The sequence below is a fragment of the Muscardinus avellanarius genome (assembly GCF_963383645.1).
Source record: "Muscardinus avellanarius genome assembly, chromosome: 13".
NCBI lineage: Eukaryota > Metazoa > Chordata > Mammalia > Rodentia > Gliridae > Muscardinus > Muscardinus avellanarius.
Window position 1 is genome coordinate 14,816,618 of NC_137799.1, and position 132,940 is coordinate 14,949,557.

Consider the following 132,940-nt stretch of genomic DNA (forward strand, 5'->3'; position numbering starts at 1 on the left):
TTAGGAATGTAGGAATTTAGTCCTTCTTCAAATCCAGAGACTTCTGGATTCTTCTTTGTCAACTTGCCACATTTTGAAGTATATCAACTGCCATTTCTTCTTTTTGGTTACTCGTTTGTTTTTACATACGTGAATTATGTATCGCTGGGAGTTAATCAACCACATTTTAAAATAGGCTTGTTCTTTAGCTCGGTAGCATACGCATATGGTAATAAAATTCAGAGTACAAACTGTGTTAGTTCTGCTCTATCTTCAACTTCTGAGGAATCGGAACACAAGCCTCCGACCCAAGATTTTAAAATGCATGTGAAAAATTAACCAACGAAGTTGGTTAATCAATAATAAGGAACAAAATCTATATCAAGGTACAAAATCAATCATAGCAATAAGTTACAAAATCAATAATAAGGAAACGAATTGTAAAAATCTAGTTTAGGGCCAGGCGTGGTGGCGCAGGCTTATAATCCCAGTGTTTGAGAGGCTGACACAGGAGGATCACAGGTTCGCGGTCAGCCTCGGCTACTTAGTGAGGCCCTTTGCAACTCAGTGAGACCCTGTTTCAAAATAAAGAATAAAGCCGGGCGTGGTGGCGCACGCTTGTAATCCCCGCACTTGGGAGGCTGAGAAAGGAGGATCGCGCAGGTTCGAAGCCAGCCTCAGCTACTTAGTGAGGCTCTCAGCAACTTAGTGAGACCCTGTTTCCAAATAAAATATAAAAAAAGGTCTAGGAATATAGCCCGGAGGTAGAAAGCCTCTGGGTTTGACCCCTAGTACCACCAAAAAAAAAAAAAAAAAAAGAATAAAAAAATAGGGCTGGGGGGTGTAGCTCAGAGGTAGAATGCCCCTGGGTTCCATCCCCAGTACCGCAAAAAAAAAAAAAAAAAAAGGCTTAAATAGCTGGGTGAGGTGACACATACCTATCATCCCAGTACGTGGGAGGCTGAGACAAAAGGATCACAGGTTCTAGGCCAGCCTCAGCAACTCGGCAAGAACCAGTTTCAAAATAAAAAGAAGGACAAGGGGGTGTAGTTTGGAGGTAGAATGTCCCCTGCGTTCAATTTTCACTATAAAAAAAAAGTTTTATTTAAATGGAAATAGATTCGAAAATGGTTAATTGTTGAGGCTCTGGAAAGAGATGCAGGGTAAAGTAACTTCTATTTTTACAAAAGAAATTCTGAAAATATAAGCAAAGTGATACAAGGCAGGTGGAGACTGCTAAGGAGGAGGACCTGGAGCACCGTATGCACCTGCTCCAGGGTGGGGACCCCTCCTGCATCTGCTGTGTTTTCCAGCGCACTGCCAGCTGTGGCTTCCAGCCACGGCCTCTGGTATCACCTGTGCTGCGCTCCAGCCTGGGGCCCCTCTCCATCTGCAGCCCCCACATCGCCAGCCCCTCCGCTTAGTTCAGGCAGGCAAGGCAGAGCAGATGGGAAGTCGGCTGCCCCCAGATAACGGGATCTGCCCACTCCGTTTTCTCTAAGAGATTCTCTTGGCGGCCCTGACCCTGGGCTCTAAGAGGAGCGGACACAAGCCTCCTCGGGAGAGGAACAGTGGGTCTCCCTCCTCAAGCCTGCATCTCCTTGCAGCCTAACTTCTAGCCCCCATTTTTTGGCCACTGAATAGTATTGATGGTGTGTCTGTGGGGAGGGGGGGTAGGAACTGGAACTAGGCCAGGAGGCGGTGTTGTAGAGGGAAGGATTGGGGACGCGTTGGTTTCTTGGACCGTGCTCGTGTCTCCAACTGCTCTGCCAAGAAAGTAGTTGGTTCCAGCCACCCGGGGCTCTTTAGATGTTTTGGACTTCCTGTATTCAGATTTGACCTCAGCAGCAGTTCTAGGACGGTAGGAAGAACCCCTCCCCATGTCCAGTTACACAAGCGTCTACAAGTTCCATCCTCCTTTCAGTTTCGAGTGTTAGCGCACTACGATTCTGCGCCTTGCTTTTTTTTTTTTTTTTTTACCTAAAGCATTTCTTAGAGAATGCTATACACACACACACACACACACACACACACACATAACTCATTCTTTTTAAAGGCTGCATAGTATTTCACAATAAAGATGTATTATAATTTACTATAACAAGTTCTAGTAATATATATTTTGCCTCTATTCTTACTATTACAAACAGGGCTGCAATTATTATTCTATATATGCCTCTTTTTATACAGAAGTACCTTTTTTGTTAAGTTACCTGGAAATGCTGACTGATGTTTGGCTCAATGGACAATCCTCCTCCTGTGTGTGTGTGTGTATGTGTTTCTAAGAATTGAACCCAGGTGTATTCTACTTCTGAGCCATACACGCAGTCCTATTTTATTTTTTATTTTGAAACAGAGCCTCACTAAGTTTCTGAGGCTGGCTTTGGACCTGCAATCCTCCTGTCTCAGCCTCCTAAGTACAGGGATTACAGGCATGCGTCACCACACCTGGCTGACGATCCTTCTTAATAATCCTGCAATGGGTAGAACACAGTCTCTCCTAACTTTAAAATTCTGGGGCTTGTTATGAGAATTGAATGTTTCCACCGATTGTATGACAGGCACCCTGCATTCACTGCATTTTCTGTTCAAACCCACATTTAAGTGATGTCAAAAGAACCATCCAGGGCTCTGCGTTTAATCTGACACCAGTGCGACTAAAGGAGGAAGTCCAGACGGGTGCTTAGGGAAGAGTAGCTCTCAAGTCATACGTGGGCTGGATGGGGTGGTACACCCTGGTGGTCCCTGTACGTGGGAGGCTGAGACAGGAGGATCGCAGGTTCACAGCCAGCCTCAGCTACTTAAGTGATCCCTCTACAACTTAGACCCTGCTTCAAAATAAAAGATAAAAAATAGGGCTGGGGGTGAAGTTCAGAGGCAGAATGCCCCGGGTTCAGTCCTCAGTATCGGAAATGAATAAATAAATAAATAAATGAGTAAATAAAGACATACGTGGCCAGGCTCAAGACCTAGCACTGCCAGTTTTTACGATGTGACTTCAGAACAGTATGAAACTCAGTTTTATAGCTCACAAAATGGGATGAATATGGTACTGATTTCAGAAGGATGTTGTAGGGATCAAATAAGAAAGTATGAACCCAGGCGTGGTGGCGCACGCTTGTAATCCCAGCATTTGGGAGGCCGAGACAGGAGAATCACAGTTTGTGAACAGTCTCAGCTACTTAATGAGGTCTTTTGCAACTCAGTGAGACCTTGTTTCTAAAAAAAGATGACAAAACAGGGCTGGGGGTGTAGCTCAGAGGTAGAGTGCCCCTGGGTTCCATCTCCAGTACCCCCCCCCCCCACACACACACACAAAAGAAAGTATAATTTTTGGACAGCTCCGGACACTTAGTAATTGTTCAGTAAACACCAGCTATACAGACAGACATCAAGTGTCAAATGGATGTATAGACACTTTCTAGCCAGGATCCCTGCAGTCCATAGGTGAATAAGCTGACAAGTAGCTCACAGCCTTCTCTCTTTACTTTTTATTTTTTTTTGATACTAGGGATTGAACACTGGGCATTCTACCGCCAATTTACCCCTCCAGGAGGATCGGACAGCCTCAGCTACTTAGTGAGGCCCTTTGTAACTCAGTGAGACCCTGTTTCAAAATAAAGAATAAAAAAATAGGGCTGGGGGTGTAGTTCGGAGGTAGAGTGCCCCTGGGTTCCACCCCCAGTACCGCAAAGAAAAAAAAAAAAAAAGAGACAGAGAAGCCAGGCGTGGTGTCACACCCTTGTAATCCCAGCATTCAGGAGGCTGAGACTTGAGGATGTGGTGCGTGGACAGCCTCAGCTACTTAGTGAGGTCCTCTGCAACTCAGTGAGACCCGGTTTCAAAATAAAGAATAAAAAATAGGGCAGGGGGTGTAGCTTGGAGGTCAAATGCCCCTGGGTTCCATCCCCAGACCTGCAAAAAGAGAGAGAGAGAGAGAGAGAGAGAGAGAGAGAGAGAGATGAAACACAAGGCAGAAAGGGCTGCATAATCCTAGACAATTGATATAAATTGATCAATGTGAGACTCAGTTTTATCACCAATAAAATGGGGAGATGTCTCTGGGGTTGTTGGCTAGGGACCTAGACAGCCTTGTTCACCGCTGTGTACGAGGCGACCAAATACATTCATCATCCTACTGAATTAGGGCAGTAACCACACGCTTAGCGCAGCGGCCAGTAAACCGCAAGGGTACAGTAGGTGGTAGTTGCTGGCATCATATTTCAAATCAGTGAAAAAAGGGGCCGGCATGGTGGCACACGCCTGTAATCCCAGTCCTCGGGAGGCTGAGACCAGAGGATCGTGTAGGTTCGAAGCCAGTCTCAGCAATTTAGCAAGGCTCTGGGCCACTTAGCGATACCCAATTTCCAAATTAAAAGACAGAGCCGGGGCTGTAGTTCGGAGTTAGGACGCCCTTGAGCCCAATTCCCAGTACTCTCCCTCCCCCATAAAAAGTGATCCCCAAGAGCTGTGGCTTCAAGACCCAGACGCACCATCCAGACCCAGACGCACCCCAACAGTTCCAAGCAAACCTGCGCAGAAACTTCCCCGGGGGCGAGGACGGCGACTGCGCTTGCGCACAAGCGCTCTGCCCCGCCCCTCCAGGCGCGGGGCGCGTGGGGCGGGCCCCGGCGGCGGCACGGCGAGCCCAAAGGGACGTCCCGAGGAAGGGGCGTGGCCAGTGGGCGGGTCTCGGCGGCGGCGCGGCGAGTCCGGAGGGGCGTCCCGAGGAAGGGGCGTGGCTAGTGGGCGGGTCTCGGCGGCGGCGCGGCGAGTCCGGGGAAGGGGCGTGTCCAGTGGGCGGGCCCTCGCGACCCTCTTCCGGGCTCCGCCGGCTGCGCGCGCATCCTCCCCCTTCTTTTGTGGTCCGGCCCATTGCGAGGGTGACAGGAAACCCTGTGCAGGGAGCGCCGCCATCTTGGACCAGCCCGAGGAAGATCCTGAGGGAGCCGCAGGAGCAGTCGCCGCCGCCACCGCTGCCGCCGCCGGCGCGTCTGCACCTCTCGGCCCGCCCGCCTGCCTGCCGGGGCCTCGGCCGACCGCCCCGGCGCCCTCTCCCGCCGCGCCCGCACGCCGCTTCCTCGTCCTGACGCCCCCTCCCGCCCGGAAAGCTGCCCAGCCACCAGCAACCCCCCAGGTACCGGGCCTTCCTCCCGCAGTGTCCGGCCGCCCGGCCTCGGCGCCCGGGCCTGGCAGCGGCGGCGGCGCGGCGCCCGGGCCAGGCCCCGCAGCCGGCGGGCGGCGCGGGCCTGCGGGCGCGGTGCGGGGGCGCAGGGGCCCGGCCGCGCCTCGCCTCCCGCCGCCCGGGCCGCCCGGGCTCACCCCGCGCGAGCCGAGCCGCGCCCGCGAGCACGACGGGCAGCGCCGCAGCCGCCGGCGCCCTGCGGACGCGGGACGCGGGGCCGGCCCGGGGCGGCTCCGTGCGGGCCGTGGCTGGGTCTGCTGAGCCCCCGGGGCTCGGGGGCCGCCCCGCAAGGCCCAGGAGCGACCGCACGCCCGGAAGTCACGAAGAAGGAAAAGTTTGGCTTTCCTCGCATTTATGGAAAGAAGACGGAGCGGGAGTGTGGGGAGCGTTCGCGTGCGGCCGCGAGCCAGGCGCGGTTAGGTGTCTTCACACATACTTATTTTTGCCCCGCGCAGCCCTTGGGGTAGTTGCGTTAAAGCCCTTGTAATAAGCGTGGAGACTGAGGCCTGAAGTTGTGAGGTCGCTGGCTAATGATGGTGCAGGCTGGCATCTTCTTCACACTCTGGCTGGCGACTTTTTGGTGCTACACTCGTAAGTTAGGTGAGGGTTACAGACCGTTTAAAGTGGAGTGGCAACTTCATTCCTTTTTTTTTTCTCCTCCCTCTGTTTGCTTTGGATGACAACCGCTTCGCAGCCAAATCCTCATTCTCACAACCTCAGAGGACAGATGACAGGATTTCCATTCCATATATGAAGAAGAAACTGCTTTTGAGAAGGCAGGTGCTTTCCTGGTAGTCCCACGCCAGTGGTCAGAGCCCTGGTTTGAACTCTTCCAAAGTTTACTACTGCATTACTGTTCCACCTACCTTTTATTGAGCTGTGGTTATTGAAGGCAGATTTGATCTTGCCAGAACTCAGAACCCACCCCCAAGGCTTCCCAAAGTTTTTCTTTAGAGGTCTGCTCAGGCTGTTTTACTTGGTCATGTTTGAGGCATGTAGTGGTTGAGGCTTTGGAGTCCTAGTGCCTGCTTCCACTTAAGTACTGTCTATTTCCAGCTAAGTTACCTTGAGCAAATTACCTACTCTCTCAGACTCTGTCTCCTTATCTCTAAAAGGAACAATAGTACCTACATTTTAGAAGATTAAGTGGGATTTAGGGAAAACCCTTAGCACATTGCTTGACATTGGTAAGTGTCCCAGTTTCTGTAAGTTTGCCATGCGCATCATGGGTGTGTGTATCTGTTAAGTGAATGGAGGAACATGGCTTTGGGGAGCCCAAGAGTTAGACCTGGGCGCTACTCCTCTGTTTAGTAGCTATAACCACGGATGTATCACCTCTCTGACCTGGTTTTCTTACTTGCAAATTGAGTTTTCAGGATTAGAGATTGTTTATAAAGTACTTGGGTATATTAGGCACTCAGAAAATGGCAGTTGTTTAAAAAGTGTAAAACCTTAGATTCTTATAGCTATTTAAAAATTCCTTGAAATTAAAGCTGTGTTTTAAAAAGTTGTTTTTTATATTTTATGTTAAGCCTTGTAATGTTGCATACTTCAACTTTGCAACAGAATTTAGATGGTTATTACAATTGATTTTTTTTAAGTACCATGTGTCTGCATAATCTTAGTAAGGTAAAGTACTGAAACTGGGGCTTATTGAGAGTTGTTTCTCTCTTTAAAAAACTGGGAACATTTTTGTGGTTAAAAATGTCAGCAATGGTAGGAGAAATTGTAAATAGAGTTATTAGAGATAATTATATTTTACTTTTTAAAACCATTTAATTCTAGAGCATTTTTAAATGTGTACCATAGAGAATATTATATTGTGCATTTATATACCCATCAAGCCAGGGGCAACACTGACCAGTCTTGCTTCGGCTGTGCATACTTGTCTCCACCATGCTGAACTAGTTTAAAGCAAATCTCAGTTATCATACAATCAGTAAAATTTTCACTATTACTAGTTGTTAATTATAGTAGAAAGTGCAAGTTTCTGTTAACAGATTTTTGGTGGTTTAATACTTCTGTGAACAAAGGTGCTGTATTAGAGTACTTTATTTCCTGTTCATAGTGTGCCATCATAATTAGCTGGAAGGCTTTGGCTTTTCTTTTTTTGACACATTGAGCATTCCAGTTACTTTTTCTTAGCATTCACATAAAAGTATGATATTAAATGTTAAGATGAGGTGAAAAATGAGGTTTTTGTTGTATTTTTAAACTGGCCTCTGAATTGGGTGGGTTTTCAGAGGGAATACAATGGTAGAAAAGGAAATTGACCACTAATTAATTAGATTAGGTTATTAGATTAACTGCAGAAGTTTTGTGTCCACCTGACAGTCAAATAGCATTCCATTTTAGTGGATCTGTAAGCAAATCAGAATGCTTCTGTTCTTAAATTCCATGAAGGCAGAGACAACATTGTCTTTTTTGATCATTACATTGTCAAAGACTAGCATACAGTGCTTTCTGCTTAGTAGATAGTGAACACATATTTTTATGTTAACCAAAAATGCAATTGATTTGGCTCTGGCATTTTTAATAAAATGTTTTGCATGTTTAGAAAAACAAAATAACAATGGGGATAAGAAAGATTGCATATCACTAGGAATATTTAGTGGGTTGCTTTTTTCTTGCTCTCTGGAATCAGTTATGTAAAAATTATACAGTAACATCTTATATTCTAAGGTGTAGAATAAAGTACCTATGTAATGTGAAAGAGACAGTGTATAAACAAACAAAGTTAAGTGAGTAAAATATCCTTTTCTACTGGGTGTCAGGTTATTTATTGAGGCCAATTGTATAATTGCCTTCATATGATCTCCATATTATCAGTAAATACAGAAATATTTTTGGAAATGTTGAGTAGATTTTTTTTTGTTTTTATGTGGTTACTCTTTAACCTGTTTATTAGTATTATACATAAAATATGTAAAATGGTTTTAATATTTGTCAGGCCTTTATTTTTTGTACTTTGTATTTTTGAACATAACTACCAAATGAATGTACATCATCATAAGTTATTGCAGGAATATATAAAGTTAATAATTTTTCTCTCTTCCTTTTCTAATCTTAGCCCCTGTATAATTTTTCACATTTCTGTGTGTATTCTTGTATATTTTGGCATATAGGATTGGAGTGTGCATGTTTGTGTTAATAAGATATACTATAATATAAAACTCTGCAACATGTTTTTTTCACTTAACAAAATCATAGATATATCTTCAGATTAAGGCATATAGATCTAAATGTTTCCTAAACTAGGTGTATTTTTTTACAGTATAAATGTTCTTTGTCCAGCTATTTCTTTGCTGATGGGAATGTAGGTGTTTTCCAAATTTTTTTTTTTTTTTTTTTAACTGAAAAAAAGTGCATTAAATGCACTTAATCCTGTTACCTTATGGACTCAACTTTTGTTTTACTCTCAAATGTTAGATACGTTTAAAGAATTTCTGGGTTAAAGGATGATTTGGATTATTTGTAAGATATTTATTTATTTACTTATTTTGGTATTGGGGATTGAATCTAGAGGCATACTACTTCTGAACTATACCCCAACCCTATTTTTTAATTGGAAACAGGGTCTCACTAAGTTGCGGAGGGCCTCATTAAGTTGCTGAGGTTGGCCACAAACCTATGATCCTCTGTTTCAACCTCCCAAGTATTGGAATTACAAGCATGTGCCATCAGATGTTTAAATATACTGTTAACTTCCCCCAAATCTGGCATTCCAGAAAATCCACACACAGTATGTATGAAAGTGTCTACCTTCCCATTCCAGCATATACCTATTTTCTGTATCTTCACATTGAAAAAGCAGTCATTTATATGTCCATATATATATAATCTTATTTAAGGAGGTATTTGATTCCACTTTGTGAGTCTATAAGCAAAGGGATTCAGTAAATGGAGACCATGAGTTCATCTTTTGGCACAACAGTGATTAGTACTAATATGTGTTTATATGATCATGATTTTAAGTGAAAAGAAATGTTTTGCATATTGATGGCATATTGCATCTTTTTCTTTTCATACCTGGTATGAAAATTGAATCCAGGGGCCTTATACCTCTAAGCTACACCTACAGCCCTTTTTCTTTTTTCTTGTTTTCTTTTTTCTTTTATTTTGCTCTTGCAGTATTGGAGCTGGAACTCAGGGGCATTCTACCTCTGAGCTACACTCCAGCCCTATTTTTCTTATTCTCACTGAGTTGCAAAGGGCCACCTCACTATAAGTAGCTGAGGCTCTCTGTCTGTAGTCCTTCTGTCTTAGCCTCCCGAATGCTGGGATTAAAAGTGTGTGTCCATGCCCAGCTTTTATTTTTTATTTTGAAACAGGGTCTAACTAAGTTGCTGAGGCTGGCCTTGAGCCTGTGAACCTCCTGTCTGAGCCTTCCCAGCACTGGGATTGCAGAGGTGTGCCACCATGCCCAGCTTCTCATCTTTAACTACTCACCTTAACAGTGGTATATTTCATGTTCAAGAGATAAAGTTGAAAAATCTTTTGTTAAAGCAGTCTTAAGCATAGTGTTTAAAAGGGGTCATTTGACTACATGGTACACTAATTAGTATTTAGTATACATTTAGTAAACATTTCTCTAGACAGCCAGGAACTTTTATCTGTTTACCTATATAAATGCCTTCAAGAAACTACCTTCCAAAAAACTGGCCAAATTAACAAACATCTCCAAATCTCAGTTTCTTCAATTTTTACATAAAAATAATGATAATGACTACAGGGTTGTAAGAACTAAGAATTATATAAGAAAATATAAGGAAAAGTAATGCAGATCATTACAAGGTTCACTTTGAAATGTTACTTCTCATAGGAAACTTCTTTAAGAGTAAATTATTACTGTTGGTACCTTGAAACTTATCACAGTATACCTTCTGAATGTAACTTTTTGTATTATTATTATTATTTTATTGTGGTACCACAAGATTGGACATAGGGCAGTCTACACATCCACACCTGTTTTGTTTGTTTGTTTTTGCAGTACTGGGGATTGAACCCAAGCACATTCTATCTCCGAGATATACCTTCAGCCTAATATTTTATTCTTTTAATTTGAAACGGGGCCTAAGTTGGGGAGGGTCTCACTAAATAGCTGAGGCTAGCTGGGAACCCGGAATCCTGCTGTCTCAGCCTCCCAAGTCCTGGGAATACAACATGTGCTGCCACACCCAACTTTAGCTATATTTTTATTTTGAAACAAGGTCTCATTAAGTTGTGGAGAGCCTCACTTACGCTACTAAAGTTGGCTGTGAACTTGAAATCCTGTTTCCTCCAAGTTCTGGCATTATAGTTGTGTTCTACCAACCCTGGCTAAATGTAATTAATACTTATTTACAATGTTAAGTGTACTGAGAAAGATGTGTGTCTCAAAGCAGTACTACAGAGTTTCATGGTACATTACATAACCATGTGGAAGAAGCAGAAAATGTGTAATAGTTAAGAGGGGATCGATCTCTTCAGTCCAAAGTGTCAGATTCAGTGCAGGCCTGTCCACTTACACTGTGTGTGACCTGGACATTTCATTTACCTGTCGAGTCTTACAAGGTTAGTGGTAAAGTTAAATCCCATATAAAGTGTTGAGCACATTGCTGGTACATATTAAATGTCTAGTAAATGGTAACTGTATAACAGTTGTATTTGTCTTGAGTTTACAAATTGTTCATCTTGTGTTTAGTGGTACTTATCTGAAATGTAGCAACTTTTTTTTTTCCTTAGCCAAATCAAAGCCAGCCTGGGCAACTTATTAAGACACTGTCTCAAAAAAGAGGTTGAGGTGTCGCTCAGTGGTAGAACCCTTGCCTAGTGTGTGCAAGGCCCTGTTTTCAATCCGTAGCTACACACACACACACACACACACAAATATAAATAAGAGATCAAAGGCACTAAAGGAACTCTGGTCTACATGTCAACCTTATCCAAATACTAAAAAGTAAAATGGAAAAAAAGTGCATTTTATTTTTTTATTTTTATTTTTTGGTGGTACTGGGGTTCCTGGAAGCCCTTCTGCCTCCGGGCTACACTCCCAGACCTATTTTTATATTTTTATTTGGAAATGGTCTAAGCCAGCGTGCGCAGCTGGCTTCGAACCTGCGCGATCCTCCTGTCTCTGCCTCCCAAGCGCGGGGATTACAAGCGTGCGCCACCACGCCCGGCAAAAAGTGCATTTTAATTATACCAAAAGTTGTACGTAAATTATAGAATATTGCCAAAGGTGTGTGTGTATGTGAGTGATATAATGTACTGGGATTGAATCCCTGGGTTCTAACGTCTGAGTTACACTCCCAGCCCTATTTTTTATATTTATTTATTTATTTATTTATTTATTTATTTATTTATTTATTTATTTATTTATTTTGGTGATACTGGGGTTCCTGGAAGCCCTTCTACCTCCAGGCTACACTCCCAGACCTAGTTTATTTTTGGAAACAGGGTCTCTTAACGCCAGCGCGGCTGGCTTTGAACCTGCGCGATCCTCCTGTCTCTGCCTCCCAAACGTGGGGATTATAAACATGCACCACCACGCCCAGCTTTTTTTTTTTTTTTTTTTTTTTTTTTTTTTTTTTTAAGTCTCACTAAGTTGCAGAGAGCCTAAGTTGCTGAGGCTGGCTGAGAACCTGCAGTCCTCCTGTTTAAGCTTTCCATATACTAGGATAACAGGTGTGCACCACCATGCCCAGCTGTTTTTTTGTTTTTAAGTGGAGATTATAGTGTTGAGTGTACTTGTGTTTTCAGAGTGTTTGAATTAGACTAACATTTCTTGCTCTGGTTTTAGACCTTTGAGTTCTCAGAGAAAGTGAAGCAAAACCACCTTGGAAAATGGAAATATTTTGTTTACGCTCCCAAAGCTAGCGAGAAATATATTTTTCATTAATCTATATGTTTCAGGTTCATTTCTAAGAAATTCTTTGTTAAAGCACTATTAAGCACAGTTAAAAGGGCCCCTTGAATATAGTTCTACCTCAAATACATGATTTTATTTTTATTTATTTTTTGTGGTACTGGGGATTGAACTCAGGGGCATTCTACCTCTGAGCTATACCCCCTAGCCCTAATTTTTATTTTTATTTTTAAATAGTGTCTCATTAGGTTGCTAAGAGTCTCACGACTTGCTGAAACTGTCTTTGACCTGTGATCCTTTTGTCTCAGCCTCCCAAGTACTGGGGATTACAGGCATGCACCACCACACCCTGCAGATACATGATTTTGACTGAATATAAGCTCTAAGAGCGTATTTAGTTACAGTTTCTTTCTTTTTTCTTTTTCTTTTTTTTTTGGTGGTACTGGGATGGAACCCAGAGGCTTTCTACCTCTGGGCTATACTCCCAGACCTTTTTTATATTTTATTTGGAAACAGGGTCTCACTAAATTGCTGAAAGCCTCACTAAGTAGCTGAGGCTGGCTTTGAACCTGTGTGATCCTCCTGTCTCAGCCTCCCAAGCGCGGGGATTACAAGCGTGCACCACCACGTCCGGCTAGTTACAGTTTCTTAACCTTAGAATAAGACAGGGTAGAACCAGTCTGGTGGTAGCTATGTTGTTAGATGCTTTTTGCTCTCTTTGTCTATAGAAATTAGTAAGTCTTGAGTAGTTTTCCTCTTAATTCTGCTTTTAGGGGTTTTTAAAAATAATTTTCATCTTTTTTGTGGTGTTGGGAATTGAACCCAGGAACATCCTTCCTCTGAGCTACATCCCCAGTCCTATTTTATTCTTTATTTTGAAACAGGGACTCACTATCTGCAGACCTGCGGTCCTCCCATCTCAGCTGAGATTACAAGCATGTGCCACCAGGCCCGGCTATTTATAATTTTTTAAAGAAACTTGAGTCCCCAAATTATATGGTGAGGTGGAGACAAAAGTGCTGGTGTTCACTCTGAAATAGTGACTATTTTATTTGGAGATGGGGATTCAGCCCAGGGTATTATACATGCTAAGACTATACTCTGTCACTGATGTATAACCCTAGTCCCTATAATTTTAATAGAAGGAAACAAAGTATTGCAGTTATTTGCAGCTATAATTTTTTTTGCTTGTTTTTTTGGTGGTACTGGGGGTGGAACCCAGAGGCTTTCTACCTCCAAGCTATACTCCCAGACCTATTTTTATATTTTATTTGGAAACAGGGTCTCGCTGAGAGTCTCAATAAGTAGCTGTGGCTGGCTTCGAACCTGTGCGATCCTCCTGTCTCAGCCTCCCAAGCACAGGGATTATAAGCGTGCGCCACAACGCCAGGCTGCAGCTGTACTTTTTAAAGAGGAAGTAAAATGGCAAAATCAAGGGGAAGAGCACAAGAGAAACAGTAATTCAAAAGTAACTGATTATTTTTACCCAAGTTTGAATAGGAAAGAAAGGTTGAATTAAAAAATCATTAGAAGAAAAGTGGCATTGGCATCCTTTTCATGCAAAAAAGTTATTGCAGGTTAAGAAGCTAATAACCTTTTTTTTTCTTTTCTTTTTGAAATACTGGGGATTGAGTCCAGGGACATTTTGCCTCTGTGCTATACCTCCAGCCCTATTATATTTTTTATTTTGAAGCAGGTTCTCACTAAGTTGTGGAGGGCCTTGCAAAGTTGCGGAAGCTCTCCTCAAACCTGTGCTCCTATCTCAACCTCTCAAGTACTAGGACGTGCCTGGCTAAGAGGTTAATAATCTTTAAAAATAATTTTTATTGTAAGAGATTTTGTTTAGCATCAGGTTCAGAGATCCAGACCAAGCTTAGCCTCAAGACTAAGCTCAATTTTAAAAAGTTAAGTCAGACAGAAGTTCAGAATCAGTGTTAATCTAACTTGAAAAACTACCTCTCCCAAAAGAACTGGTTAAGGGAGTTTTCTGTGATGTAAAAGACTGATTATGATTATAAAATGTGTTACAACACGCCAGGCTTCAGTTGGGAGCAAGGTATTTACTTGTGCTGAGTGTAATACAACTAAGTGAGACTATATTGTGTAGAGTGATTTTTAAATTAATATTCATTGAGTAATAATTAAGAACTTAATTCACTTACTGTAAATAGTCTTTCTACAAGTTAAATCTTATTATTTATATAGAAGTTTTACCTGAAATATGGCATAAAGTAAGGTGTTTAATTTCTCCAAACGCATTAAATGTCTGGCTTGTGTAATGTGATGCTGACCAGTTAGTACAAACCAAACTAAAAAATACTCAAGTCAAATTTTGAAAAATGGGTTCAAATATATAATTTTTGTTTTTCTTATGCTGAAAACTGATGGGAATGAACTTTGTTAGAAGTTATTATCAGCCAGAGGTAGTGGCACACTTCTGTAATCACAGTACTTGGGAGGCTGAAACAGGAGTATCACAAGTTTGAGGTCAGCCTCAGCCATTTGACAAGACCCTCAGCAACTTAGTGACACCTGCTTCAAAATAAAAAGGACTAGGGTCAGCCAGGCATGCTGGCACATGCCTGTAAATCCCAGTACTTGGGAGGCAGAGACAGGAGGATCATCCACAGGTTCAAAACCAGCCTCAGCAATTTAGCTAGGCCCTCAGGAACTCAGTGAGACCTTGTTTCAAAAAAAACAACAACAAAAAACAGGGCTGGGCTATAGTTCAAAGGTAGAACACTAGTAACACACACACACACACACACACACACACACACACACACGTGTGTGTGAGGGGCTAGGGATGTAGCTTGGAGAGTGTCTCTGGGTTCAGTTCCCAGGGACTCCCCCCAACCCCAAAGGAAAAAAGAAAAGAAATTATTAGAACAGGAATGGTGGTGTATACTTATAATCCTTATAATCCCAGCTACTTGGGAGGTATAGTCAGGGGGATGGCAAATTTGAAGCTAACCTAGGCAACTTAGAAATATCCTGTCTCAAAATAAAAAGAGCTGGGGATGTAGCTCAGTGGTAGAGCATATCTGGGTTTAATCTCTAGTACTTAGCCCTCCAAAAGCTATTACTGATATTAGAATTGATTCTTTGTTTCTTTAGCACCTAACACAGTGTCTGACACATTCAAGGCACTCATGAATTATTTGAAGAGGTTTTGTTGTGTTTGAGATAGGGTCTAAAGTTATTGAAAGTAGAGAAATTAGAATTTTTTAGGCTAAGTCTAAAGTATTCTTTTGAACTATCTTTCAAATTTTACAAGCGCAAGAACAGTTTTGTATCATTATTTCTCAGCTCCTAGAATAGTGTATAGCAGGCACTTAATATTTATTTGCAAGGTCTATATTGCCAATAATAATTTCCTTCCTTTTAAAGAAATCTATAGGAACAACAATTTCATGTGTTTGAGTCTAATTCTGAACATCAATTTGATTTGGAAATTATGATTTTTGGGGGTGCTTTGCTGTTTGTTAAAGAGTAGTAAATTTATTTTGTGTTTATAAGGTTGCAATTACTTTTTTTTTTGGCAGTACTGAGGATTGAACTCAGGGGCATTCTACCTCTGAGCTATACCTCCAGCCCTTTTTTTTGTCCTTTATTTTGAAATAAGGTATCACTAAGTTGTGGAGTGCCTCACTAAGTAGCTGAGGTTGGCTGCGAACCTGCTATAGTCCTGTGTCAGCTTCCCAAGTACTGGGATTACATGAGTGTCTCACCATACTCGGCTTACCATTATTTTTAAAATTACAATTCTGAACTAGTAAACCACGAGTAATTTACTTGATCAGGGAAGTAGACTGTGATGTGTTTAAATTCGATTTAAATTTATAAAAACTTTCTTGTTTGAAATTTTTTTGAGTAGCATTCCTTTTTTTATGTTTCCTAAAGTGAAATATTGGAGTTTCTTTTTCTTTTTCTTTTTTTTTTTTTTTTTTTTTTTGGTATATAAGGCTTCTTATATTTCTATGGGTAATGCATGAGAATGTTAAAGCAACAGTCATTAAAGAGAATTTGTATATTGATTGGTTTGGGAAATGCAGTATTACTGATGTGTAACCAACATTTTGTTTGTATTCAATATGCTTTATTATATGTATCTTTACAGTATATACATCTTTTACCTTTCATTCTGAAGTAACATAGTTTTCTTTATTTTTAGTGCCACCATGGCAACTGCACCATACAACTACTCTTACATCTTTAAATATATTATTATTGGTAAGTTAATTTAGACTCTTGTTCCTCAAAGAAAGATTGAGAAAATATTTATGTACTAATATTAAGTATAACACTCCAGAACAAATAAGCTCTTTTTCATTTTGGAATTAAAGCTCTTTTAATAAAGGTAAGTGGACCTTTTGCATTGTGGTTCTGGATGCTTCTCTGTGGTACTGAGTATAGTGGAGTGTTGTTCCTGAGGGCTGTCAGAAAGCTCTCTAATATTGGGGGAGATTAATATTGGTGACATTAATTTCCCAGTAGTTGTGAAATACTCCAGAAATAACACGAAAGTCCTGATATCCCCTGGATTCCAGAAATTGCAAGAGGACATTATTGATTCAGAACAAGTTATCTAATTATACATAAACTATAATACGTGTTTTCCCCTTAATTTTCAATATTTTGCTCAAATTAAGTCGTAATGCTGTTATCCATGCATAGGTTGTAAGATTATGATTGAAAGAGAACATGCTTTTTATGAATTCTTTGCATTAGAGCAGTTCTAATGCTGAGTTTGTTATTTTGTAATATTTCCTTTACCAGGATTAAATTGATATAGTATAGAGATGACATTTATTGTTTTCATTTTCATGTACTGTAAATTCTCTGGATTTCTATAAGAAATATAGGCCTTCACAAGGGACCTAGTGAGTCAAGCTTACAAAATTCAGCTTGTTGTTTCTACTTTTTATAGGCTATCTCATCTGTTACGCTTTTGCTTCTATGCATGGGTTAGGTGAAAAAACTTTCAGACAGCTCAAAGTAAAAAGTACCATTACAGTAATTTTTCTGTTAAAAAATACTTTCCCTTTTGTGGCAACTTATTAAAGTAATTTACAACAGAATTCTATCATTGTTAAAGTTGGGAATGATCAGTGAAAAGGGACCTATATATCTTTTGAATCCATTGTGAAGGAGGGAAATAACATGTTTTCTAATTATCTGAGAAATTTATGATGTGAAATGATAAGGAGTATAGAAGTCATTAAATATAATTATAAGTTTATAAAATTGAGAAATGTGATTGCCACCTGAAACTTTTTTCTTTAAACAGGGGACATGGGAGTAGGAAAGTCTTGCTTGCTTCATCAGTTTACAGAAAAAAAATGTAAGTTTCAAAAACACTAGTAGATGGCTTTATTGTCATTTTCAGTATTTCAATGCATTTAAATATAACCTAGTTTAGTATTTGCACCTATGTTCTTAGATGCAGTGGTTTAAGAAAATGGTATAGATAAAAATGAAGTACTTAATAGTATGTTCAAGTACTGTTTTATTATTTTTTTTATGATGCTGAGAAGCAAATCTAGGACCATGTTCTAGACAAATGCTCTCTGTTGTTGAGCTACACTCCCAGCCCAGAGTTTTGGTTTTTATACAAAATACATATTCTGACTCATTTGTTTAGATTTCTTGATGGTAAAAATGTGAAATTCAGAGCTGGACGTGGTGGTGCACGCTTGTAATTCCGGTACATGGGAGGCTGAGACAAGAGGATCGTGATTCGCTGACAGCCTCAACCACTTACCCGAGGCCCTTTGCAACTCAGTGATTTGCTGTTCCAAAATAATTTTTAAAAGTAGGGCTGGGAGTGTCTTTTGGAGGTAGAATGCCCCTGGGTTCCACCTCCTGTACTGCAAAAAAAAAAAAAAAAAAAAAAGTAAATTTAATTCTTAAAAATGCATAGAATAAGCCGGGCGTGGTGGTGCATGCTTGGAACCCCAGCATTCCGGAGGCTGAGACAGGAGGATCGCAGTTCGCGGACAGCCCCAGCTACTTAGTGAAGCCCTCTGTAACTCAATGAGACCCTGTTTCAAAATAAAGAATAAAAAATAGGGCAGGGTTTTAGCTCAGAGCTTGAATGCCTCTGGGTTCCATCCCCAGACCCTAGGGGGGACAATATGCATAGAATAATGTTAAGTTTAAATGGTTTCCATTTTACTAGTCTAGAAATTGCTTATCTTATTGTGGGACATTTGCTGCATGTATCATTTGTTAACTAATTAGTAGATCCTGAAACACTTGAGGTGGAATTCTTCCTATAATCATGACCACTTGAGTAAAATTCAGAGTACAGCTCTTACCTTGGGCGATAGGAGAGGGGCCAGTTTTTTGTAACCGATAGTTGAAATTGTTTAATATGGTCGAAATTATTTCTATGGCATTTTTGTGCTGCTTACCACAGAGGTTTTTTTCTTTTCTTTCTTTCTTTCTTTCTTTCTTTCTTTCTTTCTTTCTTTCTTTCTTTCTTTCTTTTTTTGTGGTTACTGGAGATTGAACCCAACAATATTCTACCTATTTTAATTTTGAAATGGTCTTGCAAGGTTGATGAGAGTCTCACTACTTGCCGAGGCTGTCCTCGAACCTATGATTTTCCTCTCTCAGCCTCCTAAGTACTGGATTACAAGTGTGCACTACCATGTTGGGTTTACCAGAGACGTTTGATAAAACATTTTATAAGTGTCCATTGGGCTATGTAATTGTAACAGAGTGGAGTGGGTTTAGGTTTAAGTGGCCTAACAAGGAAAGGACTAATTTACATGTCTTGTTGGCTTTATATATACATATATATACGCATACATATATATACACATATGTACATATATAGTCACTGTGTATTAAATGTGATGATTTTCTTTGAGACAGTGGTAATATTTTTTAGGGTAAAATTTTAACATCTATAGTCTTAATTGGCTTGTCAGAGTAATAATTATCAGAAGGCTAAGTAGTATTGTGAAGAAATTATTAAAATTCTTATTTTTTTTAGCAGATTCTTTTAGTACAGGGGATCAGTAAACTGGCCAGTAGGTTAAATCTAGTCACTGGCTATTTTTTAAAAATATTTTTATTGAACCACAGTTGTGCCTCTTTTACATACTGTCTATGGCTGATTTCATGCTTTAGAGGCAGATTTTAGTACTTGTGAGAGAGACCTTTTGTCTTACAAATTTTTAAACATTTGTTGTTACTTTCTCGAAGTTTGCTGACCCTTATTCTACTATAGTCACATTTCTTTGACTTTAGGAAATTTCTGTTTTTTTCCTCCCCAGTGGTAGAGTTAGTCTAGAGCCTGTAAGTATTAGTCATTTGATTATTCAGTGGATTTCTGCCTACTAGTCTAAATTTGGAATTTTCTAAAAGTTGGGACATTTTATTTTCTTCCCCTTCCCTAACAGTTATGGCTGATTGTCCTCACACAATTGGTGTTGAATTTGGTACAAGAATAATTGAAGTTAGTGGCCAAAAAATCAAACTGCAGATTTGGGATACAGCGGGACAGGAGCGGTTTAGAGCGGTTACGCGAAGCTACTACAGAGGAGCTGCGGGTGCCCTTATGGTGTACGATATCACTAGGTAAGAGGGCAATGGCTTCAGCCTTCCTTCCTGGGGAAGACATATGCTTTGGGTAATGTGGCTTTTTTGTTATTGATTTAGGTATTTTTTAGTTTGTAGTTGGATGACTGTAAATGTATTTGTGTTTTATGGTTTCTTCCCCAAGTTTTTGTGTACAACTTGATATAACATGCCAATTTTTCTTTCCTGAAAGTTGGTATGATTGAAGAAAAACTTTAGGAGATGGTGGGTGGAGCTATTAGAAGGATAGTTCTGAAAGTATCATCAGCTAAATTATTGAGGAAAAATGATTATATATGAAGCTTTTTCTTTTCACTTTAGTAGAAAGCAAGTCTTAAGGAGTTAGTCTCTTCAGTCTAGTATTAAAATTACTGCTGAAAATAAGGCCAAGCAAATAATTAAATATATGGTTTTGCTAATCTAGCATAATAGACTATAAAAATGTCTTATGCTTACATCTGAGGGGGAAAGGTGCGATTTTGATATATATGACTATTTTTTGACATTTAGGTGATTACTTATATATAATATCTGCACAACTAATTGTTGATTTACTTAAATTCTTTTTTGTCCTAACATGGATTGAAGTGACTTAATATACTTCATCAGCAGGATTAAGTTTGTGTCAACATGACTATTTCTGGAAATGGAATGTATTTGACATAAAGTAACCAAACTGGACTGTAAAGGTTTACTTTGGAGAACTTGGAAAACTGTGCCACTTCATTAGATCCTGTGCTGTTTGTCTACTGTAAGCTAGAAAATGAACTGGATCATCTTTCATGTTGATGCAAAGCGTCAGTCAAAAGCAGCGTAACTCTTTTTAGGGGGTAGAGATAGGTGAGTGGGACCAAGTGATAATTACTTTGAAGCATCATTCTTTCTGGGAAGCGCTTTATGCTCTTTCTGCTCATGGAGTCACAGTGCACGTTAGCATATCAGGATGGTGGGAAATTGTGCAGAAAGAATTTTTAATGTTTGACTGTTTAATTTGATATTTTCTTGGCTTATTCTACTGAGGTGCACTTTGGGAAATGCTGCCTTAGAGTAAAGATGGTGATAGATTATAATTATAGTCATAAAGCCTTGGTAAATTCTAAAACTGGGTGGTCTCATGGCAAAACAGTGAAATGAGCCTTAATACTCTTGACTGTCACCAGACAGTTGGCAGCGTGATCAGTGAATGGTCTTGTGGAAAGACTACTTAAAAACTATGTCTATAGAACTGTCTCATGAGCACTACATTCCTGAGACTTCACATAACTAAAAATGCCATGCCTTATAATATTTAAATATGGCAATGTGCTTAAAATGATCTATTTTTGCATATCTATGTATGTGTATATGTATTTTTGTGGTATTAGGGATTGAACCCAGAGGCATTCCACCTCAGAGCTACACCTCCCCAGCCCAATTTTTTTTTAAAGGCTCACCAAGTTGTTGAGTCCCTTGCTAAGTTGCTGAGGCTGTCTGCAAACCTGTAATCCTCCTATTTTGGCCTCCCAAGTACTGGAATTATAAGTGTGTGCCACAACACCTGGCTTGTTTTTGCTTTTAACTACAAACTTTTTTTTTGGGGTGGGGGGTACTGGGAATGTAACCCAGAGGCTTTCTACCTCTGAGCTATACTCCCAGACCTATTTTTTTAATATTTTATTTGGAAACAGGGTCTCACTAAGTTGCCAAGAGCCTCACTAAGTAGCTGAGGCTGGCTTCGAAACTGTGCCATCCTCCTGTCTCAGCCTCCCAAGCGCGGGGATTGCGAGTGTGCGTCACCACACCTCGCTAACTACAAACTTTTAAGCATAGTAAATACAGTAAAATCTTTGTCTATTCAAGTCATCAAAAATATTTCAGGTGGAAACAACAAAAATGTTGTTCAGCAGCTTAAGAATGGATAAATGCAATGTGCTATAGCCGTACAATAGAATGCTTTTCACCTATACAAAAGGATGAAATGAACCTGGTGTGGTGGTGCACATGTAATCCTAGTACTTGGGAGGCTGAGATAAGAGGATCATAGGTTCGAGGACAGCTTCAGAACTTGAGCCCTCAACAACTCAGCGAGACCTTGTTTCTAAATAAAAAATAAAACAGGGTTTGAGGTGTAGCTTGAAGATGAAACAACTCTGGGTTCAATCCCCAATCCCTCTTTCCTCCACATACAAGAATGTGTGTGTACATAGGAATGAAATGTTGATACATGCTACATGTTGATGAACCTTAAAATCATGCTAAGTGATAGGCTGCATACCGTATAGTTCCATTATCCTGTTCCTCTTCTGCAAATATACAGAATCGGCAGCTCCATAGAGACAGAAGATAGCCAAGGCTGGGGGGTGGGGGTAGTGGCTACATTTTGGGGGGGTCTCGTGTGCTCTAGAATTAGATAGTGAGAATCAGTATCCAGCCTCGTGAATATACCAAAGTCATTTAGTTATGTCCTTTAAAAGGGTAAGCTTTTTGCCAGGCGTGGTGGCGCACATTTGTAATCCCTGTGCTTGGGAGGCTGAGACAGGAGGATCACACAGGTTTGAAGCCAGCCTCAACTACTTAGTGAGGCTCTCAGCAACTTAGTGAGAACCTGTTTCCAAATAAAATACAAAGTAAGTCTGAGGGTATAGCCTGGAGGTAGAAAGTCTCTGGGTTCCACCCCGAGTTCAACCAGAAAAAGGGTAAGTTTTTTGATAACTTCAATATATCTTAATATGATTATTGTTGAAAATAGTACTTCAGGCTTTAGACAGGTACCTTCTTGACTCCACTTTATAGTGACATTGATGGAGTCATGACATCAGTTTTTTCTCTTGTTAATCCTTGATATTTTGTGAACTTAGAAGTCCCTGTTTTTTTGTTCTTGGCATTAACTTACTGTTAACTCATTTTTTGTGGTGGTGGGGGTTGAACCCAGGGGTGGACTACCTTTGAGCCCCATCCCCAACCCATTTTAGTCTTTATTTTGAAATAGGATCTCACTAAGTTGCCAAGGGCCTCTAAGTTGCAGAGGGGCCTCACAAGTTGCTGAGGCTGGCTGCAAACCTGTGATCCTCCTGTCTTAGCCTTCTAAGTACTGAGAATACAAACATGCACCACCAAGCTCATAGGCTTTTATTTAAAAAAATGTTTTTATTATATTTTTTTAGTGGTACTGGGGTTCCTGGAAACCTTTCTACCTCTGGGCTACACTCCCAGACCTATTTTTATATTTTTTATGGAAACAGGGTCTCTTAAGCCAGTGTGGCTGGCTTCGAACCTGCGCGATCCTCCTGTCTCCGCCTCCCAAGCGCGGGGATTACAAGCATGCGCCACCAAGCCCGGCACAGGCTTTTATTTTTGATAGAGTGGTGGCAGTTTATGATTCTCTCTGCCATCTTTGATTTTGTGTGTGTGTGTGTGTGTGTGTGTGTGTGTGTGTGTGTGTGTGTGTGGTAGTGGGGATTGAACCCAGGGACATTCTACCTCTGAGCTGTATCCTCAGCCATATTTTATTTGTTTTGAAACAGGGTCTTGCTAGATTGCTGAAAGCGTCTCCACATTGCTGAGGCTGTGCTTGAACCTGTGATTCTCCTGTCTTAACCTCCCAAGAACTGAGATTACAGGTGTGTTCCACCACACCCACCAGCTTTGACATTTTAAAATTCATCAAAATTGGTTTAAGTATGTTTGGACTTATTTGTGTATGAAGTAAAACATCCCTATTATACAAAGTCAGGATGTACCGGGACTAAAATACTGAAAAGTGATAAGACTTTTGCTTTTTAAAAATTATAATTTGATCATAGTTTATTTAGAATATTTTAAACCATTGGGGAAAAGGTTCTATTTTGACAGGTATGTCATCATTTTTTGACATTTAGTTGGTGATTTGTATATATAATGTGGTATTATAAAAAAAAAAAAGTCAGCTGGGCATTGTGGCACATGTTTGTAATTCCAGTGCTTGGGAGGCTGAGACAGGAGGATCGCACAGGTTCAAAGCCAGCCTCAGCTACTTAGAGAGGCTCTCAGCATCTTAGTGAGACCGTTTCCAAATAAAGTATAAAATAGGTCTGGGAGTATAGCCTGGAGGTAGAAAAGCCCCTGGGTTCCACCCCTAGTACCACCACTCCCCTAAAAAAAAGTCAGAGTAAGGGGTTCTCTTTAGTGCCCATTTGAGAAAGATTAAGTATTTGGAATAGTGAATATTACCTGAGCACTGGCAGCCAGAGGTCATGGGATATATTTGCAAGTCTAACTCAGAAATGTTCAGGATACATGGTATTGTGTAAAAGAGTTGTAGGACTTGCTCTGATATTAAAATCTTTATGGCTTTCTGTCACCTCACATGTTAAATGAATAAGGTGGACTAACATTCTGTAGACATTAGAAAACTTTGTGTTTTGCAGTACTGGCAGTAGAATTCAGGGGCATTCTACCTCTGAGCTATACCCCCAGCCCTATATTTTATTCTTTTATTTTGAAACAGAGTCTCTAAGTTGCAGAGGGCCTCACTAAGTAGCTGAGGCTGGCCACAAACTTGTGATCCTCCTGTCTCAGCCTCCCAAGTACTGAGATTATAAGTGTGCATTACCATACCCAGCTAGGAAACATTTTTATAAACATTTTTAACTTAAAGTTTTTTCTTTACCCCCTTGGTAGATTTTACTCTGCATAATATTACACTTTACAGATGTTCCTTAGTGATGGAGTTACATTATGTTAAACACCTTACACTTACCATTAGTCAGATGCACTTAATACCTGAATAAAGCTCTAGTAAAATAAGAAAAACTTTAAGTTGAAGCATAAACTGGACAGCATCATATGGATTTGTTTGCTACTGTAGGGCCAGTTTGGCTAGTGAACATTAGCCTGTGCATTTTTAAACACTTGCTTGGAGAACATGGAGAAGTAGGGCAGTCCACATCCCCAAATGACTTAGTTGCCAGGTAAAGAAGGGTACAAAGTTAGGATAAACTTCCATTCTGATACGTGGGGATTCGGCTTTCTAGCCAAATGTATTAGATGCTTTTTTTTTAATTGGTGCATTGTAGTTTTACTTCTTACTGGGGTTCAAGATGGCAGAGGCATATGTGCACACTGGATGCCTTTTTAAAGCTGGTTTTTATACTGTGTAGTAAGCTTATTCTATAAATTATTTAAGGAAAGATGAATTATATACCAGCTTTATAATGTGATAGTTTTGTTTTCTTATTAAAGATTAAAATTTGAAAGTGGTACAAAAATGTTTTTTCCATTGAATGTGTGTGCCATTGGCTAGGCATACAGATATTACTTTGTCTCCATTTTGTGATTGAAAAGCTGGATGACTTAAAATAATTTTAGTTTTGACTTCACATTGGAAATCCTGATTCAGAATTTTCTGTGTTCTTCGTTTGCTTATTGGACTTTTTATGGATGTCCTTTTAAACTAAATAATTCTGACACATCACTAGCATATCTTTTAGATTTTGAGTTATTTATTTTAAAAAGTGAGTTTAGCTAGATTTTTGAAAATTATGTGGTTATATTTTAGAACTGTTCTTCAGAATATTCAAAATAAATATTCAAAATAAAACTACTTAGAGCTTATTAACTAAACTATGTCTTAAATATTTGCTGAAGTTTCTTTTTTTCTGTTTAAACTGCAATTGTATGTGGAAGTCAACGAATTTAAACTTTAATCTTTGCAGAAGAAGTACATATAACCACTTGAGCAGCTGGTTGACAGACGCAAGGAATCTCACTAATCCAAATACTGTAAGTTAAATGACATCTTACTTTATAGGAAATTTGAGCTAACCCAAACAAAGTCTTTTTTACTGATGAGAATTTTGTATTTGGACAATTTGAATGAGTAAATCCGTATTATTTTGCTATTTTGTTTTCCTTTTGTGGTGTTAGGGATTTAACTGAGGGTCTCACACATGTTAGGCAAACATTCTTCCACTAAGCTGTGTATACCCCCTAGCTTCAAAAATCTTTTATTCTAAAGTCAACTGAAGAAAATCTAACATTTTTGTTTTAATTGCTCCTAGTTTACCACTTTAATATAGTTGGTTTCTCTTCATGTTTGTGGTTTAAAGATATCAAAGTTCTGAATGGGGTGGTGATTGTATGTCAGGTGGGGACTATGAAATCTGAAATGATCAATATGTATATATATATATATATATATTTATTTATTTATTTTTTGTGGTACTGGGGGTGGAACCCAGGTGCTTTTCTACCTCCGGGCTATACTCCCAGACCTATTTTATATTTTATTTGGAAACAGGGTCTCACTAAGTCGTTGAGAGCCTCACTAAGTAGCTGAGGCTGGCTTTGAACCTGTGCGATCCTCCTGTCTCAGCCTCCCAAGCGCTGGGATTACAAGCGTGCGCCACCACACCCAGCTGAAAATGATAATTTTAAAAGGAACTCTCTGAACATTAGTTTTGTAAAATGTTGCCATTGGAGGAAACTGGGCGTAATATACAAGGGATTATTGATTGACAACTGCACATGAATCTATAATCTCAATAAAATTTCAGTTAGAAATGTAAAGTATTCTGCATGCTTTAAAAAAATTTGGCATTTTAGCCAGGCATGGTGGCGCACGCTTATAATCCCTGAGCTTGGGAGGCAGAGACAGGAGGATCGCACAGGTTGGAAGCCAGCCTTGCTGTCTTGGGAGACCCTGTTTCCAAATAAAAAATATATATAAAAAATAGGTTTGGGAGTGTAGCCTGGAGGTAGAAGGGTTTCCAGGAACCTTAGTACCACTAAAAAAAAAAAATATATATATATATATATGGCATTTTACCCAGATTGAAACAGTATGTAAAGAGATTTTATTTATTTATTTATTGATTGATTGATTGATTGTTACTGGGGATGAAACCCATGGGCATCCTACCTCTGACCTACACCCCCAGCCCTATTTTTTATTCTTTATTTTGAAACAAGGTCTCACTGAGTTGCACAAAAAACCTCACTAAGTAGCTGAGGCTGTCTGTGAACCGCGATCCTCCAAGTCTCAGCCTCCTGAATGCTGGGATTACAAGTGTGCGCCACCACATCCAGCATAAGGAGATTGTAAAGATCAGTCGCCGTGCTAGATGGTGTACAGTAAAATGGATGTGTGTCCTTGTTCCCCAAGAGGACCAAGTCTAACAGCAACAGCAGATGTTGAGGTAACGATGCTGCAAAACAAATAGAAAAATGAATTGGAAATAGTGCCTGGCTTCGTCCTGAGGAGTCCAGGAAGAGCAATGCCGTGTGGAGCAGGCAGCTCTGCAGTGGAGCGGCGTGTGAGCTGGCCTTGGTGAGCGAGGTTTCGCTAGACGCCGTGGAGGTTATTCTAGGAACAGCCACTGAGCCATGACTTGCTGAGTTCACTAGAACAAGGCCTGGGCTCACTTAGCTGTACACACCCAGCACCTAGCAGAGGCCTGGTCCAGTAACCATGTGGTCAGTGGTAAGAGTAGCTTTGATAGGGAATGGCGGCTTAACCGTAATTGGAAGTCAGTTAACACTGTATGTGTGTTGTGCGAGGGCTGTGCCTTTTATTTCCACTATCACATCCAGCCCACCTATGTGTACATACATCCACACGTGGAATGTCCGTATCAGTTTTATTTGTAGTAGCTCTCCCCTGGAAGCAATCTAGCCAGCTGTGGACAGTGAGTACTTAAACCATCTGGTACACCATACTGCTCCAATCACTTAGAAATAAAGTATTGAAAAATGCAATGACTTAGATGGCTCTCAAGGGCATCGAACAGTAAAACTCAGTCTCAAAAGATTACACGTTTATATCTATTTTTAACATAGTCTCATATTCAAATTGTAGAGATGGGGAACAGATTAGTGGTTGCCAGGAGCTGGTGATGAAGATGGCTGGTGGAGTGGTGTGACTGTAAAGAGGACAGCACACAGTGATTCCTTTTAGTGATTGAACAGTTCTGTGTCCTGATTGTACACCTGTGACACAGATTGACACCTGTGATAGAGCTGCATAGAACGGCACACACGCTTGCAACCACCCACGTGCGACAGCATCTCTAACAAATGTGTTTGCTGGTTTTGAGAGTGTACTGTGGTTAGTACGTTGCTACCATTGGGGAAGCTTAGTGAGGGGTTCTCAGGACCCCTCTTTTACCTTTGTGTGTATGCTGTACTGGGGATTGACCCAGGGCATTATACCTCCGAGCCACACCCCCAGTCCTACTTTATTCTTTCATTTTGAACAGTCTTGCTAGGTTGATGAGTCTCAGTACTTGCTGAGGTTGCCCTTGAACCTGCTATCAGCCTGGCTCAGACTTGATTTTTTTAAACACTGATCCATCCATCCACCCCCACTCCCCCTCTCGTACTGGGAGTGGAACCCAGGGGCTTTTCTACCCCCAGGCTATACTCCCAGACCTATTTTATACTTTATTTGGAAACAGTGTGGTCTCATGAAGTTGCTGAGAGCTTCAATCAGTAACTGAGGCTGGCTTCGAACCTGTGTGATCCTCTTGTCTCAGCCTACCAAGCGCTGGGATTACAAGTGTGCGCCACAATACTGATTTTTTTTAAGTATCATTATAATTTTATTCTTTTTTTTTTTTTTTTTTTTTTGCGGGTCTGTGGATGGAACCCAGAGGCATTTGACCTCCGAGCTACACCCCCTGCCCATTTTTAAAAATTCTTTATTTTGAAACAGGGTCTCACTGAGTTGCGGAGGGCCTAAGTAGCTGAGGCTGTCTGCGAACCATGATCCTCCGATCTCAGTCTCCTGAATGCTGGGATTACAAGCATGCGCCATCATGCCCAGCTTTATAGTTTTATTCTTTTAGATTAGTAGACTATGATCTTACCTTTTTTCTCAGTGTGCACTTGTTCATAACAACTGTAGAATGCTTACTTTGTTGTATAACTTAATTAATGCCCTTGCAGAATATTTACATTCAGATCAAAGTAGTTATTTACTTCACTGGACATACATTTTTGAAGTGTCCAGGGGAAGAACCAGATGCTATAGTGTCACATGAAAAAAATTAATTTGGTGGAAGTACCTTTTAGTTGAAACAGTCTATTACTAACATACCTGGATTTTTCTGTTTAGGTGAGAGAAGGGGGGATTTTGGTGTCCAAAGTAGGGGTGTGTGTGTATGCATATGTGTGTGCTACATGCACACATACATATACACACACACAGAAACTTAATCCTCCCCAAGTAAAGGTGTGTGATATTGTGCCCTGGATTTGAACCCATTGTATGATGTTCTTCCTGCCCCATACTTTCAGCTGTTCCTCCTGGATACACACACAGAAATGTTATTAGTTGCTATAAACCTAGTCCTGCCTAGGGATAGTATAGGTAGGACAGTATTTGTCTTAGGTCACAGTGTGGGGTTTTCTACTTGGATTTTAATGTCTTCCTACCGCTGACTCACCAAGTAGCTTTTGGCAAGTCCCTTTGCCTTATTGGAGCCTTAATTTCCTTACCTAAAGGAATTGAACTAGTAGTTTTTAAAAGTTTCCTCAAGGTCTTAGAACCTTTTAAAAATCTGAAAAAAGTCATGAATCTTTTTCCTCAGGGAATGTGGGAATGTCCTTGTTTACAGTATTTTGTAGGGTATTCACAGAACCATTTATTAATCATATTAAGCTTATTATTTGGCTTAGACCAGGTGTAAAGCAAACTGTGGCCTGTGGGTAACATCTAATCCACAGCCTAGTTTTTGTTTTTGTATTGTTAAGGGGTTAAGCAACAACAAGCAAAACAGAATGTGCACTGAGCAGAAGGGGCGCCCGAGCCTGGAAAATATACTACTTGTTTTTACAGAAAGCTTGTCACCTCTGGCCTGTGTTTGCTAGAATCCCTAGTACTTAGGCCCTTTTGCTACTATAGGCTTGCCTGGAGCATAATTGCAAATACTTGGCTTCTTTTTTGAGACCTAGTTGTCTTTTCCTTTTCTCTTTCTTTCTTTCTTTCTTTCTTTCTTTCTTTCTTTCTTTCTTTTTTTCTTTCTTTTCTTTCTCTCTTGGCGTTACTGGGGATGGAACCCTGGGACATTCTACCTCTGAGCTATACCCCCAGCCCTACTTTATATTCTTTAGTTTGAAACAGGGTCTCACTAGGTTGTAGAAGGCCTCACTAAGTATCTGAGGCTCTCCTTGAATCACGAACCTCAGCCTTCCAAGTACAAGGATTACAAACGTGCGCCACCAGGCCTGGCTTCTACTTGTGTTTTCTGTCAAAATATTTGGGTTTCCCCCGGGCGTGGTGGCGCGCTTGGGAGGCTGAGACAGGAGGATCGCACAGGTTCAAAGCCAGCCTCAGCTACTTAGTGAGGCTCTCAGCAACTTAGACCCTGTTTCCAAATAAAATATAAAAATAGGTCTGGGAGTATAGCCTGGAGGTAGAAAGCCTCTGGGTTCCACCCCACAGTACCACAAAAAAACAAAAACAATTGGATTTCAGAATTTACATGGCTGGCTTAAATGTTTCCTTTTGTTTTAAGATGTCTTTCTTTTGATCATAAATTAGGTAATAATTCTCATAGGAAATAAAGCAGATTTGGAGGCACAGAGAGATGTTACATATGAAGAAGCCAAACAGTTCGCTGAAGAAAACGGTAGGTTTCTTTTAAGGCTTAATTTTCACACTTGGGAGAAATTCTGAGGAAAGGTGGGGTTTTGATACTGCTGATTATTTGGCAGTGTTTTTTTTTTTAATGCAAACTGTTTCAAATTTTAGAATGAGTTGTAGAAGTTAGAGTTTAGAATAAGGAAATTGTTTCTTTGAGATTGATGTTTGGAGTACAGATATTTAATGGCAAATATAAAGATGCCCTTGACCTCACAATCGTATATTCGTTCATAAGATACCATTGTGGGAGCACAGACCACTGACGGGAACTTGTATTCAGATGTTACTGAAGATGGTGCTCTTATTGAGTTAGTTTGAAATGTCCTAATATAGTCTGAATTTTATTTTTAGGCTTATTGTTCCTTGAAGCGAGTGCAAAAACGTAAGTATGGCTGATTGTAGATCATGTTTCAGTTACATTTAGTTTCTCAAAGTAGAACCACGCATACATATTAAAAGTGCTATATATATATGTACTTGTACTGCATAATAAACCTAGCAGGAAGGACACTAAGCATCCCTTTCTATTTCACATTTCAAAATAACGTGAATTTTTGTTACTTAAAAGTTTGTGCTTTAGCTGGTCATAGTGGCACGCATCTGTAATCCCAGTGCTTGGGAGGCCAAGACGGGAGGATTGCAGGTTTGAGGTCAGACTCGGCAGCTTAGCAAGATCATTGTTAACTGAGCAAGACCCTGTTTCCAAATATAAAGTAAGATGGGCTGGGTGTAGCTCAGAGGTAGAATGCTGGCTCAATCCCCAGTGCCCAAAAAAGTTTGTACTTTGATTTTCTCCCTTGGTAACCCAGGTTAATAAATGAAACTGTGTTGACATTTCAAGTGTTCGGCTTTCCCAGCTGAGGTTGTGTTTGGGATCTTGGACTCACGCTTGGCCACCTGTTCATATAATACTCCAGTCACGTCTAGACAACGACTTAAGGAAGTCGTGTTCAATGAGAAGCAGAAAGAACACATTCTAATTGTTCTTCCGTGCCCATCATGGGACTCTTGTACTTCAGCACACTTCATTTATTAGGCCAACACGTCTCGATAGTGACGCGGTGAGGCTCGCTAGTGTTTAGTTTTGTCTGTGCTGTTGGTCTCCAGCGAGCTGGACCGAAGCGTGACCGTAGTTCGACCTGACTAAGGCATCGCCATGATAAAAAGAGCAGAATTCATACTGAGCTGATAGAGTAATACAATCCAGGAATCTGGTTCAGCACATTTGGGGAGATCTCATCTGTTTGTGGAGTGCCTTCCTGTTGTCATGGCGCCCGTTAGCATGTAGCCTGGTGGAGACGACACAGATCCTTCTAGCTGCAGCTTGTACAGGCAGCCTGGCCCCGTGTCTGGATGCTTTTTACCAACGCACTGTCCGTGGCGTTCTCTCAGCTCAGTCTTCTGCTAATCTCTTATTAGATGGCAGTGGCTAAGTGGAAGACATCACGGCAGTTGACTAAAGGTTAGCAAAAGGTTAGTCATAATGTTTTATAAAAATTGGTGTTTCTTGAATAAAGTTGTCAATTGCCTCTTAGGGGCGAGAATGTAGAAGATGCTTTCCTTGAGGCTGCCAAGAAAATCTATCAGAACATTCAGGACGGAAGCCTGGATCTGAATGCTGCCGAGTCTGGTGTACAACACAAACCCTCAGCCCCGCAGGGAGGCCGGCTAACCAGCGAGCCCCAGCCCCAGAGGGAAGGCTGCGGCTGCTAGTGACCTCGCCGCGGCCCCTGACCTCTCGCCTCTGTCTGTTGGGAGCAGTGCTTTTTACTGCCTCATTGTCTTCTGTACATCATACTGGGTTTAATTAAAAAAACTCTGTTGTAAAAACAGTTTAACACATACTAAACTGCTAAACAACTAGATGTAATCAGGTTATCAAAGGCAAGTAGAGTAATAAATCTCTCCTGCATGGTAAATCTAGACTTTTTTTCCCCTTTGATTGTCCTTGTGATAGGTATGTCACCAATATATGATTTAAACTGAGCACTGATGCTGGACTCGATGATTTTTGCCCTCCTTTCCTCCTTGGCAAGGCTCTGTCTCACTGTACGGTTTAATTTGATGATATCTTCAGCCTGTCTCCCCATTTTAACTGTTTAAGTATGTCTGTTATAACCAGTAAGTTCTTTGCTGTGAAAAACTTCTGATGATAGAGAAGGGTTTCTGTAACTGCTTTGTTCATTTTTGTTGGATCAATTCCCTGTTGTAGGGGTGTGGCTTTTTTTTTTTTTTTTAATGAGATTTGCTTCTCTCTTAACCTTGCACAGGGAAAAATACCCATTTATCTTTTCTCTTGTGCTTAATTAATAGCTTTATCTTTTTTTTACACCATTTTATCCTTTTCTCTTTAACAGAAAGTAAATATGTATAAAATTTGAAGGAACCGAACTAACAATACATTCTGTGTATATTATTTTAATGAAGAAAATAAATTGATTACTGGCATTGGAACAGTATAAAATACCAGTTTGTACAGTATGACCTCTATGTGACCATGTTACTCCCTCCCATTTCACACACGGATATAGACACACTGCAGTTCACAGGTAATACTGGCTTCGCCCTCGGTGCTGGCAGTGCTTGGGGACATTGTGCTGGAAGGAGCTCCTCGCGTCAGCAGATTCTGTCCATTTTGCACTGTGGCTTACCTGCTGATATATCTTAACTGTTCTTGTGCAATCGACAATGTGCTAACCTGCTTTTCTCTTTTTGTAAACGTTTTGCATTACAGGCTGCGTTCTTGCCTTACTGTATAGAAAAAGAAGAGGCTGGTTTATCATTGCACATTTTAAGCTTTTCTACTTGGAATGGTCACGTTCTGAACCAGATAGCCAGAACCGCGGGTCTGCTGCTAAGGGATTTTAAATTGTGCATTTTTACTACAGTGAAATAATTTAAGATTATCCCTTATGTTCATAGTATGAGGGGCTAGTTTATGTCATATTGGCATAAATTGTTTTGTAAAAGGGAAAGTGTTTCCAATGGTGTTTCAGCTTTTGCGCTGATACAAAGTAAGTTACTACTTTGCACTAGGTGGTTTGGCCACTGAAAGAATACTATTGCAAGAGAAACAATCTTTAGACAACAAACTTGCTTTACTAGGTTCTTTGTAATGGAGTTCATGGTTCAGTGGCTGGGGATTTGTAGTTATTCGAAGTGTTGGATAGGTAAAACTCAGCTCAACTGCTGTGTTTAAAAATACACATTTAAAATCCCTCTTTACAGACACTAATGAAAAATTACATCTTTCTGGGCTATTGACATGTAGTAGTTCCGGAGTATTGTACAGTCAATGTTAAATAAAAGCCAAAACTGGAATGTGCAGAAAGTAGGATTTGGTTATTTGTGGACTCTCTTTTGTCTTTGTTTAGCTGTTTAAAGAAGATTCCTGGAGTAGATTGGTATGTTCTGTTAAAGGCTGACAGTGACCCCTTTGCTTACACTGTTGCATCTCAAGGGATTCGCCCGGGGACCACGGCCTGCTGGTGTGTGCATAGACGTCCAAAAACAACAGCCAGAGTGGGGTGTGAGGCAGCAGTCAAGCTGGAGACTGCTTGTTTAGGTGCAATACCCTGATTCCCAAAGTTAGTTACAGTGGGTCTTATTGTTTTTGTGACAGAAGGATTTATTCAGACTGCTGTACTCTTCATTTGATGTAACAAAATGCTATTAATCTAAATATTTGTAAATAAAGTACCTGTATCTAGATTAAATTAAATTGCTTGCATTATTTTCTGAACTATCCTAGGATTTGTTTTCTTCAGATCTAAGTCGTTGGTTTTTCTTGTAGCACTCTGCATATCCATCGTATAGAGCGGTCCGTTTGTGTAGCACACGGAGCCACATCCAGCCAGCGGCGTCCTGACCCCTGCACTAAGTGTTTTCAGTCAGCTTTCTTAAGTTTGAGGTCAGCACATTCAGTGGTTAAATTTTCCATAGACTACTTGAGGCCCAGTTTTATAATTTGCACGTGTAATTTAATAAATTTGGGTGCTCAAAAATAGAGGAACAAATTGTCATAACATCCGTGTGCCAGTCACTGGACAGTGTACTTGGGAAGAAAGAATTAAATTCTTTTAATTTTTAACTCGGGAGCTTGCTGCTTGTGTGGTCACCTGTTTGGATAACTCATTGCACCCTTGAGGAGGCCCTAAGGTTAGTAATTGGTGCTCAGTACTACTCACGCATTAGACATTCCAGTACAATGTTCAAGTATTTTTCATGGATAATAAAGTGTTTGATGCAGTAACCTTGCTTTTTTAAATTTTTTTGTTTTGGTTGGTTGGTTAGTGGTATATGCATAATACTAGTTAAGAGGTAGTTAAAAAATGTCTTTGCTGGGCGTGGTGGCGCACACTTATAATCCCCGTGCTTGGGAGCCGGAGATAGGAGGTTTGAAGCCAGCCACGCTGGCTTAAGAGACCCTCTTTCCAAAGAAAAATATAAAATAGGGCTGGGAGTGTAGCCTGGAGGTAGAAGGGTTCCATCCCCAATAACACCAAAAAAAGAAAAAAAAATGGAAAGAATTCTTTTGAAGCCAGGCATTTAGCTTCATGATTCATTATCTCGCTTCTCTAATCCATAAGGCCATAGTTTTTGAAAACATCTTTGCCTATACATTTGTTCTACACATAACTTTTCAGAAATAAATGGTTCCTTTCACTCACCTCAAACAGAAGACCAAAATGGTTAATTTGGCAGGTAAGGGAGAAGATAATTTTGCTCATATTAATAAGTACAGGCCCAGAAAATTGTGTCCTTGAGAAATGTCAAAAGTTGAGACTAGGCTAGGCCTTTAAACATTTTGCTAAGTTTTGAAAAAGTAAAAATATAAATACAAAAAGTGACACTTCTTGTTTTAGAAGTAGATGTGTTATGTCCATTAATAAATTTTACGTCAGCTGGGCATGGTGGTGCTCGCTGTAGTCCCAGGATTTGGGGGGCTGAGACAGGAGGATCGTGGTTCGCAGTCAGCCTCTGCTACTACTTAAAGGTGAGGCCCTTTGCAGCCCAGTGAATAAAGAATAAACTAGGGCTGGGGTGTTGCTCAGAGGTATACGCCCCTGGGTTCCGTCCCTAGTGCCCTGTGCACACAAAAATTGTCATGTTTGTTGTCTTATATTTGTCCTGTTTTTTGTTTTGCTTTTTGGTGTGTGTGTGGGGCACTGGGGACAGAACCCAGGAGCATTTTACTTGGTGTGTGTGTGTGGCACGGGCTAGAACCCGGGGGCATTTTATTTGAGTGACACCCCCAGCCCTTTTTGATTTTGAAAGAGGGTCTTCACTAGGCTGCTGTAGAGTCTTGCTGCATTGCTGAAGCTGGCCTCAAACCTGTGATCCTCCTGTCTCAGCCTCCCACAGACTGGGACTGGTGGGGCAGAATCACCATGCCCGGCTATTCTATCTTACGGTCCAGTTCTCACCAAACAACTTCTTAGGAATATACGCTCCAGTGGTGAGGGATTACCGCATTGTGCTTTTCTGTCCTGTAACATGGTAAAATGCTTGTTATGGCTCAAAAATTAGCCTTTGGAAAGTGGTTCTTGGGAATATTTTAAAACCTCATCTATTGTATATTTACCCCTTGGGAGTAATTCTGTTGACATATGACTGTGGTATTTGTTGCTGTTTGTTTGGGGTATTTACTTGGTTGTGGTACTGGCAATTGAACCCAGAGGAGTGATCGATCACTGAGCTACGTCCCAGCCCTTGTTACTTTGAAACAGGGTCTCGGTCTCGCTGTTGCTCAGGCTGACCTTAAAGGTCTTCCTGCTTCAGTCTTGCAAACTGCTGGGATTCCAGGCTTGTGCCACTGCACCTAGCTGCTATTCCTGTTTATAAAAAATGTGGCCCGTTTATTTTAAAAAAGGTGGCCATAGTGGCGCATGCTTGTAATCCCTAGTACTTGGGAGGCTGAGACAGGAGGATTGCACAGGTTCGAATCTACTCTCAGCTACTTACTTAGGCTCTCAGCAACTTAGATTGTATTTCCAAACAAAATATAAAATAGGTCTGGAGTGTGGCCAGGAGGTAGAAAGCCCCTGGGTTCCATCCCTAGTACCACAAAAAAAATTTTTTAAATGTAGAGATCACGGAGTTGTTAATTATAACGATTCACAAGTTTAAAAACCTACACTATGAGTTTATCACTGGGTTAGTCTCCAAACTAACAGTTTTCTAATTTCCCCCGAAAGGCAGCATTTTTGGCTAGAGAAAAGCATGTGAAGCATAAAGGTTCTATAATAATTTCTGAATCATGACACATTATTGGCAAGTACCACCTACTTCCAACTACAAGTCAAAGGTGAAGAACACCTGGAGCCAAGCATGGTGACTCAGGACAGGAGGGTCACAGGTTCGCGGCCAGCCTCAGCAACTTAGTGACAAGCTCAGCAACTGAGGGGGGCCCTGTTTCCAAGTAAAAAACAAAACGGCTGGGGCGTAGCTTAGAGGTAAAAGGCCGCTGGGCTCAACCCCGTACCCCCGCCCCCAAACACACAAGGCCACCTGAAGATGTCTTTCTTAGACTTGTAAAAATTTGGTGGCTTTAAATATTAAACATAAGACGATCTGTTGAAATGTAAAGTCAGATCAGAGGCCCAAGTTGATTATATCTTTTATTTTTTTATGAAAAATAAATTTTAAGCAAAATCCAAAAATAACTTGACATTATATAAAATAAAGAGGGGCTTTAAGTACATTCTTTGTAACTAGATTTACCAGTGTATGGATTCAAATGAATGCAATTAAGGTCAGCACTGGCTTTATAAATACAGTCCAAGATTAAGAACTAAACAAAAGCCTCAGTGACTGAGGACCCTGGTCTAAATTGCATACATCAATTCCTGTGTACACAAGTGGCTCACAAAAACCTTTGCTTCTTCACGGGCACAACAGGCACGGTAGACTCCGGTGGACTCCAGCCTCTTGTCATTGGACCTGACAGAAGCCGAGCGGTACTGCGGTAGGAAGGAGCTAGTGAGGTAGTGAAGGCGTCTCCTCAGACTTGTCTTCCCTGGGCTGCTCTTTTCCTGTAGTAAGGCAAAGGGTAGAAGGCTGAGATCTTAAGACGGCATTTCTGTGCGGTGCTGAGGGTTGAGCCCAGGGGCCTTCCACCTCTGAGCTACACCCTGAGTCCTGTTTTATTTGTTGCTCTGAAACAGGTCTCATTAAGTTGCAGAAGGCCTAAGTTGCTGAGGCTGGCTATGAAGCCGGGATCCTCCTGACTCAGCCTCCCAAGTACTAGAGTATACAAGCGCGCCACCACGCCGAGCTGTGAGGACGGTAGTCACACAACCAAGTGACGGCCCAATGACGTATTTGCAGATTTGCGTACCTCTGGACTTTTTTTGTACAGTGCTAGGGATTGAACATAGAGCCACACGCTTGCTGGGCAAGTGCTCTAAACGTGAGCTACATCACCAGCCTGAAAATGTTTTAAGGTGAACCATTACAACATCTTTCCTTTAAAAGTGCTGTCTTGCCGGGCGTGGTGGCGCACGCTTGTAATCCCTGTGCTTGGGAGGCGGAGTCAGGAGGATCGCGCAGGTTCAAAGCCAGCCACGCGCGCTGGCTTAGGAGACCCTGTTTCCAAGTAAAATAATATAAAATAGGTCTGGGAGTGTAGCCCAGAGGTAGAAGGGCTTCAGGAACCCCAGTACCACCAATCAATCAATCAATAAATCAATAAAGTGCTGGCTAAAAGACCTCTGTGGAGCTTACTGGGAGAGTTTGCCTCCCACATGCAAAGCCCTGGGTACAGGGAGAAAAGGGCTTGGAATATGTACCGTGAGCATGAGCAGGAAAGCGTGTGTGTCAGTGCTGGCAACTGTCTGGGGGTTCAAAAGGACTTTGTAGAAGTTGGAAAGAGCTCTGAAAAGAAAGAAAATAAATGTTAGGCTCAGAACCCGGCCTGCAGCTCCAACCTAGCACAGGCCTTCATCCCATGTAGGCCTGGATCACAACTCCAAACTGAAGCAGTTCTGCCCTTGCTCCCGCCACTGTGCCTCCAACACCTCCTGCTGTCCTGCCTGTGGAGCTGGAGGGAGCTGGCTCTTCACCTGCAGCTCTGGGCTGCCTCGCCTCCCAAGCCCGCCTGGTGCTCTCACTGTTCCTAAGCCCTGCCAGAGGCTCACGCGGCCTTTCCCCACAGGTGTCAGCCTGAACACGTAGGCTCTGCTGCCAACTAGTTACCTGACTCGGGTCAGTCATCTGCCCCCCTCCTGGGCCTTTTAAAAAGGCAACTGTCCCACCGGGCCTGGAACCACCTTGTAATCCAGGACTTGGGAGGCGGAGACAGGAGGAGTGCAAGTTCTCTGCCAGTCTCACTTAATCCCTCCATAACTGAGAGAGACCCTCTTTCAAAATAAAAAATAAAAAATAGGGCCAGGGGTGTGCTGGGAGGTAGAATGATGCCCTGTGATCATCCCCAGTACTGCCCCCCCAAAAAAAAAAAACAAGCAATTTTCCTTGAATGTTCCTTGTGGCTAAACCATTACGATAGACTGCTCTGTGGGAAGGACTGATCTGCCCCAAGTCCTGGTACCGTTCTTTGATATAAAGGTTAAATAGGACATTATATGTAAAGGGTTTAGTGTAGTATGTATACATAGTAGACACCCAAAAATGAAGTTATGTTTTTACTCTAAATACTCTACGTTACTGTTCAGCATTTCCTTGACAATATTTCATGTTCTTCCTAAATGATTTTTAACCATATTGAAGTCTCACACAGAAATCTGTGAAATTCAGTTTTTTGCAGGCCTTGGTTTAAGAGGTGTGCATCAAGACTTTTTGCTGCGAAATAATAGAAGGTATTACCAGTCATCCTTCTCCAAGACACAGGGAGACAGACTAAACTAGGCCTCGAGCTGGCCTCAGGTCCATGCAGAAGGTAAGGGGATCCGAGTGGAGGACATGCAGGGCAGAGCCTGCTCCCTCCCTGCCGGGTCACCGTATCCCCAGCGCCCATCTGCTTTCTCAGCCATTAGCTTGGCCTCTTTCTCCATCTACAAGCCAGGTGATCCCAGTTTTTCCAGGAACCACAAAAAAGTCTTTCCTGAGATGAGCTTTCCAGAGTTGAAGGTGGCAGGCATTTAGATCCCGAGTCTTCCCTAGATCATGGACCCCAGAACTTTTGAGTATGTTCCATAAAGCTTATTAAGCTGTCTAAAAGCGTCCTTACCCGACACTGTCCAAGCTGAGAGTCCTCTGCCAGGGAAGACTCCAGCTGAGACTGACTGGAGGACGAGTCCACAGAGGTGCTGGTCACCAGTTCCCCCAAAGCATCCACCTGCCGCCTCAGGCTGTGCAAGGTGCCCTCCGTCTGCCGCTTCCCCTTGATTAACACTTCTGCCTGCTTGGACATACAGTGTCGAAGCTGGGCCTGAAAAGTGTAACCATAAAATTCAGGATTGCGCACAGAAAACATGTACCAGAATCATCACACAGCTCCCTCCCACTTAGCTTGATAGATCTGACTATGAGAAAGCAGAAATGGCCGCTGAAAGTGCTCAGTCTTAGAGAACACGGACAGGGCCAGGGGAGGAGACGCCCTTTTTAGGCTTGATTCCCACCACCTGTGTTGCCATGAACCGCACTGTCTATCATTCCTTCGGCTGCAGCAGCGCGCAGCCCTGCCCCCTCAGTAAGCTACCGCCCAGCTCTTTCTTTGTCGCTGGGCATTATCCCTCCATCCACAGTCTTCTGGCTTCCCCTCTGCTCTCATCTTGAAAGTCTTCTCAGTCTGAGGCAGTACCGCCCGCAGCCCTCTGTAACGTGATGGGATCTACCCAGAGGGGCCACTGGACACGTGTGGCTACTGAGTGCTTCAAATGTGGCAACCGGAGAACTGAAGCTTTAACTTAATTATACAACTGATTAGAACCACCACATCTGACTGGAGACTTACTGGACGGCACAGGGGCCCTCAGCACTGCGGTGCTGGCCCTCAGCCCAGGCCGTCCGCGTAAGCAGCCATCCCGAGACGAGCCTGTCCTCTCGTCCTGCCTTCCGGTCATTCTCCAGCTCCCCCACATCTTTAGATCAACAGTGGTCACTAGGTCCCTGACTCCCACTTTACTTGTACCATGGGCCTCTGAATTCAACATGCTCCTAGCCTAGCATCCTCGTCTGACGTGAAGCCTACTTTCCCAGTATTCCCGATTCTCCCCCAACAGCTGGCTTTTGCTGTCTTCAGCTGTTATTGTGTCTCTATTTCCTGTACCAAGTACTTCGGTTCTATAAGTTTTAGTTGAAGTAAAGTAACATTACATAAGTTAAAGCACACTGGACTTAAACATTTGTGGGATTTTTCTTTCTTTTCTTTTTTTTTCTTTTTTTCTTTTTTGCAATGCTGGGGATCAAATCCAGGGTCTTGTTCTTGCTAGGCAAGTGCCTGACCACTAATCTCTATCCCCAGCCCCAAATTTCATGGATTGGTCTCTCCTTCTTTTTTTACGGGGAATGGAACCCAGGTGCATTCTACTTCCAAGCTACACCCCCAGCCCTATTTTTTTTAAAAATTATTTTGAAATAGGATCTCACTGGGCTGCAGAGGGCCTAAGTAGCTGAGGCTGGCCGCGAATCGCGATCCTCTGGCCTCGCCTGAGTTCGTGGTTTTGAACACTGACTGCCATTTACTAGTTGTGTGATGCCATCTCAGAGTTTCAACCATGTGATCTGTGAACTACTGAGTTTTGCAGAAGGGAATGTCTCTCGAGGAGCACTCTCCCCGGGCGCCAAGTGGCCTGCACTGTGGGTTGTTTTGTTGTGCTGGGATCAAGCCCAGGTTCTTGCATGTGCTAGGAAAATGCTCTGCCACTCAGCCACACCCAGCCTTTTTTCCTTAAGGGTAACCTTGAGTCGATCTTCACGGTGACGCAGTTTCTCCCGGAGCGCTTCTCCACGCCAGTGCTCATCCTTTTTCAAAGCGCAAAGGGAGACATCAGTGAGTCACCAAGTGCCATGAGAACAGTCAGCTCTTCCCTCCACCTCCCCTTGTACCCCAAGCCCAACTTCAGCTTAACTGGGGGAGGTGGGGACCACACTGCCCTCTCTGAAGCGGTGTCATCCTTACCATTATGTGAACGCGGGAAAAGTGCAGCTTTTCCTCTAAAGGTCTCTCGTTCACTGTGAATGGAAAGTTCTCTTTCAAGCTTTCCAACTCTCCTTCTAGGTTTTCATTTCTCTCTAAAACAGCTGCTAAGTCTGCTGGGGGTTCTGGAAGAAACTGGTTGAGGTTCTTCAGGCTGGTTCTGATTTCATCTTTAACCTCACACTTAAGCGTCCTCATGGCGTCGCTGATTTCCATCTGTCTTCTCTCCAAATCTTTCTGGTTTGCCATCTAAACAGTGATGTAGACAAAGTCAAATACCACTGGGTAAGATCTGGCACCTACTAAGAATTGATCTTTTTTTTTTAATGTTTTTGCAATACTGGGGATGGAACTCAGGGCATTCTACTTCCAAGCTACACTCCCAGCCCCATTTTTAAAAAAATTCTTTATTCTTGAAACAGGGTCTAAGTTGCGGAGGGCCTCACTAAGTAGCTGAGGCTGTCCGCGAACCTCTATCCTCCGGTCTCAGCCTCCCGAATGCTGGGATTACAAGCGTGCGCCACCATGCTCGGCTGAACTGAGCTATTTAATATTTCTTGCATTTAGAAACGGGCATGGTGGCGCACGCTTGTAATCCCAGCATTCGGGAGGCTGAGACCAGAGGATCGCGGTTCGCAGAAAGCCTCAGCTACTTAGTGAGGCCCTCTGCAACTTAGTGAAACCCAGTTTCAAATTAAAGAATAAAAAATCTAGGGCAGAGCCGGGCGTGGTGGCATACGCTTGTAAACCCCGCGCTTGGGAGGCAGAGACAGGAGGATCACGCAGGTTCGAAGCCAGCTGCGCGCGTTGGCTTAGGAGACCCTGTTTCCAAGTAAAAATGTAAAAATAGGTCTGGGAGTGTAGCCCGGAGGTAGAAGGGCTTCCAGGAACCCCAGTACCACAAAAAAAAAAAAAAAAGTCTTGTATTTAAAGGTCAAATATCAACTACAGACAACCCCTGATTTATGAGGTTCAACTTAGCAATTTTTAAGTTTTGAGACAGTGTCTTGATGAGTTGCCCAAGCTGGCCTGGAAGTTGTGATTCTGCTGCCTCAGCCTCCCCAGTAGCTGGGATTAAGTGTGTGCCACCACACCTGGATGAACTTATCATCTTTGACCTTATTATGGTGCAAAAGAAATTCACAGTAGAAAGTGTGTTTTGATGTCTGACCTTTTCCTGGACTAGCAATATGTAAACTCTTGATGCTGGGCAGTCGCCCTATTCAGGCAGGAGGGTAAACAACCAATACACTGCAGTGTACTATGGTGTTCCCGTATGATGACTGGTAGGTTAGGTGTATTAAATGCATTTCAACCTCCAATATTTTCAACTTACGATGGGTTTACTGCCACCATAAGTCAAGTTTCTGTCCGTGACTCTTAGAACAGCAAAAACATAATTTTTCAAATATCCAAGTATCTCCCAGCTACCAAGTAAGTTATTTTTATTGGCATTCTGATCGGAGGAACTTCCGCTAGAAAATCATGTTCCTAATGTTTCTTGAAGGGTGAATTCCTCTATTGAAGTCAATTTCTTTACTTAGAGTGGATTCCAGTCTCACTTCAAGTATACATGACCAGTGTGACCTCAGGGCACGTTGGCTAACATCTGATCTCCTGCCACCTCAGAAACGTGAGAACAAAGCCGGAATTTATATGAAGTACCTTGGGCTGTAGACCTGGCAGCTAAAATACTGAAACCCAAGTGAGAAAAGGATCGCTTACTGAAACCAGCCGTAAGTGAATGCGGAGGGGGTTTCGGAATGACCTGGTCAAATGCCTTTGCTCCACAGGGGAAGAATCGGGCTCTGAGGAGTCTGGAGGAAAAGGGCTGGATTGTGTTTGTAACTAAGATCTATATGGTTCTCCTCATAAGGAGCTTGGTGAAGGTATTAAATTCATCCCTACTACACTGCTAACTGCCCAACCAAGTTTGAAGAGGCATCGAGAATGAGTAAGGGCTCTGCCTTTTAAATATCTTTTTAAAAAGGTACTGCTCCTTGAACCAAAGGGCGCTGGTGTGGTGGGGAGAATGGGGGCACTGGTGGCACAGATGGACCTGGAACGGCCACACAGGGCTGTCAAAGAACGAGGTGCAGCCAGGCCGACCTGTCCCCGGCGGCTCCACAGAGCCCAGGGCGGCTGAGAGGCCGGGTGCTGAGGACGAAGGACAACCACAGCACGAGCAGCTGTGTCTCCCCTGGTTATGTTACTTGTTATTAAAGGTTTCCCTGGACCATTTTTCTTGCCTTGGAGGTTTGGTTCCTCTAGACTTATATCTGGTATAAAGTCTAACATTTCAACACAGTTCTCTGGAATATGATTAAGTCTTATGCTAAAGAACTATCATTTGGGGAAGGTGATATAGGATTGCAGGTACTCAGCAACTTAGTGAGATCCTGTTTCAAAATAAAAAAATAAAATAAGGCTGAGGATGTAGCAAAGAGGTAGAATGCTCCTGGGCTCAACTGCCAGGACCATGAAGAAAACAAAACTGTAATTTTTTTCCTTTCAAAAACTAATAAAAATCTTGCTGAACTTAAGAGAATTTTAAAAGCATATTTGTGTGTGTGTGTGTGTGTGTGTGTGTGTGTGTGTGTGTGTGTTATATTGGGAATTGAACTCAGGGGTGTTATATCTCTGAGCTACACCCCCAGCCTATTTTTTTATTCTTTGATTTTTTTTTTTTTTTTTTTTTTGGTGGTCCTAGGGATGGAACCCAGGGGCTTTTCTACCTCCGGGCTATACTCTCAGACCTATTTTATACTTTATTTGGAAACAGGGTCTAAGTTGCTGAGAGCCTAACTAAGTAACTGAGGCTGGCTTTGAACCTGTGTGATCCTCCTGTCTCAGCCTCCCAAGTACTGGGATTACAAGCGTGCGCCACCACGCCCGGCTCTAAAAACATATTTAAAAAAATTTTTTTTTCTTGGGGGGGGGTGCATTTCTAAATTTTAAGTCAAATATCAAAAACTGGAAAAAGTATCTCAAAAAATTCTTATTACCACCTTTTCACAATTTCCATTTAAAAATTCCTCTTAAAAGATACTAAAAAGTGCCGGGCGTGGTGGCGCACGCTTGTAATCCCCGTGCTTGGGAGGCAGAGACAGGAGGATCGCGCAGGTTCGAAGCCAGCCGCGCACGCTGGCTTAGGAGACCCTGTTTCCAAATTTTAAAAAAATGTAAAAATAGGTCTGGGAGTGTAGCCCAGAGGTAGAAGGGCTTCCAGGAACCCCAGTACCACCAAAAAAAAAAAAAAAAAAAAAAAAGATACTAAAAAGCTGGGTACATGTGGTAGCACATGCTCGTAATCTTAGTATTTAGGAGGCTGAGACCAGAGGATCCCAGTTTGCAGACACCCTCAACTACTTTGTGAGGCCCTCAGCAACTTAGTGAGACCTGTTTCAAAATAAAGAATGAAAATAAATTGAGGTGGGGGTGTAGCTTGGAGGTAGGATGCCCCTGGGGTTCAATCTCCAGCACTACAAAAAAAAAAAAAGGTACTAAAAATAGCTAGGCGTGGTGGCATACCTGTACTTGTAATCCCAGTACAGACTGAGACAGGAAGATTGTAGACTTGAGGTCAGCCTCAGCACTTGAGTGAGGCCCTCAGCAACTCAGTAAGACTCTGTTTCAAAATAAAGACTAAATAGGGCTCAGAAGTAGAATGGCTGGGGTTCCAGCTCCAGTCCCCCACCACACACACAGGACACTAGAGAGGGCCCGCCCAGGCGAGCCCCGCCTGGCTGGCCGCACACCTGTTTCCTGAGCTCCAGGTACTCGTGCCGCATCTGAGTGAGCTCCTGCATCAGGCGCCGGGCCCGCTCGTGGTTGTCCTGGGCCGCCAGCTCGATGGTTGCCATTTCCTTCTGCATGCAGCACTTCTCCTGCTTCTGCTCCTAGCACGGAAGGAAGGAAGGAAGGGTCTGTGATTCAACGTGGGGATGCGGCTGCCGGCTTACGTAAGCACCTCGCCGCCCCCTGGCTTCTGGCCTCAGCCTCAGCCTGCTTTGTGGCACAGGGACTCTATGGCCGAGGATGTACACGCCACTGTCAGCGCAGTCAGAGCTCGAGGTCTGCGGCTTTGCCTTTGATGACAGGTAACTCTGAGCTGTGGCTGGCCGCCTGTAAAGTGGGGACGGCAGCGCTTTCATCATATGGCTACTGGGAGAGCTACCAGACCCAGTGGTCTGTCAAAAAGCCAGCTCGTCATCACTGTTGTAGGCACGTTTCCCTCCGGGAAACACATATGATTTAACAGTTCCTTTTATACAGCAGAGCTCCATCAATCTGTCCAGAAGACTTTTTTCTTTTCTTTCTGGTACTGGGGACTGAACCCAGGGTGCTCTACCACTGAGCTAGAGCTACAGCCCCAGCCTTTTCCTTCCACAGATGCCAGAGAAAGATCCAGCCTGTGACGGCCCTTAGTGCTCACCTGCCTCCCTCCACCCACCGTAAACGGTTCTGAGCTGATTATCACCTCCCACATTTTTTTCAGGGATAACAGCATGGTAGGTGGAGCTTCTTAGTTTTAAGATAATGATTAAAAATAATGCTCACTGGAAGGGGCAGGATGACAAAATGCAAAGGCAATGATTAGCAGCTATGTAAATGTCTACCAGGCCCTTTCCAACACCCCCCACCCCTCTGTGGGGCACGGCTCACTAGCAGAAAGCTCCCTACTGTGCGCTGACTCTGTTCTTGGGACAGCCTCCGGCCAGCAGCCAGAAGCCCGTCCTAGACAACACAAAAGCTGCCTAAGCACACCGTAACAGCTGGGTTAGAGCTGGCAGGGCCATTTCCCCACACCGTGGCGCTGTTGCATCTCCAGGGTAAACTAGCGCTTCCTTGCAGGTGGCGGGAAGACAGGTACTCACGAGGAGGTTTTTCTCCAGCTGGCTCCGCTGGGTCTTGAGGGCTTCCTTCAGGCTGGCCACCTGATTCTCGGCTTTCTTTCTCTCTGCCAACAACTGGCTCCGCAGGAGGCTGAAGTCTGCCCTCATGGCGTCTGTCTCTTTCTGGAGGGCCAGCAGCTTACTCGACTTTTCCGTCAGTTGCTGCTCCCGCTCTGAAAGCTGCAGTCCTGAAATGAGTGTTTGAGTTGGTCTGGCCTCAGGCAGAGCTTTCCTCCTGCAGGAGGATCGCAGGACGGTGCCACTGCACACCCAGGGCTTCCCTGTTCCCGAGCCTACATGCCTGCCCTCGCCACTCCAGAGGACAGGCCCGTGACGGCGCTTCTTGGAGGGCCTGATGCCTAAGTGACAAGAACAACTGTCTTTCCACGGAATCTGAGAGACCAGTGAGAGCCAATAGCCCCAGTCCTGGGGCAGAGGGACGTGGACGGATGCTGGGTGCTTTAACTGAGGGAGGCGCCCCAGGGCTCCTTCCCTCATCAGGGCCGGTGCAGCAGGAAGAGCACAGAGCTGTCCTCCACTGGCACGAGCCCCATTTACAGATGAAGGGCATACATCTGGAATCAGGCACGCAAACACCTGGGACATAGTACTCAATAAAAATGCTCCAAGTTAAAGTGATATTTATAAAGATTTTTCCTGTCATCCTACTTAGAGTAACACTGCCCAGGTTCTATGTTTTAACACCCCTGGCATAGTCAGAGTTCACTGTATTTGTTTAGCTTCATTTCTTTTTTTTTTTTCTTTTTTGCAGTACTGGGGATGGAACCCAGGGGCATGCTACCTCTGAGCTACATCCCCAGCCCAATATTTTATTCTTTATTTTGAAACAGGGTCTCACTGAGGTGCAAAGGGCCTCACTAAGTAGCTGAGGCTGGCTGCGAACCCGGATCCTCCTGTCTCAGCCTCCTTAACCATGCCAACTTAGCTCCATTTTCATTATGAAGTGATGGAGTTAGTTGTGTCGTGAGCTCCCACAGGAGGATTAGCAACCCTTCAGGTGCCTGAATCACATTACCTGACCATTACTAAGCCCTGCAAGCCTAAGAACGAGGGAAGCAGTGTCCTGGCGATCACACGCCTTGGGTTTTCACTTCAGCCTCGTCTGTGTGCCGAGGGGACCACCGACTGAAAGGCAGCAGCAGCTCGGGTCTGTCCCCGGCCAACTGTGAGCAGAAACGAATGACTGCTCCCGGTGTCTGACTGGCTGAGACAAAACGGCTCCCCAGCTCCTAACTCACACTCTGGGGCATCTTCTGGCTCTTCTTTGCTGTACTACTTCACATTCTCGAGATGACGTTCTTGAAGAAGGTGACGGGGTCAGTGCAAGGGCTTTCAGTGAGCCTCGTGGAGACACAGACTCCCTCTCCTCTCACAGTGCTGCCTCCTGCGCTGCCTCTCCCGCCCCTTCCCACGCTGGCAGGCAACTGCACTAGCCGCCACAGCGAGCTGGATACGTACTGGCCTGGGACAGCGACTTCTCCAGGGCCTCGCCCCACCGCTCCTCTTCCCGCAGAGTCCGCGCGCGGCTCTCGGCCGCGGCTACCTCGCTGAGCAGCTGGTCCAGCCTGCCCCGGCGCTCGGTCAGCTCCCTCTCCAGCTCGTGCTGCTGCTCCTTCAGGGCCACTGTGCTGGCTTCTAGTTTTTTTTCTTCACTTTCTCTCTCTTTCTGAAGTCTCTGAAACATCTTAATGAGAGAATAACCTTAGTTAATCGTACAGTAAGACTCCGTGTTCCAGACCACCACGAGAATTCCAGTTCAAGAGAGAGGAGGAAACAGTTCACAGGGCAGAGAAAGCGAGCGCCCTTTGAAGGCGACGAGGTGGGGGCACCTGGGCAGCCTGACGAGAGCGCCCGTGAGCACAGGCCCTCGGCTACATGATCCCAGGAGCGCCACACATGGTGTAAAAGCCACACCTGCTCACACAGCCCCTGCAGCTACTTCCCAGCAGCGTCCTGCCACAGGGAACATTCTGCACACACAGATACTACAAAGGCTCCTCTCGCTCGCTCACAGATCGCCGTACCGCGTCTTGCTGCTCCAGCTTCAGCGTGTTCTCCTCAATCTCACTCTGAAGCGCTTGAAGCTGCTGCTGCTTCGCTTCCGCCTCTTTCTGACAGTTCTCGAACCGCTCTATCCACCCACTGATGTCCTTCTGCAGCTGGGCCTGCTCGCTCAGCAGCGCGTCCTGCCGCTGGGTGGTGTGCAGCAGGTCCTTGAGGGGAAAGAGCAAGCCCAGCTGCTCACAAAGCATCTTTACCGGGGTGGCCAGTGCCAACGCACCACCCGCCACGTCTGCCAAACCAGAATACAATTTCCATTTCCCTATCACTGCAACAACTGAGAATGGTGCTCAGGACTCCACATGCTCCCTGGCTTTCCCTTCTACACGCCTAAAGACAAGCTGTCAAAATCTCAGCAAGAGATTTAGTACCTCTCAGCTTTAGAGTCTTGTCACTGAGTGGGAACAACACTCGCTTTACAGAAAAGAAAAAAATATACGGCTTAATTCTTTTTTTTTTTTTTTTTTTTGGTGGTACTGGAGATGGAACCCAGGGACCTTCTACCTCCGGGCTACACTCCTAGACCTATTTTGTATTTTTATTTGGAAAAAGGGTCTCTTAAGCCAACTGAGGCTGGCTTCGAATCTGCGCGATCCTCCTGTCTCAGCCTCCCAAGCGTGAGGATTACAAGCCTGCGCCACCATGCCCGGCAATGGCTTAATTCTTGTTGAAATGAACCCTATGTCATAGTTTTAATACTACTCAAGGCATTTATGCAGATTCAAAAACTCACAAAACAATAGATGTCTCTTTCTTTAAGGAACCCAAATTAAGCATTTTTGAAAAGGTTAGTCATATTTCTAACACAGAATATATTCATAAGAACCTTTGTAGGAGCTCTAAACGATAGACTACTTTGATTTTTAATTGTACACATCTTAGAAACACACAACCTTAAAGGTTCTAAGAAGAAAATTTAGATGTTAAGTGTAACTTCTAATTTATACAGTAGAAGCTGAGACCCAGAATTTGTTTGATGTTCTTTGAAATTCAAATTGTACCACTATTCTCACAGGATGCCATTGAATTACCTTTACGAAGATCACCAGGGTAAGGAATCTACTCTATTTGACATCTGACTCTGCAGCCCGATGACTGCAGATTTCTCCGAGCCAGGGGTAAGAGGAAGTCCCTCTGGTCCTTAAGGTCCCGTCACTGGTCTCTAATGTAACCACCGACCTGCTTACTAGCTTTGAGAAGAACTCCGAGGCAAGGTTTCTAGGGTTAAGTTAGAGAACCAGGACTGCACCGAAATTTTATTCGAAGGTGATATGATATGGCTTTATGGGCCTGAGAGTGTGATATGGAACCAGCCTGCTGGATTTTTTTGTCATTTCACTCTATTACCTGCAAGCCTTTAGGATACTAACAGAGATTAAACTTGTTGACCTTACCTCTTTTGCTAGGCTCAGATGGTCTTGGACATTAGCTAGTTCCACTTGTAGTGAGTTTACTGCTTCTCGTTTTTCTATAGAAACATATTACAAAATGAGAAATATGCATGTACGTATACATTCCAGATTTTCACCAGCCAATTCTCCCAAAAAGTACAGCAGAAGTGAATTTAAACGTATTTGTTAATACCTTAATATTCAAAACCTTACAATAAAAAAATTTATAGATAATACTTAATGTTGGTGAGGTGCATGGCTTAAAAACAAGTACCTTCTACATTGCTGGTGGAAATATAAATTTAGTGTAACTTTCTAGGGAAACAATTTAGGAATAGATTTTATATCTGCACTGGCTCGGTCAGCTAATAGCTATCTGATATTAAGCAAGTCCTAAAAAAACTAAACTTCAGTTTCTTCATCTGTCAGTGGGTAAAATAATAGATTCTGTCTCATAAAAATGTTACAAGAATTGAATGCGAAAGTACTTCAGGCCTATGTTACAATAAACGATCAACAAGTTGATTCTTGCTGGAGTATACAGCAGTTTCTTCTAAATATACCATGACTATCTAACAAGATCTGGCAAAAAAGACGACTTACTACTTGTAAACTAGTACACACACAACCCCCCACACACACATACACGCACGCATACAAATGTCCTCCGAGAAAAAATCTTGGAAGAGTATTCACTAAATTTTTAATAGGAATTATCCGAGGGATAGGGTCAAAACTAATTTTTATTTAATCATTTTTGCTGTTTTTAAACTGTTTTCTAAAAAACATGAATTGGTTTTTTTTTTTTTTTTTTTGTGTGTGTGTGTGTGTGTGTGTGTGTGGTACTGGGGGCTGAACCCAGGGGCATTCTACCTCTGAGCTATACCCACAGCCCTATTTTATTGATTTTTAGACATTTTTAAAAACAGGGTCTCACTAAATTGCTGAGGGCTTTGCTAAGTTGTTGTGACTGGCTGTGAATCCGTGATCTTTCTGTCTCAGTACTGGAATTATAGGCCTGCACCACCACACCCAGCTTGAAAAAACTAGGTTTACTGAGATAAAGTTCACTTATAATGTATGTACTATTGAAAGCATATGATTCACAGGTGTTTCGTATATTCAGAATTGTATAGCCGTTACTACAAGCTAATTTTATGAAGAAACCTCACCCACTTGCATGATTTACTTCTGTATAAAAATCAGATAAACCAAGGACTCTGGAAGAGCACCTCTCTCCCGCTCGCTGCCTCGTACCTTGTAGCTGCTGCTGCACTGCCGCGATGTCGTCATGCAGCGCAAGCTTGTCTCTGTTTAGGTGGTCCAGCTCCTGGTGCAGTCGTCTGACATTCAATTCCAACTTTTCTAAGTTCGACTGTCCCATTTTGCTACTTTCTTCTGTAACTGCTAAAACTCTGCCACACAAAATAAACCATTTTCAAATATAAAATATTTAAGCACACATAAGACAAGACTAAAGAACAGTGCAGCCCTTTCAAAATATAGTTAAAGAGGTTTGAATGACAATAAATCCTAAAAGTTTAATATTTTCAAGTTTTGTTTTGGGGTGTGTGTGTGTGTGTGTGTGTGTGTGTGTGTGTCACTCAGGACTGAACAACCCAGGGATGTCCTACTCAAGACATCCTCCACCCCCAGGCCTTTTTTATTTTTATTTTTTTTTTCCGCGGGTCTGAGGATGGAACCCAGAGGCATTCGACCTCCGAGCTACACCCCTGACCAATTTTTTATTCTTTATTTTGAAACAGGGTCTCACTGAGTTGCAAAGGGCCTCACTAAGTAGCTGAGGCTGTCTGCGAACCGTGATCCTCCGGTCTCAGCCTCCCAAATGCTGGGATTACAAGCGTAATCTTTTTTATTTTGAAACAGGTTCTCACTAAGTTACTGTAATGGCCTCAAACCTGCCATCCTCCGTGTGTGTGTGTATGTGTGTGTGTGTGTGTGTGTTACTAGGGATGGAACCCAGGGGCATTCACCTCTGAGCTATACCCCTAGCCCAATTTTTTATTCTTTATTTTGAAACAGAGTCTCACTGAGCTGCAAAGGGCCTCACAAAGTAGCTGAGGCTGTCTGTGAACCTAGATCCTCCTGTCTCAGCCTCCTGAATGCTGGGATTGCAAGCGTGTGCCACCACGCCCGGCTGCAATCCTCCTCTTCCAGTCTTTCATGTACTGAGATTACAGGCATGCTGCTATGCCTGGCTTAAAAACTTAAAAGTTCTTTAACTCATTTTCTAAAGAAATCTTATCACCTTTCTAAAGAGGAGATTGTTTTTTTCAAAAAGTGACTCATTTAATGATGTTATAAAAAAAAATCATAGATAACATTCAGGATTCCAAAAATCCAAGTCATAAAAATGGACTGCTAATCTATAGTCAGTGAAAAGTATACATAAAACAATTATATATACAATAGGATGTGTCCATGAGATACGCATGAACATGCATTCTGGTACATAGCAAGGGAGGTAAACAGTGTGGACTGTTTTTGTTTGGTCTTTTTCATTTAGCACAACTACCTTGAGATTTATCCTTGTTGTTGCCTGTATCAATACACCATTCCCTTTTCATTGGTGAGTAGCATTCCACAGTGATATGGCACAATTTGTCTATCCAATTATCAGCTCATAGATATTTAGGTAACTACAAATAAAGGTGCTATAAACAACTGTGCACACACTGTATAGAAATATGCTTTCATTCTCTTGAATAAATACTCAAGAATGGAATGACTAAACCATCAGTAGATGTGTGTCTGCTTTTTTTTTTTTTTTTTTTTTACAGTACTGGAAATTGAACCAGCGGACATTCTACCTCCAAACTACACCTTCAGCCCTATTTTTTATTCTTTATTTGAAGCAGGGTCTCACTAAGTTGCAGAGGGTCTCAATAAGTAGCTGAAGCTGGCTGCAAACTTGCGATCCTCCTATTGCAGCCTCCCAAGTATTGGGATTACATATGTGCACCACCGCACCTGGATAAACTTTTGTTCTTCCTTTCAAAGTTGTTTTGGTGTTATGTCTAAAACTGTATACATTCTATTCTAGATCATTTAAATTTCAAATTTCTATTTGAACTCTAGAACCAATTTGCCAATTTCTACAAAAAACAAAAACCTATTAAGATTTTGACTGTAATTATTTTTAAATCTATAGATCAATCTGAAAAGAGCCAAATCTTAATACTGTCTTCTTACCCATGAATAAAGTATATTACCCCATTTATTTCCAGTATATTATTTCACTTAGAAAACTCTAACAGATTATTTTAAAAAATGTTTTTGGGAGGACAGAAAAGCTAGAAGAAAATTCACCAAGAAATGCTACCATTTTTGTAGCAAGTTTGTAAAGTGTTTCTTTTTTCTTTTCTTTATGTTCTAACTTTTTTTTTTTTTTTTTTTTTTGGTGGTGCTGGGGTTCCTGGAAACCCTTCTACCTATGGGCTACACTCCCAGACCTATTATATATATATAAATATATATTTTTTTTAATTTGGAAACAGGGTCTCTTAAGCCGGAACCTGCGCGATCCTCCTGTCTCTGCCTCCCAAGCGCGGGGATTACAAGCGAGCGCCACCACGCCCGGCTATGTTCCAACTTTGAAAAGTGACCCTGTGAGCTTCTTTGTTCTTGCTCTCACCTTTTGGTTTGTGACAACTTCTTTTCCCAGCTGTCACATTTCTCCTGGAGAGCCTCCTTTTCTTTGCTCAGACACTCAACACATGACTGCAGTGCCTGGATCTCGGCAGTCGTGCGCTCCGTTTCCCGCCTGCCTCGCTCCAGGAGCTGCTTCTGCCGCTCTATCTCCCCTTTCTGCTGCTGGGCCGTCTGCTGCAGATGTTCTAACTCCAGCTTCTCCTGAATGCAGACAGAAGAGAACTCAAGCATCCTACAGGAGGAAGACTGCAGTGTGCTCAGGGGACATGCAACAGTGTGCTCATTACCTCCAGCACTTCAACCTGAGTCTTCTCTAACTCGGACACCTTTTGGTCATGTTGTAGCTTCAAACCTTGTAGCTCATTATTTTCAAGTTGCAATATATCCAGAATATTCTTTAGTTCTAATAGAGAGAAACAAAGCAAAGTCCATGTTATCAAGCTACTTAGTGAAGCCCTCCACAACTCAGTGAGATCTTGTTTCAAAATAAAAAATGAAAAATAGGGCTGGGGGTGTAACTCAGAGATAGAAGGTCTCTGGGTTTGATCAACAATTCCTCCAAAAAAATTCAACAAAAACATTTAATAAAAATCTAGTTCTAAAAGCATTTACCTTCACACAAAAGAATAGACTAAGCACACTTTATGAGTAAAATAGGAAAAAATTTAAAGGATGAGGTTGATACAATATTTTGCCCTTTGGAACACAAATATTTAAATACTAACTTTTTTCTGATTATAAAATTTTTTTTCACTGTGGAGAATTTGGAAGATACAAAAATGGTAAGAAAAAAACTGAAAATGCAGGCCAGGCATGGTGGCGCACGCTTGTAATCCCAGCATTCGGGAGGCTGAGACCGGAGGATCATGGTTCATGAACAGCTTGAGTTATTTAGTGAGGCTCTCTGCAACTCAGTGAGACCCAGTTTCAAAATAAATAAAAAATAGGGCAGGGGATGTAGCTCAGAGGTCGAATGCCCCTCGATTCCATACCCAGACCTGTAAAACAAAACAAAAAAAACTGAAAATGCTTCATTATCCCAACACCCAAAGATAATGACTAGTACAAGAATATTCCAAGGTATTTTCATTGCAGAAGCACAGACAGACACACAGACACACACACACACTAAAATAAATGAGGCTCTACTCCATATTCTGTTCTCATCTATTTTTTCACTTTTCTCAAGAGCATATTTGCACATCATCAAATATTAAAAACACAGCTTTTAAATTGGTCATTCGTTTCCAAATTTTGTCCTAGTTACTGCTGCAATGCACATAGAGACCAAGAGAAATGGGTTCATTGGTTCAAAAGATGTGAATCTGAAGAATCTTTTTTTTTTTTTGCGGGTTTGGGGATGGAACCCAGGGGCATTTGACCTCCGAGCTACACCCTCTGCCCTATTTTTTATTCTTTATATTTGAAACAGGGTCTCACTAAGTAGTGGAGGGCCTCACTAAGTTGCTGAGGGTGCCTGCGAACTGTGATCCTCGGGTCTCAGCTTCCCAAATGCTGGGATTACAAGCGTGCGCCACAACGCCCGTCTAATCTGAAGAATCTTGACTACCTGGGGCAGTTGGGTTACACCTCAATGGACAGCATATACATGCCCTTCCGTCTACATACTCTGGTCAGTCGTAAAATGATTATTCTGCTTTTAAATAAACCATATCAAGTTGATGGTAGAAAATAATATAATATTGTTTTTATAACCTTTGCTTCCTAGTAGTAAGGTTAAACTTTAAAAGAATATTATTTGGTCATTTGTATTTTTCTATAATTTATAATACAGACACTTCCAATCTGAAACTTTATGTTTGTTTTTCTTTCAACTTACCAGTTTTGTGTTTAGACATCTGCCTTAAAACTGCCTGAAGATTTTCTTCCTCTTTTTCAATTTCTTGCTTTATAAGTGCAAGTTGAGTCTTTTTCTCATTAACATGGACATTCAGTTCTCCTTTCTGAAAACTCAATTCTTCCAGAAGTGATTTTACTTCCTGTGTTTTTAAAAAAGTAGTCATCCACCATGTGAAATTATTAATAAAAATTAAAATCAGTTCTGTTGTTTTTCATTCCACAGAAATCAAAATTTAGAAGCAAGTTCATTTACGCCTTTTATGTCAGGAACAACACTATTTTATATTAATATATTTCTATTTAATAGAAGTAAGAAAGAAACATTATCTTTGTTTAAATATATACACATTTACCACGCACAAGGCAATGGTTTGTAGAGGAAAAAAAATGCGAGTTCAGGCTTGGCTCCTGCCTCGAGGGGCTGAGCGCCTCTGCGGATTCCAGGCAGGGACGGAAGCATGGTCGTGCAAGTCTGCAATGCTCTGGGAACACACGGACAGACAGCTGCCTACTCAGGAGACAAAACTCCTTCCAGAGCAAATGAAAGAGAGGAGGCATGTCCCTGGGCTATGAGAAACAGGGGGGACCTGGCTAGTGACAAGGGAGAAAGGGATTCCTGGAGAAGAAATGGAATGAGAGAGGCAAAAGCAAGGAGAATCTTGGGTATTACCCAGAAAACAATACGAGGAGCGCTCCCGAGGACAGCATGGCATGAAAACAACGGATCAAAACAGCACTGGGGAGAGGGCAGGATATCAGAAATTTATATTCTCACTGGCAAGAAACAACAAAAATAAATCTGAATACATCTACGGCACTGTCCTAGGACTCGCAAGAAAGCGCACTGAGGACCCTACCCTGATGTGGCCGCACTTCTCGGCGACTTCGGTCTCCCCCAGCCTCAGCGCCTCCTGCAGGTCAGCCTTTGCCTGCACCATGCTTTCGTGGAGTAGCTGCAGTTCCTCCTTTTTATGCCCTAGCTGCTCGTCCAGGACCACCAGCTCCTGCTGCTGACTTGCAACCTGAAAGGACAGGATGAAAAGGACAGGATGAATTCTGGGCCAGCCTTTAGTGCTAGCCCAGAGATAGCATAGTTAATTCAGCTCAAGAATTTGGGAGGGTTCAGAAGCTAATATTGCAGCTCCAAGAATCAGGAAGGCCAACCTTGGCATATGACCATGAAATGCCTGAGAAAGACCCTGAACTCACATCCTTAAAATCACTCAAATCACAGCAAAAACATATGATAGTAGTGATCATCGCTCAGGTTATGGTTTTCAAAGAAGTTTCACATACACCCTTATTCCATTCTGACAACTTGGCAATGAAAGTTAGGCAGAAATTTTTCAAGGGCAATATATATTTGTTTATATAACAAGCAAGCGCGCACACACACATATGTACACACACATACTCACACATACACACAGATATACATAAATGAAGAAGATAAAATATACTCATGATTCCCCCTTATCAGATGACCCATGTTAATACTTTAAATACAAGTGTTCCCAAGTACATTTAACAGAAATGATCATGTAGAGCATACCACCTTTTAAGATTCACGTTATACTCCATGACTGTTACAGTCTGGATCTTAAATGACTTCCAGAAGTCCAGGTGCTAAAGGACTAGTCCCAGAATGGTGCTCTTGGAAGTAGAGCCAAGTGGGAAACTGTCAGGCCACACACGGGAGGCATGCACTTGAATGAGAGGATGGGGTCCTGGCCCTTCCTCTTCCTTTCTTTTGCCTCCCGGTCATGAGGTGTGCCATTTTACTCTGCCACACACGCCTGCAATGATGTGCATCCACACTGATGTGCAATGAGGTCGACTGATCATGGACTGAAACCTCAAAAGCTGTGAGCCCAAATAAACCTTTTCTCTTCGTAAACTGATACTCTCAGGTATTTGTCACAGTGACAGCTGACTAACACAAGCATATCCTGAACTATTGGGATTCAAATTATGGTTGGACTCTACACTTTTCTATGATATATAGCCTCATTTATTCTTTATATACTATTTCCATTTTTAATCTTTTCTATATTCAAATATGTATTACCTTCATGATCACAAGACATAAGTAGGTTTAAAGCAGTCTGAACTGTCTTTTCTAGGCATCTGTTGCCATACCTGGCTTTTCAGCGTTTCCAGCTCAGCTCTCTTGGCCTGAAGGAGGGTCTCGGATTCTTTAAGGACCTGCAGGTGGTGATCTTCCTTGCGTTCAGCTGTCTCAACATCTCTTTGCAGGTTCTGAAGCCTAGAAAGCACCAGCAGTACTTAAGCAGAGCCCACAGGATTCTGAAGTCCAGAGCTGTCTGCCAGCACAAGCCCCTGCAGCCCTACGGAAGCCCTACTTACTCTTCTGTCAGTTTTTCCTTTTTCTTGTTTAAACACTGAAAGTCTGCATCCTTTGCTGCCACAACTCTGTTTATTTCTTTCAAGATTTCTTCTTGCTTGATTTTGTGCTGCTCCAAATCCTTTGCATCAGCCTGGAGCAATCTAAAACATCAGATTATTCCCCTGAGCCCACAGACTTAACACGCATTTTTCTTATTATAAACCAGTTATTTCCCTCTTAGAACCAAACTTTCCATTCATGGCACTGCATACTTCAGGGACTTAGGGATTCCACCCACCTTAGTTCCTGATCGGCTTTTACAAGGTTAACAGCAGTTTCCTGCGCTCTCCTTTCTAGTTCCTCAGCATCTGATTCAGCTTGCAACAAATTTCTCTTGGCATTAGTAAACTTTTCAACAGCATTTTTTGTCTGGGAAAAAAAATTATCATTAAAACCAATTCAGGCCAGGAGTGGTGGCATATGCCTTTAATTTCAGTACCTGGGAGACTGAGACTGCAGGATGGCAGGTTTACGGCCAGCATAAGCAAATTACTTACCCTCAGCAACTTAGTGAGATTCTGTTTCAAAATTAATAATAATAATAATAATAATAATAATAATAATAAAAATAGGGTTAAGGGTGTAGCTCAGAGGAAGAATGCCTCTGGGTTCAATCCCACTAGAAAAAAAAAAAAAAAAGCAAGCTGGGCGAGGTGGCACATGCTTATAATCCCAAATCCCAGCATTTGGGAGGCTGAAACAGGAGGATCATGGTTCACAGGCAGCCTCAGCTACTTAGGCCCTTTATAAGTCAGTGAGACCCTGTTTCAAAATAAAGAATAAAAGTAGGGCTGGGGGTGTAGCTTGGAGGTAGAATGCCCTTGGGTTCCATCCCCAGTCTAATAAAAAAAAAAAAAAAGCAGTTCAGCAATAATGTTCATTTACAATTATTGGCAACATGAACGACTGGCCAAGCCAATAGCTACACAACTCTTCTGGAAAAAAAGTCAATACAGAAAGACATAAAGATACCCATTGCTTTTCATTCTTTTAATTCTCAGAAAATTGAGAAGCAAAGAAATATTACATAAAATGTAGCAGAAATAATGTAAAACTTGACAGATAAAAGATTAAGGGATAGTGCAGTAAACACAACACTGTATAGCTTTTAAGACTGCAAGTAGATGCAAGAACGTTTCTAAGATGGCCAACAAAAATAAATTTAAAGAGGTATATGCAGAGTTGGGCGTGGTGGTGCACGCTTGTAATCCCCGCGCTTGGGAGGCTGAGACAGGAGGATTGCACAGGTTCGAAGCCAGCCTCAGCTACCTACTGAGGCTCTCAGCAACTTAGTGAGACCCTGTTTCCAAATAAAGTATAAAATAGGTCTGGGAGTATAGCCCGGAGGTAGAAACACTCCTAGGTTCCACCCCCAGCACCACAAAAAAAAAAAAAAAAAAGAAAAGAAAAGAAAAGGTATATGCACAATAAGAGCAACTATATAAAAACTACATCCAGGTCAAAAGACGGAAAACCTATACAAAAATAGTAACTTCAAATAAGATGATCCTTATTTGAAAATAATCTATAATAGTATTCTGTCATTTGCTTATACCTAATTAAGTGGTAATGAAGTAATTTCCCCAAGAGTCTGCATACAGATTATTGATGTAACCTAGACATTACCAAGTTAAGTGAAAACTCATTATGTGATGACAATTTAGTTATTGTCAAGAAATAAAAATATTAAATTCCTTTGAGATATTTAAAAATTTTCCTGTAAACCCAGGCATCGTGGCGCACGCTTGCAATCCCAGCATTTGGGAGACTGAGACAGGAGGATCGTGATTTGCGGACAGCCTCAGCTACTTAGTGAGGCCCTCTGCAACTCAATGAGACCCTGTTTCAAAGTAAATAATAAAAAAACAGGGCTGGGAGGCTGGGCATGGTGGCGCACGCTTGTAATCCCCGCGCTTGGGAGGCAGAGACAGGAAGATCACGCAGGTTCGAAGTCAGCCGTGCTGGCTTAAGAGACCCTGTTTCCAAATAAAAGATTTAAAATAGGTCTGGGAGTGTAGCCTGGAGGTAGAAGGGCTTCCAGAAATCCCAGTACCACCAAAAAACAAACAAACAAACAAACAAACAAACAAACAAAAAAAACAGGGCTGGGGGTGTAGCTCCTCAATACAAAAAAAAAAAAAAAAAAAATCATCTTGGTTTCTTTTTCTGCCTGAGAGTTTGGTTTTGTGTTTGGCTGAGCACTGAATCAGCTTCAGCCCAAACCCTGAGGATCTGCAGTTGAACGAAAGCCAGAGGAGTCAGTATGTTAAATCTGTCTATTAAATATCCTATGTGAAGGTGAAAGGGCTGGCATGTTCCCAAAGGATTACATATTTTACATACTCCTTTCTATTTCAGATAGCTGGTTTCTGTCAGTTTATCAGTCAAGTATGGACAAAATTCACAACACATTCCAGGAGGCCATGGTTCTAAGCCGCTCTCAGTCTCCTTCTGTGCCAGGTTTTAACATGTCTAGCACACTCCCTACAAATTGCAGCTTGTTCCTCTCTTCTCCTCTACGTCCTCCCCAAGCCGCCTTCCTGAGTCATTGGAAGGCAGAAGGGAGAAAAGCTTTTCGGCCTTGGTTTACTTACTACCTGCACCATCAAATTTCTTTTAAGCGGTGAGTAATTTTTCTTTTTTTTTTTCCCCCCGGTACTGGGGTTGGAACCCAGGGGCATTCTACCACTGAGCTATACACCCAGCACTATTTTTTATTCTTTATTTGAAACAGGGTCTCACTGAGTTGCAAGGGCCTCACTAAGTAGCTGAGGCTGTCCGCGAATCGCGATCCTCCTATCATGGCTTCCCAAATGCTGGGATTACAAATGTCCACCACCTCGCCTGGCTCAGTGGTAATTATTTTTTCAAGTTCTACTAACACCTGTTTTCTCTCACAGTAATCTAACGTGACAACAGAAGGCACTGCTCATCCAAAGAGATGCAAACTAGCTATTCTTATTAAAAGAACTCACAGAATTTCTTTAATAACTGAAATCATTCATTTAAGTTCATGGGTAATAGAACTCTATTCATTTAAATAGATCCAAGTTGAAACAATAATATAAAGATAGAAGTTCTCAAGGTTTTGCACATGTGCATAGATAAAGGACTTTTTTCACCTGGGAATTCTCACTGAACTATAAAAGCTCTCAGAAGCAAAACATCAGCTGTGTCTCATATGAGCCTCATACCCAGAGGTATGAGCCTGTCTGGGCTATAGCTATGAGGGGAAAAAACACAATCTTATAGGGTTGCTGGAAGGTTAAATGAAATGCTATTTACAAAGGGCCCCTGTGTGGCCATAGAAACGGTTAAGTAAAAAAATGAAGTGCCTTAAAAAAAAAAAGGAAGTACCATTCCCTACCCTAGCTTTCTTATGTATTGTAGAATTAAGAATATGATCTCAAAGTAAAAATATTTTATATCATTATTTCCATAATCAACATGAACAAAGACTAAGATTTCCGAGGTCCACTGTAGCTTTATAATGATCTGAATGGCCTATTTAAGAAACACAGCAGAGACCAAATAATAAAAAAAGATACATATAGGATAAGGAAGGTGGGTGTGCTGGGAATTAAATAACCTCAGTAGTTTTAATTTAATTCACACTGAACAGCTTACATATTCTTAGCTTTAGTTAATAGATAAAGAAAGCAAAGTCTGGGGTGTCAGGACTTGCCCAAATTCTCACAGCTTTTTAACCAGAAGAATCCAGCCTGGAACCCATGTAGCTGACTTGGACGACAGATCCTATCTCTTGTTCTCACTGTAACCCAGGCAGACAACAATAAGCTGCCCTACCCATAATGCACTCCTGCCCCAAACCACAACAGACATACCTTCTCTTTTGTGCCTGAAAGTTCACTCTCAGCCTCTGCCAGGAGTCGGTCAGCTTCCCTGAGCTCTGCACGACGTTTCAGAAGGGTCTGCTCTATGCACTCAATTTCACCAACAATATCTTCATGGCGTTTGAGTGATTTTTCTATTTCTAGTTCAGTCATAAGACTCTCAACATTTCCATCAATGAAGTCTCTAAAAAAATTATATATATATACAACACATATATATATGTACACACACAGAAACATTAAAAGAATTTAAGTGTTCACAATATGGACTCTCTAACCTAACCACTAAAAACATGAACAATGCTTTTCTATTTTTACATACATGGGGAGGGAAAAGTTGGGCTGCTAATTTTGATTATGTTCAAGTAACAATGCCTACTTTTTAAATATAGAAAACTAACAGCTTTAATAAATATATAATATGTAAAATGTATGATAATTGTTTCTCCTTTTAAATATAACATTAAGCCAGGAGTGGTGGCACACACTTATAATCCCAGCGTTTGGGAGGCTAAGACAGGATCACACAAGTTTGAAGCCAGCCTCAGATACTTAGTGAGGCTCTCGGCAACTTAGTGAGACCCTGTTTCCAAATAAAGTATAAAATAGTCTGGGAGTATAGCCCGGAGGCAGCAAAACCCCTGGGTTCCAGCCCCAGTACCACAAAAATAAATAAATGAATGAATAAATAAATAAAACAATAAATATTATGTTGTCAGCATCTTGCTAAATTGATGTTGATACATCTATTTTTCTAATAACTTAATAAAATAACTTACTACCACAATAATCATCCATCCCCTCAAAAACATCCTCAAGGCCCAGTTCAAGTCTATCCCAAAGACTGACTAACTTTGTGATTTATTCCATTCGGCTAGCATAAAAGTAAGATGAGAATGTTTAGTAAGTCAAAAAGTATGATACCGCTGTAATGCATGCCTGTAATCCCAGTACTTGGAAGGTTTAGACAGGAGAATTGCAAGTTCAAAGCCAGCCATAGCAACTTAGCAAAGTACTCAGCAACTAAGTATCCAAATAAAAAATAAAATAGGCTGGAGGTATAGCTCAGAGGTAGAATGCCCCTGAGTTCAATCCCCAGCACCCCCCTCCCAAAATAATGTGACACAGATTCAAAAACACAAGGCTAGCATTACAAAATTATTTGAAAATAGGACTATCAATGACTATGACTAGCAATTAAAATATAAGTAATAATTACTTTCGCTGCTGATGCTTCTGGATGGTTCTATGTAATTCTTCTACTTCACATTCTAACTCTGTCTTCTCTTGCAAAAGACCATCAATACTATGATGCAGCGCTTCCATTTCTTTCTCAAACTGCCGCTTTGATGCTCTCGCCCACTGCTCATCCTGTTGCTTTGATCTCAGATGCTGCATTATATCTTCTAATCTAGAGACTTCATTCTCCTAAACAAAGAAAAAAATTACAGGACTGAAACATCAGAAAGTGTTGTCTTTCCTGCCAAAAGCTGAGATTAACTGTCCTGAAAGTGATGCCTATGACCTGAAAAATGGCGGTGGATTCTAAGACTTCAGTATGAAAAGAAAACTTAAGTCAAGCCAATTTTTTCACATGCTATAGATGAAACTGACAGACAACAGAACTTTTTTTTTTTTTTTGGTGGTACTGGGTGTGGAACCCAGAGGCTTTTCTACCTCCAGGCTATACTCCCAGACCTATTTTATGCTTTATTTGGAAACAGGGTCTCACTAAGTTGCTGAGAGCCTCACTCAGTAGCTGAAGCTGGCTGTGAACCTGTGCGATCCTCCTGTCTCAGCCTCCCAAGCGTGAGGATTACAAGCGTGTGCCACCACGCCCAGCCTAACAGAACTTTTAACTTTTCCATCAGTGTGACTATTGTTGACAAACATTCACCAAATGTCTTGTGAATAACCTTTGTTTCCAACAAGTTTGGCGTCTGGTAGAAGACCTAGGTCTCTTCCTCCTTTGGGCATGTGGGAGGGGAGCTGTATGAGAAGACTACCTAGATAAAAAGGTGTTTTGTCTGGGTTTTGAAGAATGAATGAAAATAAAAACACCTTAGTTGAAGAAATAATATGTGCAAATTTAGGGAAGAATGAAAGGAATGCTAAGGAGACTATATAAGCAAGCAGGTACTACTGGAGAGTAAAAGAACCCATTTAAGAGATTATAAATAAATACTGAGCAGACAGAATTGCTGCAAATTCCAATGTGCACTGATAAACCACAAGGAATGTGAGTGGCTATCACTGTTAACATGTCAACGCACACCGGCCCTCTGAAGTCAGTCTGACCTATTAAAATGGGACTGTGAAGCGGCACCAGGTGTCCTAGTCGTTTATCTTCCTCTCAAGCTGCTTAAAAGGGAGGAAGTCAAAGCTTTCAGGTGCTGAGTTTCAAAGAGGAGCCTGGAATGCAGTTAGTTCTATTGCTTTAGAACCAAAAAGTTAGAAAGTAATGTTTTAGGAAGTAATCAGTTCTTGGAATCTAGCCTAAGAAAAGAATATGAAATACAGTAAGAATTTACACACAGTCAATTATAGTACCTACAAATAAATGTTGGTATTTAAATATTGTTTAAAAATGTTTATAAAACCAAGGGGAAATTCTTGTAACATTAAGTAGGAAAACAGAATTCAAAATTGTATACAAAAATAACAAAATAAATTAAGAATCAAATCCCACCCCCAGACATAATTCCCACACAGACCTGTTATATGCTGTTTATACAAGTGTGCATATATGTGTATGGGAACACACACAGCCATACTACATATATCTACATGCACAATTACAGACAACAGTATGTGATGGTATCTACATATGCACATTATTATAGCACTTGCCATGGGCATGTGGCACACACTTGTAATCCCAGTATTTGGGAGGTTGAGACAGGAGGATCACAGGTTTGCAGCCAGCCTCAGCTACTTAGTGAGGCCCTCTACAACTTAGTGAGACCTTGTTCCAAAATAAAGAATAAAAAATAGGGCTGGGGGTATAGTTCGGAGGTAGAATGCCCCTGGTTCAATCCCCAGTACCACACAAAAAAAAATGAATAAATAAATAAGTAGTTAATTTCTGGAATAAAATAATATCTGTTATAATATGACTAAACAAAATGTTAGGCCTTAGAACTCAAATCCTGTTCAAAATAGCATTTTTTAGTGGGGCCTGGTGGTACTTGCTTGAAATCCCAGCATTTGGGAGGCTGAGACAGGAGAATCGCGGTTCATGGACAGCCTCAGCTACTACTTATTGAGGCCCTTTGCAATTTATTGAGACCGTTTCAAAATAAAAATAAGGCTGGGGGTGTAGCTCGAAGATAGAATGCCTCTGGGTTCCATCCCCAGTACTTAAAAAAAAAAAAAAAAGGCATTTTTTGTTGTTGTTAATAATGGGGATGGAACCCAGGGACATTCTACTACCAAGTTACACATTTTATTTTATTTTATTTTATTTGTGGTACTGGGGGTGGAACCCAGGGGCTTTCTACCTCTGGGCTACACTCCCAGACCTATATTATATTTTATTTGGAAACAGGGTCTCAATAAGTTGCTGAGAGCCTCACTAAGTAACTGAGGCTGGCTTCGAACCTGTGCCATCTTCCTGTCTCAGCCTCCCAAGCGCAGGGATTACAAGCGTGCACCACCACCCCTGGCTGTTGTTGTTGTTTTAAAACAGGGTCTTGCTAGGTTGTTAAGAGTCCTGCTAAGTTGCTGAGGCCATCTTTAGGCTATCTTTGCAGTATCTTTGAAACTGTGATTCTCCTGTCTGTCTCAAGTACTGGGATTATATATATGCTATCACGCCCAGCTTGAAATAGCATTTTAATAAGAATGCTTGCTTAGTTCTACACATTAGACTTACAATCATACTTTCGGGATATAACCCACTGATAAAAGGCCGACTCATTAAATGTGAGCATATCCTCATCAAGCACCCATGGAAGCAGTGTGGATAGAGTGGGGTGTCTTTCCACTTACTAGGTCGTGGTGCTCTGGCACGTTGCAATGCAGCACACCCACAGGGATAAGGGGGACAGAGAAGTTAGGGGGTGGAGGTCCATACACGATGGGGGCTCCAGCAGGAGGTGGGCCATAAACAACAGTGCCAGGGGAGAGTGGTCGGCTGTTGTTGGGCAACGGAGGAGGCGGCGCATACAGGGCCATGCCCTGAGGCACAGGGGAACCATCAGGAAGCACGGTGTACATCATGTATCCAGGAGGAGGCACAAAGGGGGGTTCTTCTTGCTCATCTAGCCCACTCTCTTCCTGGCTATCTCCTTCACTGTCTCCATCTTCAAGGAAACAAACAGAAGCATGTGTTAGCCCATGGTAGCAGTGTTACTAGGTAAACAAGTTTAGAAGAAAACAGTAGATTTTGATGAAGATGTAAGAATAAAACTCTGAACAAAAGAATCTAGGGATGCAGTTCAGTGGTAGAACACTTGCTTAGCATAAGCAAGGTCCTGGGTTGAATCCCCAGCACTGTTTAAAAAAAATAAAAGGCCAGCCAGGCGTGGTGGCGCACGCTTGTAATCCTAGCGTTTGGGAGGCTGAGACAGGAGGATTGCGCAGGTTCAAGGCCAGCCTTAGTGAGGTTCTCAGCAACTTAGTGAGACCCTGTTTCCAAATAAAGTATAAAATAGGTAGAAAAGTCCCTGTGTTCTGCCCTCCAGTACCATAAATAAATAAATAAATAAATAAATAATAGCCAAAGCCATTTTGAGAAGCAGCTAAAACATGGATTTCAAGTATTTTCAGCAGCTTATAGCAGAGTTTTCTTATGCCTATCTTGTCTTGTTTCATTTCTTCATTCGATTTATTTAGCTATCATTTGAGCATTCACTTGATGCTACATTACAGAACAGAAATAATATGAGATCAGATAGCATTCAGTGTTGGCTGTCATGAGAGTGATCATATCACTTACAATTATCTCCCCTAACCAATCACTGACTTGCTTATCACTGACACAAAGAACCTAGCACACAGCAGGATCTCAATAAATAGTTTCTGAATGAATGAATGGATCCCCAAAGGAAGTATTCCCATTTTACAGATTAACAGTCTCAGAAAAGATAACTTGCCTATAGTCACAGTTATTAATGTGCACGAGGTGGAATTTATCCAGGCCTGGCTCTTCTCCCTAGAGCTTTGGAAGACAGACTTACAACACTCCATCTTAATACAGTGAGGCTAATGCCACAATACAAGAAAATAAGGCCTTATGCTCTAGCAACATAGGCAAAGAGGATGCTCAGTCAGCTTGGAGGGAATAGGGTGAGGAAGCCTCCTTAAAAGCTGTGCTGTTTCAGAACCTGGGTCTTACTGGAGGATGAAGAGGAATTGGTTTGGGAAGAAAGAGGAGGACATTTTAGACAGAAGGCTTAGAATATGGGTATATGGGGCAGAGGGTGTAGCCCAGTGGTCGAGTGCTCGCTTAGCAGGTACAAGAGGATTAATCCATAGGAAATACAAATGATAGAAAAATGATGAAATACAATGATGCTGCGAGTACATTAAGCAGTCAGGCATGGTATATGGGAGTAAGATAAGTTATTGCAAGACTAGACCACAAAGGGTTTCGCAGAGCAAGCTGAAGAGTTTAGACTGTGTCTATAAATTTTATGAAACCAATGAAAGGTTCTTATACAGGCAACAGAAATGCAACTTCCCTTATGTGATGTGATTTACCTCTATTTGAAAACAGCTTATGCAACCCGCTCCTGATGGGTGAATAGACCCAGTATCCCGAGGCAGGTGGAGGCCCACTGCCGTCCTTCCCCTCCTGTCCAGGCCACGGTTTTCTAAGAGGGGTTGAGGCTGTGTACTTTAGGCCCACACCAGAGTCCTTGGTGGCCCGGGAACTATGGCTGGAAACCTAAAGGATGTGGTGACAGGAGAGCACACTGTCAATTACGAGTGGAAGGCCGATTCTGAGAACTACAAAGTCTAGAGCAAAGGTGAGATGCAACAGAGTTGAGAAAGCACTTGGTCTCCTTCATTATTGTTATGTTATATATTATAATATTATATATTATATTTCATTGTTATTATTTTTCACAGTCAAAAGTGGGTAAGTGATCACAAGGTCACATAAGCCACTGCCCCCACACATGGTTCTGTTTTTTACTTTCCTCTGAACTCGCCTGACAGGGCCGTGTCAGGAGTCAAAGCGCCTGGCCTGTGAAGGGCTGGAGGAGCGGTGAAGAAAGCAACCAAGCCGATGTCTACTTCACTCCAGGAACTACTCAATATTTGGTACAGTTTTCTAGAAATAGCGAGTTCTCAACCACAGTGAAATAGTAAAAGCACGTTATCTGCTGGCCGGCTGGGTTAGCTTTATGCCCTAACTCTCCAGGTGAGAAATTAAAACAAGCTCTCCATGAGTGTTCAGACGCTGGCCATGAGGCTCTTCTCCCTGTACTCACCCTTCCTGGAGTTTCTGTTCTTTTGCCTTGTTCTTGATAGCTCTGAGGTAAAGAAAACCAGCGAACTTCGGAAGGACTCTGCAGACTAGTTTTTTGCTGTCCCAAGAGCCTGGCCTGGCTCTGAAGCTCACGGCTTTCTTCCCCTCCCAGTCTCTAGGTCTAGCCTCCAAGCCAGAAGCCAGCGCCAGGCTCAGGTCTAGCGTCTGGCTCTAATTCCTGGTGCTCCACCACCCTCAGGGCCGCTGGCTTCCTTTAGATGTCTGGGAGGAGGAGCTCAGATTCTGTTCTTCAGGGTCTGGTTAAGCCGACCCTGGGATCCTCGAGTGTCTGAGCTGCCTCTCCCCGATTCTCACAGGATGAAACCCGCCCCTCTGCTTTGGGCAAGTGGAGCTAAGAGCCCACTTGTGCCTCCTCCATTCAGGCACTGAGCCTGACCTTCTGGTCTCCTTTCTCCTTTCCCAGCGTCACTGATCTACTCTGGCCTTTTCTCTCCTTCACTTGAATGAGTTCAAACAGCCCCACAAAAAACTCACTTTGCTACACGTCTAGCTTCCACACTCAGTCAGAATGTTCGTCCACACTCTGATCATGTTCACACACGATGTCAGTTTCCCTTAACTGAATTAAGTGAAAGGGATTTTATGGCTCCTTTTAAAGGAGTCTGACTCTGATCTATTTTCCAGGTTTGCCATCAAACCCTCTGGCCTACAAGATTACCTGCCACGACTAAGCCAACTTTCTTTCTCACAAGCTGCTTCCGCCTCCGAAAAGCCCGCCTCCGGCTGCTTGCTAAGTGCTAACTTCACCACCCTGTGTGTGAAGCCTTCCTTCCTGAGCTTCCTCGGGAGATGGATGCTTAACACCTCTCTGTAACTACAGCACACAGGTCCAGTCTGGCGCCACACGTGCATCGCTCTCCTATAATGGCCCAGGAGCTCCTTGAGAGCCAGGGCTGTAAGAGCTGTTATCATTCATGACCATGCGCCACCACTGCCTAGCACTTGGCCTAGACTTTGGTAAGCACTAAATGTTTGTTAAAATGGAATGCAATCCAGGTGCTATTTTTCTATCTATACCTCTGTGGGTATTATCACCAACCACACCCCTACTCCAGGAAAGGGGACACTGGACTAATCCAAAGCAGGTAGCAGTAGCTTCAGGTGCAACTGAGGGTGTTGAGAAAAAAGGGAGCTCTGGAAGTGTCTGGAAGAGGCACAGAAGAAAAAATTTTTTTTTCTGAAAGGCGGCAATAAGCCTTTTAGGAAAAAAATTTAGGAACCTAAAATTAAAATTAACAGCATCCTCAGTCAGAGAAGCCTAGAGCACGCTATCTGACCATGAAAAGGCAATTACTATCTTCTGCAGAATAGTTCTATTTTCATCCCAAATATTAATATCACTTCAGAACCTCAATGCACAGTTAGTGTAGAAATGTTCTTGGCACCAGTCCACAAATTTGGGGAAGGGGATGTTGTCACACTTGCTTAAAAACAGTGCGGTATACAACTTCTAGCACCACAGAATTCCTACTTTTGATGATGGCGGTGGTGGCATAAAGTACCAATAGCCTCGTCTTCGGAAAGGATCTGCCATGCTGCTGATGTAATCATTCTGGAAAGAAACTTCACGTCTGAGTTGAGCGATTTCTTCTAAAACATTTTCAAAGCTTCCTTTGTTGTCTGTAAAAGAAAGCCATTCTATGAAGTTGGCATGAAATCATCTACATACAAAATTTTATATATAGAGAGGCCAACATTTGTCAACATACAAAAGAGATTCCATGAGAGCCAAGGAATCTTATCAGTTCCTCAAAGGTGACTTTCAGTCTTTGGTAATTAGTTTTTGTTAAATCTAAAAAGGGCCGGGCGTGGTGGGGCACGCTTGTAATCCCAGCATTCGGGAGGCAGAGACCTGGAGGATCGCGGTTCGCAGACAGCCTCAGCTACTTAGGCCCTCTGCAACTCAGTGAGACCCGGTTTCAAAATAAAGAATAAAAAATAGGGCAGGGGGTGTAGCTTGGAGGTCAAATGCCCCTGGATTCCATCCCCAGACCCGCAAAAAACAAACAAACAAAAAAAAAACCACTGAAAAGGTAAGCATGTTCTTCTTTCAGTTACAAAGTAATTCAGAGAAAAGCAAATAAACAGACTTGCAAACATTATTTCTTTTGAAATGGAAAATATTAACACCTAATCTCTGTAACCAAGTTCTTCAATATCACACTTAAATGTTTTTTAGATTCTTTAGCTTAGAAAATAATTATCACAGCTCTCTAAGTCAAGCAGGAAATTGATTTCCAAAAGTCAAATCCATTTTTTTGTTTGTTTGTTTGTGGTAGTGATGATGGAACCGAGGGGTGGTCTACCACTGAGCTATACCCTCAACCCTATTTTTAATTTTTATTTTGAAAAAGACTCTCACTAGGTTGCGAAGGCTAGCCTTAAACATGCAATCCTTTTGTCTCATCCTCCCAAGTACTGGGATTACAGGCACATGCCACCAAACTTGGCAATTAAATATGCTTTTAAAGGTTAGTAAAAGCCAGCGTGGTGGCGCACGCTTGTAATCCTAGCATTCAGGAGGCTGAGACAGGAGGATTGCGGTTTGTGGCCTGCCTTAGCTACTTAGTGAGCCCCTTGGCAACTCAGTGAGACTCTGTTTCAAAATAAAGAATAAAAAATAGGGCTGGGGGTGTGGCTCCAAGGTAGAATGCCCCTGGGTTCCATCCCCAGTACCGCAAAAAGAAGTAAATTAAATAAATAAATAAATAAAGGTTAAAATAAAAGATTTTTATTTTGCAAGTAGAAAACCACAGCCAAATCGAAGCCCAGCAATGCCTTACCAGCCCCAGCAAGGTCTAGTAAACTCCGCAGCCTTGTGATCTCTGCCCTTTGCCTCTCCATTGTCTCGTTCAGTTTCTCGATTTCTAACACTTGTGAGTTTTCTCTTCTCCCACCTATATCTGTTTTCTCCGACTCAACTTGAAACTATTAAAAAGAAAATCATACATACAAAGTTGCCAAGAAATGAATTATTTCACAGATGCATTTATCCTCGCAATTGGATTCTAATTCTGTAATTCTTATTTACTCCTCAGCAGGGAGGACATCGCCTCGCTCCTTCTATTCACACTGCCCTGCACCCCGCACCCCGTGGCGGCTGAAGTGCTAGTTGACCACTGACCGCGCGGCAGGCTGCTTCTGAGGCCACTGGCGGTATTCCTGCCTTTAGGGACCGAGAAGGAGCGTGGGGGGGGGGGGGCAGCTCGGGGTCGGCACTGACCTTCTCTTCTCTCTCCCTGAGGAGATTCTGTAGGAGGCCGATCTCCGCTTCTGCTCGGGTCAGGTCCCTGGCCGCCTGCGCTGCTTTTCTGCTGAACCGCTCTGCTTCCTGTAACTCCTACGGGACAGGGGATGAGAAGCCCACCTGCCCTCACGGTCATGATGGCCCACTTAACCCTTTCATCCTCTCAGACTAACTCCTCGGCTTCTCTCACACCGCCTGCCTGCCTGTCCCATGCAAGGCCCCATTAAACCCCACCTTTTCTTACATTGTTCCCGTTGCTGGGCAGCTTGCTCCACACTTTTAGGGAGCCAAGCGCCCAGGGTGCGTATCAGAAGGAATAGGGGCTAGCTCACTATTGTATAATTTTCCTTGAGGCCCTCTTCATTAGATATTTTTGTCTTACAATCTACTCTCTTAATCTCATTTGTATCTGCACCCTATAGAAGCACCATGACAAATACTGCTTCAGTCAGGAATTGAAACAGCCCTATTAGATAACATTTTCATACAACTGCACATGATGAAAAACTTGAGGTGCAGAGGGATCATATGGCAAGCCTTCAGAACCTCCGTCCAGGTACGTATTGACAGCGAGCTCCCTAAATACGCCTCTACCCTTTATGCTCGGGAAAGTATGTTTCATTCAATGGTTCCTTTCAGGACTCAATAGGGTTCGGGATCTATTGCATTACAAAATAAGTTCTCAGGTACTGATAGAGAAATACAATCTTCAGATCTTAAGGAAAAAAGACAACTTTCCAGTGGTTTATAAAATACCAAAAGCCTATGAGAAGGGATCATTACAAGTTGCTATGCTTTTTGGCAGCAGCAGCACTGGTCAAGGGGGTCTGACCATGTGGACTGACCTCTGCTCGCTCCTGGTTAATTTTCATAACAGTGCCATGAAGAGACTTCAGCTGATCTTTGGCACTGTTGAGCTCTGCTGCAGCGAGTTTGTCAGAGGCAGCCACAGCTTTCTTCAGATTCTTCAACTCTTTATCTAAACCAAGAAACTGCTCTTGAGATCTGGCATCTTCATACTTCTTCTAAAACAAACAAACAAACAAACAAAAACCCATTAGGTAAACAGATGAGTCAATATAAGCTCCAGAAGGGCAAGGACTCTGTTCACTGCTGCATGCCCTGTTTACAGAATACCCGGCACACAGTAGGTGCTCCAAAAATATGTGTAAACTAATCTCAAAACTGAGGGAGACTTTCTCTTTCATTTGTTTCTTTTTCTTTATTTTTTATGGGTGCGTTGTAATTGCCTATCTTATTGGAATACAAGATGGTGGAGCCATACATGAACATATCACCCAATTAGCCATTACCCGATTTTCACCCCATTCCCTCCCCCTGAGGTAGACTTTTTAAAGAATCGGTTTTATTAGTCAAGAATCTTAATGATGATAAATTCACTCATTCACTGGAAAATCATTTCTTGGCACTGTCACAAGAAATGGATGGGCCCACCTTCAAAATCACTGAATAAGGTCCTGGCATAGGGTGGTGAAGACAGAACTTGGCATTTTTGAGGAATTGAAAGAAGGAGCATAGTGAAAAAAGGAGAGACTGAAACAGAGGCAACTCCAATAGGATCTCATACTCTTAAGAATTCTAGTCCTTAAAAACAGTGGAAGCTACAAGGAGAGGAGGGACTGACTACAGCCAATCCATAGCTCAGGAAGAATGTGTTGGTTGCTCTGTGGAGTAGAATTGTGAGTACAACTAGGAGATCTATCAGGTGGCCACAGCAGTTGTGCAGAAAAAAAGATGATGGCTAGACAAGAGTAGTGGCATCAGAGGGAAAAAAAAAAAAAAGCATATATATTCCAGATATATTTTGGAGGGAGCCTCAATAAAACACTGAGTGAAACATCCACTCAGGTTGGGAGAAGAGAGATGGCGGTGTGGGGAGTGCGAAGGCTCACGTGAAACAGTGGAGCACAGGAAGAATGCTTACCGAAGGGCAGTATTATCTACGTAAGGTGGGTGACCAGAGATGTTAGATTATAGTGATATCGCGATTGTGCATGGGGGATTTTTTTTCTCCAGAAATACCCAGCATGGGTGTAGGCCCACAAAAAGTAAGCAACTGTAGTTTTGTCAGGAAGACAGGAGAAAAAGGAAAGGGAATTGAAGATAACTGTAAGTAGGGCTCAATGGGATACTCTAACAATTTAATTTGAATAGGAGGAAAGTAAAGGCAGGAAGCACTCAACAGTAAACAGCAAGGCTAATGAACTGGAAGCTCAATAAAGGCAAAAAGTTGTAAGCACGGAGGTGCCAGCAAGATAAGAGCTTATGATTAGAGTGGGACATTTCAGTTTATAATTTCAGAAGTGGTGGGTATAATTTCTGAGTTTAACAAGTTCAGGACATGACTATAGAAGATAGTTGAGGGTGAATGGAGAGACGCATCAGAGAAACCCGGGCATTAGAAAGGAAAATGAAGAGTTCAAAAGTATTTCCTCTGGATGTGTCCAACCGGGCGAGGGGTTACTAGAGAGACAAACTCATCCTATTACCATGTGGTAACTATCACCCAATTGATCCCCAATCAGTCCTTACATCCCCAATTCTCCTTTCCATCTATCATGACGCCTGGTCTCAGGTCCTTGATTCAGCGACACACATCCAGGTGTAAGGTCCGGTTCCGCTGTGCCAGTAATGCAGCCAGAGGGGAATTTGGATCCGCCTCTCAGCTGCCCCGATCACCAGGACCAGGCAGCAGGTACTTCCAAGCCTCACTTTCCTGCCCTCTTACCTTTTTCTCTAACTCTTCAAGTTGGGCCAGAATTCTCTCTTTCTCTTCATCAGCTTCCTGAAGTTGGAGGTCTGTAAGGCCTTGGATTTCTTCCATGCTTTTTAGATTTTCTTGCAAATAGCGAATTTCATTCTCCAACTGCTGGATTCTTGCATTGTGCTGCCGCTTATCAAAATTAATCTGTGAGTAAATCAAGTTTCAAGGATGATTTTTTTTGTTTTTTTGGGTTTTTTTGGTGGTAGTAGGGGTGGAACCCAGAGGCTTTCTACTTCCGGGCTATACTCCCAGACCTTTTTTAATATTTTATTTGGAAACAGGGTCTCACAAAGTTGCTGAGAGCCTCACTAAGTAGCTGAGGCTGGCTTCGAACTTGTGCGATCCTCCTGTCTTAGTCTCCCAAGCGCGGGGATTACAAGCGTGCGCCACCACGCCCGGCTTCAAGGATGATTTTTGAGCATAATATGTCTTAAGCAAACTAAAAACTCATTATCTTTCACCTTAACTATAGAGTGTAACAAAATTCTGTACTAATAAGTTACTGGATGGTTTTATCCTGAATGCTTTAGAGAACCCATTTGAATGCTTGTTTCATTATTAATGTCATTACATAAGAAAAAACCAGACTGTGGTACCACACTCTACTCCAGCAATGTTGTACTTATCTGGCTTAAAAAACACTTGCTTCCAAAACAAAAAAAACAAATGGTACAAATGGGCCAGACTTTGATATCAGTATTTGTTACACCCACCTAGACTTGTAATGAGTGAAAATAATAGCAGTTATGTTGAATTTACCTAAGAAAGGAAACACTGAAATTTTCTTTTTTTTTTTTTTTTTTTCTGGTGGTACGGGGGTGGAGCCCAGAGGCTTTCTACCTCCGGGCTATACTCCCAGACCCATTTTATATTTTATTTGGAAACAGGGTCTCACTAAGTTGCTGAGAGCCTCACTAAGTAGCTGAGGCTGGCTTCGAACCTGCACGATCCTCCAGTCTCAGCCTCCCAAGCGCGGGATTACAAGCGTGTGCCACCACGCCCAGCATCACTGAAATTTTCTAAAAAACATTAGTCCCAAAGTCTCCCTCTAGTCACCTCCTGCCCTTTCTTACCCGTGCTTCCAGGGCCCTTTCACAGGCCTGCCTGAACTCCTCTTGTCCGCTTGCCAGCTTCTCTTGCTGCAGAGCCATTTCTTCCTGGAGCTTTCTCTCTCTAACTTGTGCTTCCTCTCTTTCCCACTGGGAGCGCGCAAGGATTTCACTGAGTTGTTTTTGTAAATCAGCAAGACTTTTTCCTAATATATCTGAAGGACTATGGATTCTGGTAAGAAAAAAAAAATGGCACGAATGTGACATTTTACTGGATGCGAACATGCTGTTAACACTAGTGCAAAAGTGGGAAGAGCTGTGCAAAGGACTGCTATCAATACACAGCAATGTACAGGTATCTCCTAAGTGTGAACTGTGACTGCTGCCACTCTGGAAATAAATGGTCATATAAGGTTAAGAATAAATGTTGTTGGGCGTGGTGACGCACGCTTGTAATCCCCGTGGTTTGGGAGGCTGAGACAGGAGGATCCCACAGATTCGAAGCCAGCCTCAGCTACTTAGTGAGACCCTGTTTCCAAATAAAATATAAAATAGGGCTGGGAGTATAGCCCGGAGGTAGAAAAGCCCCTGGGTTCCACTCACAGTACTACAAAGAAAGAAAGAAAAAAAAAATAAATGTCCATATATTTGGCATAACTCTCAAGTTTTCTTTTCTTTTCTTTCTTTCTTCTTTCTTTCCCTCCCTCCCTTTCTTTCTTTCTTTCTTGGGAAGCTGAGACAGGAGAATCACAGGTTTGAGGCCTACACAAAGTAATTTACCTGACACTTTCAAAACAAAAAATAAAAAGGGGCGGAGTGTAGCTCAGAGGGAAAATGCTCCTGGGTTCAATTCCCACTACCACATAAAAAAAAAAAAAAGTCAGTAACAATTAAAGGAAGTTGGATCTTAGTCTTGGAAACACCATCAAAAGGAGAACTCTGCAAAGGAAACCAGCTATCACAGCCGAGGAATGGGAGTTCGTCTTTGAACCCCACCACAACTGTGAAGTTGAGGCACAGTCTGTACCAGGAGCTCTTGATTTTTCCTTACTTCATTTCTCCAGCTCCTAATTTCAGTCTCCTCCGTAGCTCATCCACACGAGCTGCCACTTCTTCTGGACGAATCAAACCATCAACTACATGGTTAAGGTGATTCTGGAAATCCTTAAGTTGCTGTTTTAACAGGTTATTATCATCCTATGGAAGGGGATGAAATGGAAAATATCTGTTATATGCCAGTATATTTTCATTACTAAAAAATTAGTGAATATCTTCTGGAAAAAGAATTAAATTCAGACACTGCCTCTTTGAAATAAAAGGAAATTGCTAAAATTTCCCTGTTATAAAAAAACCTTGCGCTTTATTCTGAGCTTCTGAGTGTATTCTCTAAATATGTATAATACCTGAGAGTCACAGTATTAACTAAAATAGAATCTGAATTGCAATGAACATGTTCCTAGATGCGTCTCACCTGGAGTCCTCATTGGCAAAGGGTCTCTACTCATTATCCTGAGGCAGCCTTTTCCACACTACAAATGGTCCCCCACTCAGGACTTTGCAACTTTAGAAAGAAACCATATTTTGAATTTTCATTTTTTTCAGGGCTAGATATATGTTAAGATTCTTTCTCATGATGCTGATGGCAGCAAGAAGCTGCAGCTTTCAATGAGCCAGACAATCAGGAGGGTAAACAACCCACTCTTCATAGTACACTCTGCAGACAGTATTTTTCAACTTTGTTTTGTGTTTTTGCATCCCTTCATGTTTCCAATAAATTCTACAAAATATTCAGCATTTTATTATAAAAGAGGCTTCGTATTAAGATGATACTGCCCAACTTTAGGCTCTGAAGATGTTTTGAGCATGTTCAAGGTAGGCTATGCTATGCTAAGACATTCTGTGGGTTAGGACTATTAAGTGCACTTTCAATTTATGCTATTTCAACTTACAGTCGGAATATCAGGGCACAGATGAGGAACACCTATCTATCTAATTCTGGTCACAGGGGATCTGATCCAAGGCCAGCCAATCCAGTGACTAATCAGAAAACAGGTCCTCGCTCTCTCTGTAATTTGAACCAAATCAGTGAATATCATCTAGACCAAAGAATTAAATTCAGACAGTGCCTCAAGACAGCAAGTTTATGTTAAGAGTTGTACTTGAAAATACATGTTAGTGCAGAACTGGGATCCAGGCTGGACCAAAAACAATGCCCAGAATTAGGGAAGGAGAAACGAGAGAGCTATGTGGCACCTGAAAGACAGACAGATGACTCAGGTTCCTAGCAAGCTGTCTCCTTTTTTGAGATAGTGTGAGGTTTCTCTTTACTGCAACAAAATGGTCTCTGAGGAAGACAAATGTAGCGTGGGCACAACTTATACTCTATACCAAGAGTTTAGCAGGCCCAAGGACTGAAGGACCTACTTCTAACTAGCAGTCCCAGAGAACTGCAGCCTTTTGGAAAGCTGGCTTCAGTTCCTACCTTAGAGGACAAGGCCCCTAAAAACACGTATTAACCCTATTCTATAAGAGATGTATACTGAAGTATTTAGGAGTAAACCAAAGATATGTGAGATTTTCTTCAAAATAGCACTGCCAAAAGAAGATGAAGTTAAAAATACTGAATACTGACAAATTTTAAAACTGAGTAATGGAAAAAGGATCATAAAAGTATTCTCTTTTTGTGATTTGAAATTTTACACACTAAAATCAAATAAAACCCAAAATCCAATGAAGATCCAACACACACACACACACACACACACACACTTTTACACAAGAATGAAAATATGTACATCTTTTATAATACTGGTTTCTGAAGTTGAATTGATAAGCAGTAAAAGTTAAATCAGAGTTAAAAGTTAAAAAGTTACTATGTCTTCTTTTTTAGGTTATTGCACTTTCTTAAACTTTGAGGAAAAAAATACTTGATGTTTGAAGGAGAGAAAACTTGAATTTTGTCGTATTTACCACAAACCTCCCGACATGTATTTTTTGGAAGTCTTCCTCAAAACCTAAGAAACTCTGCCTGTAGGTATATCTGGTGATAACAGCAGTCACCAGAGCTAAACACATGGCTCCTGATCTCACAGATTTGAAGATCTGAGTGTTGGTTCAGGTATTTGTTTGTTCGGACATCTGTCTTCTTTGAGAGAGTTTATCTGGAAAATCCAATCCAATTGCAGCTTGTTTGGCAGTTATTGTGAAATTAACTATAAAAACATCCTGCAATATATTCCCCACAAGCATAAATTCATTAACATTTTTAATAGCATCCTTTCTGAGAAGGAGATTGTGAAAACTCCTGATAACTAAGAAATCATGTGAAACCCACTCTGGTTAAATTCAGAGACAATTACAAATGCACTTGGGAGGAAGAGGATACGCCACCCTGACGACCTGAGTTCAGTGTGAGGACAATGCAAGGAGAAAGCAAGCTGCTGCTGTCGCCGTGAACTTTCACAGTCTGCTGCCTACTGCTCACACTGCCTCCATCTCTTTGCAACACCACAAAAACACGAGGAATGTTCAGATTAATAATCTTAAAACCATGGTCCCAAGAGAACGGAGGCCACAGTACTGCCATAACCAGAATTCTTTTTTTTCTAATAATTCAAGTTGTTTACTACATGATAGGTTGTTAAATGCCTGTCCAAAGATACCACCTTTGGGCATCCTATTACAAATATATTCTCTAACAATAAATCTCTACCTGTAGCTGCTTCAGTTTGGTGCGGAGCTCACTATTTTCTTGTTCCTTTTCTTCTGAGAAATGGGCCTTTCCGAGGGCATTCTTAAGACACTGTCTTTCCTTCTCAAGTTCTGCTTGAAGTGCTGATTGCTCCAACTATTGTCAAAGGAAGCAACGATAGGAGAGTATAAGATAACAATAATTTGTTCATTATCCACAAAGGCATAAGTACACACAGACACACAAGCCCTTCCTATCTATAGTTTTATAGTAATTTTTTATGTTTGTACTCTGAAATTAAAACACCTAAGCTAATTTTTTTTACATGCCCATTAAACTATTTGAATTTAAAGAGGAGTAAATATCAGGATCAGCTTAGTCCAGATATACTAAGTCAGACTCTTTCAGCGTGGTCCCAAGCACTTACTTTTAAAAGTAAAGTGTGGTCTTCAAATACCTGTTACCAAAATCACTAGGCATGTCTGCTAAAAATGCCGATGCCCAGACCCCATCCCGTACTTGAGGGAAAGAATCTATGGTGGGGCCCAGGAGTCTATATTGAACAAGCTTTTCAAATGATTTCTTACAACTTTCATACAACTAAAGTATACCACCATAAAAATGGAAGTACAAAGGAGAACCTATATAGCAATCAACCTATGTATCAAGGGCTGCCTTGAAAAGAACTTATTTATAAGGAAGTGTCATTCAGAAATTTTATTTACTATTATTTAAAAATACATGTCGACTGTTATTTTAACTGTTTTCCCCAACCTACTGTCTTCTGTGACTTTTGTTAAATGTAGTTTGCAAACTTTGGTACTCTTGAGAAATATAACCCTGGCAATTGGCAAGAGATTGCCTGATATATGAAAAGTGAAGGATTAAAATAAAATAATTACTATAGTAAACCAAGCCTATTTTAGTTCCTTTCCTATTCATATGAATGTTCTTTTACATTTATAGTTTCTTTCTTTGTGTGTTTGTTCTGGTGCTAGGGATTGAACCCAGGGGTATTCTACCTCCAAGCTACACCTCCAACCTTTATTTTTTTGTTTTGGAACAGGGTCTTGCTACATTGCTAAGGCTCTCCTTGAATCTGCGAGATAGTCCTGTCTCAGCCTCCCAAGCACTGGGAGTAAAGGTATTGCCAACCACGCATGCCTGGCATTTTACGTGTATTTCTGAGATTCAAACTATCTTAATCCATTTCCATCCCAGAAGCACATATTGATCCCTATCATGTGCAAGGCACTGAGGAAACAAATAAGCAGATACAGTTTGGACACTCACTGAGCTTTAAGTCTACCTGTGGGGGAGCCAGTTACTCTAAGCAGGTGATGTTCACACACTGAAAAAGTGCCTCGACTGAGCCCAGATACGAGGAACAAGAAAGAAGAGTCTTGAGCCCAGACTTTCAATAGGCAGAAGAGGAGAGGCAGCCCATTTGGCTAACATCCATAAATCTGTACTTACCATCCATAAAGAAGAGAGCTGGCCTCTGCCCATCTTCCCAACTGTACTTCCACCCTCTTTTCCCACTCCTTTCCTCTGCACCCAGCATCCTGGAACCATACTGTGATCACTACAAATGCACTTTTTCTCTTTCTTTGCTCCTCTGTCTGGAACATGCATCCCTTCCTGCCTGCCCCTCTGATGGTCACGTTCTACCCATCCCTCACACCTCAAAGGAAACGCCGTTCCTCCAAGGGCTCTTGCGTGACTACCTCTCTTCCGCCACAGAGCCCTGCCCCTTTCCTTCTCCTATACCTCTCACCTGCTAGACTAGCAGCAGCTCAGGACAGTGACCACGTCAGTGCTGTTCCTTGGAACATTCACAGCACCTGGCCCTAGCAAATTAATATTACCGGAAGGATAATGTCTTCTCTCATTTGTAAGCGTAACAGACTAATGGATCTTGCAACCAACCATAAAAAGAGAAAAATAAAATTTAAGAGCAAAACTTAAAGTTTCTCAAATCCATTTTGAGAAAGAAACACTAGAATTTAGTAAATATCAGCTACCATTTGCTTTCACGTTCATTATCTCTAGCCTCACCATCTGCCATTTTACAGAAGAGAAATTGGGTGGGAAACGCAGAGTCATGAAGTGATTCGCCCATGTTTATAGAGGATCAGTATTTTCAACTCAGAATGTCTGACTCTAAAAATGTGCCCTTCCCATCACTCCATATACATTATGTTAAACACTGTTTAATCTTTACGTATAAGTAAAGGAATGATGACATTGTAAGACCCAGGTACTTAGTTTCTAGGTGGCATATGCTCCAACTTACCTGGGTGAGTCTTGTGAGTTTTTCCAACTCTTCCTTGAGCTGGCTGGCTTCTGCATCCCTTAGTTTTAGCTGAGCCTCTAGCTCAGCTTCATAGGCACTGAGATCTCCTTGAGTCTGCTGCAAAGATGCATTCACTTCATGCTGTTCCTGGAGGGCGCTTTCCAGCTCTGCAAGCTCCTAGAAGGATTCAGGATGTTTAGCTAAGGAACAACTCACTGCGCTGCTTAAGCATCTGCACATAATTTGAGCACTGTAAACAGAGTGGTGGCCAGCCACTGCTGTCTGACAACAGAGTTTTCATGAGCAACAGGATGAAGCCTCAGGCTGTGAGAACAGAATCTTGACTAAATTTAATCGGAAAAGATAGAACACTACCAACATGTTGCTTTCCACAGTAAGCAGTTGTGGGATTGCTTTAAATGAGTTCAACATCCACGGAAGACAGAATAAGAGGGAGAGGGAGAGGGAGAAGGAAGGGAGGAAAGAGGAAGGGGAGAGAGAGAGTGAACAAAATTTAAGGTCAGTTTCCACCAGATATTGGACCAAATGTTTTTACATCCATCATTTCATCGTATCTTCACAATAACTGCGTCAGGCAACGTGCAGTTTTACCAATGAGGAACTGGAGAACGACCATCTAAGTAAAGAGCATATTGCTAAGTAGCCAGAAAAGGATGAAGGTAGCATATGAACCTAGGTATCTGACTTCAAAGCCCACATTCTTCCTACTAAATCATAATATGTCCTCTTATCAAAAGAACAAGATGGGACTGACATCCTCTAATATTAAGGATGATAAGAGTAACTTAATACAAGTGTATTGATTAGCATACTACAGTCTGACTTGTTTTAGTATCTGTGTGTGTGTATGATTAAATGTTACATTTTTCACCTATTTATTTGGGATCCTGAAGTAAATGAAACTATCTGGATTCAAAAGAAGGATCCTTTGAGCCAGGCGCACGCTTGTAATCCCCACGCTTGAGAAGCAGAGACAGGAGGATTGCGCAGGTTCAAAGCCAGCTGTGCTGGCTTAAGAGACCCTGTTTCCAAATAAAAAATAAAAAATAGGTCTGGAAGTGTAGCCCAAAGGCAGAAAGGCTTCCAGGAACCCCAGTACCACCACCAAAAAAAAGAAGAAGGATCCTTTGATGAGAAATTCTATGAAAGAGTTTCTCATCAGGTGATCCAAAGACCATTTTGCATATGAATCACTTAGGATGTTTGTTTGAAATGGAAATACCACATATAACCAAAAAAGAATTAATACTCAGAATATATAAAGAATTCTTACAAATCATTATGAAAATTACAGACAATCCCAACAACAACATAAAGAATGAGCAAAGAATATAAATAGGGAATTCATTGAAGAGGAAAACTGAATGGCAAATAAATAAGTGAAATGTGCTCAACTTCTCCAGTAATCAGAGGAAAATGCAGTTAAAATATGATACCATTTTAAATGGAGAAGAGGGATAAATTAAACAAACATGAAGAAACAATCAGGAAAATCCAGAATGTAAGACAATTTACAGCACTACCAGCTTAGAGAACACTTACACACACACACACACACACACACACACACACACACACACACACACTGTAAAAAGACAATATATATTTTTTTTTTTTTGTGGTACTGGGGTTCCTGGAAGCCCGTCTACTTCCGGGCTACACTCCCAGACCTATTTTATATTATTTTTATTTGGAAACAGGGTCTCTTAAGCCAGCGCGGCTGACATCGAACCTGCGCCATCCTCCTGTCTCCGCCTCCCAAGCCCGGGGATTACAAGCGTGCGCCACCACGCCCGGCCAAAAGACAATATTCTTAGGATAATTGGGAAAATCTGAATACAGTTCATATTTTAAATGACATTAGGGAATTACCATTAGTTTTGTTTTTTTTTCCCCCAGTATGAGGGATTGAACTCAGGGACACTCTACCTCTGAGCTGCACCTCAGTCTTTTTTTTTATTTTTTTTGGAAACAGGATCTTTCTAGGCTGCTGAGAGTCTTGCTGCACATCTCAGGTTGTCCTCAGACCTGTGATCCTCATGTCTCAGCCTCCCAAGTACTGGGATTACAAGTGTGTCCCATCATGCCCGGCTACAAACCTTAAGAAATGTGTGAAAGGATAATGGGATAATGTCTGCAACTTTCTAATAAGCAGGAAAGAAAAAAACATATCTATAAAAGAGAAAATACATCAAAATATTAAATCCAACAGGTCTCACAGATATTAACTGATCTATCCTTTCTTTTCCTCTTTCTTTCTTTCTTTCTTTTTTCTTTTTTTTTTTTTTTTTTTTTCAGTACTAGGGATGGAACCCAGGGGCATTACACCCCCAGCCCTATTTTTTGGTCTTTATTTTGAAACAGGGTCTCACTTGAGTTGCAAAGGGCCTCACTAAATAGCTGAGGCTGTCCTTGAACCGAGATCAAGGTCTCAGCCTCCCAAATGCTGGGATTACAAGAGCGCACTACGGGTTTGATCTATTCTTTCAACTTTCCTCTAAGTGTAAAATATCCATAATACAAAAATGGAGAAAACAATATCATTTAAAACTTGCCGGGTGTGGTGGCGCACGCTTGTAATCCCCACGCTTGGGAGGCGGAGACAGGAGGATCGCGCAGGTTCGAAGCCAGCCGCGCGCGCTGGCTTAGGAGACCCTGTTTCTAAATAAAAAAATAAAAAAAAAAAAAAAAACCTCAGCAGGCTGGCAAACATAAAGTCTGACAAACTATTACATTTCCTAAACATAATGTTTCTGTGTTTACACTGGAAAAATGTCCTTATTCTTAGGACACATGCTGAAATATTTAGAAAAAAAGAGTAACATGATGTCTGTAAGTAACTCTTCAACAGTTCAGGAAAAATATCTATTTAAACATGTATATATAGCTGGGACTGGTGGCGGACACCTGTAATCCTACAACTTGGGAGGCTGAGCAGGAGAATCACAGGTTCAAGGACAGCCTCAGCAAGTAGTGAGATTCCCATCAATTTAGACACTGTTTCAAAATAAATAGGGTTGGGGGTGCAGCTCAATGGTAGAAGTGTTCAAGCCCCATTACCATACACACACATATAGTAAAATCATGTAAGAACTACATATGACAAAATATCAATTGGTAACTGCTTGAAGGGTAATTATCAATTAAATGATTCAAAATAAGAGTTTAAGCAGGGTGTGCTGTGCATACATGTAATTCCAGTACCTGGGAGACTGAAACAGGAGGACTGAAGGTTCAAGAACAGTCTCCCTCAGCAACTTAGCGAGGTCCTCAACAATACTTAGTGAGGCCTTGTTTCAAGGAAAAAAAATGGGGATGGAGGTATAGCTCAGAGTTAAGAATGTCCCTGCTTCAATCCCCAGTATCTTTCTCTCACACACAGTATAATAGAAAATAAAATAAAAACTTAAAAAATAAATGTTAGACAATATGAAAGTGTTAGCAAGGATATGATAGAACTATAGTCCTTTACTGTTGAAGTACAAATTGAATCACTATGGAGAATATATTTGACAATATTCAGTGAATTTAATTAAGGATACACATACTCTGACCCACAGCTCTATTTCTGATCATAGTCCCTATGTTAGTCAGCTTTCCCCTACTGTGACAAAATACTTGAGATAATCAACTTAAAAGGAAGAAAGGTTTATTTGGGCTCATGGTGTCAGAGGTTTCAATCCACGGCCACTTGGCCCTGTTGCTTTGTATCTGTGGTGGCACAGTGTATCATGGGGGAGTGCATGGTAAAAGAAGCTTGACTATTGCATCATGGCGAAGAAGCAGAGAGAAAGAGAAGGGCTGGGGTCCTAATATCCCCTTGTAGAGCAACACCCCCAATGACTCAACTTTCCTCCCTTGGGCCCCTCATCCTAAAGGTTCTACCACCTCCCATAACACCCCTGGCTGGTAACCAAGCCTTTAATTCAGGGGCCTTTGAGGACTCTTATCCAAACTACAGCAGTCCCTAGGGTCGAGATATATACAAATATGCTATGCCCAGGATTATTTCCAATAGCAAAACCTGGAAGCACCCTAACTGTCCTCTAATGAGAGGATAAATAAATAATTTTGTGGCATATACATACAATGGGATAGTACATACATATATCAATAAAAACAAAATAGAGCTGTAGGTATCAATGTGCATAATTCTCAAAAATGTATATATAAAGGATGAAAGAAAGTACCAAAGAATATGTATACTATGATATCTCTTATCTAAGTCTTAAAATCATGGAAAACAATACTATGTTATTTATGGAGGTTTATATATATGTAATAAAAGGATAGAAATGCAAGAAAATAATAACCATATTCAGGACTTTGTTATCTCTATAAGGGAGCACATAAAGTTTTTAAATATAATTGCAATGTTTTATTTCTTAAGCTGGATTATGAGTAAATTAGTATATTTTTGATACTTTTTATTTGTGATACTTTTTATCTGAGAAATTGTATAATACTAAAAAAATATTAATTCAGATTTCTGGAGCCAGCCCTCCTGAGTAGGAGAGGTTTGGAGACCTGTGGATCTCATGTATGATCATCCAACAACCCAAACAGAGCAAGTGCAATCTCCAGGTAAATTGGGCAACAAATCAGGTCAGGATAAGTGTTATTTTACAATACTGTGTCTGTCTCGTTAGCTGCAAAATAATGTCAAAAATCTCAAGTAATACCAATGAGTAAAGTAAACCATGTAGTACTTAATTCTGCTGCATAAATAAAATGCAAACTTTAAAGCACCATTTAATAGCTATAATTTCATACTTATTAGTTATCTGATAATAATACCTTCCAAAGATAGAAATACAGCTAAAATAATCTTCTTTTTCTTAGAAAATGAAAAATTCCAAATACATTACGGCTAAAGGAAAAAAACCCCAACTTTTAAAAGGAAAAAACAAACACCAAACAGCCACTGGTACTTTTTGCCATATATAACTACCCCGTTTTCTAGTTTCTTCAACTAACTTAATTTAGATATTATTTACTTCTGAAGCTAAGAAAAACAGGCGGCAAGAAACAAACCACACCTTCCTCATGTTTTCTGCATCCAGAGCAACTACTTCCAGTTCGTCCCTTTCTTGCTCGACTTCCGTCAGTCTCTGCAGCAATGTCTCTTTCTCGTCTTGCAGTTTTCTGCACTCACTCTGGGCCTGCGCGGCCTGGCCTTTGATGGTCCCCAGGTACTCCTGCAACCCGCAGATGACACCTTCTAAATCCTTCTTCAGAGCTTCATTCGCTGCTATCTGGCCTAAGGAAGACAGAAAAGGTTAACGTATATTTTAAAAGCACTGCTTTGTCCCCTCAGTGATGTGTTACTAGCAAAAAGTAAAATGCCAGCTTCTATCTTACCCTATTTTTCTTTTTCAAGATAAAATGTTAATTTTAATTTTCCTCTTATTATCTGTACTGCAGGAATATTAAGCAGGTATAACAATAAAAGTAGTATATTTAGTAGGAAGTATTTACCAAATGCCTGATTCATGCTATAAAATGTTTAAATAATTCCTAAACAAAATAAAAAACACAGCAAGATTGTGAGTTCTTATTGCTGAACACACAAAATAAAACCATTCAATATACAAGACTAAAACCAATCCAAGGCTGGTAGCATAAACATGTAACCTGAAACTCAAAATGAAAAAAAATAAAAAAACAACCAACCAAACAAAAACCCAGCATATATTTGGGTACCTGCTATGTTGCCAGATACTTTATGAACATTCTCACTCTCATTTACTCCTCTCAATAGCTAAGAATCAAGACAGAAATAATTTGCCCAAGGCGGCAGAGCTGATAATGACAAAACAGAGACTGAGGCCTTTTTTTACACTGAGCCCAGGCCCTCACACAATAGCTTATTGTCTTCCTCTTCTACTCTGTATGGGGATGTCACAACTTAAACTTGCATTCTGACAGTAGATTCTAAAGTTCTTTCTACATTCTTCTTATAACTAGACACTCTTATAACTAGACACTTTTCCTGATGTCAATGGGCTCTTTGCCCTCGAAAACACTGAAGACAATCACACAAGGATTTATCATGATCACTACTGCTTTCTTGCCTAGGTATCAAAGCAAGAAAACATAATTAAAATTTAAAATTTTAATTTTACCAAACACTCTTGGGTACTCATCAAATATTTCCTGATCAAATACCAGTAGCAACAGCAGAACTATATTCTGCTATTTTCTGGATTAATACCTGTCTAGGTGTCAGCACATTAAGTCATACTTAATTTCTCACCATCTGTAAGTTGTTGTTCGAGGTCCTTGATCTCGTCAGTCTCCTTAGCAATTCTCGACAGTATCTCATCCAAACGGCTTTCAAGTTGCTGGTACTGCTTGTTCATAATGTCAAGCTGTTGTTCTTTACCTCTTTTCTGAGCTTTCAAATGGGACTGAATTGAAAAAAGAAAACATGCCAAGTTCCTTAAACTTTTTTTTTTTTTGGGGGGGGAGTATTGGGGGTAGAACCCAGGGGCATTCTACCTTTGAGTTACACTCCCAGCCCTACTTTTTAGTCTTTTATTTTTTGAAACAGAGTCTCACTGAGTTGTGAAGGGCCTCGTTAAGTAGCTAAGGCTGTCCATGAACCGCATCCTCTGGTCTCTGCCTCCCAAATGCTGGGATTACAAGCGGGTACCACCATGCCCGGCTGGAACTTTTAAACTAATAATCCTTTATAGCATTTGTAAAGGAAGAAAAGGAATAAATGTAGTAATTTGCATCTATTTTGTGTTGGGCCCTATATTGCTTTCTATGAATAGTTTCCATGTATATTTCAGAATAAGTCAATAGAGAAATCATCTCAACTTTAAAAATGAGAATACTGAGGATTAGGGAAGTCAACTGATTTTTTCCAAGGGCACAGCTAATTGGTAATAGAGGCAAATTTAGTGTTATTTGCATGGCATTAAAATGTATCTTTAAAAAAGATTTCTTAAGCCGGGCATGGTGGTGCACGCTTGTAATCCCAGCATTTGGGAGGCTGAGACGGGAGGATATCGGTTCACGGACAGCCTCAGCTACTTAGTGAGGCCCTCTGCAATTCAGTGAGACCCTGTTTCAAAATAAAGAATAAAAAACTGGGCAGGGGGTGTAGCTCGGAGGTCAAATGCCTCTGAGTTCCATACCCAGACCTGCAAAAAAAAAAAAAAAAAAAAAGATTTCTTAGAAGTTGATTATATTGGTATATAGTATACTTATAGAAAAGGACTAAAAAAGTATATTCTACGAGGTTAACAAGAATTTTATTTTATTTGGCTAGAAGGACTACAGAAGATATTTTTCTTTACTTATGAGTTTTGGTGGGGTTTTGTTGTTGTTGTTGTTTTGTTTTGCAGAAGGTAGGTACTAGGGATTGGACCCAGATGCATTTTGCCACTGTGCTACATTTATTTTTAAATAGGAGCTCGCTAAGTTGCTGGTTTTTGTATTTTAAACACACATGAGTCAGGTATGTTGGTACACATCTGTAATCTCAGTATTTGGGAGGCTGAAACAGGAAGATAGCAGGTTTGAGACCAGCCTTAGCAATTTAGGAAGATCCCTGACAACCTGGCAAGACCCTGTTTCAAAACATAAATAAATAAATAAATAAATAAATAAATAGGGGTACAGCTTGGTGGTAGAATGCCCCAGGGATCAATCCTCACCTCCACAAAAAACCCTCTTATGATAGATAAGTAATGCCTTTTTAATCTGAAAAAATTAAATGTACTTTAATTAAAGATTTCTTAGAGAAAACATATATTTACTCAGAACTGAAAATTTATTTCATTCGCTATGCAAACATTTTGCGTTTAGATTCAATAATCTGGGAGCTGAGAGGGACTTCAAAGACCATTTAGCTTAGTAAAGGTCAAGATGGAGGGCCACAGGGAGAGGCACACTCCTCCACCACTACACTTGCCTCTGCTAGAAAACACGGCATTCACAGACCCGCATAACCTGTCCCACTCTGGAGGCATCACATTAGAGAGCTATGTTAACTGAAAAGTGTGGGTTGTTTCTCAGAGATTCTGGGAAAAATACTGAGAACTAATGATCTAGTCTAACTCTTCATTTTACAAATGAGAAAACTAAGTCTTAGATCCATCAAATGATTTGTCCTAGTCTCTTTAGGCAACTGTTTATGAGAAAAAACAATTTCCCCAGAACCTTTGCCCGCCACCCCCTCCCACAGCTAAATTTGCCCCCACAGGATCAGAGGACAGAAACAATAACTGTGGAAAAGTCATTAGGAGAGAGAAATGTATGCCAATCTGAACAACGAAAGCCCAAGTTTTCAATTCGAAGACCCATCAGATTAGAAAAGGACACTTCTCAATTTTAGTTGTCTGTTTCCCCAAAACCTAGAAGGAAAAGTCTCTTCATTTTTTAAATAAAAACACCTAAGTGGTTGCTTGACTGGAAGATTCTTTTACTACTGATATAACTTGATGGAATTTCCTAATTTGTCTTTTCCCCACACTCCCATAACACCCATCTGAATCTTTCTGAAAAAGTTACTGAAGCCACCAGCTTACATCGTAAGGAAACTCAGGGTTTTTATGGCTCAAGAAAGAGTAAAAAAAAAAAAAAAAGAAAAGAGACAACAACCACTATACTCATATCTAAATCAATAGATTGTTAAAATTTACCATTAAAAATTCCACTGAAATATCATTGTATGTAGGACAAAAATTTGGCTCAAGATGCCAATGATGTGAATTAAATAAATACTTGGGAGCAACAGCAGACCCTGCGATTTTTACTAGTGAAGCCCACAAAAGAGTTACTGTAAAAACAGGAACTTACATCTCTGACTCCTCCTCCTTCTCAAGTCCTTTGTACTGAGAGAGAGAAAATGATCATACCTTAACTTAGAATTTGTCCTGTTAAGGCTGAGCCGTTGGAAACAGAAACTGTGGGCGGAACGCTTTTTAGTGCTCTCTTCAAATTCATGTGTACTTCCCTCTCTGACAGCCACATTTTTGCAAGCTCTCGGAACCTCAGTCACTCCCCAGTGCCTCAAACCACGCGGCTGGCCCAGAATGAGTGACAGCCCGGCCCATCCAATCACCAGCATCCTCTGCAAGCAGGCCTCTCCCTCCGTGCTTTAAATCATAACACAGGAAGCTCCCCCGGGCCAGTCACGCCCAAACGCTGCAAAATCACCATAGCCTCTTTCCCTGGGGGTGAACTGCTACCTTTTGCTTCCACTGGGCATTTCTAGAAGAGTTTTTAATAAAACAGATCTTTAATATGCTTACTAATGTGATGTTTGTGCTTTTAGCTATGAATAACTTAATAACTAAAATGGGATTTGATTTTTAAATGGCACCTTTTCTTTTTGAAACTTAAATTTTGTGTGTATACATACATACATACATACATACACACAAACATACATACATACGTGGAGGGGGGGTACTAGGGATTTAACCCAGGGCATTCTACCTCAGAGCTTACACCCCTAGTCCTTTGCATTTTTTATTGTGAAACAGCATCTAGCTAAATTGCTGAGGCTGGCCTCCAACCTGCCTTCCTCTGGTCTCAGCTTCTCAAGTATTGGGATACAGGCTTGTGCCATTATGCCCAGCTTTTTAAATATATTTTGAAAACCCGAGCAGTCTTGGTTTCTTTTCCTTTTTTTTTTTTTTTCTTTTGGTACTGGAAATTAAACCCAGGGGCATTCTACCATTGAGCTATACCCCCAGCCCTATTTTTATTTATTTACTTAGTTTGCAGTACTGAGGATTGAACCCAGGGACATTCTACCATTGAGCTATACTCCCAGCCCCCCCGCCTTTTTTTTTTTTTTTTTTTTTTGGTGGTACTGGGGTTCCTGGAAGCCCTTATACCTCCGGGCTACACTCCCAGACCTATTTTTACATTTTTACTTGGAAACAGGGTCTCCTAAGCCAGCGCGCGCGACTGGCTTTGAACCTGCGCGATCCTCCTGTCTCTGCCTCCCAAACGCGGGGATTACAAGCGTGCGCCACCACGCCCGGCCCCCCAGCACCCCCTTTTAAAAATTCTTTATTTTGAAACAGTCTCACTAAATTGTGATGGGCCTCACTAAGGAGCTGAGGCTGGCCCGGAATCTATGATCCTATCTCAGCCTCCTGAGTACTGAGATTACAAGTATGCACCACCATGCCTGGCTCCTATTTTTTTATTTTTAATTAGGATCTCACTAAGTTGTGGAGGGCCTCTATTAAATTACTAAGGCTGGCTGCAAACCCGGGATCCTCCTATCTCTGCCTCCCAAGCACTGGGATCACAGGCTGTGTCAACTTGCCTGGCCTGAGATAATTTTAAAATATTAATTTATTTAGAACCTTAATCCTTGTGTAAGGAAGTTACACATGTATGGCATGATAAAAACAAAATCTCACCAGCATAGGTGAAAATATCTGGCACAATTCAAGGCACAATTCAAGACACAGGGAGGGCACATGCTATGTTTATTATTATTATATCTCATCAGAGCCGTTTGTTTTTACTTTTAAATTCTATTTACTATTCAAAGATACTTTTATCTAATTAGATAATACAAATCAAATAAATCTATTTACATCTACAGAAAAATACGAAGTCCACTCTTGACTCTTTTTTGCAAAAAGGCTCACATTTTGTAGCCTAGAATAGTGTGCCTACCACTAGCCAATATAGCAGCTTCATGCAAATTAGAAAAAGATGCTCCTTTAATGCGAACAAATTAAAAAGAAATGTCTTCTTGTACGGGGACTAAGGCTGTAACCTTAAGAACTTTTAGTTGTTTTTAACAAAGCTAAAAAGGAACCTTAAATCTGGTTTATATATTTTATCCCGAGCACAGATTGATTTGGTTATCTTCAAAACTTGGACACCATTCCTATGCCTCTTTTAGAGCCCATTTCTATATGTGATTCTTTATAGAAATCCAGTGAAAATTAAACTCCCCATCTGCTAAGAATACCAGTCACCTGTTGAAAGCAAACACATGATCCAAGTTCTAATCAGACTCAACACCACAGAGCTAAAAGGGGCAGCGCATGCCGGGCGTGGTGGTGCACGCTTGTTATCCTACTGCGCTTGGGAGGCGGAGACAGGAGGATTGCGGAGGTTTGAAGCCAACCTTGCTGGCTTAAGAGACCCTGTTTCCATATAAAACTATAAAAAAAAAATAGGTGTCTGGGAGTGTAGCTCGGAGGTAGAAGGGTTTCCAGAAACCCCAGTGCCACCAAAAAATAAATAAACAAAAGGGGCGGCCAGGTATTTGGGTGGGACCTGTTAGGGCTAGTTTCTTCCTACCTTTCCAAGCATTCTCAAAGGGCTAACCTGGGGATACAGGTAACCTCACCTATATGTCAGGCTTCTGAACAAATAAATGTAATAAAGTAAGATATTGCCAGCCTAAGTATATACTGTAATACTTAAAATCTCCAACTTTCATCTAACAAAAATCCTTTATAATAATTAAGATGAACTTGGTTTCTATTTAATAACCAAGTCTTAGGCTTTTGTCAAAAAAAAAAAAAAAAAAGATTTTAGCCGGGTGTGACAGCGCACGCATTTGGGAGACTGAGACAGGAGGATCTCGGTTCTTGGACAGCCTCAGCTACTTAGTGAGGCCCTCTGCAACTCAGTGAGACCCGGTTTCAAAATAAAGAATAAAAAACAGGGTGGGGGGTATAGCTCAGAGGTCGAATGCCCCTGGGTTCCATCCCCTGATGTGAAAAAAAAAAAAAAAGATTTTATGAGAGGCTATTCTTTAGAAAAATTAGCTCATCCATAAAATATAATATTCTACTAAAATGTTTAAAGGAATAATAACTTGTCAAGTACCTAAAGCAATTATAATGCATTGTCCTTATTATGTTAAACTCGATGATTTCTGTTAATCCAGAGATACTAAGGACTTTTAAAAGGTAGCCTTATTATAAAATATATGAGGAAATATGTGGCAATATTTTTTATTTAGTTTAGGAATACTAGTTAAAATGTAAGCCATCAGTATGACTTCTCGGGGTACTGACAAAAACAGACAAGAGTATGATCCTGTCATTCAGCCCTGAACCACGCCTGGCCGCACATCTCAGAGACACCCGCTCCAGAGAGACGCTTCGTTTCTAATGATAAAGCCATGTCAGACACCAGATAGCTTTAGTGGAGAAAGGATTAAAGGAGAGGTAGAAAAAGGACTCTGAACACCTTCAGTTCTTTCTGCTCTTAAGAAAGAAGGAAAATGAGAAAGAGGACAGAAAAAGAAAGAGTGAGAAGTCTAGAGAGCATTTTGAAACAAGTTTCTCTTGCTTTAAAATACAAAGAAATTGAACTACTTTACAAAAATTTGGTGGATCACGTAGACAGCATTCACTGAAAAACTGGCTAATCAAGGTTAAATTGCTTTGCTTTAGACATACACATATATCTAATACGTATATACACATTTACATAGAATACACATACATACATTACATATATAATACTTCTTATATATACATACGTATATATCACTTGAATATGTGCATCAAACCAAAACACTTTCAGAAAGGACGCTATTGCTAAGAATGATGTACTGTCTAGATAGAACAGTATTCGAGTCTCAACAAAGCAAGTCAGAATTCCTAATCACTTACATACTTACATGCTTCGGGTCTCTGGAATCCAGACCATCTATAACTTTCTGCAGGTCCTTGATCTCCTTCTGCTTTTCAGCAATTTCTTGCCTTTGCTTTTCCATCTGCATTTCCAGATCCAGAGCTTCCTGGCGTAATTTATTGAGAAGTTGTATTTTACCACTCAACTGCTTGAGAAGAAGGTCTTTTTCTGCTTCTGAAATCTAATCCCCACATATTCCAACATATAATTAACAAAGAATAGCAACACAGATTTATAAAGATAACACCTACAATGTAAACAATTCTTCTATCAGGTTTCTTTTTAAAGTAAAATGTAGAAGTTATCTAGGCACTCCACATATATCTTATTCTTTTATACTTATTATATGTAGAAAACATTACCCTACAAAGTTTATGAATACTAATAATAGCAGGTCCTAATGAAGTCACTCTAGCATAAGCAACTTGTAAAATATTAATAATAAATGTAAAGATAGCTGACTCCATATAGCACCTGCTAGGTGTCAGATGATGTTCTAAACTATAAACTTGAACTAATTAATTCTCAAAACGCATAAGGTAGAAAGTATCTTTTTATCTCAATTTTCAGATAGGAAAACTGAATCATGGAAAATTTCGCTATCTTGCCCAAGGTTATCCTAGGAAGTTGTAAAACCAAGACTGTGAGTGATTTTAGACAATTTTACTACTATACACAGTTTCCTAATTTGTTTAAATATGAAGATATGTCAACCAATAAATTATGAGTATTGATACAATTAACAACAGCTTTATGCTTTATATCCATTTCTAACAGTTTTTAACATAGAGATTTACACAAATAAAGAAATGTTTCTCCAAAGTCTATATAGAAGTGTGAACAACATGGAGATGAAAGTTTGGAAGGAGCTAGATATAGTGGTGCACACCTGAAATCCCAGTACTTGGGAGGCTGAGACAGAAGGATCACAAGGTTTAAGGCCAGCCTCCACAACTTAGCGAGACCATGCTTTAAAACAAAAAAGTAAAATAGGGCTGGGGGTGTAGTTTGGAGGTAGAATGCCCCTTTATTCAATCTCTAATACCAACCAAAAAAGGAAGGAAGGAAGGAAGGAAGGAAGGAAGGAAGGAAGGAAGGAAGGAAAGAAGGAAGGGTGGGTTTAGGAGGAAATAAGACAAATCACTGATGATAATACAATTCACCATAATTTCAATACTTTTATAATCAGTAAGTTTCTTAAACTCTGTTTTGCCTGGTAAAATTATCTCACATCACAGAACTGTAAAATACAGAAAATTCTCATTAACCCTGAGTATGGTGGCACATGCCTGTAATCCCACCAGCTACTCAGGAGGCTGAGGCAGTAGGATAGCAAGTTCAAGGCCGACCTTGGCAGTTTTGTGAAACCCTATCTCAAAAATAAAAAAGATGGAGATGTAGATCAGCGGTAAGCACTCCTGGGTTTTATCCCCAGTTCTGCCACCACCATCACCACCACAACAAAACAGTTCTCATTAAATTGAGATTTTAATTTTACTAGTAAGAACCAGGCTGAAACTAACTTTGTTAGTAGGTTAAGCAAATGAACAGTAAGTATAAAGAACAATCTAGGCTTACATCTAAAATAAATCATCCGAATTAACTATTTTTTCAGGCAGTTTGTAAGCATCCATTTATTTTTAAATTATGTATATGTATCAAGCTATGTATACAATGCTGTGGCCAGTGCTATTATAAAACATTCTTAACTATTCAAATTATCCTAATGCTCCCTCCATCTCACTTCCCACTTTCAATTCATCTGGAAGCCCTGACCTTCTCCTGCATATTTTTACCTGGAATAAAGGGGCTTTCTCTCCAAGGCCCCAGCCACCCTGCTGATTCATAAGAGTCAGGATTTTTTTTTTTTTTTTTTTTTTTTTTTTTTAGTACTGTGGCTGGAACCCAGGGGCATTCTACCTCTGAGTGACACCCCAGCCCTAGTTTTTATTCTTTATTTTGAAACGGGATCTCACTGAATTGCAAAGGGCCTCGCTAAGTAGCTGAGGTTGGCTGCGAACCTCAGTCACTGGCACACAGTAAGTTTCCAATAAACTTCCAATTCCTAGTTGCTAGTAACACTAGAATGTACTTTTTAAAAGAATATATAATCTAGACCTCACAAATTGTTCCACCTACTATGACATGAATGTAGTTACCATTATAATTTTGAAATGTTGATTTTTATAAGTTGTAAATAAGTAAAACTTTTTACACATTTAAGAATGAAAGTGTCAAAATACTCCCCCTTTTAGTTTTCCCTACACAATTATATTATGAATCTGAACTGCGTACATCTTCATGACAACTTTGGTCATTTCTAAGAACATGCTACTTTTATCTTTTTATCCACCATACAAACATATACACAGACATACATATATATATATATATGGGTTGGTGTGTGTGCGTGCGTGCGTGCGTGCGTGTGTGTGTGTGTGTGTGTGTGTGTGCGCTTCTTATTTGATAATGTCCATGCCATAGTAGAGATGTCTTCTCATTCCTAATCTAAGTCCCAGGATCTTAAAGGTGGTGGGTGCTTAATTAAGATAGGATAGAAGCAACTTCCTTGGGTAAAGTCATCACTTTCATCATGTAGTATACTAAATATATCTTTTCACTTAGATTTTAGGTAATTTATTTCTATATACCTTTTTAAATGTTAATAAGCTGTCATCATGAGTGAAAGGAAAATATAACTAAGAGGTGCTAGAACCACATTTAATTCTGAAATTTATGGTATGATTAATCATGCTCTACTGATTTTAAAATAACATGGTTATAAAGGGCACATTTAGATTTTTTATTTCATTTTAGCATGACTGCTTTATTTTTACATACTTTTTTCTGTTGGATAGCTTCTTCCAGTTGTTTAAATTCTTCAGTAGCTCTTAAAATTTTTTGTTCTGCCTTTTCTATTTCATCATGCAGTTCTGACAGTCGAGTTTGTGCTGCAAATTTAAAAACCATGCTCATATACACGTGCAAGAGAAACTGAATCCTGAAATTTCTATCAGATCTTTTTCTTTGTAATAGCCTCTTGCCCCCTCAATTAAATTCTGTCACTACTGATCAGAGGAACTTTTAAAAAGTGTTAACTTACGTCTTTCATATATATGTTAATCTCTGAGAATAAATTGTTTCATGATATGCTACAATACTATAATTGATCCTTTTATTTGTAATTTTTTTTTTTTTTTTTTTTTGTGGTACTGGGGTTCCTGGAAACCCTTCTACCTCCGGGCTATTTTATACTTTTTATTTAGAATCAGGGTCTCTTAAGCCAGCGCGGCTGGCTTCGAACCTGTTCCTCCTGTCTCCACCTCCCAAGCCAGTGTGCACCACCACGCCTGGCTATTTGTAAATTCTTAACATAAAAGGGACTTGAGATTCCCAACACTAGTACACTAGGATCACACTTGGCAACTTAGCAAGACTCTCTTTCAAAAGTAAAAATAAAATAGGACTAGGATATAGCTCAGAGGTAAAAGAGCCCTGGGTCCAATCCTTAGTACCCCCACACACACAAAAAAAATAAAATAAAAAAAAACCGATTTTCAATCACCATTGAAATTTAAAGAATCTGTACAATAAATCACTATTGTTGTAAACTTTCATATAAATTCAATAAACACTATCAGTATGTTTAATTAAATGAATTATAAAATAAAATTGTTCTACAGTCCTAAATATTCAAGCTTTTTGTATTTTTAAAGAATTTAAAACAACTTCATTTAACCTGCACTTATTTTTTTTTCTTTTTCTTCCAGTTGTACGTCCAATGGTGCATGAGCTCTCAAGTTCTCTGGCTCATTTCTGAGCTGTTCCCCTTCATCTGGTCCCATCTTCTTGATCTGTACTGCCTGGGCATTATTGATAATGTAACTCTCTGTGGCGAACATATTTCTCTTGTATCTGGATTTGCCAATGTAAGGGCTTTCGTCTGGGACTTTATCAATTTCAGCATACTAAAAGCATAATAAATGAAAAGATTTATGATTTAATCAGTAAGTTCAAAACAACCAAATAATACTATTCATGTTATGAATAATTATAGCACAGAATTCCCAAAATTTGTATTACTTCTACATGCCCAGATGCTGAGAAAAAAAATAATTCCTTTATCTTATTCTTAACATACTAAAAAGAGTTAGAGTAAAAAATGGTCTCAAAAGGATTCTCCCTCCTTCTACCAAAGAGTAAGATTGGATTGATTAAAGAGCTGCTTACAATTATGTGATCAGAAATCTGGATGTTTTATTTTGGCATCCTGGTGATATGAGTAAAATCTGTCTAATAAATTTTAATAATTGACTTTTAAAAAATTAAATGATACAGGATATTACTGGGATAGGGGTCTTGGATGTTAGGTAGTTCTCCCATTGCCACAGCATTTATGGCACCAATAATGGACGACTCATACTGAATCCAGTGGGTGTGGACAGACCATGCAGGGAGAGGACCAGTCCATGGTACTGAAGCACTTGGCAGAAAGTTTGGACTTAAGGGAGTTGATCAGCCCATTCTGTTAAACAAGGTAACTGGAGGTTAAGGCGGCTGCTTTTGTTTATGCCCATGACTGTGGGCAACAATCTTCTTGAGGCTTTACCTCTTTAGGACACGATTCTAACTACATGAGCCAATAACTCCCAGATTAAACCAAAGTCTGGTTTACTCTGCTGCTCTCATAATAAGAAAGTGGATGTACAAGTGTTCCTATCATCTATGCCCTTGCGCCTCACCCCACGCTGGCTAATAATTATGGACTCCTAAATAAGTAAAACAGCTCACCTCTGATGGATAATAATTTAGTGGCTCAAATTTAGCATCAATTTTATAAAAGGCCAATTCCTGTTCCAGCTCATACTGCTTCTGACATGCTCGTGTTAGTTCCATGGTCTTCTGCTTTAGCTATTGGCCCAATTTCATGAAACAACATATAGTACCATTAAGTTAGTATAAGGATACAATGATATGGCAAGGCCTCATCATAACTAATAACCACATTTTATAAACTCCACAGCAAAGAGCACAACACAATATTTTATCTAAATTCTATATCCCAGAAAATGAAATACAAAATTATTTCAGAAGAGATCACATAAAAGACCTTTGAAGTTTATATGTTATTTCAGGAAACAGTGAATAAAGAATTTAAGTCATTTAAATTTGCTTTCTCTAAACATGAAAAGAGCCTTGTATCAATTATTTTTAGGTAACTAGTCTATTATCTGCTTCCTGATTTCCCAATAGTTAACACTATCTTATTTAACTTGCTCTTCAATGTTAATGGGATCTCCAGATCATAGAGGTAGTAATATTTGACAGTAACTACAGAGGAGTGAGAAAGAGGAAATTAAAGATCGCTTTTTATTATATTGTTCTTGCTCTAGTAATTTGTGGTTAATGGCATCTTAGTTTTAAGTGTTTGGAACACCATTTTTTGTAACACAGGATAAGAAAGTATGAATGAATTCAACCAGATGCAATTATGTAATATTAAATTTTTAATAAAGTAATTCTACTATATTTCATTACTCAGCAACTTTTGGAACTGAGAAAATGAGGACATACAAATCATTCAATCTTATTCTCTGAATTCGTAAAGAAATTGAGTCTCAGATTAGTGAACTGACTTGTCAAAAGTTTTATATTAAATTAGTGATCGAACCTAAATATTTTACTAACTACCAGTACTAGCCCTCTATTTAACCAACCCTTTGAGTTCATTTCAAAGGTCCACTAGGTGATTTTTATTTATTTATTTATTTTTTGGGCCAGTGTCTGATAATAGAGGTCAAACAAAAAACATGCAAAAACATTTCATCATATAAAATTGCAAACCAGAGAGAGTAAAACATAAACACAAGCACTTTACAAGGCCAGAAAATCGTGCATGATTTAACTTACAGTCACCTCCTGATTATCCACAAATGAAGTAACCATGATGCTAGGCTACATGCTGTAAGCATACTACCGCATGGCATCTTCACCACTACACTATGGGATGATAAAAACTGCACAGAGAGGTTAAGTGGCCTGCCCAACTGCATAGCTGGCACTAGAAGAGGCAGTGTTCAATTCCAAGTTGCCTGAGTTCAGATCTAACACTCTACCTACTGTCCTGCTGCAGGGTGCCTAGCATATTAGCCACACGGATGTTGGCACTAAAAGTTCACAAGGCCCTGAGTCTCAAGAAAGCAACTCACAATCAACAGCACCAACTTATTTTGAGCCTCTCTCTCTATAGTTAAGTGACAAAGGGCTGAACCAAAGGCAAATGTGGCTGGAACCATGTATGGTATAGTAAACAGTCTATGTGTTTCAATGCACCTTTGTGTCTGTTAGAGCCCTAAGTTTAGTATCTAATAAGCATTTGATAAACATCTGTTGAAGAAATAAATGAGAAGAAATTAAGAGTCAAGGAAACAGAAGGTAGGCTAGTTACAGTATTGGCTATAGATAATCAAGAGATGACTGCAGTTAATAGATTTACCAATGTGAAAAATAATACAAATTCTTTCCCACACAGTCAAATGTTCTCTCCTATGTAGACATCCAGGAAAGACATAATACATACATATGCAGGCACATTTCAAATGTAGGCAGGCCAGTTCCAAAACTTAAATGTAAACAAGCATATTAATACAAGTTATCATGCAAACCATGAAAAATATAGTATGCAGTTCTACCCTAAAAGAACTACCTTTAAGGAAGAATAAAGAATCAGCAGAAAAGTGCTTGCAAGAAACCAAAACAAGGGCTAAAAGAAGAAAGAAGCAAAAAGGTACTGTCATCTAGAGAGCTCTAGAGAAGCTGTAACATTACAGGTTGCTATTTATTGAAAACTTACCATAACAAGATATGGTTATTAGTATTTGCAGTATTTTAACAGGGACACATTTATTACTCTGAGTTATAAATTTACCACCTTATTATTTAGACTGATTCATTTCAGATTATTTTCATATCCATAACCTATTAAATCCTCACAAGTCTATGAAACTAGCAGGATAAACAATTCGTCTTCATTTTTAAAAATAAAGAAGCCAAAGCCGGGCGTGGTGGCGCATGCTTGTAATCCCCGCGCTTGGGAGGCAGAGACAGGAGGATCGCGCAGGTTCGAAGCCAGCCGCGTGCGCTGGCTTAGGAGACCCTGTTTCCAAATAAAAATGTAAAAAGAGGTCTGGGAGTGTAGCCCGGAGGTAGAAGGGCTTCCAGGAACCCCAGTACCACACACAAAAAAAAAAAGAAAAAAAAAAAAAAAGAAGCTGAAGGACAGGAATTAAATAACTTGCAAAAGGACAAAGAGTAAGTTCAGCTAATATTTATTGGTGTGGCACCACTGTGGTTTAAATGGCCACCAGAAGACTTACTTCAGTTTTATTAAGAAACTGGTCTAATGTGTGAGCAATAACACAGCTGGGCATGGTGGCACACACCTGGAACCTTAGCTACTAGGGAGGCTAACGCAGAAGGACTGCAAATTTGAAGCCTGCCTGGAACAATATGGCAAAACCCTGTCTCAAAAAAAAAAAAAAAAAGACAAAACAATGGCTTGGATATAGCTCAGTGGAAAGAGTTCTGAGCATGCACATGGCCTTGGGTTCAATCCACAGTACTACACGTGAAAAAAGCAAGCACAAAACAAAATCACTGGACAATGCTATACAACTGTAGATGATGATATCATCAGATATTCTGCAAAAGACAACAAAAATGTTCTTTTAAAATGTTCTCTTGGACTAAGACTCAGAATTATTTTTAAACATATAGTCCTTTGAAATAACAGGATAGACAAAACAATATGAACTAGCAATTTTAGGAAAAAAACAAAATAGCCATTAAATATACATGCAATACTCAATGATCCAACAATTATGGCAATAAGAAATTTTAAAAAGATTCCATTTTTTCTATCATATTTAAAAATTTGAAATAACACCAAGTTGGAAACTGAACCCTTTTATTTACTCCTGTGGAAGGGTAAATTGGTAATAAACTTTTTGAAGTGGGCATTTATGTGTATGAAATATTTAAGATTACACAGTAATTTTACTTTAAGTGATTTATGTTAAAGAAAAAGCAGTACAATTGCCTAAGGAACAAACAAACATACACACAAATATTTTCTCTGTAGAACTATCTGTAATAGCAAAAAAGTAACCTAAATATCTACAAACAGGAATGCAATTACTAAATTATGAAGGTCAATTTAATGGAAAATAATACAGAATTTAAACAAACATGAGGAAGATTTATATATACGTACGTATACACACACACACACACACACACACACACACACACACACACACATAGAGAGAGAGAAAGACAGAAAGAGAGAGAGCGTGCGCACGCGAGAGAGCTATCCTCAAATACTGTTTTGTGAAGGTAAAATGCAAAGATGTAGAACACACACACACACACACACACACAAAGATTCCTTTCTTTTAAAAAAAATCACAAAAATTCAAGGGTATAATTATTTAATTCCATATATGTTCTGTACAAACATGAAAAACAAAAAGGATATATATTAACAGCTGGGGGAATAGGTAAGGGAAGTGTAGCCCTTCATTTCTACTGTATGCATTTGTGTTCTCTGAATTTGTTACAATAAATATATTTTATTTTATTTATTTTTTTTTACAAGTTCTATTCACTTTATTTTAGTGGTATGAAAATCCTATGTCATAGCCACAGCTGGAGCTTGGGTCCTCTGCACAGAGACTCTGGTATGGGTTTTTACAAGATGGTCTGTGAACTCCTGATAGGGAGATTTGGTAAACACTGTATATTTTAATTATGTATATAAGTGCATTTTTTAATTGTTAATCATAAAAGTAACATAATGACAGAGAAGACCACAATGTGACTTGTAACAAAAATAGTCAAATGAGGGAAAAAGAAGCAAAACTGTTGATAATTTACAAAACATTTATTGACAACACATATTATTAAGCAAAAAAGAAAATTAGGCAACTATAATGAACCATAATTTGGAGACAGCGCAAAGCCTTAAGACCTAATATTTACCGAGGTTTGTAATGGGTTGACTAACATGCTTCAGGGAGTAAGCAAAAACAAATAATGTTCTCTTATTTTAGTAATAAAAGCTAGATTCTAGCTGAGCGTGGTGGCACATGTCTGTAATCCCAATACCTGGGAGGATGAGACAGGAAGAACACAGGTTTGTGGCCAGGTTAGCTACTTAGTGAGGCCCTCTGAAACTGAGACCCTGTTTCAAAGTAAAAAATAAAACAGGGCTGAAGGTATAGCTCCAAGGTAGAATGCCTATAGGTTCAATCCCCAGTACCACAAAAAAATAAACAGACAACAGCAATAATAATAATTAATTAGAGTTGGGGGTATAGCTTGGAGGTAGGATGCCCCTGGGTTCAATCCTCAGTATCACAAAGAGAAAAAAAATAGAAAAAAGAAAAGATGGATTTTATGTTTGGAAAAATCTGTAACTCAGAAAAATGTATTAAATCATCACAAATGTCACAGGACGCCACAATAAGTAATTGGTCTTATTTTTATATTTTGTTTGTCTGTGGTACTGGAGTCTGAATCCAGGGGACATTCTACTTCCAAGTTCTACCCCAGCCCCTTTCATTTTTTATTTTGAAACAGGATTTCATTAATTGTTTAAACTGGCCTCAAACCTACAATCCTGCTGTCTCAGCTTCCCAAGTACTGGGATTACAGGCAGGCAGCACCACACATGGCCTATGTACTGTTTATAATAGCAAATTAGTGAGACTCTGTTTCAAAATAAATAAAAAAGGGCTGGGAGTATACCTCAGAGGTGGAATGACCCTGAGTTCAACACAGACTACCACATTTTCCCCCACATATACTATCATACATTTTTAGATACAGGGTCACATTTGATTTACTGTTTTGAAACTTGCTTTTGTTCACATAGTAAAATGTATCAGATATCTTCAATGTCAGGAGATACAATCCTTCCTCATTTTATCATCAGCAATATACTATTCTACTATAAGTATATCTACTGAAGGAATCTTAGTTATTTATAATTTTTACCATGATGAATAATATTGTAGTGAATATACTTGTATATATATGTGTATTTTATAAATACATGTTTATGTATGCATATACATATACAAATACATATAGAGAGATACATATAAAATCTGTATACATTCTTGCTGCCATTTCTATGAAATTCAGATAATTTTGCCAAATTACCCTCTAAAAGTTTTTGTCAATGTACAGTCTCACCTATAATGTTATAGTTTAAAAATGCAAATGTGTAGGGCCAGTCTCACAACTCCTCACAATGGATGGCATTACCTTCTCATTGAGGTGGATACCACACCTCACATAATGCAGTCAAGACAGCTTTAGTCTACTCAGCCATATCATATAGTGCGTGACCAACTACAATCTACAATGCCTTTTGAACATATTTATATTAAGCTACATGTGCCCTATTCTATGGTCAGAAGTAGTATTTTTTAAAACCAAGGGCAAAGAATTCTCTACTTTAAGAAAAAAACAACCAAAGTGTGTCGGTATTGGGAAATGTCTTTGGTACTAATTTCAGAAGTGTCTTTCGTACTAATTTCAATATGTATTGACTTCAAATGCTTTGGTATTAATCTTAAAATACAGAAAGTAGTCAAAGCTTAGGTGTCCCACAGACACTCAGGCAGAGAAGGAACCCTGCAAAGTTCCCAGCAACCAAGAACACAACAGAGGTAGCCCAGGGCCTTTGCATTCTAAAGACAAGCTTTACATAATAACTTCTGGCAGACAGGCTAAAATTCCCCAAGGATGTGAGAGGATGGCACTGGTCTTCTTCAAAGTTAGATACCATGAGATCCCTGAGTCTGATAATCAATTAACACATTTTGAGGCATACAAAAGGCTTGGGTCTGTAATGGAGACAGGGTGGGCCAACAGGAAAAAATCCTCACATCAAAAGGCTTGCCCCGGAAAAGGGGCAGATCTAGTCAGGTCAGAAAGACAATTTGTTAAGCAAAGATGTGAGATCAAATTCTTTATAAAAACTGTTCCATATCCAAAAACTTCAGTAATTTATTTTCAAATTACTCCACTATATCCCTCTCACGTAGTGCTTTAATTTATGTCCTATCTTTCTAACTTACAACAGAAGAGATCTGGCTATTCTTTTCTAAAATAGCTAAGAACAAGAACCCGCAGCTACATCTCACACCGGTACAGTTTTGTTGTGCCACCATAACACAAAGCAATGTAAAATATACACTTACCAATTCATTTTTCATATTTAAGTCACTTTCTAGCTCTGCACAGCTCTGTTTTTGTAACATAGACTCTTCTTTTAATGATTTATTTAATTTATCTTGATTTTTAATTTCCTCAAGGAACTTTATTTGTTTGCTTTTAAGATCTTCAGTTTCCATCATTTTCTTTTCCAGGTCTCTTTCTAGTCTTTCTACCTCTTCTGTAGATAGAAATATAACAGTTTGTTTATTATTATATTTCCTACCTGAAAAAAGACAAGGATTATTTCTCAAATAAAACAATAGCAAGAGAAGTCTAAAATTAGTGTAAATGCAATTCTACTTTTAAAATTATACATTTGAAATATACTTTGGGGGGAAAGACCATCTTGAGCTTAAAGATCTATTTAATACAGATAAAATAAAACGCTATTACTTTGATAAAATTTTAAAAAGATAACAGTTTCAACTATTTAATTTGGTGTGTTTGCACGAGTTTTTCCAGTAACCTGTTAAAAATGAAATATTTTGATATTAAGTAATTCCATTTACAAGGAGGCTACAAACATGTTTTCAAAACATGATATTAACAGGCATGGTGGCACACGCCTGCAGAGGACTGCAGGTTCATGGCCAATCTTAGCAACTTAGTGAGGCCCTCAGAAACGGAGTGAAATTCTGTTTGAAAATAAGTAAGAGCCAGGCCTGGTGGTGCACACTTGGAATCCTAGCATTTGGGAGGCTGAGACTGGAGGATCATGGTTGGTGGACAGCCTTAGTTTAGTTAGTGAGGCCCTTTGCAACTCAGTGAGACCCTGTTTCAAAATAAAGAATAAAAAATAGTGCTAGGGGTATAACTCAAGAGGCAGAATGACCCTGAGTTCCATCCCCAGCATAAATAAATAAATAAATAAATAAATAAATAAATAAATAAGGCTGGGGAGCTCAGAGGTAGAAGGCCCTTGGGTTCAATCTCCAGTACCAAAACAAAAACAAAACCCCATGACATTATTTTACAACCCTTCAAAAGCTTATTACTCTTAGGACAGAATCTGAAAGCTGGCATGAGGACCTGACAAGGCTCTTTATGATTTTCCCATCTTCCTCCTCTGCCTCCCCTTCAAGCACTCCCTGCAGCTTTCCTAAGATGACTGTGGTGCCTTAGGCTGAGACACCTCCTCTCCCCTGCAGACTCTTATTCACACCCCTTGTCTGGACTTGTCTTCCTCTATCTCCTATGGGCCTATCTTGCATTTTCTAGGTTTTTAAAAACATTTTTAGAATCCTTCCCTGGCCCTATATTCTCCTCAGGTTAGATGCTTCTCAGGGCACCCTGGCCTTCTGCTAAGGCCCCTGTCACACAGGGAGCTGTAAATGTGATCAAATGCCCTGGCCTTCCCCCCTAAAGCTTCAGGAAAGCAGAAACTATGTCTCTCTGGACCAACACTGGATCCTAAGAGTCTGCACACTAAGTCTTCTGATTACTATCTGAAGTCATGAATGAGCCATAAGAAGTAGTTTAAACATTTCCTCCAATAGTATATTTACTTAATTGGCATTATTTATATTTTTAATGATACTGAAACATACACTTCAGAATAACAAAAGTAGAGTGAGGAGAATACAAAACTAATGAGAATTTACCATGTTTCTCAAATATTGAACCCAAACATAGGAAATAGTTTATAAAGGCCAAAAATGGACCTCTAACATAGCTATTCATACCTTTCATTTTCCTAGAAATTCTCATATTCCTAGTCTCTTTCTGAGCTGATGACCTCACATTTTATTGAGAAAACAGATCCCCAAATCAGTTGGAACTGCCTTATTTTCCCACTACAAAGCAACAAACTACCCAGTGTCCGCACATCTCTCCTGCCAAGGGACAAAGCTTTTCTCTCTTTCTCTAACCTCTTCCTCTTGTGTTTTCAAGGGCCAAATAACTGAGTAATGATTTGCCTCTCCATTCTGCCCTTGGATAATCTGTTTGTTTGACAACTGGTTTTGAGATTAACTACATTTTGTTTCTATCTGCTTCCTGTTCTAGATGCTACCAGAGAATTATTAGTTGTATTTTTAACTTTTAAAAATTTATTTTGATAGCTCATTGTTATTTTTATACCCTTATTTAATACTTTATATTATACATCACACATTATGACATCTGAACTACTTCATAATGTAGTCTGGAGCAATAGTGAAACTCATTTATTAAGTACTGGAGGAGAGAAGTTGTGGTGGAAAATTTTTCCAATCTTTAGCAAATGCCTCCGTCCCATTCTTCAACATGTCACATCTAGCACTTCTCCTTCCCAGAGCACCGCGCTCGCCAGCTGAAGCCCTCCTCGGTGCTTGCCGATCCTCACTTCTCAGCAACATTCAGCTGGCCACACCCCACACACACACCCTTCTCTCTCTCTGCTCTAGGAACCCACCATTTCCTGGTTTCCTCTACCTGCGGGCCCTTCCTCTGGTTTCCTGAGCTGGCTGCCCTTCCTCTTTTCACCCCTGACTGCACAAGCACAATTCCTGTGTAACTAAGTACTATTTCATGCTGGTAACTCGTGAATTGATGCTGGTTGAGTATCTGAAATTCTTAGTACCAAGTGTTTCAGACATTAGATTTTTTTCAGAGTTTCAAATATTTGTATTTATAGATGAAATATCTGGTCATTAGAACCAAGTTTACATGCAAAAACTCATCTATGTTTCATACACACCTAATACACACACACACACAATTTCATACAATATTTTTAGTATGACCATGATTTTTTTTTTTTTTTTTTGGTGGTACTGGGGGTGGAACCCAGGGGCTTTCTACCTCCAGGCTATACTCCCAGACCTATTTTATATTTTATTTGGAAAGAGGGTCTCACTAAGTTGCTGAGAGCCTCACTAAGTAGCTGAGGCTGGCTTCGAACCTGTGTGATCCTCCTGTCTCAGCCTCCTAAGTGTGGGGATTATAAGCGTGAGCCACCATGCCCTGCATGTATGACCATGATTTGATCGTGACCAATATAAGGTCTGGTGTGAATTTTTCCAATTGCAACATTATGTTGGCAATGAAGGAATTTCAGATTAAGGAGTATGGTGGAGTTCAAATTTCCAGAGTAGAGATACTCAACACATTATATCTAGCCTAGCTCTCTTTAAACTCCAGACTCACATTTCTGATTCTCTACAAGGTTGTCTCATAGGCAATTTAAACAAAACATGTCCTAAAGAAAACTCAAAATTCTCCCATTTCTGTAAGTGATATCACCATCTACCACTAAACCAGAGGCCTGGAGACTATCCACTCCATTAGAGTGCCACTGATTCCACCTTCAAAACTGATCTGCCTATTTTTCCTCTCTACATCTACTACCTAAGCACAGGCCACCAACTTTTATCCTAGATTACTTCAATAGCCTCTGAATAGACCCCTTCATCTGTTTTGCCTTGCTCCAAATCATTCTCCACTATTATGGTTAAATGTAGAATGTCCCCTGAAGAGCTCATGTATTAATGTTCAGAGTCGATATAATTAAATCATGAGAGTTGCAATGCATTTAAGGGTAGTAACCTAAGCAGGTGGGATTTAGGTGGAGGATGTGGGGTGTGGCCTTAGGGCTGCTTGTGTCCTTGAATCCCCTTGCTTGCTCTCTCTTGCTTCCGGCCTCCATGATGTAAGAGCACAACCTTGCCCTCTCTCTAGAGAGGATATAGCCTCTCCCTGCCATATCCTGAGTGCCATAGACCTAGCCTGACATAAACTGAAACTCTGAAACCTCCAAAACTGTGAGTAAATAAAGCCTCCTTCCTCTAAGTTATGTGGTCAGTTATTTTCAAAGACAGCACTGGGAACGCTGAGATATCCATCTTGCATCAAAAATAACCTTAATCATCAGGGAAGGGACCTATATCATCTACCAACCCTGCTCAAAAACTATATATGGCTTTCCACAGAATCCAGAATAAAAAGGTCCTGTGCCAGGCTGAACCTCCCTCTCTCTCCAAACCTTTTCTTCAGGTGTCTGCCAATCATATTGATCTTTCAGCTCCTTGAACTTATCAGCATCTTTATAGCCACAAAGAATAAGCTACTCCCTCTCCCGATATGCCATTCTTCACATGCCTGACCTCTCTTCCTTTGCCTGAATGTCACTTCCACAGAGGGCCATCCCTCTATACCATGTTACTCCACAAACAGGCCTCCCCTCCCCTGTGTGACTTAACCTGGGCTTACTTGCTTTCTGTCTTCTCCATAAAACCGTAAGTTACATGAAGGCCAGCACCACATTTTTTTTGAGGTAGTGGGAATGGAACCCAGGGGCCTTCTATCTCTGAGGTACACCCTCAGGCCTTTTTTATTCTTATTTTGAAACAGGGTCTCACTGAGTTGCAAAGGGCCTCACTAAGTAGTTGAGGCTGTGCACAAACCGCAATCCTCCTGTCTCAGCATCCAAATGCTGGGAATACAAGTGTGCGCCACCAAGCCCTGCCAGCACCACATATTTGCTCACCATTGTACCCATAATGCCAAGTACAGTGCCTGGTGCACAGTACATGCTCAATAAATAGTAACCAAATTAAAAGATTTACAGTATCATTTCTTTCCTATGCAAAAATAATATTATTAGGGTTTATAATACAATATATTCTTCTAGATAACTTCTGAAAATAAATTCTTTGCTTATCAAATGCAGTTTTACAAGTGTTCTCTTACCTAAACTGAATCTCTCAAATGCCTCCTGTCTATCCTGAGTGGTTACTGGCTGTCCTTCCAAACTCTCCAGTGAACGGAGGTGGAAAATAGTAAACTGAAAGTAATGAGGAAGGGTCACGACTGGATTTTCAGCTAGGACCAGAGAAGTCAAATCTTGAAGTGGTTTCAACTTGCTTATATCCTGGAGCTAAAATGATATAAAAACAGTTTTGACATATTATACTTTAAAAAGCACACATCACCCAAAGGAAGTTATATAAGTCAAGAAAATCTCATTTTTAAATCAGTTTTTTAATGTTGTATTTCAATAAATCTTTTTTTTTTTAATTCTTTGACTTTGAGTAGCTTACCGAAGATATCTTGTTGCCTTTCAGATTGAGGACTCGCAAAGATTTCAACTTCTTCCCTAACCACACTGGAATATGCTCAATTTCATTTCCTGCAAGGTTTAGCTTTTGCAGATTACACAGATTTTCTATGCCTTCAATTTTGCTGAAAACCAAATGACAAAATCAAACTTGAGTTTAATACAATGATAAAGTCATTTCATTGTAATTTTAGAGTAAATACTTTGGGTTCCATGTGAGGTTACCATTCAAATGATGACTTTTCAACCCTTCTCATGAATGAGAATGAAGTGGCTAAAAACAAACTTACAAAAACAACTAGAGTGCCAACCTTTACTACTATGCCCAGGAATTATACTCATCTTTCTATCAGACTTCAAGATCCTATGACACAGACAAGAAGCACATGCGCATGGCAATTTCACTGACTACGGAGCAGAGCTGGCTAACTCCACAGCGTGTAGCTGCTATGTGCTACAGTTCTGCCACAAAGATGTCCATGACTATCACATTAAACCTTCACAAAGGATTCACCATGCCAGCAGGCTACCAGAACCCCTAACATAATACTGTGTTTACAAACATAAGTATTTTTATCAGAATATCTAAAGTAATAAAATATTTGTCAGCCATATTAAATTTTCACTGATAAAAATTTTCCCAAGTACTTGTAATTTAACTGTCACTCTCATTCCTTGGTTCTGTGCCAGGTGATTATTTCTTAGCTTCTCTATTTTCACTTTTATTTTGCCAAAATTATTTTCTTCAGGACCAATTCATTTTTATGGAAATTTTATATTAAGACTAATTACTTTTTCTTTACATTTCATTTTTGTCTTATTCAAATGTCTACAAAAATAGGGTTGGGGGTGTAGCTCAGAGATAAAATAACCCTAGGTTCAATCCCAGTTCTAGAAAAAAAAAAAAGAAATATGGGATCAAAATGGCAGAATTATTGTACTTCATGGTAAAATATTGTAAAATATTGTACTTCATGGTAACATTCTTTATGCAGTAAAGCAGTGAGTCATTGACCACATCTGGGCAACTTTCCTGCCAAAATGGAATTAAGATAAAATTTGGTATTCAAAACTTCTTCCATAATGCCAAATAAGGTAATTTGTATTTAATGACAGTAATTATATGTCAAGGACTAGCCTACTAAGGATTAAAGATCAAAATATCTGCTGTTTCAAAGGTTCTTTCAGTAACATCAGTAGAATCAGTCTACCCCTCAAAGAATCTGCGATGCTACTTACAGAAGTATCTACTCACCTGATTTTGTTATATGATAGGTTGAGTTCTCGTAATTTTAACAGTTTGTCCACCTTCTCGATCTTCCCTATTAGGTTATAGCTGAGATTCAGGACTTCAAGTTTAATACATTTTTCCAAGTTCTCGATATACTAATTAGAAACAAAGGAGTAAATATTTTACACAATAGGTGTCTTGACATAAAGCATAATATTTAAGAAGGTGCCTCTGGGGCTGTTTTCATCAGTCATCAAAGAATAATAAACTTATACTGCTCTCCTGGACAATCCCTGGAGGAGTAATTCCCCTCAAGTTGCCAAATGCTCCTTGCAACTTAGCAGATGACAGCATTTCATACACACTAAAGCTCAACCTATTCAACAAGAATTCTCCTTCTGATTCCCTCTTTCAACTTCTCTAAACCTCTTCCTTTTCTTCTTTTTTTTCCTTTCTTCTAAGAGATAGCTTTCTTAAAAAAAAAAAAAAAAACCCTAGGTACGAGCCTGGCATAGTGGTGCATGGGGGAGGCTGAGGCAGGAGAACTGAAGGTTCGATGTCAGCCTCAGTAACTTAATGAGGCTGTCTGCAACTTACTTAGACTCTATTCCAAAATAAAAAAATCAAACAGGACTGGAGGCAGCATGGAGGTAGCATGCCCCTGGGTTCCATTCCCAGTACCCCCACACACACCCCTAGGTACTCTCACTCTCCTCCCAATGCCTTTGCATGTTCAACAGATAGGTATTATGCACTTACTGCCTACATGGTGTGGCAGCAGGCAATTGGACTACAGCAGTGAACTAGACAATTTCTGTACTATACAGAGCCTGTATCTGGTTGCTCACATACTTTACAGAACAAATTATCTTAGACTAACCTGGTTTCCCTACCTATCTCCCTTATTTGCCACCAGTGTTCTCAGAAGAGTTGTCTATTTTAGCTCATTCTGCCTTCCATTTACCTCTATTGTATTGGTAATATAGCACATCAACAAATTCAAATGTTCTAAGATAACCATTCATTCATTTATTCCACAAATACTTATCTAACATGGATTATGTGCCAGGAGCTGTTCACAGTACAGGAAATATAGTGGCAAATAAGGAAAACAAGAGAACTGTTTTCATGTTCAGAGACAGACAATAAACAAGTAGACAAGCAAGATTTTCAGACAGTAAACAGTACTAACGAGAAGGTAAAGACACCACCTTGTGATGAGTGCGAGGCACACAAGAGCAGATTCTGTCTGCTGTGTGCAATGCTAGAGCACTGCTGCCTGGTATGCTGTGGGCGCTAAATAAATACCTGTTGATTGGATAAGAAGAGGGCGACTAATTACGACTGGCTGATAAGAGAAGACTCCGAGAGAAAATATACTGAGATGAGACCGTACTAACAAGAGGCCTGTTGTGTGAACATCTGGGACAGAGAATATCAGTCGGGGGAGGGGGACATAAAAACTGCAGAGGCACTAAAAGAATGAACTTGGTGGGTTTGTGAAACAAAGGAAAGACCTGGACAGTTTTCAGTTTATTTTACTTCAATGATGCTTTCATTATCCCTTTCTGACTCAAGGGCCCCTCACTTGGCCTCTTCTCATCTGTTTTTGGTTTCTGCTCTCACCCAGGCATCTTCTAGAGATCTCCCTATTTCTCCTCTTAATCCTAGGCAGTCTTCATACTGTACCTTAAATTCCCAGAAATTAGAAACCACACGATTTACATTTGTATCTACCACACAATTTTACATAATGCCTGGTATAACAACATGGTAACTATTAATTTTTTTTTCTTTGCAGAACTGGGGATTAAACCCAGGGGCATTTTACCTCCAAGCTATACTCCCAGCCCTGTTTTTTATTCTTTATTTTGAAACAGGGTCTCACTAAGTAGCTGAGGCTGGCTATGAACCCAGATTCTATTGTCTCAGCCTCCCAAGAACTGGGATTACAAGTGTGTGCCACCATGCCCAGCTAGTAACTATCCCACTTTCACAACTTTTAAGGTCCAGAAAGTTTTCTTTTTAATTATACAAGATCTGAAAACAGTCTAGAAATCTTTCAAACAAAACATAAAAAGTTCCCTTCATCAAGCCTCCATGTACATTTCCCTATTTAGTTTCAAATTAGCTCAAGATCTTGAAACTTCCCTGAGTCATGCTTAAAGTTAACTATCGCTAAGGACCTGGCATGTATATATTCACACCTTTTGATTAATTTCTATCTGAATATACTCACATGGAAAAAAATTAAAAATCGTTTGAGACTATACTAAATAAAATGCTTTAGAATTTGTTTTCTTCAATGAAACTATTCTGAACATTTTCCTGTGTTACCACATAAAGCTCTAAATCTCGTGGTGTGTGTGTGTGTGTGTGTGTGTGTGTGTGTGTGTGTGTGTGTGTGACATTGGGGATTGAATTCAGGGGCATTCTACCTCCAAGCTACACCCCTAGCCCTATTTTATTTTTATTTTGAAACAGGGCTTTGCTAGGTTGATGAGAATCTCACTACTTGCTAAGGCTGTTCTTGAACCTGTGATCCTCCTGTGTCAGCCTCCTAAGTACTGGGATTACAGGCATGCACCACCACACCATGCTTCTAAATCACTTAAAAAAAAATGTTGTAAGAGCTGGGCATGGCGATACATATCAATAATCTCACTAATTGGGGCTCTGTGACAGGAGGATTGCCAAGTTTAAGGCCAACCACAGCAACTTGATGAGACTTTGTTTCAAAATAAGAAATAAGGCTGAGGGTATAGCTCAGAGGTAGAACATCCTCATTTCAACCCCTAGTCTCACACACACATACAAAAAATGGTCATAGGATTTCATGGTATATTATACAATAATTTACTTAGACAATCCTCTATTAACATCTAGGTATTCCTAAATTTCCAATTTAAATAATGTTTAGTAAACATTACTATATTGACACGGTTGTATAAGTGCACAAATAATATCAACAGAATAAATATAAAAAAGTAGAACTGCTGAATTAAAGAGATAAATTTAATTAATAGATCTATGAGTACCTCTGAAATTTTGAGAAATTACCAATCATGCAATAACAATCTCTATCAAACAAGGAAACCTAAGGAATACCCACTCCCCCTACCTTTTTGAACACTGAAATAATGTTTTCAAGTCTTATCTATTAGCTATACAAGATGAAAATTTATCAAACTATTGCCTCATTTCACATCGTTGACATGAATGAATTTCATCCACTTTTATGTTAATATAATGTCAATCAAGATGACAGTGATATACATGCACACAGCACTTCATGCCCAACTGCCTCCCCATCTCCCCCCTTCCTTGTACAGAGTACTAAGACTGACATTGGTGTTTTCACACATGTACACATAGCCAATGTAGTAGTTCCATTAATGAGCCTCACTCTTCCCCCTCCCCTTCCCTTAGACCACCTCCCTGGCTCCACTGAGCTTTCTCTCCACTATCTGGAGTCCCTCTGGTATCCCCGTTGCTCCTGAACTTCTTATGAGAAAACACAGATGACCCTTCACTTTCTCTGACTGGCTAATCTCACCTAACATAATGTTCTCCAAGGTCCTTCCTTCCATTTTCGTACAAATGATATAAACACAACTTTTAAATCTTTATATAAGCTCCGTCTATCAATATTTTCCTTTGTGGTATTAGGGTGTTTGTTAAGGAGGGTCTTCCCCACTCTATGATTTTTTTTTTTTTTGGTGGTACTGGGGGTGGTACCCAGAGGCTATCTCCCAGCTATACTCCCAGACCTATTTTATATTTTATTTGGAAATAGGGTCTCACTAAGTTGCTGAGAGCCTCCTCACTCAGTAGCTGAGGCTGGCTTCGAACCTGTGTGATCCTCCAGTCTCAGGCTCCCAAGCGCGGGGATTACAAGCGTGCGCCACCACGCCCGGCTTACTCTAAGATTTTAAAATATGCTCCCATATTCTTTCCTAATACTTATATAGTACTTTTGTTGCTATGGGTTTTCTTGTTCTGTTTTGTTTTCTTTTAGTTCTTTAACCTTTAACTTTTTTGTGAATAACATGTGGTGGAATCTAAGTTATTTTTTTCTAGTTAAGAAATTAAGTTGCTTATTACAGTGTGTTCATGTTATATAATAATGCGTTATAGTAAACACTCCAGAAAAAGAATTTTTTTTCTCAAAAAGGCCAGATAGTCTCTGTGTTAACTACTAAACTTCTCTATTTAGTGCAAAAACAGTCATAAACAATATGAAAACAAATTAGTAAGGCTGTGCTTCAATAAAACTTTATCTGGCCTGTAAGCTATTGTTTGCCATTACTAACTCTAGAGAGTCAATAATGTAGAGAATATTGAGTAATATGTATTTATGAATTTGGAGACATCATAGTTCTAATGTAGAACTTTCAATGAAAACAAGTATCTGCTACAAATTAGGTGACATTGAGGATGACATACAAAACTTTTTATTTTGGAAGGGCAGTTTTTTTGTTTGGGTTTTTGTTTTTGGTAGTACTGGGAATGGAACCCAGGGACTTTTCTACCTCAGAGCTATACTCCCAGACCTATTTTATACTTTATTTAGAAACAGAATCTCACTAAGTTGCTGAGAGCCTCACTAAGTAGCTGAGGCTGGCTTCGAACCTGTACGATCCTCCTGTCTCAGCCTCCCAAGCGCTGGGATTACAAGCATGTGCCACCATACCCAGGTGGAGGGGCAGTTTTAAAGCAAAATAAAATTATAATCAAGGTCCACACTCAGAAACTGTTGGTAACCTACCCTAAATTTCTTGCCACCATCTTTAGAAAGTGAAAGGTTCAGAGATTTTACCAAAGCCAAATTGTCTTGCTTTGTGAGTTTTTTAATGAGGGCCTCTGTAATATATCGAACTCCTACACATGAACCAGCTCCTGAAATTACAGAAACAGATCATTATCAGTAGAGGGAAACATGAATATTTAAAAAAACAAAACATTTTGACGATGTATAAGGAAAAGAATTTTAAGGCATGCAAGTGTTAAAAATTTTTTTAAAAAAGGGCTGGTTAGTTCTGATTACAATACCCAAATAATAATTTAACTTAAAACATTTCAAAATAATAATACTGAGGATGACAGAAACACTCTACAAATACCAGCTGTGTGCCAAGCTTTATGCTAAATGATTTATATTCAAAAACTTTAATTTGTAGAATAAGCCTTTGATATACAAATTATTAATATTCTAAATTATTAAAAATTACTTGCTCAAGATCTTGAAATAAGGTACAACTCCAGGATTTAAAAAGGCTGATGAATCCAAAACTTAATTCTTTCAACCATATGCAGCACTGAAATTTGTTTCTATGCAATATTTCCAGGTGGTTTTTAAAAATAAACTCACACCATTTATTTTTTCTAAAATGCCAATCTAAAATTCATAAGCACTAAAATTCTTAAATTGATACTGAGAAACTTTAAATTGATAATGAGAAACAGAAGATCTGTTGATCTTTTAAAGAAAGAATATCACAACATACTTTCTAGAGATAGACTAATAACTTCATGAATAACAGCTCATCTTATTTTATGACCTTCTGGGATACTGCTGTCAACAATTAGTAAAGCCATATTCCCTTTTTTTAAATTTTTTTATATTTTTTTATTTTTTGCAGGTCTGGGGATGGAACCCAGAGGCATTTGACCTCCGAGCTACACCCCCTGCCCCATTTTTTTTTTTCTTTATTTTGAAACAGGGTCTCACTGAGTTGCAGAGGGCCTCACTAAGTAGCTGAGGCTGTCCGTGAACCGCGATCTTCAGGTCTCAGCCTCCCAAATGCTGGGATTACAAGCGTGTGCCACCACGCCTGGCCATATTACCTTTTATAAAAGCAGTCACAAAAAGAAAATATTCTCTTGGCTCTTACATTATGAGTCAGAAAAAATTAATCCTGGGTTTAGATCCAGACTGCAGGTCAAAGTTTCCTATGATTATTCATCAGTTAATATTAAATTTATTTTGATTCAGAATAAGACGATTTTTTCCTTTAACTTGGTTTGTTGTAGGAATAAAAATGACTAATATTCTAGAATACCAATCAAATTTAAAATAACCATGAATCAACTGGCAACAAAGATAAAAGTCCAATATAAACTCACTGCTGATAGAATTTATTATTAAAAAATAATCAGATATCCAGGTCAATAGAGTTTGATGGCTATGATTTCATAACCTAAAAAAGAATAAAGCAGTTTTGAAATGACTCCCAGACTAAAAGAATGCTTTTGAGAAAAAAGTAAAAAAATTGGTGGAACATATACATGTCCCAAATGAGGAAATCAGTCCACTCAAAGATACGCAGTTTGGAAATAAGCAGAATGGAATGGATCAAGTGTGGATAATACTTTTATCCCAAATTTTTATCCTGAAGGCACTCCATTCTGAAGTGAGTAAGTATGCCTTTTAACCAAGGATGATGGCAAATTTAGGCTACAAGTGTTAAGTGTTAGCTCAAAGCTTTAAGCTTCCACAGGAAACCAAGCTTCCTCTTTTTGGAAACTTCCTCCCCCAATTTTATCAGACATCTTCACCCTCACCCAGAAGCCTCAGTCCTCGCACTGTCCTTACACAATTTCTGTCAAGAAAACAATAGTTCAGGTTAGTACCAGGAGGGGTTTTACATTTGGACCAAAAATAAAAGCTCAATATTTCCACCTCTGCTTATGGGTGTGGTCAGAAACATTTTTAGGTTAAAAAGAGATACCTTTATGGTCTTGGCCGTCCAAAAGCACATTATTTTCACCTGTAAACTCAACTTGCTCATACCACTGTCCTCTAGAATGAAAAGGCGGAGTCTCGGATACAATTAAAGGTGAAAGCGACCTAGATCTCATACTGGACATGAGAGACGATGAACTAGCAGAGTGGCATGATGGTGGTATCTTTGCTTTGGAGAATTTCTTTTGTTGAGAACCTTTCTTCATTGCAAGAATAAAGGCAAGTGGCCATCAAAACCTGTAAGAATTTTCAGAATATTTAACAAGGTCCATTTTTCTACATTTATCAAGACTATATTTCTAAGAGTTTCAAAACTACAATACTGAAAGAGGCTACAGATGGTAGGATCCATGTTATTCTGACATGACAGATACTTCACCTTGCCTCATGGAAGAGAGACCTCCAGAGGGTCTCCTATTGACACGTGCTCTAGTCAGAAGTGTTACTGTCATTTCTACTCTTGGTTTATTGGACTGGAATATCCACAAGGCCACTTCCAGATATATAAGGGATCCCAGGATGTAGGAATCTGGATATATTTAGCAAATAGCATCTTAAGACTAATAAGGACTTGCTCCTTCCTGAACAGTTCCTATGGATTCTAGGATACCACACTCTCCTTGTGTCCTCTACCTCTCTGGCTATTCCATGGCCTCCTTTGCTGTTTCATGTTCCCCTATGTAGCCTAATTTAAATGTCAGTGTGCCTCAACGTTTCCTTCTAGTCTCCCTTCAATCTCATCTCGGACACTCTAATGTACACCCATGGCTCCCAATGCCACTTCTATATTGATATTTATATATTCCACCAGACTGTTCTCTGAGCCCCAGAATCCTCAATTATCTACTTGACATCTCATTGGCTTCCTACACTCAGTCCAACTGATCATTTACCCATCCCTCCTCCCTAGCCAGTGAACAGTGCTCACTGAAACAAGGCAGGATCCTGGGAGTCGTTCTTGACACCTCCCTCTTCCCACTCAATCACTACATCCTATTAATTCTAACTCCTACTATATAACAGCTTCTAACTAATCTGCTTCAAGCGCCCTTGCCTTCATCCTCCATCACTACACTGCCGTCAGAAAGCCACAGTGACCTACTTAAAAAGGAAATCTAACAATCTGTAATGAGATCTACAAGGCCACCCATGATCTTGCCCAGTCTCTCTAGACTTGCCTCTGTCATTCATTCTGCGTACTGTGGGTCCCAGCCACACTGGCTTCTGCACATAATTCCTCCAGCCTCAAATGCCTGACCCCATTCTTTTAAACATGCTCATTTGCAGTCTACCTTCACAGAACAGTTCCAACTATTGCTTCCTCTCAGGAAAACGTCCTAGAGCAGACTAAGCGAAGTCCCCAGTGCTATAGACTAAACTGGTTGCATTTTACAATTACACACTTAGTTGGTTTAGCTTTACATCTTTCTCCCCACTGAACTGTGAGCTCCATGCAAGTTTGTTCTAGTCATCACCATCTTTAGTGTGTTCTTGTGGGCACCTCACAGGAACACAGAAAAATGTTTGAATGAACCTATATTATTCCTCTACTCAAACTACCCAAACCTCTTCCCATTCCTCTTGTCCCAACCCAATTCCCTACCTAACTTGCCTTTCCCGGTAATATGCTGGCCTCTGTGTCCTTAGTGATCCTATTAACACCCTGACTTCCTTTCTCCAATCTTTCCCATTCCACTCAAGCTCCCCTCTTTCCATTAGCTTATTTAGTTATCCGACTTTATTGACCAACTTAAGAGGTATGCAAGACTCTTAAGAATACAGAGCTGAAAAGGCAAGGTTCCTACCCTCAAGAAGGGGACACTTCTCTGTTGTGGATGCTCTCTTGATTATTCTCTTTCTCCTTCTAGATTATAACCTCAAGATCCACAGAAGCTCTGTCTGTTGACCTGTAGACAAAAAATATTTGTTGACTGAAAAATCATACCAGACATTCTAAAGACTTTGCCAAATTTAAATCCTCACGGATGCTAATAAGGTCAGAATCATTCACCTCATTTACAAGTGGCAGTGTATCATAGCAATCAAGGAGCTTGGGTTTTGAATCTGGACAGCCTGAATTCAAATCCTGATCTTTCAGTTGCTGTGTGAAAGGAGGCAAATCACTTAATCTCTGGTACTCAGCTCTATCACCTTTTAAATCAAGATAACCTCCCGCGCTTTATTTTAAATTCTAAATGAGTTAATACATGCTCTGTGTTTAAACCCATACTCGACAACTCGCGAACACCCAAAAGTCCTTGCCAGTTAGTTTCACAAACACAGGCTCAGCAAGGGTAGGGAAGATGCTCAGCGTCGGAGCCCAGGCTAAGCGACGCAAGGCTGGCAGTCAAGACCTGAACCCACGTCTTCCTGGCTTCGACATTCCATCGTCCCCGAACCATTTTACCACGCGGTACTTGCTCTTCCCCCGCGTGTAGATTTCGTCCCGCTCTCCGTGGACCGTGATACATCCGCGCCCCGCTCGGGCGGCCTGGACCACGCAGCATCCGCCCTTCCCAGCCGACCCCACCTGGGCGCTCCCGCCAGCCTCGCCGCCTCCCCCTCCCTCCCCGGCCCGCGCCCGCCCCGCGCCCGCCGGCCCGGCCAATCCCGAGCCCCAGCCCCGCGCCCCCGCCCATCCTCGGAGCCGGCCCACCCGGGCCTCAGGCCTCCGCCTTCCCGCCCGCTCCGAGGCCTGGCCGGCGCACGGCGGGGCGCACTCACCGCTCAGCACCGCACCGAGCAGCCCGCGGCCCAGGCGAGGCGGAGACGCGCGGCCGCTCCCGTCAGGCGCCCGTCGGGGCGACGGCCATCTTGTTGCGTTGTGCCGGTTGCCGAGCGGCCGCGCGCGCCGGGTGGGCGGGGCCGGCGTTGGTCACGCCCCCTGCGACCGGTGGGCGGGGCGTCGGGACTTTCCGCTGTCTTTGCCGCCGCGGTCCTGACGCGCCTGTTGGGCGGGACCTGCGATGGCCACGCCCTGAGACCGGTGGGCAGGGCGTTCGGAGCTTCCCGCTGCCTTTCCCGCCGTGCGCGCAGGTGGGCGGGGCCGATACTAGCCACTCCCCTGAGGTCGGTGGGCGGGGCGTCTGGATCCAGCCGCTTCTGCTGCCTGGGTCCTGGCGCGCTAGGGTACAGGCTTCCCACTGCAGAGTTTGCTAAAGGAGATGTTTTCTAATTCTAAGGCGTAGCTGGCTCTTGGGGCTGGGTCAGAGGACCCCCTGAGGGACCGAAGCAGCGCTGGTGCTGCAAGTTGGGATGCTGGCAGGCTGGCCTTGAGCTGGCTTGGAGTTTTAGGGAAGTCTTAGGGAAGTCACCGGAGTTTTAGGGAAGTCAGAGCAGCCCGCGATCCCTAAGTGGAGAATAAGCCTCCAGTTGGTACAGGGAAGCTAAAGCAAGAAGCATTTGCAGTCTTCACTTGGCTGCATCTGACTGCAAACTTGGAAGGGCCCTTTGAAGAGAACTGAACACTACGCAGGTTGCTAGGAGTGTGCGGGTTTTTTAAGGAGTCACCAACAACACCTTTCAGTCCAGCCTGCTTTTGCAGGGTGCACCTAGACCCTTTTAGCACCAGAGGCTACACTAAGTGCACAAGCCTCCAGTACCATCACTACGTCTCCTGTGCTATAACTGTAATGATTTGAAATGTCCTCGGGTTCTTGTTCTTAGCTAGTTTAGAAAAAAAAAAGCCAGAACTATAGTGCTGCAAGCTTAAGTAACTTTTATTATTACAAAGATATAAGGGACAGATCAAAGCACTGCATCAGACGGACGCAGTGGTGTGCCTTGAAAGACACTAAAATTTTGAACACATACATTTTTTTTTTTTTTCGAGTCTGGGGATGGAACCCAGGGGCATTTGACCTCCGAGCTACACCCCCTGCCCTACACCCCGTGCCCTACTTTCTATTCTTTATTTTGAAACCGGGTCTCACTAAGTTGCAGAGGGCCTCACTAAGTAGCTGAGGCTGTCCGCGAACCGCGATCCTCCGGTCTCAGCCTCCCGAATGCTGGGATTACAAGCGTGAGCCACCACGCCCTGCAAACACATACATTTTTTTAATAAGAATTCATTTGTTACCTCTCCTTCCCCATCCTGCTTAGCGAATAGTTTTTCTTTTTACCCCAAATGCAGGTGCAGCCCCCCCCAATTATTTTTTGCCTCATGTGTTAGATTAATGATGAAGATATGTTGTTACTTGGTTAGCAAGGTCAGGGGTTACATGGTACATGCCTGCTTTGAAGTTTAAGGCATGTACTGTCCATCTGTGTCCTTGGTGAGTTTTTAGCCTTTTTTTTTTTTTTTTTTTTTTTTTGTGGTGGTACTGGAGTTCCTGGAAACCCTTCTACCTCCAGGCTACACTCCCAGACCTATTTTTATAGTTTTTAAATTTGGAAACAGGGTCTCTTAAGCCAGCACGGCTGGCGCGATCCTCCTGTCTCCACCTCCCAAGCGCGGGGATTACAAGCCTGCGCCACCATGCCTGACTTTTAGCCTTCTTAAAAATCTCTATCTGCTAAAAGTTATTTATTATGTTGAAAACTTGTATTATAATGATGATAAGAGAGAAAAATACAGGGATATAGTCCTTTAAAGTATGGAGGCTTTGGGCTATAACTCTTTTGTGCAATTATTAGTTAATGTAGAGTTCTTTTAACTTTAAACTACTATGAAAATTTGTTTTTGTTTGTGTTTTAACACTCCATGTTTAGCTGGGCTAACAGCCAACTGTTAGCTGACCTAGGTCAATATTGGCTGCAGCTCTTGGCTGACAGCTTAGAGGCAGAGAAAAGGCTTTTATTGTTTTGCCTAAGTATGAAAGCTTATTCTTATTATCAATCAATACATTTCTTATTCACAGTCAATACAGGCTCAATTCCCATCAATAACCTCTTCTCTTAGCTACATGCCTAATCAAAAGATCTCCATCCCAACCTAATTCTTAGTTCCCTAGTGTCCTCGTATCCCTTGTTCTTACCATTTCCACACAACCATCCCCTCCTGTCTTCCTTGCCTTTCTTTTCCAGAGTTTACGGTCCCTCTTTCTAACATCATTGAAACCCCTTTATCTCTGTCTCCGTTTCCTGCATATTTCCTGATATGGCATAAAACTTGATGCATTTGAAAAAACAGTGCCTGGCCCATAGTAAATTCTCAACATATATTATTATTAGGCAATGTTGTCTAGAAGTGATATCATCTTAAATCTGAAGAAAGAATTTAGTAAGAAACTAGGGAGGTGGGGAAGAATTTTCTTGGCAAGAGAGCAACTTGTCCCCCATAGGGTGGGGAGGGGGATTGGCAATGAACTCAATATAAAGTAATATGGTGCAGTTGGAACAAAAGTAATAGAACTTTAAGTCATTTAGTATGGCTGGTGTAAAACTCCAGAGTAGAGAGGCTAAAGCTGGAAGAGGGGCGTTATTACAAGTAGCAGGAAGCATTTCATTTTTTCTAAAGGCTGAGATGGCTTCGCCTCAATAGGAAATTCAGGTGACTTCCAACGGGGACACCATTCAACTTAATGTGAATGATGCTCCCTTCTCAGCCACTCTTTATGCAATACAGAGAAAACCCTTGAAATCAGAATAAGCAAACAATCTACTAGCATGATGGGTATCGATCAGTCTCTCTTAAAGTCATGGCCGGCTTTGCTAATAAATCACAGATCTAACTTTGCATAACTATCACTAACCAGGGCTGGAGGTGTAGTTTAGGGGTAGAATGTCCCTGAGTTCAATCCCCAGTACCAATAAATAAATAAACAAACAAGCAAACAAACAAATCCAATTTATCTAGCTACCTGTCCTAGGTACTTTTCTAAGGACTGTGCAAAAACCTGCATTTTAATATTTACAATAACTCCAAGAGGAGAACACTGACTTACCCCATAGCACAAGCCAAAAACCTGAGGTACATGAATGTTAAATAATTTGCTCAGAGCCGGGCGTGGTGGGGCACGCTTGTAATTCCCGCACTTGGGAGGTGGAGACAGGAGGATCACGCAGGTTTGAAGCCAGCCTCTCTGACTTAAGAGACCCTGTTTCCAAATTAAAAAAATATAAAATAGGTCTGGGAGTGTAGCCTGGAGGTAGAAGGTTTCCATACCCAGTACCACCAAATTTAATTTTCTCAGGATTACACAGCTAGTGAGTGACACAGCCTGTCTGGTTCTGGAGTCCCTGCCCTCAAACACCACCTTATACTTTTACTTTTTAAAGTATTTACTCAGAAAATCAAGTGTCACTTAGTCAATACCAGTTTAGAAGTTCACTTGAGAGAAAATTTCAGAACCTACTTCTTGTGATGAGCAATTTCTTTTAGATTATTAGTAAGGAGTGGTAGGTAGCTCTTGCTGTAGTATTATTTGCTATGAAGAAAGTTTACTTTCATTCTAAACTTACCAGAAAATTTGCAGTTCAGGATTTTTTCTAAAGACTCTCATGACAGTGAAATGGGGTGTGCTTCTTTTCAGACACAGCCACTGATGTCAAAATCACCAAGGGAGCTGGGCATTGTGGCACATGCTTGTAATCCCAGCATTCGGGAGGCTGAAACTGGAGGATCACAGTTTGGGGACGACCTCAGCTAATTAGCGAGGCCCTTCGCAACCCAGTGAGACCATGTTTCAAAAAATAAAAACTACAAAATAGGGCTGGGGTTGTAGTTCAGAGATAGAATGCCCCTGGGTTCCATCCCCAGTACTGGAAAAAAAAAAAAAATCACCAAGGTGATCGTGTTGACTGGAGGAAAAGGCCTTGGAGCCAAGTCTTTGGAGCTCACCAAAGATCAGCTCTTCCATCTCCCACATAGTAATCAAAATCCATACTCAATGAAATGTAATCATGGATGGAAGTGGAACAAGTTCATGAGATTTCAAATTGTCACATTTTATCTGAACCATATTATTGTAATCCTTTTGCCTACATACTTTTATGGTTTCATTTGACAGATATTCTTACAATAAAGTAGCCACTGGGCCAGGTGTGGTGGCGCACACTTGTAATCCCAGCATTTGGGAGGCTGAGATCGGAGGACTGAGGTTTGTGGACAACCTCAGCTACTTAGTGAGGTCCTTGCAACTCAGTGAGACCTGGTTTCAAAATGAAGAATAAGACTTCCGGGAAGATGGCGACCGAGAAAAGCAGCATTTACGAGTCCTGCTAACACTCGATCTCTATTGTCACAAAATCAGCGCTTTTCATAGCCAGAAAACACTATCAACAGAGAAACAAAAAATGTAAACACAAGGGACAGAGAAAAAGAAGACTGGAGGGACAACCAGAGACCAGAAAAGAAACCAGCCCGCAATGTGGCGACTAAACCGCGCCGGCGCCATCTTTCCTCGCAGCATCAGGCTCCAGAGAAGAAAGGTAAACAAGGAGATGAAGTAAGCAGCTGCAGATCATTTGGGTGTTATTCAGCAGTTCTTTCAGCGCAGAGAATGTCTAATACTCCCAGTAACCAAGCTCATCATGCCTTCCAGGGACTCAGAACAGAGCTCAAAACCAGAAAAGCAATACGCCAGCCTCATAGCCGAGGGCGTGGCAGCAGTGCCATATTGCCAGCAGCAGCAGCAGCAGCGAGTTCACCACGCCTGCGACAGCTCCAGATTAGTGCGCACAATAACCATAACTGAAATTGTGGCAGAGAAATCCCCAGGGATTTGCACAGCTTTCATAATCTCCCTAGGTCTGAGATTTTGCAGTCCAAAACAGTGAAAGAGTAGTGGTGGCAGAGATACCACACCCTAGTCGCAGCTTCTCATGGGAAAACGCCCAGCTTGGCACCCTCACGGTCTTGCACAGCCTTGATTAACTCCCAGGGTCTGAGACTTTACAATACAACCCAGTAAAGGAGTAGTGGCAGCTGAGATTACCACAACCTCGAGATCCAGAGCACCCTAAGTGAAGTCGTAGTGACTCGGGTAGAACCCAGAGAAGGCACAAACTTCTGAAATCATGGGAAAGAGGAACAACAATAGAGCAATGAACGCCCACAACCCCATAATATCAGAACCTGATAACACAGAAATTCAGAGATCTCCAGACGATCAAATCAGGAATATAACTGTAGAAATAATACAGGACTTTTGAAAAGAATTTAGAGAGAGTTTAAAAGAAATAAAGGATGCAATCATTGAAGTAAAGGCATCAATTCAAACTATAAACAATTGATTAGACCACATGGAAAATAGAATGTCGCTCCTAGAAGATGATCACTGCAAAAATGAACACATAATTTATAACTTAGAAAAAAAATCAGACAGCAGGAATGTGACATTGAAGAAATATGGGCCTTCATCAAATGTTTTTAGAAACCTTGTCAAAAATAACTTGACCATATATGGGAAAAACCCCATCAAAGTTAATCAGGAAACCAAGCATGGGAAGGAGGGAGGGAGAGGGAAGGGTTAGAGATTGGGTAGGGGTTGATTGGGTGATTTGTGCATGTATATCTCCACAAGCTTTTTATCTCATTAAGATGTATGACTACAATGCACCAATAAAAATTTTGAATAGCCCAGAGGTTGAATGTTCCTGGGTTCCATCCCCAGACCTGAAAAATAAATAAATAAATAAATAAATAAATAAATAAATAAATAAATAAATAAATTAGCCACTGAAGCTGAAGTTTATGTCTTTTTTGTACTAAGAGATTATATAAAAGGCAATAAAAAAGAAATGATGCAAAAAGCAACATAAAGCACAATGGTAAGAGGCTAAGACATGTTCGCTCACACGTAAAATGCAGTGAGGGGGAGGAGACTGCAGAGCCCTATGGTCCAATCCCTCATTCTACACAGTCATGGAGGTTGAAGCTTAAACTCCTTTGTTGGCTTTGTACTGCCCTTTAGATAATGGCCACATTCCTGGGCATCAGTTATTTGTTTTTTATAATAATTCATTTGAATTTCACCCCTTTTTATTTTTTGAAGTAGGGTCTTGCTAGGTCAACAAGATTCTCCCTAAATGGTTGAGGCTGGTATTCAACCTGAGATCCTCCTAGCTCAGCCTCTGAAGTACCGGGATTATAGGCATGTGCCACCATACCCAGCAACAACAAAAATTTTAACAAAAAGTCTGTCTCTATTGAAGTTGTTGAACCTGTGAACAAGGGTGGATTATTCACTGCCTATGCCAAACTGCCCTTCTTTCTGTTTCTTCTTGGGCTATGCACCTCCTACAGAAAGCAAGAGATTGCCATGCATGGTGGCACACACTTGTTATCCCAGCATTCGGGAGGCTGAGACTGGAGGATCACGGTTCACAGACAGCCTCAGCTATTTAGTGAGGCCCTTCGCAACTCAGTGAGACTCTGTTTCAAAAATAAAAAAAAACTAAAAAATAGGGCTGGGGTTGTAGCTTGGAGGTACAATGCCCCTGGGTTCCACCCCCAGTGCTGTGGGAAAAAGAAGGAGGAGGAGGAGGAGGAGGAGGAGGCGGCAAGAGGTAAGGGTTACTAATTCCTTCCTCCTAATGAGTTACATACATTCCAGGCTGCCTGCTGCGATGGGCCGGAACCAGAAATAGTTGAAATGACTCTTGGCATCCAGGTGTGGCAGTGCATGCCTGTAATTTCAGAATTTGGGAGGCTGAGGCAGGAGGATCATAGTTATGTGGCCAGCATCAACAATTTAGCAAGACCCTCAGCAACTCTGCAAAAAACCTGATTCATAACAAATAAAAAGGACTAGGAGTGTAGTTTAGAGGTAGAATGTCTCTGAGTTCAAGCCCATATACCAAAAGAGAAACAGGAGAAGGAGGAGGAGGAGGAGGAGGAGGAGGAGGAGGAGGAGGAGGAGGAGGAGGAGGAGAATAAACGATTCTCTCTTTTCCTGCTCATCAGTACAAGGTAGGATAGTATGAAAAACTATTGGAATCTTATCTGCATAATCTATATCAATGCACTCCCAGGGCAGGGATAATGCAGGGTTCTAAATGGGAAATTTCAACATCTAGGGTTAAGTTCTGATTGGAACTTTGCAGAGTGACATCTTCTCCTAGATCAGCATACCTCTAGGACCAGACAGGTGTTGATTTCTTCTTGGCATCTGAATCTCAGGGAATCCCAAGGATTCTACATTTCGGGCAGAAAGAAAATAGTTTGGACGTAGGAAAGATAAGCTACTAGAAAGAGTAAGCATAAGAACCCCATGCATGTGTACAGGATTTTCACTGCTGAGGGACAGCACATTTCAGCATTCCTGCTTCCTCCAGGAATTGAAGAAACTAATTTTCAGAAGAGATATAAGACTGGAAGCCGGAGTTAACCTTGCCACGGTGTTGGTTGCCCCTAGGAACTGACAGGATCAGAACAATTACTTCTGCTTTCTTTGGAAAGCTACATTAAGCTAGCGTCAGCAGATGGCGCTTCCAAGGCAGGCTTCCAAAGGTAATGTTTTAAGACTGTAGAGAACACTTGCAGATTCAAGCACTGATTCTTGAGGACTAAGAGGCTGTTTGTGTTGGTAGTGGATGTACAGGGCTTTCATGAAAATTACCTCCTTGGAAAAAAATATACTTGTAGTGTACATGCTAACTATTGCAATGTCATAAATTACTTCAGCAAATAATGGTTTAAAGTAACAGCAGCCATTAATTATCTTAACAGTTTTTATGGCAGGGATTTAAGAATGGCTTAGCTGACTAATTCTGGCTTAGATTCTCTTATGAAGTTGCAGTCAAGATAGTAGTGGAACTTCAGGCACCTAAGACATGACTAGGGCTAGAGGATGTAATTCCGAGGCTGCTTGCATAGGGCTATGGACAGGAGGCCTTAATTCTATTCTACATGACCTCCCTTTCATCTTCTTGAGTGTCCTCAATACATGTTGGCTGGATTCCCCCAGAACAGGTAATCCAAAAGAGAGCAAGTCAGGGGCAGTGACAGCTCCTGTTACCTAGTGGAGAGTGGGGAGGCAGTGGAAAACCAGAAGATAAAAAAAAGTCAAATGTTACTAATGGAATGTGGTTAAGCACTCCCCCCCACCCCGAGAAATCAAAAGGAGATACTATAAGAGTATCTTTTAAGAAATCAAATTCAGCCTATCAACCCCCTCTTTTGTGCCATTGATGCACTTTTTCAGGTAATCTTATCTCTTGTTCAACATCCAGGTGCTAGACGTGGTAGACAGCTTCCAAGATGGCTCCCAATGATCCTCGCCTCCTAGGTATTCTTCCACACTCTATCAAGGTTGGTCCATTTGGCCAATAGAATATATAGGGAAAAAAAGATATATGCAAGGGAGCAGGGGAAGAGGCAAGGGAAAGACATAGTCCCTGAGGCCAGGACCTCAGGGCCCCATCCCCAGCCACACCCCACCCCGACACCTGGCTTCGTTGGGGACATGCTTTCAACACATTGGAAGTGCCCTTGGGGAGGCATCCCAAACCCCAATCATAACACCAAGTGAGGTTATAAACTGTGAGAGATAAAGTCAAAATGGCACCACTTCTAGAAGATGCCCCAATTTGGGAATAAACCGTGGAATACATGGGCTTCATGGGGAACAATGTAGATTCGAACTTTGGCAGTTGATTGTTCCTTTGGTTTGATCTACTGAAATATTTCGACCTGGATTTAAGTAAGTTGGTGGAGGGACGTAACAGGAAGGAAACAATAAATGAGAATATTGGGAAGAGGTTATTTGGTGGTTTAAGTCAATGGTGGTTTAAGCCAATGGTTTCTAAACCAGGAGTCTAGGGACTCAGGGTTCCCATGAAGCCACCAGGGATGTACATGGAGGAGATGGGCCAATAGCAGGGTGGCCCCACACTTCTTTATCTGAATAGCCTCACTCTGTTTACACATATGACTTCCCTGTAAGATTTTGTTTCAATGAATATTTTTACAACTCAGTGTATCCTGAAACTCATTTAAACACACACACACACACACACACACACACACACGTCTACCAAGACAATTGAGTAATGAGATATATTTACTTAGATGGTTCCTTAACTGGATATAGTATGTCTTCCAAGATTCCCTTTGACATTGATGTTAAAAGCAAACACTTAAAGACTGTGAGTGTGCTATGTTCTGCAGAGCTGATGGCAGTAATCTATATATTAATATATTTCCAAAGACACACCAAGTTGAGGGAAATGATAAATTAAGAAAAATAGTATTAAGGCATGAGACTATGGGCTTGAACCAGGAAGCAAGCTGAGGAACAAATGTTCCTCTTCAGATCACCTAGTGCCCACCTACTGCCTCTGACCACCTCACATGATTCCCAAGTCTCAATTTAGAAGGACTTAATTTTGGAGAGACTCCTCTTAACTCTGATGGCCTCCAGACTCAGAACGGATAGAAGCAAATTACATAGGGTCATTATAAGATATACCATCTCTCTTACCCTAGCCAGGCAGCAGACACCTGAAGTTAGCAATCTGGCTTGCCAAATTTCTGAACATGATAACACAAGAAATATTGCTTTTTAAAAAATTCTCTAGATTTTACAGTCATGAATACTTCCCCTATAAGCCATTTGGTTTTGAAAATCATAGACAATAAAATTTTCTTGTCATGTATAAAAAGAGGTCTATAGTTTGTATTCATAGAAAATTGGTTTCTAGACATTTTTCCTAACTAAGCATGAAATAACTATTTAAAGAATGTCCACTTGAAAGACACAAAATTATTACCCTTCCAGGAGTGCCTTCCTGTCGTGATAGCTTCAGGGAGTCATCATAAATAATTCAGGATACTTGGCTGGACTGAAGAATGGGAACTTAGAGGCTGGAGTACCACGCAGGGCCAGATCAGGAGGGCCAGTGAGCCACGTGAAACCATCTGGGCTCCATCTTGAGCACAGAGTCAAAGTAGAATTAGGAGAAAGATTAAATGACTATTAAAATTTCTGTCAGATTCAAGAATCCTCTCTTGGAAAAATGGTTTCCTTTATCTTTATCTTTTCTTCCTCCCTATTTATTTTTGTGGTTCTGAGGATTTGAACCCAGAGTTATTCTACCTCTGAGCTAATCCTCCAGCCCTTTTATAACTGGTGTTATGTCCATATATGAAATTATCATTGCCAATCTCAATACCACGTATGGGGAAGGCGAGAGAGTGGGGAGAGCCAGGGGAAGCCCACCAAGTGCTATGTGTATGTGTTTCCCTGTTACTCTGAACTATATGATAATGTGAGACTATAGAGCACCATACCATGAAATTATATATGTATATACATATGTATATTATATGTATATTTGACATGGTGGTGCATGCTTGTAATCCCTGCGCTTGGGAGGCAGAGACAGGAGGATTGCGCAGGTTCGAAGCCAGTCGCGCTGGCTTAAGAAAAAAAGTATAAAATAGGTCTGAGAGTGTAACCCAGAGGTAGAAGGGCTTCCAGGAAGCTCAGTACCACCAAAAAAAATGTATATTTGGATATAGATATTCTAAAACAGTTTTGTTTTGAAACAAGGTCTCACTAGATTGCTGAGAATCTCGATACTTGCTTATGCTGTTCTCGGACTGTGAGCCTCCTGTCTTAGCCTCCCAAGTACTAGAATTACAGGCATGAGCCATTATGCCTAGCTGTGCCACCATGCTGGGCTGAAAAATGGTATTTATTTATTTATTTATTTATTTGGTGGTACTGAGAACAGAACCCAGGACTTTCCACCGCCGGGCTACACTCCCAGACCTATTTTTTACATTTTATTTGGGAACAGGGTCTCACTACGTAGTTGAGGCTGGCTTCGAACCTATGCCATCCTCCTGTCTCAGCCTCCGAAGTACTGGGATTACAAGTGTGTGCCACCGCACCCGACTCTGAAATACGATATTCGTGCAAAACAGTAAAAACAAAGACTTATTCAAAGGTCACATTTTAAAATGTAAAGAAAAAAATTCATCCTTGAACTATATTCAAAAGACAGTTTAAACACAGTTGAGAGCCTATTAATTGTTGGACTTCAGTTAGCTCTCTTGGGGATCTTTGAAATCCATCCTTCTTTCAACGTCTTCTACCAGAGGAACACACCAATGGTTTGCAACTACCACTCATTAGCTTTTAACCTAAAGCACAAGCAAATAAACCTCTTTGCACTTGAAATCCAATGTCACCCATGTTGTTTGGCTATTCTTGGTCTCTCTTAAGTTTCTTTTCCCGAAAATGAGCGCAAAAGCACCATGTTTGTTTTACCTGGCCCCATCTTTCGCAACTCAGATTAATCATTTTACAGATTTTCTTTTGAAATAAATGGGCCAGATGGTCACACAATAGTGGTGGATTTTTGTCATTTCAGATACATAAGTAAGAGACAACTTTAGTGAATTTTGTAGATAAATTTTGTGTGTGCTATTCTTTCCCTTAACAAATTCAGTATGAAAGTGTTAGTAAGTAAAACATCATTAATTGAAAGCCAAAAAAAAAATTCCACTGTGGCCATAAGTATCTGATTTACAGAAATTTACTTAGATACACCTGTTTTATTTGAAATAGACTGTACATCAGGTACTAAAGTAGAAATGAGTAATACAAGTATAAATGAATTTTTAATGACTATAAAACATCATAAAAGAAAATTTAATTAAAAAATTAAAAGACAAGACTGGGGGTATAGCCCAGTGGTAGAGCTTTTGCCTAGCCTGTGTGAAGCCTGGGATTCAATCTCCAGTACCAGAAAAGAGTGTTAAATTTTTATTTAATTATAAATTAGTAGCTGTATTCAGTTGTTATAGGAAGCTCTGTTTTTCTTGAGCTCATGTTAAAATTACTAAAATCTTTCCTGAAATATATTATTTTCTTTAAATAAAGGTAGTCCATGTCTGAAGAGATGCAAATTTGGAATGAGCTGCATGTGAGTTCATAGGTATCTGTGATATACATTCTCTACTAAACACTAACGCATTTGATCAGTTAGAGAAGGATGCCACATTCTCAGCACGACTCTGTCATCCGCAGTCACAATCTCTTCTCCACCTGAAGAGCAGCTT

At 40.9% G+C, this 132,940-nt stretch overlaps 2 protein-coding genes across 2 annotated transcripts; one reads left to right on the top strand and one right to left on the bottom strand.

Moving 5' to 3' along the window:
- Nucleotides 1–16,192: 16,192 nt before the first annotated feature.
- RAB14 (RAB14, member RAS oncogene family) lies at nucleotides 16,193–31,914 on the top strand (the record flags this gene model as incomplete). The annotated part of the gene is made up of 7 exons (XM_080708789.1): nucleotides 16,193–16,244; nucleotides 17,302–17,355; nucleotides 19,424–19,601; nucleotides 25,274–25,340; nucleotides 30,100–30,187; nucleotides 30,553–30,583; nucleotides 31,737–31,914. 7 exons carry the CDS (start codon nucleotides 16,193–16,195, stop codon nucleotides 31,912–31,914), a joined length of 648 nt encoding a protein of 215 aa, XP_080564915.1.
- A 5,114-nt stretch (nucleotides 31,915–37,028) lies between these two features.
- Nucleotides 37,029–118,193, bottom strand: CNTRL (centriolin; the record flags this gene model as incomplete). Its single annotated transcript, XM_080708902.1, has 43 exons — nucleotides 37,029–37,235; nucleotides 39,389–39,589; nucleotides 41,062–41,124; nucleotides 41,282–41,548; nucleotides 45,058–45,198; nucleotides 46,177–46,382; nucleotides 47,674–47,899; nucleotides 48,240–48,428; nucleotides 49,671–49,744; nucleotides 50,925–51,082; nucleotides 53,323–53,540; nucleotides 53,627–53,742; nucleotides 55,180–55,339; nucleotides 56,057–56,221; nucleotides 57,339–57,465; nucleotides 57,567–57,707; nucleotides 57,845–57,975; nucleotides 61,452–61,644; nucleotides 62,680–62,888; nucleotides 65,451–65,764; nucleotides 67,164–67,350; nucleotides 69,431–69,579; nucleotides 70,743–70,887; nucleotides 71,183–71,299; nucleotides 72,052–72,231; nucleotides 73,956–74,135; nucleotides 75,065–75,272; nucleotides 76,092–76,237; nucleotides 78,753–78,887; nucleotides 81,028–81,204; nucleotides 86,088–86,308; nucleotides 87,305–87,458; nucleotides 93,677–93,871; nucleotides 96,532–96,641; nucleotides 97,430–97,658; nucleotides 98,482–98,601; nucleotides 100,397–100,453; nucleotides 104,961–105,154; nucleotides 109,645–109,831; nucleotides 109,995–110,136; nucleotides 111,267–111,397; nucleotides 116,011–116,141; nucleotides 117,974–118,193. 43 exons carry the CDS (start codon nucleotides 118,191–118,193, stop codon nucleotides 37,029–37,031), a joined length of 7,221 nt encoding a protein of 2,406 aa, XP_080565028.1.
- Nucleotides 118,194–132,940: the final 14,747 nt, after the last annotated feature.